At 45.0% G+C, this 138629-nt stretch overlaps 3 protein-coding genes across 4 annotated transcripts; all 3 read left to right on the plus strand.

Annotated features, from left to right (window-relative positions):
- The first annotated feature begins 13330 nt into the window (after positions 1–13330).
- XPOT (exportin for tRNA) lies at positions 13331–43599 on the plus strand. Its single transcript, XM_080934953.1, has 24 exons — positions 13331–13453; positions 16420–16502; positions 18405–18461; positions 18892–18961; positions 20154–20372; positions 21469–21653; positions 21748–21916; positions 23180–23416; positions 25588–25626; positions 26078–26140; positions 27570–27694; positions 28164–28308; positions 28400–28519; positions 29344–29438; positions 30010–30079; positions 31164–31402; positions 32204–32489; positions 33721–33910; positions 34931–35047; positions 35320–35435; positions 36584–36631; positions 38596–38667; positions 39410–39466; positions 40785–43599. Exons 1-24 carry the CDS (start codon positions 13394–13396, stop codon positions 40809–40811), a joined length of 2889 nt encoding a protein of 962 aa, XP_080791079.1. The 5' UTR covers positions 13331–13393; the 3' UTR covers positions 40812–43599.
- Positions 43600–44248: 649 nt separating this feature from the next.
- TBK1 (TANK binding kinase 1) lies at positions 44249–77478 on the plus strand. 2 transcript variants are annotated; one of them, XM_080935528.1, is made up of 22 exons: positions 44257–44313; positions 45176–45242; positions 46803–46948; positions 50240–50380; positions 54273–54402; positions 56893–57074; positions 58118–58278; positions 61221–61331; positions 63317–63496; positions 65408–65604; positions 66609–66667; positions 66926–67017; positions 69018–69119; positions 70282–70360; positions 72381–72502; positions 72593–72669; positions 73304–73343; positions 73816–73917; positions 74030–74126; positions 74670–74776; positions 74968–75039; positions 76747–77478. In XM_080935528.1, exons 3-22 carry the CDS (start codon positions 46862–46864, stop codon positions 76796–76798), a joined length of 2190 nt encoding a protein of 729 aa, XP_080791654.1. In that variant the 5' UTR covers positions 44257–44313; positions 45176–45242; positions 46803–46861; the 3' UTR covers positions 76799–77478. The 2 variants fall into 2 exon arrangements, with proteins under 2 accessions (XP_080791653.1, XP_080791654.1); XM_080935527.1 differs by lacking the exon at positions 45176–45242 and having other exon boundaries at positions 44249–44313.
- Positions 77479–90735: 13257 nt separating this feature from the next.
- Positions 90736–91026, plus strand: LOC308434873 (alpha-ketoglutarate dehydrogenase component 4-like; the record flags this gene model as incomplete). Its single annotated transcript, XM_080935321.1, has 1 exon — positions 90736–91026. One exon carries the CDS (start codon positions 90736–90738, stop codon positions 91024–91026), a length of 291 nt encoding a protein of 96 aa, XP_080791447.1.
- Positions 91027–138629: the final 47603 nt, after the last annotated feature.

Below are 138629 nucleotides of genomic sequence, written 5' to 3' on the forward strand. Positions count from 1 at the left end.
TCATCATATGTAAAAAGCAACTACCAAATACCTGCCAAATTGGGCAGAAGTGAGGGTTAAGAAATTCCCCTGCCTGCTAAAGACAGCAGGAGTGAAGCCAGAGAGTAGTATTGACTCTGAAGTGTTCTTGTTCCCTGTGTTTTTCCAATCTCTTCAGAGGTAGCTAACCCAATACACCCGAGACAAGTACTTACTCCTTATCTTCTAAGCCCAACTCTAGAAACTTTTAGCATGATAGACTCTAAGTGATCAAGCATCTGATAACCACTTCCACCAAAAGAATGGAGCATTTCTGTGTGGAGCTAACCTCAAAAGGCACGCCCCTGACTTCCATCAGAATGGAGTGGTGAGTCTGAGTCAAGGGTTAGTAGATTGAATTAATTTGGAAGAACGGTAGTTGTGAGCATAATGCCCAGAAAGCAGGTAAACTGGGTCCACATTCTAGCCCTCCAATTCCGTCGTAAATGACCTTGAAAGTCAGTGTTAAGGCCTAGGTAACTGTTAGCCTGCCGTTATAAGGAAACTTTCTCATGCCCACGTTGATGATATATTGTGTTATGTTCTGTGCCCTTGGGAACCACTCACAATAGAAGTTAGTAGAAGTGCTTTCGTGTAGTTACCCATGGTAAGCTTGGACCACAATCAACCAAGCACCCAGCAGCACTTCCTGCACCTGCATATAAGCTTTTATGGTATTTGCTTTTATAAGCTGCCCTCTGGGATGGACTCAATCATAAGAGAGACGCCTGCACCAATAGTAGAAAATATTTGGCGTAAGACTTCCATTTTGAGTAGTGGTCAAGTAAAGTTTAAGTTCCCAACCAAGAATTCCATGGGAACTGACACTCTATTTGGCAGAAAGAGACAAGTATGTGGGGAACTAACATCCTGGTCGGCAAGTTAAGAATTGAATGTTAGGGCTGGAGAGATGGCTCAGTGGTTAAGAGCACTGACTGCTCTTCTAGAGGTCCTGAGTTCAATTCCCAGCAACCACATGGTGGCTCACAACCATCTGTAATAGGGTCTCATGCCCTCTTCTGGTGTGTCTTATTTATTATATAAGCTACAGTGTACTTATATAATAAATAAACAAATAAATCTTTTTTAAAAAGACATGAATGTTAGACAAGCACCATTCTTGTATAGTCAAGACATGAATATTAGACAAGTCGGGTCCCCTGCCACAGTTGAATACCCCAACCAATGGGACCAGGGTAAGTATACAACAAAGACATGTTCCTAAGGAAATCCCCCCATTCCTAAATCGAGATTGGTGGAACAACTTAGCATAGATGTTTGTAGATCTCAGGCTTTAAAAGCCGTTGTAGGACCTTACCTGGTCACAGTTCAGTTCCCAAATCTGTTAGATTCCATGATTTATCAGTCCTGGGGAATTTGCTCAATAAACTATCCCTGTCTGACTGAGATCGGTGTTCGTGTGGGTTGTGAGGCAATTCCTGGACACCCCAACACTCCCCACCTTGGTTTCCCTGTCTGTGAACGAGAACAAAAGCTCCACCACTGAAGCGTTGTTGTGACTAGCAATGATTGAAATGCAGAGACAGGGCTGAGGCTGCCATTTTGTGGTAAAGGAATTGGCAGCATGAGCAAGACTCTGGATTTGATTCAAGAAACTAAAGACCAGGTGTGATGGCGTGTGCCTGTGGCTGTCTACTGCCTAGACTTGGTAGGCAGAGGCAGGAGGATTGCTACAAATTCAAGACCAGCCTGGCCTACAGAAAGGGACTGTCTGGAGAAAACACAACAAACAAAAGACAAAAGATCAGGTGCCATCCAGATGTGGTGTCCCATGCCTTTAATCTCAGTGCTCAAGAGACAGTGGCAGGCAGATTACTGTGAGTTCAAGGTTCACCTAGTCTATGTACTATATAGTGAGTTCTACAACAGCCAGGGTTACACAGAGAAACCCTGTCTCTAAAACAAAGAAGCAAACACACACACACACACACACACACACACACACAGAGAGAGAGAGAGAGAGAGAGAGAGAGAGATAGAGAGAACAAAAAAAAAAAAAAGTACCTAATAGTAAATACTATTTGAAGACCAGGTACTAGAGCGATGGCTTAGCAGCTAAGAGCACTTGTAACAAAGTCATGATCTGCATCCCTAGGCTCTAAGGGATCTGACGTCCTCCTCTGGCATTTGAGCGCACACAGGTAGGGCTGGAATGAATTAAATCTTAAGTAGAGTAACTTCCACAGGCATGTGGTAATGTCCTGTCGGGATCCCCCTGCTTACAAAGTATCACGTTGAAGTTGCTCCTGGTATAATACTGAGCTAAGATTTTTGGCTTCAGAACAAAATTCAGAGTCTAATACAAAGACACCACGCACAACAAAGAACAACATTTTAAAATCACGTATTTGACTTCTTTTCTTTGTGGTGCTGGGATTCTAACCTCACACAGACTAGTCAGGGGCTGTTCCTCTAAGCTGTATCATTCCCAAGAACAGCGTTTGTTTTTATTTTCATGTTAAGAAGCGAAAGCACCAACCCGTGATTTTCAATAGGTCTAGACATCTCCATGTTGCTTTATTCCTCTTATTAGCTTTGATGGGTCTCGTTTACTCTAATTAAAACTGATCAGAGAGTGCACGTGTACACTTGAAATCTGTGGAAGGTGGGTAAAATGTAAACTTCACAAAGGGACAAATGGTACAGGAGGGACAGCACATTACCCACATGGTGACTCTCAAGTGTGACTCCAGCTCCGGGGGAATCCAGTGTGCCCTTCAGACCTCCGTGAGCACTGTACGTGAATGGTTACTTGCACACATACAAGCAGACAAAACATGCATACACATAAAATTTTAAAAATAACAAACAAAAGCCGGATTGCTTTAGGAAGCTCTTAATTATTCCATTAGCATGAATGGATACTGTTCATTTAAATATCTATAATAGCTAGCAATCAGATAACATACAGAAGTCTACAAAATGTAAGGAAATCTGTAAATGCTATCAATGAAAAACACCATTTTCTGGATCTATGCAGAGCGAGGGACCTTGGAACACTCACTCAGTCTTTGGGACCTTTCCATCAAATCTCTCCCCCAAGGACTCAGGGAACCCTGCAGAAGTGGAGACGGAAAGACCCTAAGAGCCAGAGGGGACGAGGGAACACCACAGAAACAAGGCCTCTGGACACAACAGGACTGATGTATATATGAACTCAGAGACGGAGGCAGCATGCCCAGGGCCTGCATGGGCCAGCACCAGATGGGGTCCTAGACCTGAAAGGAGATTGGACACATGTCTCCCATCTCTAACACGGAAACTGAAAGAAGATTGGACACATTCCCCCCTGCCCCCATCTCTAACCCGGAAGTTGAAAGGAGATTGGACACACACACACACACCCATCTCTAACCCGGAAGCTATCTCCGTCATAGTTAAGCACTTGCAAAGTTTTTCCGAGGGATTTTTGCTGGCGGAAAGAACACCCGAAGGGTAGGCCCATGCCCAGCAGTAGATGACAACAGAAAATGAACTCAACAGCATCTTTAGAAGTTCCTTGTCTTGTGATGTTAAATCAGAGTTTTCTTTTAACCTTCAGGTCCTTCGTATAACCATTATAGCTTCCTTTTTTTTTTTTTTTTTTTTGCATTTCTATGGGATTCCTACGTGTGCACACATATATGTCTCTGTATGTAGATGCTTCTTAAACTTTTTCTTTTGTTCTTTTTCCTCTGTTTGTTTTTTTTTTCCAATTTATTATTTTTTTTCCGTTTTACCTTACTGTGACTTATTTCACTGAGACTCCTTAGAGGACTGTTTTCTAAGAAGACAGAAAGGTTGTAGATCTGGATGGGAGGGGAGGGAGGAAAGAACCAGGAGGTGGGGGGAGAAACCCTAATCAAAATATACTTTGTAGGGGCTGGAGAGATGGCTCAGCGATTAAGAGCACTGACTGCTCTTCCAGAGTTCAATTGCCAGCAACCACATGGGATCCACTGCGCTCTTCTTGTGTGTCTGAAGACAGCTGCAGTGTACTCATGTACATAAATAAATCTTAAAAAAATATATATTATATACTTTATGGGGAAAAATCTATTTTCAATAAAAAAGGTAAAAAAAAATATAAATGGATTAAAAACAAAATCAAATTAAAAACAAACAAACTTCTTTTTCAGAGCCGAGGAGCTGGCTTAGTAGGTAAGCGCTTCCGTGCAAACGTGAGAAGCTGAGTCTGAATGTCCAACAGCATGTTAAAACTATGCTGGGCTAGAAGGCAGCTCGGTGGCTAAGAGTTGGAGTTCAATTCCCACCACCCACAAGGCAGCTCTCAGACAAACAACCATATACATAAAATAATAAATGAAAATTTTTAAATTAAAATTTAAAAATTTAAGATCTGTGCTACATTAAAATATGTAATAAAAAGCGGGGAGCTGGAGAAATGGCTCAGCAATTTTGAGCCCTTATTCTTGCAGAGACTTGGGTTCAATTGGCTGCATCCACATGATAAGTGTCTTAGTTAGGGTTTCCATTGCTGGGAACAGACACCATAAACAAGGCAACTCTTATAAAGGACAACATTTAATTGGGGTTATTGTACAGGCTAAGAGGTTCAGTCCATTATCATCAAGATGGGAACATGGCAGCTTCCAGACAAGCATGGCCCAAGGAGGATCTGAGAGTTCTACAAAATCACCTGACTACAGTTAGAAGAAAGCTGACTCTTCCCCACTGGGTGGCGTTTCAAAGCCCCACCCACACAGTGACACACTTCCTCTAACAAGGTCACACCTACTCCAGAAAGGCCACGCCCACTCTAGCGAGGCCACACCCATAGCATATTTAAACCACTATTAGTAACTCATGTTATGTAACTCATTCTAAGTCCAGTTCCAGGGGACCCATAGCACATTTCTGACATCCATGTGTACCAGGCACTTACATGATATACCTTTTCATGCACATAAAAGCAAATACATTTTTAAAACTTAAAAAAAGTATAATGAAAAATGTAAGACAGGATACCTACTCCTCATCTTCCCACATCCACTCCCAGAGTGCTAGGATTACAGGAAATGTGCCATTATGCATAGTTTAGTTATTAGTTATAGCTTTATATAATAGTTTAGTTACAGTGTTTTATCACGGTGGGATCAAACATAACTAAGGCTTGGTGCATTCTACCAACTCACCACATCCTCTCAACTTCCTTTCTAGCCAAGAGGCCTACTGTGAACTACTGTGAATGAACTTCTGCTAACCACAGCATTAGGCTTAATGAATGTTGATCATATACATATACACATACACATCATATACATACATAAATACATATATGTATATGTATATACACATATACACATATACACCTATACATATATACACACATATATACACATATACATGTACATATATTCATTCACTGACCCATACTGCATATCCATATGTATACTTACACATACATATTGATTCATAATATATTCATATATATAGAGAGAGATAATATATATTCACTCTCACTTTTCTTCCTTTAAAAAGGGAACACTGGAAGGCATTTCAGTCGAGTGACAGTAGAGAAGACATTACAGAGGCTGAGGAATGAATACAGCTCCTAGAGACAAGAGATTCTTTAAAAGGGTCCAGACTACCAACTTCCTGCTCGTCTTCATCTGTGAGCGTGAAATGATGGAGATGCTAATTCTTGAGTTCTCCCTACAGTGGAGCACATAGAAAAAGACAGTGAAGGTGTACCATTTGCCATATTCTTGCTAGCACTCCAGCGACTGAAATCCCCACTGAGTCAGGAAGGGCTAGCCTGAGGTACCTAGCAGAGTCTGTTTCTGTAAACAAAAGGAGTGGGAAGCTGTGTAACAAAACAACAACAAATTAAAAATTAAAAAAAAATCAATGTTGTAAAAAAAAGTCTTCTGAACATATTTAGAGAAAGAACTGAGTTCACAGCACAGTTCTGTAACATCACCTGCTTTGTCAGGTGGCTCCCAACTGCCTGCGACTCCAGCGCCAACAGATCCCACGTCTTCTGTTGGCCTCCTTGAGCTCCTGCACACACATGGTATACAATACAGACATACAAATAAAGACAAAATAAAATATTAAAAAAAATAATAAAACCAAGGTTAATAATAGTACCTATCTCCCCACAGTGGCTGTGAGGACTGATGTGTAAACACTTAGAAGTATGTCTACCGTGTAGCACATGCTTAAACGTGTCAACAAGATATGATGTCACTACTATATGCCTTCTGCTAAAAGGACGAATGTTGTTTGCCATTGTCACCTTGCTGTCTGAGATAAGAGGGTGTGCATTCCTTTACGGACAGGACAGCCAGTACCTGGATGGTCATGTCCCTTCACGGGACATGTTAATATCCCTCTCGGGTCCTCTCTGGTTGGAGTCAATACAACACTTCCTTATTTACCCTGAAATAATGAGTTTACAAAACTGGAAGAGATTTCTTAAATCCCATTTGAACTGTAGGAAAGGTCCAGTGTCACTAAATAAATAAACTGTAGACAAGTGTCGGATGATGCTTAACGAAATTCTCACAAAATGGATTTGAAAGTGAAAAAGACAAGCAGATGTAGTCGAAATAATTCTTAAGGATGAGGCAGTGAAATATACTGAGCATACACATGAACATTAACCTCTTAAACTAGGGTTAGTAATGACTAAGTCTCACAGTGAAGGTAAAAATTCATGCAATGACTCATTCAAACTGGAGCAAGGGGCCAGCCTATGCTAGACTCAGAACGCAATCTAATTGTGTGAGTATGTGTACATATGTGTGTACATGTGTGTGTGCATAAGCATGGAAGTGCAAGTGTGTGTCATGTATGTGGATGTATGCAGAGGTTAGAGGTTTTCATCCCTTGGAGCTGAAGTCACAAGTGGTTACAAGCCACCTGATGTGCATGCTGGGAATTGATGAGGTCTGAGAATCGCCTTACAAACCACTCAGACCAAACCTCACAGACCTCTTAGTCAAACGGGACTAGTTCATTGAACACACACCCCAAGACTGAGCAACCAGACACACAATCTAGATTCTGGCTGTGACCCCAGCCAGAATCCTACAGAGCTTTTAAGCCAGAAATCCACAAGCATCTGTGCCAAGTTATTCCACCAATCAGGATTTAGGGACAAGGGACTTCCTAAGGAACATGTCTTTGTAGTACACTTATCCTGTCCTCATTGGTTGAGTCATTCAACTGTGGCAGGGTGTGACTTGCCTTGCCTAGCATTCATGTGCCAACTTGCCAACGAGGATTTCATGTTTCTTTTCTGCCAACTATGACAATTCCCAGGGAGGTCTTGGGTCTAAATACATTGTGGATATCTATACAAAGCTATTCTAACTGGCCTCTATTGTGATTGTTTTCCGGGAAAGCCAAAGCACAGAACATAAGAGAATTGGCGTTAACAGTTAACTCAGGCACAAAGAACTTCCTCGTAACAGTACATGAGACAGTTTCTCTGGGTGCTGGAGAGATGGCTCAGAGGTTAAGAGCACTGACTGCTTTTCCAGAGGTCCTGAATTCAAATCCCAACAACTACATGGTGGCCCACAACCATTTGTAATCGGATCTGAAGCCCTCTTCTGGTGCGTCTGAAGACAGCTACAGTGTACTCATATGAATATAATAATAAACAAATCTTTTAAAAAAAGTTTCCTAGTATCATTAGTAACAGCATACATGGTTGACTATACAGGTAATAGTTATCCAGACCTTAATAGAAATCAAACTCAGGATTCTGGAAGAATGGCTCTTAACGGCAAACTTATCTCTCCAGCCCTGCAGCCTGACAGTTCAAACAATTAAAGGCGCTACACAAAGTTAAAGGCGATGCATGGAATGCTGTGTTTTGAACGTGGTCAGCTGTTGTATAGAAATGTCCTCTTAGGTAAGTGGCTGTTCCTGCTTGTCATTTTGACTATATCTGGAATGAACCACAATCCAGAACTGGGAGGCCCACCTTTGATCCTGGTCTTGATAGGTATAGTGGCTATGAATCCGAGGAGACTAAGACAAGGAGATTTCTGAGTTCAAGGTCATCTGAAACAAAGCAAGTCCCTTGTCCAAGCATGGTGGCACACACCTTTAGTCTGGGCCACACCTTCTGCTGGAGACCTGCATAAGGACATTGGAAGAAGGAAGATTCGTCTTTGCCTGCCAGCCTTGTGGAACTGTTCAAGGCTAGCCTGATATTATATATAGTGATTTCCAGAATAGCTGGAGCTACATTGTAGAATACTGTCTGTAAGGAACAAAACAAAATCTACATGTTAGATGCACTGTATTATTTTCTTTCTGTTTTAGACTGATGTTCTTTTTTTTCTTTTTTAAAGATTCATTTATTATATATAAGTACTCTGTCGCTGTCTTCAGACACACCAGAAGAGGGCATCAGATCCCATTACAGATGGTTGTGAGCCACACCATGTGGTTGCTAGCATTTGAACTCAGGACCTTTGGAAGAGCAGTCAGTGCTCTTAACCACTGAGCCATCTCTCCAGCCCAGATGGATTCTCTTTAAGCAACAAGGTTGAAACATTCCAACTTGGGAATAATCTCTTTAAAACTCAGGAAATAAACAATTCAATGATTCCCCAAAAACTAACCAGATTCACAAGACTGGCCCCTCCCCCGTGCTATACACTCTTTGCTAAGCTGAACTGCCTGGGGCCCCTCCCACCTGTAGTCTTCCCATTGTACAGACCGTGTCAGGTGATCATTGGTGGTGGGCATTGGTGGGGCCGCTGTATATCTGCTTCTGTAAGTAACCCCAGTAAAAAACCATCAGTTCACCAAGCTTGACTTTTGTGGTACCCTCACTTTGCTCTGTCGTCAGTACTGTATCTGGATACCTATCTGCAGTGGGTAGATGTTGGTTCATGTATCCCCAGAAATCGTGTCACCCAAGACATATCCAACACGTGTTTTAACGTTACCTGAGGAAATCATGGAACCCCAGCATTCTGAAATTTGAGGTAAGACAACAGGCTAACCAGAGCTACTCAGCGAGCCCCTGCCTCTAAATAAAATTAGCCAAACCTTACCGTCTGAGCCTGATACTGTCCCACTCTACATAAAATGAATAAACTGAGATGGACGTAAAGTAACATCCGTGATGCCAACAATAAAGGAGACGCAGGCTTTGGATTTAGATGAAGCTGCTGGAGCTTATGCTGTGCCCACAAAGTAGCAATCGTTCGGGATCAGATAAACAAAGCCAACATAAGCCCGGGACTTCCTACTGTCTTCCCTCTTTCTTTTTTTGATACCGTATTTCCCTGTAGTCCTGGAACCCCCTCTGTAGGCCTGGCTAGCCTCTAACTCAGAGATCCACCTGCCGCTGCCTCCTCAGTATAGGGATTAATATTAATTGCCACCATCACCCGGAAAGCTTTCAGTTTTCCCTCTTCCTATCTCTCTTTCTCTCTCTCTCTTTGTAGGCAAATTTAAATTGGGCGTGGTGGCTCATGCCTGTAATTCCAGGACTTGTCAGGTTTAGGCCATCCTGAGAAACTTGAAAAATGAGTTACGGAGTGTGATCTTGCCTCAAAAGCAAAACAAATAAATACAAATACAGTGGTTTAAAAAAAAACAAAACTGTCAATCCTTAAGCTTTTGGACTCTGAACACGTGGAATTACTGGGAATTCAGCAACTGACTCAACACGTGGTTTGAACCGCATCCACTCTTCCAATCTCAGGATCTTAGCACACGCCCTCTGCCACCTGACCAAGCCTTTCTGCAGGACGTAAAGAGTAACTAATTCAAAGCAGGTCAAAGCAGTCACTCAAAGCGGGAAGCAACGTGGCCGATCTTTTAAAAGCTTAGAAGACCTCAGTAACCTGTAGCTAGGAGGGCGGGATGCGCTCTCCCAGCATGCACCACCCGCCCGTCGGCCACGCCCCACTGCGAGTTCCCGGGAGCACGTGTGCGGTCCTCCGCTCGGAAGCGTCCCGTGCGCGTTGCACGCTGGGAATTGTAGTCCCCCGGGCCCAGCTCGCGGGCGACCGTCTACACTCTTCTTCCATGAGGCTGCTGCTGGCTCCGGTCCGCGCGGCACGACGCGGGGGGCGTGCCTCGCGCTGACTCAGCGGCGGCGTTAGCGGGCTCCTGCGCAGTTTTCCTTCCAGGGCCGCCGACTCCGCCCGCCGGCTTGCCAACCTGCCCGCCCCGCTCCGCGCCACGCAGGAGAAGGCGTCCCGGGAACGCGGAGCTCCGAGAGGAGCGCGGCCCGGGCCGGCTCCGGCGCTAGCGCTGCGGCTGTAGTGTAGGACCACAGCGACGAGGACGAGGGCCGCTCTCCGTGCTCCCTGCGAACGGCGCCGCTCCTTGCGGCTGGCCGACCTTCGGGAGTGCAGGCGAGGAAGAGATATTGGAGTGATGGTGACTGGAGGCGGAGGGCAGTGGGCCGGGGACCCTACGTGGCCGGGCGAGCCGGACTTGGGGTTGGGGACGATCGGTGGCGGCCGCGTCCCTAGTGCGTGGCTGCCGGTTGCCTGGTGTTTCATCACCCGAGTGGCCACGAGGCTTCGTCCAGGGAGGGATCCGGGCGAAGGGTAGGGGGCGAGGCCGGCCTAGAAGGCTGCCCCCAATCTCATTTGTGATAGTTTAGGAGTGCGTCCCACCAGTTTGAGCTGTAGGGACCTCAAAGTTGATTCTCTCCCCACCCCGGGACAAATAGGAGAGAAAGTGTTATTTCTGCGTAGTAATTTGCCAGCAGGGACAACCTTTTCCTCTTTTTGCTTCTTTACAGCCTTGCAGCAGTGGAGAGGCTAGATGTTTTCCAGTAACCTGAAAAACGAGTACTTTTTGGAAGCCTTAATTAGTTGTTACTAGGGGAAGTTACGTTGTATTAAAGCGACTTGTCAACTTGATGTTAAAAGGCTGGAAAGATGAAGTCGATCTCAAACAGGCTTAAGTAGGTGTGGAGGAATTTTCCACATTGTGTGATTCTTTTTAATGGCTGAGAAAAAAAATTAAGGCTTCCTATTTTAAGTGTATTTCTCGCCCCCACCACATCCACTTTTGCAGGTGGTATAAAATGTTTACCATATTGTAACAATGTTTAAACCTGCACCGCGCTGTAGGTCAGAATATTAAGCGTCCTTTCCCTGTCTTTATTAGAAAGTTGTTACCTTTTAACCTTGTGTTTTATTCACAGATGGGTGATTTACCATCTCATTTTATTTTGGTCTAATCCCCCCCCCCCCCCCAATGTGTAGAGGTTGAAGGTTTGTGAAGGATTCTTTCTCTGTGGATAACTGTAACAAGTTTGCTGAGGATTTGTTTTTGATCATGTGTTCAGTCGGGCCTCTCTTTTTTTCCCTCTTGTCAAGATTTGTATGAAATGACAAAACGCGTTTTTTTCCCTCAAAGCAATTGGATAATTTAAAGGAACTCTAGAGGATTTCTCATTCAGGGTCTACAGACATCCACACACTGACTTTTCTCTCTGAGCATTTATAGGAGAAATAATATTTAACTTTTCCTGGTGGAACTGATCTAATTTTCCATCTGTTCAAAATACCATTCTAGTTTAAGACTTTCAAGTACTGCATCCTGCGTGCCTGCCTCTGAAGTTATAACCTATTGGAGGGATTGCTTTGCGCACATTGTCGTCTTTAGGACTTTGCCCCCTTTCCTGCTGACAAAGTGGAACGCATGCCTTTTTTTTTCCTGCCTAGCTTCAGTTTTTATTTTGTTTTTGAGACAGAATCTCACTGTAGCTCTGGCTAGTCAGAATATCCATATAGGCTGGCTTTGAAGTCCCAGATTCCTCCCAAGTAATGGAATTAAAAGGCATCTGCTGCTTTGAATGACTGTGGTTGGTTGGTTTTTCTAGACGGGATTCTCTGGGTAGCTCTGCCTGGCTGTTCTGGACTTTTGTAGACCAGGTTGGCCTAGAACTCAGAGATCCTCCTGCTTCTGCTGGCATTAATGGCGTGTACCAACACCACCTGGATGGTTTTGTTTTTTATTGATAGGATTGGCATATAGGACTTTAAAAATTGCATATATTTATCTTGTATATGTACAGATGTGTTCATGAAGCTGCAGGCACCTCTGTGCATGTATGAGTGTGCACACCATATGTATGAGTGTGCACACCATGTGCATCTAGGCCATCAAGAGTGTTTACCCCTGAGCTGTCTCATTAGTTCAAACCCAGAACACTAAAAATCCAAAACCTGCTTCTTTAAATTTTAGGAAGATAGCGATACATACATAGTTCAAATGGGGTTTTATTGTTGTATTGTTTTGGTTTTTTGAGAAACCAAACTGTCACACCACATGCTTGAGAGTGGAAGCGGTTATCTAATCCTGTTTTGGTAGGATCAGTTTAATAGTGAGGGCCTTGGGGGGGGGGGGGTGATGGCAGCCTCAAAGCTGAAAAGAGCTGTGTATGCATGGATGAGAAGTCGGGTGAACCTGAGAGCTGCCATGTAATGTGGCCGGCGTTGCTGGCCTTCCTGAGGAACAAGCACAATGGTCAGGGGTTGTTTGTATCTTTTTTTTTTTTTTAAGATTCATTTATTTATTTCATGTGAGTACACTGTCGCTGTCTTCAGACACACCAGAAGAGGACATCAGGCCCCATTACAGATGGTTGTGAGCCACCATGTGGTTGCTGAGAATTGGACTCAGGACCTCCTGGAAGAGCAGTCAGTGCTCTTGACACTGGGCCATCTCTCCAGGCCTTTTTTTTGTATCTTAATCCTCTCGGTGGACTTAGATTGTCTTACTGTGGTCTGCAAGGTTGCTGTGAGTGCTGAGAGTAGGGGCTTAGTTTGTATATTCCAAAAAGACCAAGGAAAACAAACGTATGTGCTGTGTACATGTGCTTATATATGTGCAGGCAGAAGGCAGGGTCCACCTTAGGTCTTCCTCTGTTGATTTTCACTATATAACTTATTTTTCACAATTTCATGCGTGTATATAATACATGCTATTTACTCTCCAACCCCTCATGTTTGTGAAAACTCCCTGCCCCTCCTTATTTTTTGAGACAGGGTCTTCTGAACCTGGAGCTTACCAGTTTGGCTGGAGTAGTTGGCCAGAGAACTTTGGGGATCTGACTCTTGTCCCCGCCCCTTCCCCCAACACTCATGAGTGTTTCTAGAATTTCTGTACTTGGTTGATGAGTTTTGCAGGGCAGTAGCACCTGGTGTACGTACTTGCTTAGAGTCTGCGGAAGGACGCTGCTGTGTGCTGCAGGGTCCCTCTTGTTCTTGTGAGGTCTGGGCTTCGTTAGCGTACGGTGCTTATATTCTGTATAATTGTCTTTTGTTTTCTGTGTGCAGATGATTGTGGATTCTTCTGTGGGATTAGAAGCCGCGTCTGCTGTGATCCGGAAACTCCAAGAATAACGGCAGAGATGGATGAACAGGCTCTTTTAGGGTTAAATCCAAATGCCGATTCAGACTTTAGACAAAGGGTAAGGTAGTCAATGTAATTATTTCTAAAAGCACACAACCACAAACATGCATTAGAAGACTTAAACAGCACACACATCTGATGATAGAGGTATAATCCGGGTGAATAATAATGGGACCAGACAGATTTGAGACATGTTCTGAATATTGAAACATCAAGTGTCATGATTGATTTTTGTTAAATTGGCTGAGCCAGAGTCCTGAAATCTGACCTGCTAAGGCAGGTCTTTGTGCAACATTGGACATTGCTAATTGTTGCAACGTTGAAACACAGTTACAAAAACAGAACTTAGTAGTGGGCTGAGCAGGTTTTACTTTGTGGTTCCTTACCTTGGACTGTAAATTGCTTAACTCTGAAGTTGGTGACAACTAGCCTCCTTGTTATTTAGTCTTTGGAGCCTAGAAGTAAGCAGTTTCAATATACCACACCTTAAGTTATATATATAAAAAAACAATATGGTGACAAGAAATCCATTAGGAGATGGTGGTACATTTGGATAAATGTAAACAATCAAACCCAGTGTAGCGTATAAATCTAATAAGTACTATAGCTGAATGATAAAAGACGGCTCTAAAAGAACAACAAGCCTTTAATTAATTTTTAAAGACATTAGTGTTCTGAAGTATAGGATCAAAGGAAGCAGGGATAGTTTTTCCTACTCCTTGAAGCCAAGGAGAGCACTTGTTATAAATGAGCCATAGTTAACAATCTCACCATGTATCTGTTTGGTTTTTACGTGCTTTAAAAAAGCAAAACTTCCCAAGCTTTCTGAGATAAGTACGTCTGCTGATAAGAAGGAACCAATCTTCCAAGTGCAGCAAATAATATGAATCTAGGCACCTAATCCAGACACCAAAAACCTAGCAGTCAAAGGCAGGTAGTGATGGGCACACCTTTAATCCCAGCATTTGGGAGGTCAAGACAGACAGATCTCTGAGTTTGAGGCCAGTCTGGTCTACAAAGTGAGTTCTAGGACAGCCAACACTACCCAGAGACCCTGTCTCAACAAAACAAAGGACACCTAGAAGTCCAGGGGTCTTTTGTGTATAAATGTTTTTTTATTTTCATAAGGATTTAAACCACCTGCTTTCAAAGTAGCTGAAACATTAGTTGTAAGCTCAGTCTGCTTTGGTGTTGCATGCTGATTATAATTAAAAGTTTTATATGTGTCAGATGATTTGGGGTTTTTGCTTTTATAGTACTGGGAATTGAACCTAAGTAAAGACTTCAACTCTGTGGGGTCCCAGGGATTTGTTTTTTTTCCAGCCTACCTTGCAAACAAAGTTGAGTTTATTTCTGGCATAGTCTTGCTGTTTCTCAGACTGGCCTAGTGCTCACCACAAGGCTCAGACTCACCTTGAGCTCCCTCAGCAATCCCCCTGCTTCAGCTTCCAGACCGCCGGGATTACCGCAGCATTTCACCATAACTGGGCTTTCTTTTGGGAAATTCTCTTAAGAATGACTGTGTCGTGGCCTGTGTGTAGAGGTTGGAGGGCGACTTTGTGGAGAAGAGACCCCTCCCACTTTGATGTGGGTCCTGGATTCAATCTCAAGCCGTTCCTGAAGCACTTTGTACCTGCAGAGCAATCTCCCTGGCCCTTTCTCTGCTTTTGTTTTCATTAGTGTTTGCTGGACTGGTTGAGGGGAGTGTGTTTTTTTTTTCCCCATGGTGGGGGTGGGGCCTCAGGGCCACTGTGCTTGGATGGAGTTCTTTCTTTCCCACAGTACTTGGGCTCTGGTAGTTGAACTCAAGTACCTTTTCCCTGCTGAGCCATTTTACCATCTTTGTCTAACAGATTTCTTTTCCTTTTTAATGCACCTTGGTGTTCTTTTCCAGAAAAGATCACTGATGTATTAACACAATAATTTTTTTGGATAAGAATTGGTTCTGTGGGGACTGGAAAGATGGCTCAGCGGTTAAGAACACTGACTGCTCTTCCAGAGGTCCTGAGTTCAATCCCCAGCAACCACATGGTGGCTCACAACCATCTGTAATGGGATCTGATGTCCTCTTCTGATGTGTACTTATATACATAAATAAATAAATCTTTAAAAAAAATCCAACTTTAGCTTAAAACCTTCTCTTCTATTTAATTTTTAGAGATGGGGTCTTACGTAGCCCAAGCTAGCCTCAAACTAACTGTGTGTCTGAGAAGGATGTTGAAGGTTGTATCCTCCTGCCCACACCTTGGTACTTAGAGGACAGACAAGCCCCACCACACCTGGCTGTGTGGTGCCTCGGGGACATTTGTCCTCTGCCCTAGCTTCTGAGATGTTCCCAGTGAGAATTCTGGGTTTGTGGAAACTGACATTAGACTATCTGGACTTCTGATACCAGCCTGCTAAGTCAAGGACCACCTCCTTCCACGGACTTGCTAATCTGCTGCCGTGGCTCAGGACTCAGGAAGGCAGTGCCCTTGTGGTACAGGACACACTGAGAAACGGGCAAACGGAAGAGATGTTTAGAAGGGTCAGGGACTCTCATGGGTTGGTGCCTCCGTTCTTGTCCCACACAGTGTTCACCAGCCTAGAAGATGGAGACTCCTCCCCCTTCACATGCCACCCTTTGTCCATCCTAGACTATTCACTGGGTTGACAGTCTGTGTTACTTTGTGTCAGGTGTGTGTGCATGGCACCCCTTCCCAGACCCTTTTGTGGCTGTGTACTCCGGTGTTAGTGCACTTGATACAACACTGAAGCATTTCTTCTCTCTCATTGCCATACCCAGTGACGGCTGCAGGTGGCTCTGCTCCATCCTTTACCGTAAGGAAATTAGCCTGTGCATCTAACTGATCACTGGTGACGGATCTACTTTTAGGGGTGATCTGGACTTTGCCTGGATTGGATGTTTTACCTGTTGTATTAATCCCAAATTGTGACTTATTGCTTCACCCCACCCTTTTTGTTAGGTGTGAGCCGGCATCAGAATTCAACATCAAACATGTTACTTTGTTTGCAATCTTTCAGGCCCTGGCTTACTTTGAGCAGTTAAAGATTTCCCCAGATGCCTGGCAGGTGTGTGCAGAGGCCCTAGCGCAGAAGACATACAGGTAATTAAGATAGATTCTCCACATTGTCTGCAAGGATCAACATTTCTGAGAGGCATTTGAATCTTTTCTTTGAAAAGTCTTTGTTTTTGTTTGTTTTTAAGATTCTGTGACTTGCCTTTTAGAAAACTGTTAATAGCATGAAAAGAGAAAAATAGCAAACCAATTTTTGAACTAATCCAGAATCGATTATTTTCAGTGAAAGCACCCTTTCCTTTATGAGTGTTGTGTGTCTGGGAGCCAGGCCTCACTGGTATAGGCTACACTAACCATGTCTTTGTCTCATTATTGGGAGTCTGTAACGAGCAACAAAGATATGTATCCTTTGGTTTGTTTGTTTGTCTGTCTGTCTGTTTGTTTCTGACAATGTTTTCCTGTGTAACAAGACCTGGCTATTCTGGGCTAGCTTTGTAGACCCCGCTGGCTTCAAATTCACCGAGATGTACCTGCCTCTGCTTCCCCAGTGCTGGGGTCAAAGGCTTGAGCCACCATGCCAGGCCAATGATCCTCATTTACAGCTTAGAGGAAATCAGTATTCCGTTAGTAGTCATTGCACCCCTAATCCACCCTGAAGGGTTTCCAACATGGATCTCTGGGGGTGAAAGCATATCTCAAAGTATTCCTGTCCAGCTCTCCTGTGTCCGATCACTGCAGCCATGCCACGTGAGAGAGGCTTTCCCAGCAGCACGTCCTTCTGTGTGGTCCTTCCGAATCAACAGGCAAAGTGTCACAGAAATAGGGTCTTTTTACAAAAAGGTTTATTTACTTAATGTTTATGAGTATCCCTTTTCAAACCCACCAGCAGAGGGCATCAGATCTCAGTACAGATGGTTGTGGGCCACCATGTGGGTGCTGGGGAATTGAACTCAGGATCTCTGGAAGAGCAGCCAGTGCTCTTAACCACTGAGCCATCTCTCCAGCCTGAAATAGAAGCTTGTATACTCATTTCATTGTTGGTTAAGTTAACTTTAAAGAAGAAAGTCTGGCAGAAGGTTTTGTGAGAAGCAGTCAGCCAGCAGGACACGGTAGCCTCCGACCTGGCTGCAGTTGCTTGGTCTAGGCCTATCACTTTACTGTGCAGAGACCCGTCCCCCTCACCCCACCCCACCCCTCAGCATTGTAAGTATCTCCATTCCTACTTTGACTACTCTCATAGGAAAACTGCCCACACAGAGCCTGTCTCCTGTGTCATCCATCTTGACTGAGCAGATTCTTGGCCCCTGAAGTTTGGTCAGACTTATTCCCTAACACTAGAGAAGTGGATAATGGGTTTTTTTTCCTCCCATCTTACAAAGGTGGTTTTACTTGTTTCATTTCTCCTATAAACTTTCAGGGTGAACTAAGAGTCTTCCTACCCTGTTTATTTTGTGTTTGCTGTAAGAACACTAAGGACACTTAAATTTCAAGTAGGCCAAAGATGGCGTCTTTGATTTGATCAATCTCTTGCAGCTTGTACCGTTAGTCACCTGCACCTCTAACCTTTCTAAAATCAAGCACAGAAATTGTTCTAGGAACCTCAGCTCTCCACATTAGAATTTGGGGTGGGAGCTCTCTTTACAAAGTTGTGTTTAGGGTGTGCACTAGAGCTTGTGGTCATGTTGCTTGTAAAATGTAATGGGACTTGCGCATGTAGGGAATTGCATTTAGAGCTTTTGTAACCCTTTAAACAGAGGGCTCGGCCTGTGGCTCATTGATGGAGCCTTTGCCTGGAATTCATAAGGCCCTGGGTTAGGTACCCTGCGCTGCCAGAGAACAAAGAAGACAGTAATAAAAACAGGGAAAATACAGTTGGTTAGTAGAAAGCCAGGCAAGCGGCCACTCTGGAAACGTCTCAGTTGTTGCTGGTATTTTGCCTTTGTTTTTCCCAGTTTATTCTGATTTTCTCATTTTCTTCTGACTTTTTAGTGATGATCACGTGAAGTTTTTCTGCTTCCAAGTATTAGAGCACCAAGTTAAATACAAGTAAGTCCGTCTCACTGTTTCTAGTCTCCGAGGTTTGAGGGGATAGGAAGGTTTTAGTTTGCTTTTCCAACCTTGAGGAAACCAGAAGACGGGCGGTAGAAGTTATCTCTGGGCTGTGAACGAGTTGTGATTTATCCTGAACTCAGTCAGTCTACGAGGCTTTGCTATAGACCACAGACCTGGACACATAGTTTGTCTGAAAAGTCACATAGCTGTCGTATTGTGTGATGGTGAGCTGGACCGAGAGTCTGAGAGCACTGACTAGAAGCCTGTCTGACATTTTGATCCCTGAGTTCTTGAGTGCTGAGGTAAAGGGTGTATGCATTGCGTTTTAGGAGGTCTTGAATGCTGTAAAATGCTCCATTTCTAGTAGGTGAGGTTTGCTCTGAAAACCACAGCACACATGCAGTGACCGTCCTGTCTTTACCAGGTACTCAGAGCTAAGCACTGCCCAGCAGCAGCTCATCAGGGACACCCTTCTCTCGTGGCTTCAGGCTCAGGTAACATGGTCATTCCTTCCATGCCTCAAGCAGTCAGCCGCTTCACCCTGGCTGGCCTGGGTTCCTACTCCTGCCTCCCAACAACCAGGATCAAAGGTGCCGGCCGTCACACCTAGCTGGAACTTTTCATTATCTAAAAAAAAAAATTAAATTTTCTTTCTTTTTTTTTTTTTCTGAATTATGTGTATATGCGGTTGTGTGTAGGTATGTACACCTGATTGCAGGTACCCACAGATTCCAATAGAGGGCATTAGACTCCCTGCAGCTGGAGGTCTAGATGTCTGTAAACGCTAGCATGGGCAGAGCCTGCACTTGGCTGCTGAGCTGCCTTTCTAGTCCCAGCGTTTACTAATTAAACTCCATGACAGTCACTGCTTTTTTGTTCGGCCCTCAGAGCTGGCCGGCGCTGACACATTTACAGAGGCCCTTGTACAAGAACAATAGTTGTTTATTTTCACACTCCTCCTGGTTAACCGTGGTTAAACTTAACACAGGAAGCTTTGAATCTAACCAGAGCCTTTTCCTTTAAGATCCAACCAAAGAAGGAAAAACAACTGACTTTTTCCCTTGGAAGAAATTACATGAATTGTTGAGATTCTGTTCATGAACTTAATGACCGAGGGTTGTGGGTTTGTGCCTATCTCTCAGTATTCAGAAGGCAGAGTAGGAACATAGTTACTTTGCTGCCAACCTGTAGTTTGTAACAAGTTATGGTCAACTTGAGCTGCCTAGTAGACCTTATCTCAAAAAAACCAAAAAAAAGAACCTCAAAGCCTGGGATGGACCTGGTGGCGGCTCCAACGGTGATTCCCACATAGAGGCAAAGGCAGAAATTTGGGTGGATCTCAGTGAAGGCAGCCTAGGCTACATAGTAAGACCCTGACTCAAAACAAGTACATACCCCCTCCTCAAAAAGAAAAGACCGGCTGTGTGTCTCTGGTAGAATGCTTATGTAGCAAATAGATTTATCTCCAACACTGTAGGAAAATAAAAATTCTAAGAGGCAGCCATTATTTTTGTCTCGTCATGTGACCAGTCACTTGCACAAGTGGGTAAATTTGTATACCTTTGCTGCCACCAATCTGGGCAATGTTGAAGTTTGGCTGCGTATTTGCCAACTAGTGATAACTAGAAAAAAACATTGTGCTTTGAATAGCTTGAATGTGTTTTCATGAATGCTTCTGTTTGTCAGATGCTGAATCCCCAGCCAGAGAAGACCTTCATACGAAACAAAGCAGCCCAAGTCTTCGCCCTGCTTTTTGTTACAGAGTATCTCACTAAATGGCCCAAGTTTTTTTTCGACATTCTCTCAGTGGTGGACCTAAACCCAAGGGGAGTGGATCTGTACCTGCGAATCCTCATGGCCATTGATTCAGAGTTGGTGGATCGGGATGTGGTTCATACGTCAGAGGCAAGTACCTTGGAGTGCACGGGGCTTGTGATGTGGGTTCTGTAGGGGAAACACATGACAAAGGGCAGGGGAACTTTTTCTTTGTCACATTCTTAGATTACAGATGTACCTAGCACCTCGAATATACTAACAGTGAAATTTAACTCCTCCCACCCCATAGATTGAAATTAGAGCATTCCTTAGGTTTTAGAAACTAAGCCACTGTAGTCTCCGGTAAAGTACACAAGTTTACTGTCTCATAGCGCCTGTAAAATGCTGTTCATACTTAATGCTTCTGAACAGAAGAGAAGCAATGGCTTTTGTGGGTGTCGGCGCCTCCTGCTTGGGAGTCTGAGCGGGTCACAGTCCCCTAGCCCGCTACCCTTTTCTACATGCGTCTCAACATGTCCTTTGCCTTCTAAAACTCAGTGTGTTGGGTAACACAGGTAGCTGAATATTCTGTCATTACTCCTTACAACTGAGACCCACCCTTCGTCCAACCTTAGGTGTGGTAAGCAAGAGAGAGTGCTGGCAGGCTTAGCAACACGGCACTTGTCTCGTGTGTGACCGCTGTCACCTTGGTGTAAACATGATTACAGAGTGTGAGAGTTTAGCTGGAATTTCTAGCAAGCACTTGGGAAACTAGGGTGGGGGGGAGGGGTCCCAAGTTTGCAGCCATCATGAGTCATATATTGAGAGCCTGTCTTATAAAGAAAGAAACAAAAATGGAACCAGAGACAGCTTTAAATATATAATAGTTTGATGATAATAACTAAAATATTCATAAATTTAAAAGACATTGTGCATTTAAGTCACTGCTATCTCTAAATAGCTCAAGTGCCGTGTTTGTGTAATATTTAGAAATAATTTCACATGCTTACAGTTTCTAGGCCGTGCTTATTATAGTGGGTACTTAAGTCTGGCACCGAGGAGTAGAACGGAAAAAGGAAACACAGAGAATCACAGGATGTAATTTCAGAGCAGATAAATAGGAAGCCATGGTAGGGACTGTTAGCAAGCCTGGAAGTTCCCTGTAGAGGAAGTCACTGTGCGCAGCTCTACTCGGACATCAAGTGCTACTCAGAAACCTTCCCTGTCTTTGCTGCTTTGTTTCTAGGAGGCTCGCAGGAATACTCTGATCAAAGATACCATGAGGGAACAGTGCATTCCAAATCTGGTGGAATCGTGGTACCAGATTTTACACAATTACCAGTATACCAATTCAGAAGTGCTGTGCCAGTGCCTTGAAGTGGTTGGGGCCTATGTCTCCTGGATAGACTTATCCCTCATAGCCAATGATAGGTGCGTATGCCTGCAATCCTTACACTGGAAACCTGCAGTTAGTATCAAAAACCCCCAACTGAAAACTTCAAAATCTTTATTCCCCTGTCACCAGGTTTATAAATATGCTGCTAGGTCATATGTCAGTAGAAGTTCTCCGAGAAGAAGCATGTGACTGTCTGTTTGAAATTGTAAATAAAGGGATGGACCCTGTGGAGAAGATGAAGCTGGTGGAGTCTTTATGTCGAGTGTTACAGACTGCGGGCTTTTTCAGCATTGACCAGGTCAGTGGGTGTCTTAAACACAGGAAGTTTTGAAAGCTGTTAAAGATGCTAAGGTAGCCTTTCCCCCTCTGAGCCTTGGGGAATATCCTTGCACACTTGGTTACACTATTCTGGCACTTGACAGTCAGGTTGGTGAATGTATTTTGCAGATTTGCAGTGTTGAGGAAAGGGGTTCCTTGGACATTTCCGAGTTTTTTTGGTTTTGTTTATTATAATTTATGTAGTTCGTGTCTGTGTTTGTGCTTGTGTGCAAGTGAGCGCCTATGGGGAGCTCAGAGAACAGCTTCCTGGAGTCGGTTCTCTTTCCACCAGGCGGGTCCCAGGATGGAACTTGGGTTGTCAGGCTTGGTAGTGGCCTTGCTTGATCCTGACAAATCTTTTTATTGATGATAATGTCAGTAATATGGCATTAGTGGGTTCCTTCTTCATGAACCAAACGTAGCTTTATTACCTTCTCTTACTCAGGATCTGGGGTTGTTTAAGAAAATACAAAATTACAAGGGTAGAACCCCTGTCTGTGGGAGAAGGGACGAAGAGTAATTAAAGAAATTAGGCAAGGACTCGAAGCCCGCCACTGTGTGGCAGCTTTGTGTCTTTGTAGGGAAGTTAAGGCCTAAGTGGAACAGTTGCAGAAAGGACTGTTGTAAGTCACTTCACATACAGGGGAGCAACACAGATGTCTGGGACTGTGCTTAGAGGAAAAAGTTCTAAAACTTCTTTTTTAAAACAAGATTGGTAATATCCACAGGTCTATCATCACTAAAATAACAATTGCTAACAGAGAAATGATTCCGTGGTTAAGAAGGCTGGCTGGTTCCCAGTGTCTGTAACTGCAGTTCCTGGAGACCTAGTGTCCTCTTCTGGCTTCTCAACCAGGCACGCATGTTGAATAGATGTACATTCGGGCAAACCCACCCAACAGTTATTTCTTTAGTTAAAGAGCAGGACAGTTGCTTTCAGGGTACTATTGGATGATAATAGTTGCAGGAAAGTTCAAATTCTGAAAATTTTGCTACCACAGTGACAAAACTTTTAACTGCTGTCTTCACTCTGAGTCCTGGGAACCAGGGGAATGCTCAGCACATAAAAGCCCTTAGTTGGATATGCTATGGCCTGGGCTCCATCCCTGAGACCCGGGGACAGGGAGGAGGCAGTCACGGGTTACATAATGTGTCTTTTGACTGAACCCTGTGGTTGGCTAGAGGTCAGAGGTTCTCCTTCCCAGGCAGGGCTATGATCCCGGTCTTTGCTTCTTGCTCTTAGGAAGAAGATTTGGACTTCGTGGCCAGATTTTCTAAGCTGGTAAATGGAATGGGACAGTCGTTAATAGTTAGCTGGACTAAATTAATTAAGAATGGGGCTGTCAAGAATGCTCAAGAGGCACTCGAAGCTATTGAGACCAAAGTGCCGCTTATGTTACAGCTGCTAGTTCATGAGGATGATGACATTTCCTCCAACATCATTGGGTTTTGTTATGATTATCTCCATATCCTGAAACAGGTAAGTCAGCATTGTTCATTGGGTATAGAAAGAACTGACAGAAAGTGAAGATGTAAAACAAAAAGAAAAGACACACACAGAGATGGATGGATATATACATATATATTGTTATTTTCTGTATTATCTTGTAGTTATTTAAAATATTTTAATTATTTAAAAAATTACATTTAGACAAAAGGTGATTAGGTCAAACTTTGGACTGGACACAGGTGATTCATGTCTGGAAACCCCGCACTTGGAATGGGGACTGGACTCATGGCCATTGACTGCTCTACAGCAAGTTCAAGACTAGCTTGAGCAACATGAGCCCCGCCTCAAAAGACACACCTTCCTAAATCATAAATACAGTCTGGGGTGATTTTTGGTTTTGTTTCTGTTGTTTTAAACCTGTATTTGTCCCCGAACACGGCAGAAACATTAAATTCCTCTCTCTGATTGTTTCCCAGTGACAGCAGCGTGTGGCATTGCACAGATGAGTGACTTCCCTCATGACACCGAATGAGGGGCCATTCCTGTTTTGTTACACTCTGTTCCTGTGTGTTAATTCTACCAGCGTGTTCTCAGCATGACTCTTATACACGTGTATAGTACAGTTCAACCCCACTTCTCCCTGTTACCCATTCTTGTCCCCTCGTGTCCTGCTGGTACCTTTGTGTTACGGATTGTAGTCTGTACACAGGTGAGGTCAGATGAAATCTTGGGCTAGAGCCTGTGATTGGGCACTGGAAGGGAAGGAAGGCGGACCTGAAAGTTTTAGAGAGGACACAGAGAGACAGACAGACAGACAGACAGACAGACAGACAGACAGATGGAGACAACAAGACAAGATGAAACCTATAAAAGAAGACGATGAGCCAAAACCACACGGTCCTGGGAGCCATATGTAACTGGGGATTTCTTAGATAGACATTAAATAATGAAGGGCACATGTGTCCCATCTAGGTGTGCAGCTTGTACCCGTATCAGCTGAGTTTTGAGTCCTTTGTGTGGGCATTCTGGGGGTTGAAGATTTGTTGTTATAAATCTGGCTGATAAATGACTAGCCTCTAGAGTTTTCACTTTACTGGGCTAGGGGATTAGAGCCAGCAGAATGGATGGCCTGGGAAGATGTGAGCAGTTCAGCTTGCAGCTCCCAGTGCGGGAGGGGAGACCACCGCTGCAGGCCTTGGTCTCCTTCTGAGTCCTACTTTGATGTCCTTTGGGGGTTATATGGATTTTATTTCAGTTTATAGGAGTGTAGGCGAGGGCTTGTATACAGGAGTGTGAGCCCCTTACCAGAGGCTGCATCACTGAAGAAAATATCTTCCTGTTCCTTGGCAACCATAACAGCTTCTCCAGGAAGGGATAGAGCCACCCTCCCCTTTCCCCTGCAGTCCACGTCAGCATGCTGCACCATTCCTGTGCAGCTAACCCTCAGGGCTGATGTCATGAGTGCAGTGGCCGCCGTGCTTAGAAATCAGCATTCCACACGCACCGTCACCCCCTCTGTGGGATGGCTGGCTAGGTTTTGAACCCAGAACCTGGACTGTGCTCCACATTCCCTGCTGCTGAGCTACCTCTCCACCCCAGGCTTTCCTAATTCTTAGAAACTGCTTACATGCAGAGTTCAAGGGGTTTTATTTAGCATTGGAGAAGCTGATCTTCCCGCAGAGTTGTATCCTAGGTTTCTGAGCTTCATTTCCTTTGTTTTAAAAAACTGAGCATGATTGTGTATGCCTTTAATATCAAACCAGCTGTTGGTAGATCTCTTGAGTTCAAGGACAGTCTGGTCTATAGCATGAGTTTCAGGCTTACCATGACCCTGTCTCAGAACAACTAAACCGTCCTTCACTGCCTTACATTGTCATTCTTTCTAAATATATGATAAATGCTTAATAAGATTAATCTATGATATTGCTTATAATATATTAAGTTACTTATTAGACAGTATTACTACATCTAAATTTAGGAAGCTGTTAATTTTAGATTTGCTGTCAATTTCCAGCAGAAATTTTTGTATTTTATGTTCATATTGGACCCAGGGACTTGTGCACGCTGGAAGAATGTTCTGCCCCCTAATTGTACCAGAAGCTCCACTGTGTGTGTTTTAAAAGAATTGATTAAAAAATGCTTTAATAGGCAAATATAGCATCAGAAAACTAAATAAATTATTGTTTACTTTTTATCTTAAGCTTCCAGTGCTATCGGATCAGCAAAAGGCTAATGTAGAGGTAAGTGGCTTCTTTTAAACCACTGGTAGATTAGTTTTCCCAAACCAGGTTTGCTCAACTGGCGGTGGGTGAAGGATTACTGCTGAGGCAGCTGCTTCATTGAAAAGCCATAGTCATGAAGTTCTCTGCACCATGTGCTGGATAGTCTTTTCCCACAATCCTTTGTAGGTGAGGGGCCCTGGGGAGGGACGGGCTTAGTGAAGCTGTTAAGTTTTAGGGACTTTTTGTGAGTTGTTTGTTTCCCTAGTCTCAAGTAGCCTCCTTCCAAGGTGGACTCCACCCCATGTCACACCTCTACCTCTGCTTTCATGAGATTCCCTGAGCCCTTGAAGTGGGTGAGGCTCATCTAAAGCGGGTGATCAATTCTTTATCTGAAACCTACTTTGAAATGTAAGAGCAACTTACAGATTAAAAGAACAATTAACAGATGCTATTTTATTACTAATTTTAGGCAATCATGTTGGCTGTTATGAAGAAATTGACCTATGATGAAGAATATAACTTTGAAAATGAGGTGAGTTTTGCACCAAATAAAAAAGCCAGCTTTAATTTTTTTGTTTGTTTGCAGCAAATTAGTATTTTATATTTTAGTTTAAAGTCCTTAGAAATAAAACAATAATGTGTTTTAATCAGCCTCGTTTATACTGCTGTAGTTAATCATGTCACTGTCAGTTTGAATCCTTCGCTCTCTAAGAGGTAGGAGGGCGTCTGGCAAAGTGCTTGCTGTGTAAACATGATTTGAGTGTGATGATGACTGTAGAAGGCTGCATTTGGTGACGCTTGTTTATGGTCCCAGAGCGGGGAAGACCCTGGAGTACATTGTCTGGCCTAGACACTAAGTCCCAGCTCTTAATGAGAGAACATGCCTTACACACACACAAGGTGGATAGCTCCTGAGAACAGTACCTGAAGCGTGTGCATGTATGAACAAGCATGTAGATGTGTGCATACACACACACCCCCAGACACACATTTTCTAAGCTGGGAATTGAGGGCACATGCCTGAAGACCCAGCAGTTGGCAGCCTTAGGAAAATTATTGTCATAATGTGAAGCCAGTCTGGGTTATATCCAGGGCTGGACTGTGAGAACGTCTTAAACAAAAGAATTCTATAAAATATTGAGGGGTTTGAGATGCAGCTTGTCTGTAGCGATGAAGGAAGGACAGACTTCCATGGAGTGTACAGGCAGCAGTATTACCGATGACTTTATCTCGGCTTACACTTAACCAGAGTGCTGGGTCGAGGCCCAGTCAACAGGCCAGTAGGGAGGGTGAGATCCTTGCCTGGACTTGTTCAGCTTCAAGTCTTATCCAGCCTTGTAAGCATCAGCCTCCCACTCATTTTAGGGGCTGTCACTGCTTTCTGAAAACCTGGGGCCCGTGCCGGGTACTGCTGTGCTAAAATATTGTGTTTGGAATGTCAGGGGTAATAGTGACGGTGAGGGACATGTTAGCTCCAGTCCTAATGCTGTCAGCACTTGGGGACCATGGAAGGCGAGTGGAGACCATAGGCCAGTCTCGAACCTAATGCACACCCATACCGCTGTTTCTGCTCAGCCCTGCCCTCCTGGAGGCCTTATGACCCAGGCCCTTGATGCTTACGGTTATTTTTGAAATTACTAATTAACGAACGGGAAGGGAAGTGCTGCTGAGCATTTGTACTATTTTTATTACTATTATTCGAAGATAAAAGGTATGAGATAACTGATCACTTGAAGATCTTAAATATATAGTAGTATGTGTATATTGAGATGTGTGTGTAAATTATATATGTATCGTTATTGTATGTGCAGTTGTGAGTGTGGGCCAGGGTGTTGCCATGGAGACCAAGGACAGCTTCCAATGTTGGCTTCCCTCTTCCCACCCTGAGTGCTCCTAACGGCTGAGTCGTCTTGATGCTGGCACCTTAAAACTTTAAGACAGGGCTTTTAACTGTGTCACAGGGTGAAGATGAAGCCATGTTTGTAGAGTACAGGAAACAGCTGAAGCTACTGTTGGACAGACTTGCTCAGGTGTCACCAGAGCTAGTGCTGGCTTCTGTTCGCAGAGTCTTCAGTGCCACGCTGCAGTAAGTTCTCCTGCTTGAGAAAGCTCTTCCGCGCCGATGGGGTTTGCCGCAGCTGAGTCCTGTAGTGCTCATTGCTCCCCCCGCGTCTGCGGACTTCACTTTGCTCCTGTAGTACTTCCCGTCTCCACCTCTGGTTTAAGTTACAGCGATTGACAAAATTAACAAATGCATGCTATGAGTTTTTAAAGGGGTTTTTATTGGCATGTTAATTATACATAATAGTGGGTTTTGTGTGATATTTGCATCCCATACGTGCACTTAATGTATGTCAGCCACTTTTACCCTCATGCTGTTGCTGTCTGTTGTCCCCTCCCTTGGGTGTTGGTAACCCTGAGTTTCATTAGGGTTGGTTGCAGGAGCGTGTGGCAGTGCCAGTGAGAGGGTTTTGTGGTGTGTTCCTGTCCTGTGCATGGAGTCCTGGGAATGCCCAGGTTGTGTCTCACAGATGTACAATACTGTGCTTTGATAGGAACTGGCAGACCACACGCTTCATGGAGGTTGAGGTGGCAGTGAGGTTGTTGTACATGCTGGCGGAAGCTCTCCCGGTGTCCCACGGCGCTCACTTCTCAGGGGACATGTCAAAAGCGAGTGCTTTGCAGGACATGATGCGGACGGTAGGTATACGGCGGTTGGAGCTTGGTCTGTTTTTGCAGGGGACTTTTGGATCTTGCAGTAAACGAGAGCAGGTTTCTTTTTCCTCTCTAGTTGGTAACATCGGGAGTCAGCTCCTACCAGCACACATCTGTGACCCTGGAGTTCTTTGAAACTGTTGTTCGCTATGAGAAGTTTTTCACAGTTGAACCTCAGCACATTCCGTGTGTATTAGTAAGTATGCGCTGCACTCTGGAGTTCCATCTTTGTTGTCTGTAACTTTCCTCAGAATTACCTAAACCGGAGACTTAGTCTTATCTGAAAGCAGTCCTTAAGGGCCTGTATGTGTGTAATGTTACTTTTGTATTCCTGGTCTCTGCCTAGGATGTACAGTTTGATATAAACAATGAGGTATGATGCCAGTTGGTGTGGGGCACGCTTAGTTTTTTCCTCTCTCAACTTTATTTTAAAAAAAGAGAAATACATGTACAGATTTTTAAAGGCATTTTGGCATAACACTATATGAATATATTTTTGTCAGTACTTAATTCTTTTAGAAGTATGATAGCATGCATTGAAATCTACTAGTTACCATAAGCATAAAGTACATGTAGAACAGAACGTAATATGGAAACATTCAGAGTTTTCTTGGTGTGTATAGAGTAAACATAATGATTTTTGAATACCAAAAATTGCCACAATTCTTAGCTCTTGGATTATTAATTATTTAAGGTCCAGGAGTACCACACTCTGAGAAGGTGCTATACACTTATTTTTTTTTCCTCAGAAGGACTGAGGCTTTCACTTTTGGGCCTTTGTTTTTCTTGAGCTTCATATGTCCTGTGAGTTGTTTGTATTCAGAGCTTTCTGGGGTTAGTAATCTCAGTACTCGGGAGGCAGAGGCAGGCAGGTCTCTGTTAGCTCAAAGCCAGCCTGGTCTACAGAGCGAGTTCCGTGACAGCCAGGGCTGCACAGAGAAACCCTGTCTAATATAAAAGGCAGTGTGACAGTGAAGCCCTTGAAGGAAAGCAGAGCTGACGAATGTCTCTTTTCCTTAGATGGCTTTCTTAGATCACAGAGGTCTGTGGCATTCCAGTGCTAAAGTCCGGAGCAGAACCGCCTACCTGTTTTCTAGATTTGTCAAATCTCTCAAGTAAGTGTTGGTTTTCAGTGCTTCGTGTGTGTGCACGGAGGCCGCTGAGGGTAGATGGTGGTTTTGATGTCCCTGAGGGGTGTATGTGTGCCGTGGCAAACGTGAAGAAAAGGGAGGCAGCCTTCCACTGTGGGACCGGTAACAAACTCTGGCAGCAAGTCTGTAGAGTTAACGCATTTACGTGCTAAGCCATCTCCCTAGGCCACGATGCTTGTTTTTGGTTGGTTTTCTTGGTCCTGGAGATGACAGTCTCCTGATTGCTCTGCCTGTCTCCCTCCAAGCACTGAGGTTATAGGTTTGCATGGTAATGCTCAGTCTGAAAGTTGTAACACACTGTTATCTGTACTGTTCTTTATAAGTGCCTTTTTGTTTGGTACTTACAGTCATGGACATTGCCTTGGGTATCACTGCAGAGCACTCAGACTTTTAAATTGCTCCTAAGTTAATTTTAGTAATCAGAGTAGCTAGTGTAGAAGTAAGTATGCTTTCCTTGTGTTTCGAATGGGAATTTTATCTTTAGCAGCTTGTGAACATCTAACTTATTTGTTGTCTTCCTTTTGATTTTATCCAGTAAACAAATGAATCCTTACATTGAGGATATATTGAATAGAATACAGGATTTATTAACCCTTTCTCCACCCGTAAGTATCTTCCCAGGCATCACCGAGACTGTGTGTGCTAGCTTTGTTTCTCAGTGGGAGGGCCAGTGTGCACAGAGTTCATGGGATCTGTTCACCAACCTTGTCTTTATAACCAGCACAGGAGTAATGGAAAGACGTTGGCAGTGTTGGGTGTGTTCTGATTTCTCAGTGTTAAACATGGCTGACAATAAAGAAGGAAGAAATTCCACCTCCAAATTACTCCCATGTTGGGATTGTGTTTGTCATTCTCAGTGCTACTTAATTTGAAGTTTTTGTCTTCAGACTTGGTGGGTGTTAGGACGTTAATCCTTCCAGTGTCTGAAAGAATTTAGGTTGAGCTGGTTAATAAATACATTTTGACTTACATGTGTTTTTTTGATGTATAGTCATATGCATGTGTGTTTTGCCTGCCTTATCTGTGCACCACATGTGTGTAGTACCTCCATGGGTCTGGGAGAGGATGCTGACGTCCCCACAACTGCAGTTGCAGATGGTGGTGTGGTGCTGCTTGCCTTGTGGGTACTGGGAGTGGAAGCTCAGTCCTCTGCTTGAGCAGCCAGTACTCTTTAAGCGCTGAGTCACCTCTCCAGTCCCCCTACACTGTTGGGTTGAAAGCAAGATAGTAACATTCATTTAATGGAATTCACTCTTGGTGCCCAGTTCATGCCAGCTTTTCTCAGCAGTTGGCTGACCCTTGCAGTTTAGGCATCAGAAGAGTCATCTTGTATCGATAGTAACAGTTATCTTAGGATCTTCTGTAGAGTTTTTCCAGAGGAAAGCTTAGTTGATAGGCTTGCTTGTTCATAGACAGGGCTAGGGTTTATCCCAGAGCTTCAAGCACGGGGACAACAGGGTACCAGGAAGTAATACCCTTAGCCCAGCACCAGAGTTAGAGCTATGAGACTTTAACCTGCTTCCATTTTAAGTTTCCTCTTTGGTCTAGGACTGTGGCAGAAATTTTGTTTTCTTCTGAGTACTTGATGTAAGAGTCAATGTGGTAGCTTGTATTTTCTGTCTCATGCCGGATGAAGTTAAATGAGAGGGACTAAAACAAATATTCATCTAAGACAACGTTTCCTTGTAGGAGAATGGCTACCAGTCCTTGCTGAGTAGTGACGATCAGCTGTTCATTTATGAAACTGCTGGAGCACTGATTGTTAACAGTGAGTACCCCGCAGAAAATAAGCAGGCCTTAATGAAGGACCTCTTGACACCACTGATGGAGAGGTTTAAGGTTCTGCTGGAAAAGCTGATGGTGGCACAGGATGAAGAGAGACAAGCATCTCTTGCAGACAGCCTCAACCACGCGGTTGGATTCGCCAGGTGAGCCCAAGCGCAGCTAAAACTGCACAGCTGTGCATCTGCGTAGGTAAAGGTGTAAAGGCGTGTGTCCACATAGGTAAAGGTGTGCATCTGCGTAGGCAAAGCTGTGCACCCGTGTAGGCAGAACTTTCTCACATGGACACACTCAACTGTTTTCAGAGCTGAGTCAGTTACTCAGGGTTGATTCCCTTGTCTCTCCGGTAAGTTAAAGCCAACGAAGACGACAGACCGTGGCTATGTGCATGTTCTTCCTGAGAATCCTCAGCGTATGTCAGTGTGTCCGGTTAGCCAAAGTGTCCAGTAGCATGCTGCGACCATGTGCTTTACTGTTGACACCTTCCAGAGGCGCCCAGTGTTTCGTTGTCTCAAAGGCCCTGGCTGGCCGTCTACTTCTCTCCACTAACAGCACAGACACTGAAGCCGTTGCTAATGAGTTATCCTGAGAATGTGATTAGGTTGTTCTTTAACTTTTATGAGTAGCACACACAGATTGCCTAGTGGCTTAGTCACAGTAAATAACATTTTTTTTTCTTGCAGAATGTATCAGGAATTTTTGAAAAAGCATATGAATAGACTCAGCTCATGTTTAACTGTATCTTATCTGCTTTACTTAGTGGGTTTTGTTCTGTACGATATTTGGAAACAGTCATTTTCACATAACTAAGGACGCACGTGATTCTGATGTAGGAATTCACTGGTTTCCTGGTGTTGCCACTTTTCTGTTAGCTTTTTTTTTTTTTTTAATACTCTGAACTTTTAAAGAGTAACACTAAACTCGGTTGCCTGGTTTTGGTCATGTAGTCGAACCAGCAAGGCCTTCAGCAACAAGCAGACTGTGAAACAGTGCGGCTGCTCCCAGGTCTACCTGGACTGCTTACAGACGTTCCTGCCAGCCCTCAGCTGCCCTTTACAGAAGGACGTTCTCCGGAGTGGGGTCCGGACCTTCCTTCATCGAATGATCATCTGCCTGGAGGAAGAGGTTCTTCCGTTCATCCCCTCTGCCTCAGAGCACATGCTCAAAGACTGCGAAGCCAAAGACCTCCAGGAGTTCATTCCTCTCATCAACCAGATCACGGCCAAGTTCAAGGTACCGTGCGCACCGCGGGGTGCCAAGTAGACCGCAGATACCAAGACTCCTGACTTAGTTAGCCGTCCTCTGCACATGTGCATCCCAGAGAGCTTTTAGGTTCTGTCCCTTTCTGCTGTGCGTTGGCTGGCAGGGGTGGAGGCAGGGTGCTTACTCATACACATGCTGGCCACATGGTGGCCTCCGATCCCTTCTACATTTATTTTTTCATATGTGGTCTGTCGCTGGACAGCTTACTGATGGGGCTAAGACTGGCTGGACAGGAAGCCCCGGGGACAGTCCTCTATCTTCCCAGTGCCAGTGTGTCAGGTGGAACCACCCCTCAGCCTGCCCTGTACTTTCTAAATGACGAGTTACTTGGTTACATGGACCATGGGGATAGTTTAGCATTCCCAGTAATATGCTCTCTACTGCAGGAAAGATGAGATAGATTGTTTTAAAGGTTTTATTTTTATTTTATGTATGTGAGTACATTGTCAGTGTCCTCAGAGACTCCAGAAGAGCCCATTACAGATGGTTGTGAGGCCTCCGTGTGGTTGCTGGGAATTGAACTCAGGACCACAGGAAGAGCAGTCAGTGCTCTTAACTGCTGAGCCATCTCTCCAGCCCCGGCTAGGTAGATTTTTAGATTGGAAAAAGACCAATGAGGAAGCTGGGGCCCAGACAGGATAAGGTATTTAACTAATGGAAGTCACACGTTAGTTTAATTGTACAAAATTCACTTCTTAGGATTTTTTTTTCCCCTTAGAAACTTAAATTCGAAAATATCCTTCTTTGATAATGATCACTTGTTTCCCTTTTCTTCTTTCATTTTTTAACTTTATTAGAGCATGTATGTGCATGCCAAGGCACAGAGGTCAGAGTTCAGCTCTGTGGGTTCAGGTCTCCTTCCGTCAGGTTTTAGGGCTTAGACTCAGGTCACCAGGCTGGAATCGTGTGACCATTTGCTCTGAAGCAACCAGAATCATAAGATACAGGTTGAACTTGTTACTTTACATGCGGTGCTCTGAGCGCATGGCTGTGCACCGTGTGTGTACAGTGCCTGGGGAGAGGGTTCAGATGGTTGTGAGCTTCCACGGGGGTTCTGGGAACTGAACCAGGTCCTCTAGATCTCTCCAGCCCCATCCCTGCTGCGTTTTATCGTGTCTGTCTAGTGCATGTGGGTTTGTGTGACATTTTCTCCCTTTCTCCCTCACTTCTGCAGTGCGCTAACAGTTGTCCCTCTCTCCAGGTGCAGGTGTCCCCATTCTTACAGCAGATGTTCATGCCCCTGCTTCATGCCATCTTTGAAGTGCTGCTGCGGCCAGCGGAAGACAATGACCAGTCGGCGGCATTGGAGAAGCAGATGCTGAGGAGGAGTTACTTCGCCTTCCTGCAGACGGTCACTGGCAGTGGGATGAGTGAAGTGATTGCAAATCAAGGTAGGGTGCACACAAGCCTTGCACGGTGTGTTAGATTAGTGTACACTGTGTGAGTGGAAATGGAAGGTTAGTTTATGACCGGTGTGTCTTTTCCTATATTCTTTCATTGCCGTAAGTAGCGCAGTCAGTGGGCAGTGCAAGGACTGGCCTGACAGTGGGGTCTTGTTGGCCAGTCCACCACCCTTAAATTAACAACAGCACCGGCCAGCCACATGAAGGCTTGTCATCCCAGTTACCTGAGAGAGTGAGGCAGGTCAGCATTCAGGAAGGGTTCTTTTAGGCCCTTTCTTAAAAAAGGAGAAGGGGTGAGCTGGGCCCCGTGAATGTCTTGAGCTACTTTTCTGTTGCAGTGATGAGACCAAGCCATGACCAAGACAGCTCACAGAATAAAGATCTTGGTGCTTACTTTGGATTTTCTTGTCAGGAGGCAAAGATGGACCAGTGGGCTTTGCTGACTTTGCTGACCAGAGGCCGAACCCAGGAACATGGAGGGAGCAGGAAGGCGTGGTGCCTCAGCATAGGCATGAGGCAGAGAGTGCAGGCTAACTGGAAACAGTGTGGGCTTCTGATCCTCCAAAGCCCAGTTACCTTTGCCAGCAAGGCCACGCCTCCTCCAGCAAGGCCACGCCTCCTCCGGCAAGGCCACGCCTCCTCCGGCAAGGCCATATTTCTAATCCTTCTGGAACACTGGGTTCACTCACTGGGGACCAAGCATTCAAATATATGAACCTATGGGGGGACATTCTTGTTCAAACAATCACATGGTGCATTTAATTCCAGTATTTAGAAGGCACAGACAGCCAGACATCTGTGATTATGAGACCAGCCTGATCAGCACAGCAAAGTCTTAAAAAAAAAATTCAGAGGAGCAAGCTGTTAAAGGAATCGTGGCTTTTCATTGCTTAGAAATTAAGTGCTCAGTTAGTGAGATACGTGACGAGATTTTATATGCTATGGGTATGTTTTGACTTAACTATATATTTTGTGTTTGAGATTAAAGTGTAGTTTTTTTCTCTTCAGGTGCAGAAAATGTAGAACGGGTGCTGGTTACTGTTATCCAAGGAGCTGTTGAATACCCAGATCCGATTGCACAGAAAACGTGCTTTATCATCCTCTCAAAGCTGGTGGAGCTCTGGGGTGAGGAGAAGGCTCTGCTTTGGTTTCCATGTTCTAGCCAACCCCCACCTCACCCCCCTACCCCCAGTGCTAGGACAGGAACCCAAGGTCTTGTCTAGTCTAGTCAGTGGCCCTGCAGTAGGCAACCCGGCCAACCTGATAATTGCTTTAACCCTTCATTCCCCAACCCATTTCTGATCCCAATAGAAGCAGGAGCTGGGAATTGGTTTTCCCTGACATGGACCGATTGACTTACTTTTTAAGCAAGATGAAACTTTGGATTCTCTTGTCAGGAGGCAAAGATGGACCAGTGGGCTTTGCTGACTTTGTTTATAAGCACATTGTCCCGGCATGTTTCCTGGCACCTTTAAAGCAGACCTTTGACCTGGCAGATGCACAGACAGTATTGGTGAGTGCCTCCCGTTTGCCACGTGTAGACTCACAGATGCTCTGTCGTGACAGGGTTGGTGAGTGCCTCCTGTTTGCCACGTGTAGACTCACAGATGCTCTGTCGTGACAGGGTAGCTTTATTTCAGGGTTGTTTTTATGCATAATTAGTGACTTTCAACAAGTTAATTTTCTATACTGGGGTGGGACTGAGGATGTTACCTGTCTGGCAGGTGCCTTACTCCTCTCCCCTCCCCTCCCTTTTCTTCTCACATTTTTCTGTCTTTCTTTCCTCCTCCTCCCCTCTTCCCTCTTCCTTCAGAAATTTCCCTCTCTTTTTGTCCTCCCTCACTTTGGTTTGTTTTTTCAATATTATTTATTTTATGTATATGAGCATACTGCTGCTACCTCAGACACCAGCAGAGGGCATCAGATCCCATTATAGATGATTGTGAGTCACCATGTGGTTGCTGGGAATTGAACTCAGGACCTCTGGAAGAGCAGACAGTGCTCTAACCGCTGAGCCACCTCTCCAGCCCCCTCACTTTGGTTTCGACACTGGGTTTTGCTCTGCGGACATGACTGGCCGGGATCTCACTGTGCACACCGGGCTGCCTCAGATGTTGGAATGTGTGCTCACCATCATACCTGCTCCTGCCACTGCTCAACAGCGCCCCCTGCCATTGAGGGGCGTGTGACAGGTTCCAGATCTCAGAGCTGTGTGGGAGTTTTCTCGTTTCTCAGTGCTGCATTAGGAGTATAGTTTATATTCCATTTTCAGTCTGATGTCTATGGGAGTTTCGCTTCCATGAATGCTTGTGTGCCATCTGCAAGCCTGGTGTCCTCTGAGGACAGAAAAGGGAGTCAGATTCCACCCATGTCTGTGAGCCACCATGTAGGTGCTGGGAGTCAAGCCCTGTTCTCTGGAAGAGCAGCGATAGATAGTCCTAACCACTGAACCCTCCTCCAGTCCCAGGGTTTGTCTCTGTGTGCCTTGTTTTTTTGCCCACTGATCACGCCCTGCACACACTCAGCCTTCAGTATTTTCCTTGCAGTGTGAAGGCAGGAGGGGGAAGGGGGAGAAGGCTGTTTTGTTTTTTTTTTGATTTTTGGGGGATTTTTTTGGTAATGAAGAACTGTCCATATTAAAATCTGAACTTGTTTTTACAGGCGCTTTCTGAGTGTGCTGTAACTCTGAAAACAATTCATCTCAAACGGGTAAGGCCCTTGAGTGCACCCAATATATGTTTTGGTTGGGTCTGACTCGTGTTCTTAAAAACTCGTAACCAAGGTGACGTCAGCGCTGATTCTTTGGGTGGTTGGGAAGGGCCAAGTGAACTCAGCCCTGACTGTAGCTGTCCTCACTGTGGGTCACAAGAAGATAATTTTCAAGTTCGGCTTCTCCACAGCCACATTTGTCTGTCTTGTTTCTTCTCTGTGTGTGCCTGTGTGAGTACAGGCATATGCATGTGTGTGCGCGCAGGTGAGCAGCTGCCACAACAACTAGGGCAGGGACAGCTGTGACTCAGAAAATAAGCGCATCAAAATAAATCCTCGTTTTCTGGAGCTCAGGGTCAGGAAGCAGTGCATCAGTGGCCTCAGTGTTAACTGAGTGTCTCAGTGGACAGCTAAGACAGCACAGGTGGATTTTGTCTTAAGATGAATGTGGGAACTGAACTCAGGACCTCTGGAAGAGCAGTCAGCGCTCTAACCACTGAGCCATCTCTCCAGCCCATGTGTGTTTCTCCCTTGAGTGGTGGTAATACAGTTGTATAAACGGCAGGCAGGGCATTGGAAATGAGCAGGACAGCAGACTCACAGAAGGGAGACATTCCTCAGCACAGTGCAGGGGCACTTCCCACAGACAACACATTTCCTCAGAGGGGTCAGAAAGTTGAGACCTAGGCCTGTCTAAATAGAGGGCCATGAGTGAAGGCAGAAAGGAGGGAAAGGAATCCTGTGATTGAGGCCCACTCTGATGGTAGACAGGAAACCCAGATGTTAATGCTGGGAGAGGTGCACTGAAGAGCGAGAGGTTGCTTTCTGATTTGTTTTGAGACATGCTTACTCTGTAGCTAGGCCAACTTCACAGCCTCCCAAATGCTAGGCATGGACTGCTGAGTCTGTTTGCTCCTTTACTCTCAGGCTGGAACTACTGAATTACTAACTCCCTTAAACGTTACCAAATGCCGGGCAGGGAAGATGGCTCAGTCCATCCGCTGTGTACTACGGAAGCCCCATATTTAGGTCTTCAGCACCCGGGGAAAAGCCACACGTGGCTTTGGGTATTGTATACTCAGTGCTATAAAGAGGGATAGGTCCCTGGAGTTTACTAAGCCAGGCTGGCCAACTCCAGACTTCAGGAGAGACGCAGTCTGAACAGTAGTGTGCAGAGCAGTGTGTGAAGACAACCATTACCAACCTCCACAGGCTGACCGAATTCAAACATCACATTTACTGCCGTTCCTTTCCTTTTTTTAAAGTGCTGGGTTTGTTTGATTTTTTTTTTTTTTTTTTTTTTTAAAATAGCTGTTCTCTCAGAAATAACATTGCTTAAAAGGAAGTATTTTTCAAAGTGTCCTGGGTTCCTTTGTGGTCACTGGGAACCAGCACAGTTTAGGGTTATTTTTGGTCTTCCCTCTATTCCCCCTGAGGTTTTGCATCCTTCTCCCAGGAAGAGGAATAAACCACAGCTGACTTCATAGGTTTTGCTATGTGCCATATGTACTCTGACGCCACCTGCCTGGCCCTCTCTTCCCGGTCTGCTCATGCGCCCTGCTCCTTGGAGAAGGAAGTCAGTCCTTAGCCTGCTGTCACTCAGAGGCTTCCCTCCATGCCCACACAAGCTGTTCTGTCAGTGGCAGGGTGATAGGAGCACCCTTGTCTGCTGGCCTTCACTGCTCAGGAAGTTGTGGCTTTAGCAGTACTTAGTACGAGTGTTAACAGGTACTGGATACTTAGTGTATATTATATACAGACACTTACATACTTCATCAGATCTTCTAATAACCTATTTTTCCAGACGGAGAACTGGGGGCTTAGAGTGTGTAGTCTGTAATCAAGGCATCTGGCTCCAGCTTTGTTCTGGATCATACTGTACTGCCTTTAAAACATAGATGCATTGTTCTCCAGCATTTTTAATGCCTAGAAAGACAATGGCTCAGTTCTCTTTTCATCTGCAGGGCCCAGAGTGTGTTCAGTATCTTCAACAAGAATATCTGCCCTCCTTACAAGTTGCTCCAGAAATAATTCAGGTATGAGTTTTCCTAAACATGTAAAGGGTTCTTTTTTGCTCATAATTTTATTAAATTAATGTTAGCATATACTTCAAATCTAAATTTCTTTTTCTTTTTTAAAATTATTTTATTTTTCTTTATTTCTTTTTAAAGATTTATTTGTTTATAATATGTAAGTACACTGTAGCTGTTTTCAGATACACCAGAAGAGGGCATCAGATCCCATTACAGATGGTTGTGAGCCACCATGTGGTTGCTGGGAATTGAATTCAGGACCTCTGGAAGAGCAGTCAGCTTTCTTAACCACTGAGTCATCTTTCCAGCCGGAAATCTAAATTTCAGTTCAGGAAAGCCAAGTAGCATTCAGTTTGATTTGCTGAATAGCCTGGAGTCTAAATGCAGAATTTTGTGTGTGTTTGTGTGTGTGTATGTGTGTGTGTGTGTGTGCCCCCGCGAGCGCGCGCGCATCCTTGTAGACCCTAGAGCTCCACCTTGGGTATCATCTCTCAGGAGCGTCCACCTTTTTTTTTTTTGAGACAGGGTCTTACACCAGGGCCTGCAGCTCCCCGTTCAGCTAGACAATGTTCATTTATGCAGGATAACAGACACTGTAAGACCTGCTGCACATGTACTGAACATTACTATGCTTAGCATGTAAAGTGGTTATGATGTAAGTTGTGTTTATTAACCATAACGTGAAAAGATTATCACGGGCTTGGATTAAATGGAGTTTCATGTCTTCCCTTCCTTTGTCACCCAGGAGTTCTGTCAAGCCCTACAGCAGCCGGATGCTAAAGTTTTTAAAAATTACCTAAAGGTAAGTATTTGGGAAATGGTTGTCTCTTTGGTAACCTTTGAGCATAAAGCTTGACTAACTCACTCTAGGATTTCTTTGTTTATGAAGATGTAATTGTAGAAGTTTTTGTGAATCCCCATGAATGAAGTAAGCTCTTGGAAAAGATATTTAAAGTTAGTTGTACTAATTGTCTAATTCCTGAATATATTGGTATGAGAACAGTGTTCAGGCTTTTCTCATTGTTCTATAGTTGTGTGATGTAAGTACATGGGCACTAGAGGACAGGAAGAACCAGGAAGGTTAGAGAACAGCTGTTCACGTTAAGTTGAACAGATCTTAAAGCACAAAAGCCGGGTGTAAATTAGACACTTACATTTTGTTGTGAAACATTTATATTGTTTAGCAGGCAAAGGAGACCTCTAGGATTTGGCCAATGGGGCTGTTTTGTTTTTTTTTTTTTTTTTTAAGCACTCAAAAACCATTAAATTTTATAAATAAGATCAAACAGAACACTCCAGTTGAAGTTGCATCCCAGTTCTCCCTGCAGCTGGAAGACAGAGGCAGGAGGCTGACAAATTAACGGTCACATAGTGAGGCCCTGCCTGAAAGCAGAGAGACTGCTGGGGGCTGCTTTTTATGTGCCAGACACTAGGTGATGCTTTTCCCTGTGCAGGGAGCTCAGTCACAGTGCCAGAACCCAGCACTGCGTCTCATACCTAATACTTCTATAAACAAACTGGAAAGCAAAGCCCACGTACTGAACAGGTTACAAGTGAGTGGCTCCCTGGCTCGGCAAGACACCCACAACTAAATCAAATAGAATTTCAGTGCCATTCGCCTTGTTATCAGCATGAAGGAGGAATCGTCTTCCTAGAAGTGGGACAAGCGTCCCTGGAAATGGCTGAAGCCTTACTTGGTTGTAGCCGTAGGTCCTGGCACACTGCAGGCTTGTGCTCGAGTGTGCGAGCATCACACTGACAGGCTCGGCTCAGTTCAGCGGCAGATTTTGGTATTAGTTCCTTAATGCTTTCCTTATATGAAACTTACAGTCTTTATAAAACACAGCAGTGGAGACTGACTCTAACAACTGAATGTAAAGTTGGAAGTGTTGAGTCTTGTGTGCGGACGTATAAGCTGTGGGGTAACAATCAAGACAGAATCTTCTGTAGATAAAGTCAGTTTAAAAGCAGGTGCTGGTGTTTCACATTTTTTTCAAATCTATTCCTCTGACCGCTATTGCTCATAGCAATATTGTTGCCAAAGGGTGACTAGCATTCTGAAGCCTTGGGATAAAAACTGTCTTGCCTGACAGTGTGCTGTTTTAATGCTTGTCTTTCAGGTGTTCTTCCAGAGAGCAAAGCCCTAAGAACCGGAGCCCCCCGCCCCCCTCGCGATCAGGAAGTCCAGTTCATAATTTATAAAGCAGCAGCTTGTGTGTGCCATTCACACTGTCCTTTAACATTGTTCCCAGCAGACTGCGGTGTATGTGGGATTTTCTGTAAAATGGGTGTAATTTTTCCCTAAAAAACGGTGTGTGACAACAGCAGAAGCCGCCTGCACGCCGGTTTAAATTGTTTATGTAAAAATGCTGTTGTAAGACATAGATTTATCCTAGTTCTTTAATTTTTTTTCCTTATATGAAACTTTAAAGTCTTTATAAAACACAGCAGTGGAGACTGACTCTAACAACAGAATGTAAAGTTGGAAGTGTTGAGTCTTATATGTGGACGTATAAGCTGTGGGGTAACAATCAAGAGGAATCTCTGTAGATAGCCGTTACACCTCTTCAGACCCTTTAAATGCCAGTGTGTATTCTACAAGAGAATGCGTTCCTAATTAAGTCAGTTTAAAAGCAGGTGCTGGTGTTACACATTTTTTATAAAAAATAAATTTTACATAGTGAACTATACCAAGTCTTTTCCGGAATTATTACCAAGAGCCTCTTTTGCCCATCTTAGTCACTCTCCGATTCCCCACCTGACTACTTGCAGTTGTGAACATGGGGCCCTGTCTCACAGGCGAGGCCCCAGAGGTCACTCACGGCTTAGGTCTGCTAAGTCTTTTTTAAATGCACTAGAAACCAGCTCTGTCAGTCTATGGTAGGATCATAAAGCCCAGTGTTTTTCTATGATACCAGATGTCCTCAGAGCACAGTACACTTGGATTTTTGTTTGTTTGGGTTTTTTTTTTTTTTTTTTTTTTTTTGCCTTGAGACTGGGTCTCACTGTATAGAACAACCTGCCCCCCAGCTGCAGGAATTAAAGCCAAGAAGCACTAGGTCTGACCTCCTATGCTGATGTTATAGTCAGTTATTACTTAATCACTACATGTACTGCTTTGTGCAACAGGAAGAAGCTGGAAGAGACGCAGTGGTGCTGGCAGGGGTCTTGGGAAAGACAGGCAGTGTCCAGCAACACAGCCTCTGTATTGTAAACGCCCAGTGAAGGCTGGTGTCCAACCCAAGCACTGTATAAAAGCAGAGGAACGGAAAGGGAAAGAACCAGAAGTTACGGCTTTGTAGTGAATCTGAGGTCAGCCTGGGCTGCATGAGAGTCTGTCTAAACATGCAATCTGTAAAAACCTGAGATCTGTTGCAGAGGGTATATTACTTAGTGGTAGGGGGCTCGCTCGAGGACCCAAGTTCCATCCCTAGCACCACAGAACGGGGACAGGGACATGAGACGTCAGGAGAGATTAGTCTTTTTCTCCTTTGGCTGTGTGTTGTCCAGGGATATACGTTCCCTAAAACCTTTTTAAAGTGTGTTTGTGTGTGAACATATGTGGGGGAGGGGGGAATAAGAACCTTATTTGAAAGAGGGTCTTCTACCCAATGCTTCGGCCAGGCCCCAGTCCCAGGTTGCAGGAGTTGACTGCCACCAGGTTTGATGTGGGATCCGAATTCAGGCCCCCGTCTTGTTCACTGAGCACTTTGCCTGCTTGAGCCCCATCTCCCTCTCCCTAGATTTTATCCTAAATTGTGCACATGAGCCTTTTTCGGGTTTTAACGCCACAAGAAGTACCATTTTCCTCACATTATAAAATAAAAGCAGTGAAGGAAATTGACCGCTAAGAATCTATTTCATCTACTGAATGATGGGAATGTGAAGTATATATAGTACTTCTATAAATAATGATTTTTTTAAAAATAGGTAAGTGGGCCATGATTGGTGGCTTCTGCTTGTAGGTGCAGCATTCAGAGGGAGCCAAGGCCAGTCTGAGCTACAGTGAGACTTGGTTTCAAGAACAAGACAAACCAAACTGGGTGTTGTCTTTGCTAGGCTCCGGTGTGCATCTGTGGGCCGCAGTGAGACTGTACGAGATGCTGTTTGTGCGTAGCGGAGCACAGTAGCTAAGAGCTTGTATGACATGGACTCTGGATCCAGATCAAGTAGTTTCAAACACCACTTAATACCAGTAACTGAGTTTAGGACCTTGAGCAAGTTAAATTACTTCTTCCTTGGTTTCTCCGTCAGAAACGGGGGACAGGGAGGGGGGGGACAATGGTAGCTACCTCATAACTTGTTAAGAATCCAATGAATTAAAACGCAGGTCTCAGTATTAGCTTGTATTTCTGTATTGAGTCCATACATGGCTCTTTAAAGCCCTACAGTGGGTTCATGTGTGTTTAGACCTGAGAAATCAGGACATGAAAACCAGTGTATAAATAAGAAACTTCATGTTAATGTAATCGTGTCCAACAATCCTCATCTTCATTCCTTGAGATTACCCAAGTATCATGATCAAGAAACCATTCTGTCATTGAGTACCTTATTTTTAAAAACAGGCACCTAAATAATTATCTCGTAATCATTTGTTACAGGTGAGAAAACAGGCAAAAGACGGAGGGTTTTATGGTGCCTGAGTTAGTCCTGTGCCTAACTGGTTGTTTCAGTCTACATGCTTGCTAATGCTTTCACAAGTGGCTTGACATTTTTAGAATGTACTATGTGGTATTTTAATGTGTATCACTTCTGTGGTAAACATGTGAAGTCCTTTGGCTTAGTCATATTTCCTCCATAACTTCTGAGCTGTGGGTTTTTCTGTTGGGAGAAACTTGGATGGGCCTGTCATGTCATCAGAATTGAAATAGATTTTATTGTAAGCAGAAAGTGCATTTGCTGTTAGAATGGTTTCATTGCCTAAACTGTTTAAAATTCTAATAAAATAACTTTCTAAGAACTCGTTGGATTGGTCTTCTTAAAATCTTCCTTGTGAGTCTGATAGAAACAGGTCAGGAGTGGACAGAGATGCAGCTTCAGCCCCTTTTCTGTTTCAGTCAAAGCCTCTGCCCTTAGCCACTCAACAGATCCTGTCCTCTGGATAGATCTGCTCGCCCTCTGTCCGCTGGAGTTGGCCTTAGGTGGAAAGGGGGTTTTGGTATGGTGCTTCCGTGGAAGCAACTCCTTTGTAAGGAATACATGCTTGAACAGGACCTGATCATAGTACTAGTTTAGCTAAGTTGTCAAGTTCCATGCTTAAAGTCTCCAGTATTACCATTTTCAAAAACAGAGAGGGACTTAAGATCACGGATGTCACGAACGGATACTTGCTTCGCGCAAGCAGCCAAGCGACGTTAAAACACGAGCGCACCTCATCTCCTACTCTGCGAAAGCGATCAGCGGCCAGCCCTCTGCCCACCTGTGGCCGTGGACGTCGCCACCGTGCCGCACTCGGGCGGCCGAGCTCACTTTAGCTCCGCCCGTCCGCGCCGGGAGACTGCAGCCCGGGCGAGCTCGGCCGCCGCGGAGTGCGCAGGCGCGCCCCGCCGTCGGTCACGTGCTCCGCGGCCCGGGCTGGCGAAGCCGGAAGTAGCCTGGGGCGCGAGAAGGCCCGGGAGCCGCGGGCTGTGCGCGGCGGACGCTCGCTGGGTAAGAGGGGCGGGCGGAGGCCGGTGGGGGCGGACGGGGACGGAGGGGGCGGGCGGGGGCGCGCCCGGAGGGGTCGGAGTGGGGACGTGCTGAGTCAGCGCGGGGCCCGGGAGCCCGGCACCCTCGCGCTCGCCCGGGATGGGCCCGAGCAGAAGGGCTGCCCTGTCCCGAGTTGACTCACCGCTCCCACCCTTGGCCCTGCGGCCACCACCGGCAGTCTTTAAATGGACAGGCGTTCCCAAGGGTGGACTCACCCGAGGATCCCGGCAGGAGACGTTTTTAATGCACACAGCGAAATGCAAACCCCCCATGTCTTCCCGTTCCCCTCTGACCTGCTGGATTTATTTCCCTGACCCATTTCCCTGGTGTTTTCTGTCAGTCGTCCCAAGACAGATTCTCCCCGAGAACTGTCAAATACATACTCAAAGCCTGACCTTTCCTATTCTGGGACCTCTGTTATCTGTCGGAAAGGGTGACATAGAGGTAGAGTTTGGAAATCCTGGAACTTTTTGTTCGTACACCATGTCACCAAACCTGTTTTATCCTTCGTAACTTTCGTTTTAAACAATTAAAGGAAGTAGACTGCCTACAGAATCACCAGTAACTTACTTGTTGAATGCCAGATAATACGCTTGTCAGGATTTGGGGAGATTTACATAGGACGCATCCGGTGGGTGTGCTGAGTCATGTTTTAGTCCTGAGGGGGTTCCTGGAAAAAAAGTTTCAAATCATTACTATTGTGGACCCATCTTTTTATACTGGTATATAGTGAGCTTACCTTATGTATCTTAGCTGATAAGTGTGTTTTCAATTACCCCTATATGAGTACTTGATGATATTGTCCTTTATGGTTATTTAACAGCAATGCAGCATCCGTTTGGGACGGATTTCCATTAGATATTTGGGTTTATCAGCCCTTGAATGAAACAGTAAGTAGTAAGTGCATTAATTGTTTGTGAAAAGGGGAGGGTCGTTTATTGCTTACTTCAAATAGACAGATTCCTTATCTAAATTACATAGGTGATAAAATTCTAAGTATAACTAGTTTGTGAGAGATTGGTGAAACTTGGACTCTTGGCCATTTCCCATGATCCTAACTATCCTTGGAAGATCAGAGTTCTAACTAGCTGAACATGGACTGTAAGCTTGTGCTCTGACCTTACAGCAGGCTTAAGGAGTGGATGTGTCTGGAGTTTGTGCCGACAGCCGCACGGCTGTCCTGTGTTAAACGGCAGGTCTGCAGTTGGTGCACCTTAGGGTTTGGTAATATGCACTTGGTGAGTGTATACCCTGACCATTGAGAAATTGGAGAAATGGCTGCTTTTTGGTGGTTTTTTACATTTTATTTAGTGTGTGTTTGTGTGTACATGTGTGTAGGCTCCTGTATGCTGTGGCATGGGTTCCAGGGACTGAACTTGGGTTGTCAGGTTTGGCAGCAAGCTCCTTTGCTGACTGAGTCATTTCACTGGCTCATGAAACTATCCTTAAACAGGATCAAAAGAGTTACTGGCTTTTCAGGAATAGAAACTTTACCTCTGGGGCTGAAGAGATGGCTCAGTGGTTAAGAGCACCGATTGCTTTTCCAGAGGTCCTGAGTTCAATTCCCAGCAACCACATGGTGGCTTACAACCATCTGTAATGAATCTGATGCCCTCTTCTGGTGTGTCTGAAGACAGATACAGAATTCATATACATAAAATAAATAAATAAATCTTTTAAAAGAAGAGAAACTTCAGTACTTTCAGTTGCAGTTTCTCCGTAGGTGAAAATTTGCCTTCTGGGACGGTCATGTAGTGATAATTGTTTCTCTGCTTTTCTAATTTCTTTCATTTGTCTCCCAGCACGTGAGAGACAAAGGCAGGAAGATTGCAGGTTCAAGTCCAACTTGGGCTACAAAGAGACTCGGGGACAAAAAGAAAAAATTTTTAAATCAGTAATTAATCTTTCAAAGCAGTTGAAGGAGATAAATAATATTGTTTTAATTGGCAGAGACAGTATTAGATGATAAAGGGATGTTTAAAGCCTAACCTGGGGGACAGCAGTGGCTAAGAACACTCACTGCTCTCCCAGAGTGTGGGCTTGCGCTCCCCAGCACCCACAGCAAATGGGTTGCAACTGCTTGTAATTCCAGCTCCCGGGGATCCAACTCACATCCGGCCTCACAAGTACAGAGTCCTGTGCTCATTCCAATCTTTGTAATTAAAAAGCCAGATATGTCTGTAATACATCATTCTGGAGGCTAAGACATGACTAGTCTGGGTTCTATGGTAGTTGAAAGCCAGGCTGGGAAATATGGTAAAATACTATCTTCAAAGTATCACAAACATGATGGAATGCATGTGGTTTACGGTTGCACTGTTGCTGTTGTATTGTTGGGAACACACTGTTTACTGCTGATGCACTTCAGCCTAGCAGTGAGTGCTGGGTGGTCCTACTTCAGGTTAACCGTGGCTGACATTTCTTTTTTGGCTGTGTTATTGCCTTAACAGCGTACATGCAGATCTCTTCTTCCCCCTTATCGTGAGGAGTAGTGCCTGACCAAGCCGAGATGCAGAGCACTTCCAACCATCTGTGGCTTTTGTCTGATATCCTAGGCCAGGGGGCCACTGCAAATGTCTTCCGAGGAAGGCATAAGGTAGGTACGGCGCTGTCTGTCATACTCTCGGCCTGGTACTGTCTTCTGACAAGCACTTTAAAGTCTAAAGAAAAGGGCTTTTGTGGGTTTGTGATTAAGATTTAGCTTGTATTGGGGGCAGTGAACATACCTACCTAGTGGTGCTAGTTTCTGAGTTTACAGAATGGAAAAGCTGGAAGAGGTTGAAAAGTGTTTTTTGCCTTCCTCATGTGATGTGCAATGGAGGGAGGCATAGTGGACAGGCAGATGCACAGTTAAAGGACCCACAGGTGATTGGCACCATCCAGGTAGCTGTGTCCTAGTACGTGGCAGTCTGCGGCTGGTCGAAGTGGAACGGGGTCAAAGGGTTGCTTCTGGCATGTCAAGAACCTACAGGATTCTGGTGAACTCTGTAGTGAAGGATGAAAGCAAAGATGACTGGACGAGCCAGACAGTGATGCCACACACCTACACCGTCAATCCCAGCACTCAGGAGGCAGAGGCAGACAGGTCTCTACAAAGTACGAGTTTCAGAACAGCAAGGATCACACAGAAGAACCCTATCGTTTAAAAAAAAAAAGTGCCATGACTAGAAAAATTTTAAATGAAGAAATCAGAGATAAACGTGAAGAAAGTTGGAAAAGAGATAGAGTAGGAATCCCTTTTTCCAGGTAGAATACTAGCTTTTTCCCAGCACTATGAATGTTTTAGGGTAAGTTTTATTTGGAGCCCTGTAATTCTTACTTTCAGACACAGGAACACTGAACACTTTACTGGCAGGGTGGAGGGAAGGCTCTCTTCTGCTTTCCCGTAACTGAGATGTCACTGAGACAGCACGCATGGGTGAGGGGCTCTTCCCTCTGGAGAGAGATTGTCATCATAAAGAATGAATCATAAATGTCACATGCAACTTCTAGCCATTTCCTCTCAGCTCTGGAACTGCCCTCAGGCTCAGGAGACTTTTTTACGTTCACTTCCACTATTCTTGGGTATTTCTGTGCTAGAAATTGCTATTTGTTTGTTTTGTGCCAAGAAAAGAACAACAGAATTTAGTGTTGAAACACATCTGACCTTCTGTCTTCCTTTGTTCCAAATTGCCATTATGGCTACTTAGTGTGTGTCAGGCACTCTGGGGCCTGGAGCTGTCACATATAACTAATAAGTTACATGACAGGTTTGATTTTGTATCAAGGAGGCATTAGGAAGAATGTAAATTGGAAACAAAATGACAGTCAGTAGTGATAACTGGGCTGAAGTGTCTTTAAAATGATGGCATTACTGGGTAATTTGTTTTCAGCTCTTTTTTCCTGCTGAGCTACTCAGTATCCTGCATGTAAGTGCCTGAGTAGACATGGTGGGTCTTCTGAAATGCTCAGTGAATGAAAGGATAAATGGATGGGAAGGTCTTGATGATAGCAATGTCTACTCAAGTCGGCCACAATGCTCTGTACCTGGGTCGTATTACAGAAGGTCGTATGCTTTCCTGCGACCCTCAGAACACCATTGGACACACAGTGCACAGACATACATGTGGGCAAGATACCCGTGCACACAAAATACATATGATAATAAAAAGTACAAACAAATCTTCTTCCCTTTAGTTTAAAAAGGGTTTTTTGAGCATGATATTTAACATGGCTTAGAACGTCATGTTCATAAATATACTGCCATTCAAGATATATTGCTTGTTTAATCTTTAAGACTTTTATTTATTGATATGTGATGTATATGTACAGACATGCTGCCACGGTCGGGGGACTTTCAAGAGTCGGTTCTCTGCTGTTGGTTCTGGGTCTTGAACTCCCATTTAGAGATAGGGGTCTTTATCAAGCATGTAGGGCAGGTGCCTATCCCCTGAGCCGTCTGGCTATGCTCCTCAACTGAGTCCTTCTAAAGTTGCCATGAACTACTGTTGAGTGGGATGGAGCACGTGGGTGAGGCAGCCGAGGTAAATGTGAAGAGACCTGTGTGAAGGTTTGCTGATCATGCAGATCTTTACATGTAAGTCATGTAACTTTGACTTGTGACAGGTGACTACAGGTGTTATCTCACAGGTGTGGTAACTACAAACCTTTCCAGAACGAAGACCCTGATTACCCTGGGTGTCTCCACACAATGTTCTGTTCAAACTGCTCCCTCCTCTGTCTGAGGCCTCCTGTTTGAGGGATGAGATGGCTTAGTGTTACCAAGAGTAACAACCTAAATTTAATCCTCAAATCATACATGGTAGAAAGAGAAAAGTGACTATTACATACTACCCTCTGACCTCTACCCATGTGCCCACATACATAACCATGTAGTAAAATAAATAAATGTAACAAAAAGATTTTTAGGAAAAGCATTTATGTTAGGCTGAGTTTGAGACAGTTATAAAGAAATAGACATTTCTTTGTATTTGGTGTGACTTGGGCAGTGGGGCTCATCTGAGATGGGGTCTTCAGATACTAAGATTGAGAGGCAGATTATCACAATAGTAGAGAGAGGAGGAAGGTGACTGACTCTGAAAGGTGAGGCACAGTACAAGGGAGAGGGTCTCAGGGTCCAAGAACTGGCTCTGCGGAAAGTCACCTGAGAAACGGGAGACTAAGGCTGAGTGCAAACCTTGAGGGGAAGCTTGCTGGTCCCAGGGATTGGAAGGAAGTGGGTGAGCCTGGAAGAGCTTAGAGAGAGGTGGAGTTTGCCGTGCTAAAAAGCCACAGTTGTGTACTGTGATACAGCGTGTGATCTGCTCGGTCCACTGTGACTTGTAGTGGCATGATCTAACCAGGAAGTCCACTCTGACCTGGATTCTCAGAGTCCTTCTTACAGACACACACACATTAGCACAGCTAGTGAGAAAAAAATGACAAAAATTGGACTGTGTTACTTTGATAACATTGATAAAAATGTTTGTAGGTGGAATATGGTTTTTCCCTCCCTTTGTTCGTATTTGTGAATGTTTGGTTCTGAGAAATCCTTGGAGTTTTAGTTTCAGTTTCTTCTCCAGAAGAGCTTCCCTTTTGACATTAGAGCTGCTTACCTTCTGCGTCCTGTATGTCTGTCTTTGCCACTAGTGTTTCTATTTGTAAGTTCTGCTTGTAGTGTAAGAGATGGTGGCCTTTGGGAAATCCATTTTTACCTTTGGTAGGTCTGGGAGCTCGGTCAAAGGATTAATACACTTGTTCTGAGGTTGTGTGTGGGTGCTAAGAGATACAGTTGGTCTGAGAGTGCATTGTGCTGAGAGGGTACACTTGGTCTGAGGGGGTGTGTGTGCTGAGAGGGTACAAGTTGCCAGTACACCATCACTGACTCCTCCTTCTCATTGTCTTTTAGAAAACTGGTGATCTCTATGCTGTCAAAGTATTTAATAACATAAGCTTCCTTCGCCCAGTGGATGTTCAAATGAGAGAATTTGAAGTGTTAAAAAAACTCAATCACAAAAACATTGTCAAATTATTTGCTATTGAAGAAGAGGTGAGTACTCAGGGTTGCCCTGTGTTTTGGTGGGTCCTCGGAAGACAGGACCTAGCAAAGAGGTTACAGACACCATAGGGTTTATGGCTCCTGTAGCCAAGTGTTCTATTCACAGCATTTCTCTAATGGATAGAGAATAGAAACAAAGTGTCAGTTTAGTTCACTGTAGCCAGGCATCTTTAATCCCAGCACCTGTGACACAGAGGCAGGTGACCTCTGAGTTCCAGGACTGCCAGGGCTATGCAGAGAGACCCTGTCTCAAAAAACAAAATACAACAACAAAAAAAATCAGTTACGTGTATTATTGATGCAAAAATGGAAAAGAAAACTAACTGAAGTAAAATTCACATAATTATAGAAAGAACGGGGGCTGGAGAATGTTCAGTACTGAAGAGAACTTGCTGCTCTTCCAGAGGACTGGGTTCAGTTCCTGCACCAGGCCTTCCAAAGCGGCTAACAACCCCAGCTTCAGGAGGGACAGATACACATACATGTAAATAAATAATAAAGTATTTTACAACAAAACAAAAAGACAGTGATAGAAAACTGTGAATGAGTAAAACTCATAGTAACTTAGAGATTAAAAATCTCAATTATAAAAGTATTAATTTTAGGGGAAATGGCAAAAATTAAGTGTACCATTAGGAAAACTATTCTAGAAATAATGAAGTAGAGATCTTGTTGTTAGATGTGGCTATTCAGTAAAGATCTTCTCTTAAAATAGTATCGTATGCTCCTCACCCTGGTGACCTCATTCTTAATGACTATTTCTTAGGGTTGATTAAGTATAAATTATAGTTTCAAGTATTAAAATGTGAATTGGTACCTTCATAGTAACGACGCTTGAAAAGATAAGAGAATGTATGGTGGTTAGTTATCCTAATGTAGCCAAACTCAAGAGCCTAGCCTTGCAGCCAGGCATGGTGGTACATGTCTGTAATCCCAGATCTCGGGCCACTGAGTCAGAATTGCTGCAGAGGTCAGAGCAGCCTCAACTACAGAGGAGAACCGACAAAAGCCAGAGACTCCTTCCCGATCGCCAAAACTATGGATGACACTAGCAGCTAAGGAATTAGCATGCATAAAGCAGAGTCTACAAAATTGCCCTCAATTTAGACACCAGCCCCTGGTACAGGTGTCTCCAAAGTGACTCTTCCTACAGACCAGGAGTATCAGGACTTCCTAGGACAGTCTCGATTTGATGATATGTTAGAATGTTAGGGAGCTGAGGAACTCAGGAAAGTGCTGTACTTTTTATTGTAGGATAGCACAAAGATTCAAATCACAACAGCCAGAGGGACAGACACAAGTAGGGAGACTATGAGCCAGTCCAGACATGAACTTGTTACCCTCTGCGTTGATGTAGAAAGCTAACCCGAAATGTTTTTGTAGGGCTCCATCATCTTATGGCTACATGGCCGACCTTTGGTGTCTACTTTTCCCAATGCAGAATACATGTGCTGTGTCTTAAAACCTCCATAAAATCACATTGCTAGCTGAGTATAGTGTATGTTTTTAGAGTGCAAGCACTTAGGAGAACGAGACAGGAAAATCAGGGGTTCAAGGCCAGCCTGGACTATGTAATGAGAAATGTCTCAAAATTTTTTGATAAGACTGACATGAGGGCTCAAACCTGTAAATATTAACACTGAAGAAGCTGAGGCAGGGGCTGAAGCTGGTCGTTTGAGGCTGGTAGCCACCCATTGTCTAAAGCCCCAGATCATAAAACCTCTTTCAAACAGGTCTCAAGAGACCACAATCATTTTCAAAATGGAAAGCTAGGTGGTCGTGGGGACAGGCTTTTACTCCTGCACTCAGGAGGCAGAGGCTAATGGTTCTCTGAGTTTAAGGCCAGCCTGAACTACACAGTTCAGACTAGCCTGGGCTACACAGTGGAACTCTCAGAAAAGGAAGGAAGTCAATCAACATGTAAGTTAATTCTTGGCCACAAGGAGTCATGCAACAATAAAGAGGACTCATCTGGGAACATACTTAAAGAACTTTTCATGAGAAAATTAGGGAGCTGGAGAAATGTTTCACAGGGCTGTTCTTGTGGAGTACCAAGTTTGATTCCCAGCACCCATGTGGCAGCTCACAACTATCTCTAACTCTAGTTCCTTTACCCTCTTCTGACTGTGGAGACATCAGACACAGACATATATTCAGGCAAAACACTAATACATAAAATTGACAAAAAAAGAAAATGAGAATTGAAGAAAGCTCTAAATGTAGCATGGCCCTGATTACAGCGCTGCGTGTCTGGGATATGCTTTGTCTTGGAAGGAAAAGAAGGAGAGGAATCATTATTCTGTGATGGTGGGATTATATGTATTTCCCCATGTTCCAGTCATCAGCACGTATTATACAAAACAGGTTTTTCTTTGTTTTATATTATTTCTCTTCTATGACTACTGAGCAAAGAAAATAAAATGGGAGTATTTTGGGGCTGGGTTAAACTTTTTTTTAACGTATCAAAAGTCAAAAATTAATACTAGATTTTTACATTACAAATTGAAGGCTTCTGAAATTAGTTTATATCACATGACCACTATATGTTATGTAGTTTGAGGAGGTTTCTTTTTCCTTATAAAGCTTATATTGATGGAACATTTTGATTAGTTGAGAAGAAAATGAACAAACTAGACCTCTCGACTGTAGATGGTTTCTTATTTTCCTCACATTTGGTGTTTATTTTGAGCTGTGTGTATATATGTGCATGTTACTGGTGCAGGTATCCTTGCAAACCAGAAGAGGCCATCGAATCCTCTGTAGTCGACATTGCAGGCAGTTGTGAGCTGCCTGACATGGTGATAGGAACTCAGCTCCAACCCCCTGGACGAGCAGTACACTCTCAGCACTGAGCATCTCCCCAGCCCTCACTGCTGTTGAAGGCTAGGACTCTGTTCCTTGAAGTAAAGTACTTCTTGTAAGAAGGAGATTTGTCCTAAATATGTGTCATACCAAAATAATAATAATAATAATAATAATAATAATAATAACCTAAACTAAATGATTTGAACAACACTGCCCCCATGATCTTGTGGTCGAGATTTGCTAGTTTTCACTGACTTTCCTTCCACATAAACTGAATTTAGTGTATAAGTGATATAATTCATGTTTTGTTTATATGTGTTTGCTCACGTGTGTTCTAGTGCCTGGGGAGAACAAGACAGTGATGGAGCCCCTAGAGTTGAGGTTGTGTGAGCCACCCCGTGTGGTGCTGGGATTGTGTGAGCCACCCCATGTGGTGCTGGGGTTGTGTGACCCACCCTGTGTGGTGGTGGGGTTGAGTGACCCACCCTGTATGGTGCTAGGGTTGTGTGAGCCACCCTGTGTGGTGCTGGGGTTGTGTGACCCACCCTGTGTGGTGCTGGGGTTGTGTGACCCACCCTGTGTGGTGGTGGGGTTGTGTGACCCACCCTGTGTGGTGGTGGGGTTGAGTGAGCCACCCCGTGTGGTGCTGGGATTGTGTGACCCACCCTGTATGGTGCTGGGATTGTGTAACCCACCCTCTGTGGTGGTGGGGTTGAGTGAGCCACCCTGTGTAGTGCTGGGATTGTGTGACCCACCCTGTATGGTGCTAGGGTTGTGTGAGCCACCCTGTGTGGTGCTGACACCTGAGCTCAGGTCCTCTGGAAGAGCAGCCAGTGCTCATAACTGCTGAGCTACGTACCTCTCCAGCCCCTCAACTTTATTTAATAGAAGTTTGGAAGCCATTATTACAAAAATGTAGCATTTTCTCAGTCTCAGTGAAAAGGTTCATTGTAACTTTGTCATTGTAGTATGTCCTGCACTTGAATATGGTCAGGTGGGCAAGTCCTGCCAGGAATCAGCTTTGGTCTTGTCGGGTTTCCTATTGATTCTCAGTTAGTGACCTTTTTCTTTTTTCCAGACAACAACAAGACATAAAGTACTTATTATGGAATTTTGTCCCTGTGGGAGTTTATATACTGTATTAGAGGAGCCATCCAATGCCTATGGACTTCCAGAATCAGAATTTTTAATTGTTTTACGAGATGTGGGTATGTTTATATGGTTTTCTATATATGTTTGCTTATATGGTTTTATACATATATTATTTAAAGACACAGAATGAAAAAATAATTCCCTACATTCAAAACAAAAAACTTTTGTTCAATGTTTTCTTAGAAACCACACTAAAAGCACAAGGGGCTAAAAGAAAAATTAGATAAATTAGGCTTTATCGGCATTAAATACTTCAGGGCTAGAGACAGAGATAAGCAGTTGAAAGCACCAGCTGCTCTCCCAGAGGACCCACTTCGAGTTTCCAACAACCACAGGGTAGCTCACAGCCACCCATACTTCAGTACTGGGAAGCCAGTGCTCTTGTCTGGCCTCCACAGGTACTAGGCGTTTAGTGTACAGATATTTATGCAGGCATAAATACATAAAATTAACAAAATTGTAAAACCACAACTTATTTGAGATGATAACTGAAAAGAGCCCATAGATCAAAAAGTGCTTGCAAATTACACATAATCAGATGCCCTGTTCAAAGGACAGTTTTAGAATTTGTCAAAAGAATTACAGCCAGGTACCCGACAATATGAACAATACTCTGTCACTGATCCCTGAGGCAGTTCTAATGAACAGCCACTCCCTACCATGAAGATGGGCAGGTGAAAACCACAAGGGTAGAGAAGTGGCTCTGCCGTGCATTGCTGTAGAGTGGGGCAGTAATATAATAGAAAATAGTCAGCAGTTACAGAAGACTACATATAAAATACTGTGTGCTGTGGCAATTCTGACAGGCATACCCAAAATATTAAAAACACATCCACATAAAATTGTATATATCTCTGTCCACTGAAGCACTATTCATGATAGCCAAAATAGTAATAATAATAATAAAATAAAATCAGGACAGCTCAAATATCAACTGACAAATAGATTAAGATATTTATTATCCATATAATGGAATATTATTCATTCATGGAAGAAATGCAGCCACATGACATAAGGCAAGTCCATATTTCCAGCAGTTGGAAGGCAGAGGCAGAGAGTTGTGGTTTGGTTTTTGTTGCTGTGTTAAACACCATGACCAAGAGCACTGGGGGGTGAAGGGAGGCTTGGCCTCCTGATCACAGGCCTCACTGAGGGAAGCACAGCAGGGACTGAGACTGGAGGAACACTCCTGATCTCAAGATGTGCTCTCCCTCAGGCTCCTTTCAGTTACTTCTATAGCTCCCAGGGCGGCACTGCCACGGTGGACTCGGCCCTTCCACATCACTCAGTAATGTTAAAGATACCACAGACATGGCTAACGGTCAGTCTGATGGAGGCCTGTACCGACTGAGGTTCCCTCTTCCCACTACACACATACATATCAAAAATAAATATATTCCTTAATTGAAAAGTAAAAAATGAATTCTTGACACACACTAAAATGAGGGTGAATGGTAAAAGAACAGAAAATGAAAGAAGCAGGAGACGGAAGAGCAGTCTCACAGTCCCAGCCACAGGAAGTGCAGACAGCAGACTGCAGAGTCTGACAGCGCCTAGTGCTGTCCAGCCAGACCAGGGGCAGACAGTGTTCATTTGGAGTGTGAGAACAGTGTTGTGCTGTTAATAGTGACTGTTGTTCAACTCAATTAAAAATTATTAAACGGCACACTTAAAATGGATGGCAAGATGTTTGTGTGTTTCAGTAAACTTACTATTTTTAAAAGACAACTCTTCTTGGAGAGAAATGAGTCAAATGTCTGAGGAGGCGAAGCTGGTGGTGCGCCTTTGATCTCGGCTGATGCCCTGCCCGTCAGCCCCACAGCCCAGCTGCAACAGTGCCAGTGCCTTGGCCTTGAGAGCAGGGCACAGACTGCCTAGAAACACATTGTCATGGTCACACTGTGCGCCTTGGGAAATACATTGTTATGGTTACACTGTGTGTCCTTTTGCTACTCATTAGTTACTGTTTTCTATGTTGAAGACAGTTTGTTTCTTGTGACTTCCCCCCCCCCCCAAAAGTAAAGTAAATGTAAAACAAGAGCTGGGCATAGTGGCACTCGGCTTTAATCCCAGTGCTCGAGAGGCAGAGGCAGGGGCATTTTTATGAGTTCAAGGTCAGCCTGGTCTACATAATGAGTTCCAAGACAGCCATGGCTGTTGTCTCAAAAAAACAACAACAACAAAGTATGAAACTGGTGAAAGGTGGGGTCTGTCTGTGTCACCAAAAGTAGTTCAGGTGGCCCCAGCCTCAAGACTATTCTAGTCACCCAATAATTATCAAGGAAAGCACACTTTCATGGGCCGTAATTTTTACTGAAACTCCTTGTGGTTGAAACATTAAGATTGGTACACACTTGTGCCTGGGGAGTGTGAGTGTGGGCATTTGTACAGAGAGGAGATCTGTTTCTTAAAATAAAAGGACTTCAAGCCAACTTGTACAAAAAAATTAAGTTTAAGGGAATCTGAATGTATCCTGCCCATGAGTTTGAGATGCGTATACAAAGGGCTGCATTATGATTTTCTTTGTTTTGTATTTATTGTTGAAGTGGGCGGAATGAATCATCTCCGAGAGAACGGCATAGTGCACCGTGATATCAAGCCAGGAAATATCATGCGCGTCATAGGAGAAGATGGGCAGTCTGTGTACAAACTCACAGACTTTGGTGCTGCTAGGGAGCTCGAGGATGACGAGCAGTTTGTGTCTCTGTACGGTACAGAAGAGTATTTGGTAAGTCACATGCTACTGATAATTTCATTTTATAGCCAGATAGGTATCTACGTGGAGTTATTGGTCTCCAGCCTATGGAGCATGACATAGTTTTAATGACAAAGTCTCTGTTCCAATGAATATGGTGCATAACAAGGAAATTAGGAATTGATTTCTCACTAGGCTGTCATTTTTCTATTGGGCAGTCGCAGAGTTGTCCCAGTTGTGGTAACTCACAGCTTTGGTCCCAGTACTTGAGAGGCAGAAGCAAGAGAATGGGTACATGTTCAAGGCTAACCAGGTCTACATAGAACATTCTGGATCAGCCAGGGCTAAATAATGAAACCCTGTCTCAAAACAAATCTACAAAAAATTCTTGGTTGTTTTATAGTTATATACTAAATCAATGGATTTGTTTTATTTATTTTTATTGTATGTGCATTGAAGTTTTGCCTGCCTGAATATCTGTAAAAGTGTCAGAGCCCCTGGAACTTGAATTTAGGACGTTTGTGAACAGTCATGGGGGAGCTGGGAATTTAGCCGGGTCCTTTGGAAGAGCAGCCGTAGTCATAAGCACTGAGCCGTCTCCTCAGCACCACTGCAATGGATCTGTCTGGATTAGAAGAGGCACCCAAAGACTTGAGAAGCATCTGCCCAGGAAAGGCCCTGTGTGGGCTCAGTGCAGTGAGGAGGGGGAATCTGCTTTGATGGGACACAGCAAATTGGACCATCGCTGCAGAGGAGGGCAGGGTGTATCTAGAGTTATGAGCTTACATTCCTATTACATGTATGTACTGGGGAGATGCACATCCTGTGGCGCCCCTGGAGGAATCAGGACAGTTTGTGGCAGTCATCGCCCTCCTTTCGCCATGTAGGTCCCAGAAATTGAACTCGGGTCACCAGACTTGCTTACAGGCACCCTTACCCACTGCGTCATTTCCCCGGCCCAAACCAGTCTTTTGAGAATGGAAAAGTGAAATTATGAGGAGGACATAACAGGACTTGTATGTTGAATGTTAATTTTGTATATTACATAAGTCATCAGCTCATGCTCTTCTGCTTAGCATCCTGACATGTATGAGAGGGCAGTGCTACGAAAGGATCATCAGAAGAAGTATGGGGCTACCGTTGATCTGTGGAGTGTTGGGGTGACGTTCTACCATGCAGCCACAGGGTCGCTGCCGTTTAGACCCTTTGAGGGGCCTCGGAGGAACAAGGAAGTAATGTAAGTGCCTCTGCATCCGAGTGAGAGTCATTTCTAATGTATATACTATCTTGTTTCTCCAGATGTTTGAGGAAACAAAGTTGATGAAAATTGGTTTTTTCTGACACTTTATGCTGGCTGGAATTTACTAAGAATACAGCCTTGTAAGAACGTTAGCATAGATTTTCAAATCCAAGTGTGACAACTGTGCCGTCTTGGGTTCCTCATTGTATGTATCCACTTCAGCACAGTTCACTTCTTTCTTCTGCTTGTTGTACTTGCCACTTTTTCTCCATGCACCTGAAACACAAAAAATAACAGTATATATTTCTGTAGAGAATAGGACCAGGGACATTCAATTCTTCCTCTCCACTGAATGGACTGACCATTTTTAAAATGGCATTTTGAACGTAATTTTTTTTCCCTGTTGCAGACTCCACCCAGAGATGATCTATTTCAATAGTGTAGTATAGTATACATTTTAAAAGATTTACTTATTTTATATATGAGTACACTGTGTCACTGTCCTCAGACACACAGAAGAGGGCATCAGATGCCATTACAGATGGTTGTGAGCCACCATGTGGTTGCTGGGAATTGAACTCAGGACCTCTGGAAGAGCAGTCAGTGCTCGTAACCTCTGAGCCATCTCTCCAGCCCACTATACATTTAAAAATGTTTTTGTGTGTATAATTTATGTGTATAGGTGTTTTCCTGTGTGTATGCCTGTGTACCTGGTGCCTGAAGAAGCCAAAAGATTGCCTGAAACTGAAGTTACAGATGCTTGTGAACTGTTGTGTTGGTGCAGGGAACTGAACCCAAGTCTTGTGCAAGATGAGGCAGTGTTCTTAACTGCTGAGCCATCTCTCCAGTCCCATAACGTTAATAGTAAACAAACAAACAAATCAAGGAAGAGATAAAACGGGTGGAGTTAAGTTTCTTGTGTGATTCATCTGAGCACTGTGCTCGGGTCTCTGCTGCTGTGACAAACATTATGACCAGAAGCAACTTTAGGAGGAAAGGGCTCATTTCATCTTACGGAGAGTCCACCATTCAGGGAAGTCAGGGCAGGAATGGGAAGGGGGAGCTGATGCAGAGGCCATGGAGGGGTGCTGCTTACTGGCCTGCTCCCCTCAGCCTGCTTTAACCATTCAGGACCACCTGCCTAGGGTTGACACCACCCCAGGGGGCTAGGCCCCTTCTTAGTAGTTATTAATTAAGAAAGTGCCTTACAGAATTTCCTATAGACATCTTTCCGGGAGGCATTTTCTCTACTAAGATTTCCTCCTCCCAGATATGTCTAGGTTTGTGTCAAGGTGACCAAAACTACCTGGCACACTGTGCTTCATTTCATTTTAAGAGAAACTGACAGAGCAATTCGGCCACAGCTTCCCGAGTGTGGGACTCGTCCACATACCCACCATACCAGTTCCCCAGAGCATAGGACTTAAAACTCAGCCTTTTCCTTCGTCCCAGAAAACTGATGAAGAAACATTGTTTTAACATCATTTGAGGACGCAGAACAAGTTCAGATGGTCCACTGGCTTTCCCTAAAGCGTGAGCATTTGCACGTGTGCTAGTGAGCCACTGTCTGCACTGTGTACAGCACTGATTGCACTAAGAGGAGCAGTGTCAGCCTGAGCCTGCATTACAACCGAGTTCTTTTCATTTAGTAAGCCTCCTCCTTGGCAGAGGCCAAGCCCCCCTTTGTTTCCTCATTAAATATAAGCTGTACCCGCCAGGCACACACTTCTGTCTTCATAGATACGTTTTAAAGCAGTGACAACTTACGCTGCTCTAAAAATGGATGAGAGCGTGTGTTACTAGTAAGAAAGGAAACATGACTCACGGGCCACCTGATGACTGTGATCACTCTGTGCACACATTACTGGAATGTCTTCATTTGCACAGACACTCACCTCTGTGCAAGGACTGCTAGTAGATGTTTGTGGTGCGGTGTCATTAGCCATGCTGTTTGACCATCCTGGAGAGTGGTGGGCTCAACCATTGCAGCCATGTTGCTCATTAGCATGATTAAGGTTCACATGGAAAGTCTATAGAGATTAAACTTGTGAAGAATCTGCACAGCACAGCGATGCTGCCATTAATCCTCCTCACTTCTGTCTGTGCGCTAACCCCACATCTCCATTTATTCCTCTATAACTGGACCCAGCAAGGATGCGTACACCTTCTTTTTCACGATTTCTTTATTTTAAAACATTTCTTGGTGCAGAAACTATAGCCACCTCTGTGGAGGAAGCAGCAATCTGTCTGTCACAGTTGGGTTACTGGTTGGCTTTGGTTTTAAAAAAGCACATTGATTTGCTCAGAGCACATTTGTTTAGCTGGTGGACTAAAAATGACCAGAAAGAAACACTGGCCTTGGCCGATGTCAGACACTATCTACTGGCACCAAATGCATTTGTGCGGGTACAGGTAATCTTACAGCAAGACCCGGTGTGAGACCGGAGGCCTGGTGTCCCGGCCAGCTGGCTTCCGCACATCTGTTCTACATCACACTCACCAGCCTGGACAGTCGTAGAGCATGTTTCCTACGTGTGTGTACGTCCTGGCGATGTGGAGGATTTTTCTGACACTGCTATGTATAGTTTTATCTCTCGCTTCTTTAAAAAAATAATTGGATGGCTCATTTTGCAGTGACCTTATAGTCCGCTTGACTGGATGAGGTGCTTTTTATCGTCTAGACAGGCTCAGTGACATAGCGTTTTTATGTTTGCCCCGTTTTCTCAGGCGGAAAAATAATTTTGTTGTGAACATCAGGCACAGTGGGCTCCCAAATGAAAAGTAACTGACTAAACGGTATCCGCACACTGCTGTCCCGCCTCGGTCAGAATCAAAGGGCTCTACTAAGTGATTGCAGGTGCAAGTGGGGGAAACTTGCAGGCTGTGAAGAGCTGTACTGAAACTCTTCCTTACCTCATTCTGCTGTTGTTCCTCCTAAGGTATAAAATAATCACTGGAAAGCCTTCTGGGGCAATATCTGGGGTACAGAAAGCAGAAAACGGACCAATTGACTGGAGTGGGGACATGCCTCTTTCTTGTAGTCTTTCTCAGTAAGTACCTAACTCGTAACCTTTGGCACCTTGAGGTTAAACATTGTATCGTAAAAATCATAAACATGTAAATATTTAAGAATATTTCCAGGGCTGGTTTGTTTGTTGTTTCTATCAGTTTTGCTTTTTGAGTCAGGGTCTTGCTGTGTAGCCCAGGCTAGCCTTGAACTCAGTATGTTATGCTGTGTAGCCCAGGCTAGCCTTGAACTCAGTATGTTACCCCGACTGATAATTCTCCTGCCTTTACCCCCCTCATGCTGGAGTGACAGGCTTGGACCATCACTGCTGGCTTTCTAGTTTACTTTTGTTTTGATTAAGTTGAATCATGTGATAATTTGCACTTGGTGTGATTCTGAGCTTTGGGCATGTGTTCTTCAGATTGCTTCTCGCGTTTTGAAATTCTTCCCAATGTAGGAATCACACTGATCACTTTATACTGATGGACTACAAAACTGAACTTATAAAAAAAAACAAGCACTACCAAGTTTAATATTCTCCTTAACTTAAAAAAAAATCATTTTATTCAAAGAATACAAAATAAGCATTTTATCCCAGCACACTTGACTCAAACTTTTAATCCCATGGGAGGCAGAGGCAGGAGGATCTCTGTGAGTTCGAGACCAGAACTCTTAAGAATTATATTGTCAAATTATCACAAAGAAAGAATTGATTAATATCAACTTAAAAGTAGCAGGGCACAGTGGTAATATACCTATAATCTCAGCACTCAGGGAGCAGAAGGAGCACCACAAGTTCAAGGCTAGCCTGCGATACACAGTTCTAGGGTAGCCAGAGCTCTGAGTCACAAAACAAACTAGAAAGCCAGGTGGTATTTCATGCCTATAGCCCCAGGATTTGGGATGCAGAAGCGGGAAGATCACCGTGGGTTTAAGGCCAGACTGGGCTACCTAGTAGGTTTCAGAGTAGCCTAAATACAGAACAAGACCCTGTTTCAGTCCCCTCCTTCCCTTCCCCAAGGGGAAAAAATAATAGTAACACTCCCCTCAGTTTTATTTTTACTTTTTTAGGAAATATTTTCTGAAGTAAACTTATGTTATATAAGTAGATTTGCCAAAAGAAGTGTTATGTTGGAGAGCAGGACTTTACAGTTACAGTGGCTTGTGCTGTATTTGATTTAGGAACTGTTGCTCTTAGGGCCCTCAGGGAACCTAGTAGACAGGCTCAGCAGGGATGTATCTTGTGCGAGTTAATTACTGTATCACTGAGTCAGTGGTCTCACCATGAGCTTAGTTCTAGAGAGACAAAAACTTCATTCACCACAGCTTTTAGCATAGAAATCTTTCATCAAAATTACAGATCTCAAAAGGCGCTTTTTGTAATTTTTGTTTGTGTTAAATAGTAAAACTTTAAGTCAAGAGAGCAGTGAAAACTACTAGTGAGAATGTAGCGACCTGAGAAAGAAGGAGCAAATCAGCCATCCCATCCCGGGTGCCACCCACGGCTCCCGTGTGCCACCCACGGAGAGGAGCCTCGCTCTGGAGAGTTGGCCTCAGAAGGAGAAGATTCCACACATGCACACATGTGCAGTCAGGGTGTGGACTCACTAAAAGACTGAGATCCTTTCAGCCATGTATATTATGAATGTGTGAAACAAATTATGTCCTTGAGCCTGGATCCAAACCCCCTGATAATCTCATATGTACAAATACCCCAAAAAAATCTAAAGCTCAGACATTTGTGGTTCCAAACATTTTAGATGAAAGATATACAGCCTATAAAAATAATAACAGTTGTCTAGTCAGTGCTTTATTGCTATGAAGAGACAGCATGACCAAGGCAACTCTTATAAGCAACACCTTCTAGTTCTCTCAGAGAATGCCAGTCCATGGCGGCCAAGCGTTCGGATCTCTGAGCCTGTGGGCTGTCCTTACTCACACCACCTTTGATTTGTGGGTTTTTTCTGTAGATGTGACTTTGTGCTGTGATACTCTCTCTTCAAATCATTTTTTGAAATACTATTTTAGGGGTCTTCAGACACTGCTTACCCCAGTTCTTGCAAACATACTTGAAGCTGACCAGGAGAAGTGCTGGGGCTTTGACCAGTTCTTTGCAGAGACTAGTGATGTACTTCACCGAATGGTGATCCATGTTTTCTCGCTACAACACATGACAGCGCTTAAGATTTATATCCATAGCTATAACACGTAAGTGGCTCCGTGTTCTTGTCCTGTCCATGATTGTGTAATTAACCTGTGCTTCCAGAATGTAATAAACATCTCCTAAACTAGGAAAACAAGTAGAAAAAATGCCTTACCTTCACAAGTAGCACCCCTGTCTCACTAGTAGAACTGAGTTTAAGTACTTAGTAAAGTCCTGGTCCCTATTGGGAATAAAAAGGATTAATTTTCTTAACTTCATAGGAAAGTTACTTTGTACAGGAACTGCAGGTTTGACAGAGCTGACTCTATGACTTCTGTAAGTGCCATGCACTGATAAAAATGAACTATTTTATTGAAGGTGTGGCCTAAGTCTTAAATAGAGTGGAGTTCTAAATCTAGTTTAGTCTATTCATATAGTTAGCATAAAACACTTTATGGATATTGAAAAAAATATTCAATATTTGTTTTGCATAAATGAAAACATACCATGGAATTTTATCAACTCTCATGTAATAACACTGCTCATGACTACAGGTACACCTGCATGTAAAACTAGGGAAACGGTTAGAGGATTGTATTGAAGTAAATATATTTAGTGGTGACAGTTTACTATGTGACGAGGTGCTATCACTGAGGGAAACTGGGAGGAGGGGATAGGCATCTCTGCGTTATTTCTTACGACTGCATGATGCAGTTAGTAATCCTACTACTTGGAAGATGGGGCAGGAGGACATAAGTTCAAAGCCAGCCTGGTCTACATAGAGTTCCAGACCAGCCAATGCATTATATGGTAAGATTGGTCTCAAAAAACAACACCCCCAAATGAAAGAATGAACGAATGGAAGGAAGGAAGGTAAAGAAAGAATCAGATTCATTCTTTGACTTACTCTGTTTGACAGAATTTAAATAACAATTTTGATGTGTCATAAAAGTCATGGACAGGAGTCTGGAGAGTTGGCTCAGAGCTCAGGAACATTAAGGAGGACACAGGTGGTTCTCAGCACCCACATGGTAGCTCACCGTTGTCTATAACTCCTTTTTTTAAAAATTTATTTAATGTATGAATGCACTGCTGCATATACATCCACAGGCCCAAGATGATCAACCATGTGGTTGCTGGGAATTGAACTCAGAACCTCTGAAAGAGCAACCACTGCTCTTAACTGCTGAGCCATCTCACCAGCCCTGTCTATAACTCTTAATCCAGGGGATTTGATGGCATCTAGCCTCTCTCAGTGTATCAGACATACATGTAGGCAAAACACCTATACATGTTCAAGAAAATACATTTTAAAAAATGTTGTTTTGTTTTGAAATTCATAAAGGGGGTTGAGGTGTAGCCAACTCTGGAAAGTGTCATTTTAGCATGCAGGAGCCCTGATTTCAATATGAGCACAAAAAACTAGTCAGAAAAGAAAAGGAGCATAGTTTTATTTAGATAATAGTAATCTGATCATTAGATCCAGTACAAGATAAATACAAGTCCAGCGATACCAACATAACATTAGGTGATTTTTGTCATTGGGTCTTTGTAGCAGAGTCAGATGATGCCATTGTTACATGCTGGGCATCTACTTGGCCTTAATTAGCCGTCCAAGCCAGCCAGTGAAGAAATAGCTTGAGGTGCAGGCCACATCTCGTCCCTGGCTTTCTTTGCTTCTGTCACATCTATTCAGGGAGAATTTACCTTCTCCTCTAAACCTCATTTGGGATACTTCTCAGTGTATTTAACAAAAGTCTAGCAGTTGTGTTTTAAGCCCTACTCTTGGCTCTTTGTATGTATAAGCCGTGTGGTCTTCAACATAAAGATGGGCTTGGGTTGTGTGGAATTCCTGTGCAGCGCATGTTGGTGTCCTTTTTAAGAAGGCAGGTTGTTCAGGTGAGTGGTTGCTGGGCCCTAGTTTCCGTCTAACTGTACCCACACTCTTACCATCTTTTCTTAAACTTCCCTCACAGAGCCACTGTGTTCCATGAACTGGTCTATAAACAAACCAAAATTATTTCTTCAAATCAAGAACTCATCTATGAAGGACGACGCTTGGTCCTAGAACATGGAAGACTAGCCCAGCATTTCCCTAAAACCACAGAGGAAAATCCTATCTTTGTCACAAGCCGGGAACAACTCAGTTCTGTAGGACTGAGATATGAAAAAAGTACGCTGTCTTTTTGTCACATTTTAAGTGGTCATTAAAAAACAAACATATGTCATTGTAAAACTGATGCTTTCTATAAACCTGACACTGGTTTTAATGTAAAACTTTCTATAAATGTTGAAATTTTATATTAGATAAAGATTACAAAAGTGAAAAGCCTCAAAATTTTTCTTCAATTTTACTTCAATATTTTGTTTTGTGAAATGATGGTTTGATGTGTTTTATTGTAACTTCTTTAGTGTTTTGATAACTCCCAAAATAGCATTCCCGTCATAACTTTGAGCAAATATTTGCTCTAACCAGTATGCATAGGACATTCTGACATTCTTCAGAGTAAGAAAAAGTGGATCTCCGTCTTTGAAATTATTTAAATTTTGTTTAGCCGAGTTTTGTAACCATTTGAGACTTTAATATTAAGATTGGTTTGGAAGAGAAGTATGGATTTCATTGTATTAAATATATTTTATAAGAAAGTGAGGCTGTTGAGATGGCATCATGGAAGCCTGGTACCTGAGTTCAATCCCAGAACCCTGTGAAGGGAGAAGGTGGAAGGAGCGAGCCAGTTCCATGACGTTGTCTCTGGCTTCTACATTGTACTACGTCATGTGTGTACATGAGCATTTAAATGACTGACTAGGGAATGAGCATTATTGTCTTAAGCTGATGGGGGTCGTGTGTGTGTGTGTGTGTGTGTGTGTGTGTGTGTGTGTGTGTGTGTGTGTGTGTGTGTGTGTGCGCGCGCGCGCGCACACACACACACACAACTGGACTTGTTTTTCACCTTTCGAACTGGTGCTGGGTCTGAGCTCGGGCCTCACAACTGCAGGTCAAGTGTTCTGGCCCAGCCGCCCAGCATCTCCCTCACCTTCTCTTCTCTAAGCTATGGAGAGGACTGGGAGAACTGCCCCACACTTGAGTAATTTAGACAATCTCCTTGTCATATAAAGAATAATTGTTTAAAACATTTGTATTTCTAATTCTGCATCTTCTGCTTCCTGTTTTAGTTTCCCTACCTAAAATACATCCGCGTTATGATCTGGATGGGGACGCCAGTATGGCCAAGGTTAGTGTTTTCATAGTTTTCAGTAGGCGCGGTAAGCGATGTGTGACTTAGAAAACGGTGTTTTAAAGTATTACCCATTCCAAGTTGTTTTACATGCTCGTTTCCTTTACTGAACTCAAGAGGAAATGCCCTTCATCAAAACATGTTTATGTACTGTTAACGATGGAAATGTTTATTACGGCTCTCTCTGCATAACTGGCAGTCTTTCTCTTACCTTGTCCTCTGTTAGCAGCAATTCCTAACTTTGTCTCTCACTAGGCAGTGACGGGGGTTGTGTGCTACGCCTGTAGAACTGCCAGTACCCTGCTGCTCTACCAAGAATTAATGCGAAAGGGGGTGCGGTGGCTGATGTAAGTAACAAACCACAGCCCAATAAGTGTTCTTTCCCCGACTCAGTGAACCGGGCCGGGCACGGTCCCAGCTCGGCCCGCTGGCCTCTCACTTTTCAAAGCTGGCTTCCTACAGTTACCGAGAGACGTACAGGACAGACTGTGAATTGTAGACCCGAACAGCTCTGTGAAGCGTACAGTTCTTTTAGACCTCGGCAGTTGCTCATTTGCTATCTTGGAAGACTTTTCATTGACATATTAAAGACAGTTTTCTTGGGACTATACCCTCCACTTCCTACCTTTGCACACACACTCCTTTTTAACAGAACATTGAGCTATAATTCACAACTATATAATTCACCCATTTAAAATGTACAGTGTGGGACAGGGTGATGGCAACCAGCCCCACTGAGATCAGACCATCTGTCACTTCAGAAGTCCTGTGCCCAGTGGCTTTCACTCCCATACCTGCAACCCTTGCACATCACTAATACACCATCTCTGCACAGATTTGCCTATTTTAAACATTTCATGTACCTAGAAGCTTACCTACAAGTATATACTCATCTTGACCAGCAGTCTAAAAATTCTTGCTAATCATTTAATATAGATATTCAAAAAACAGAAGATTGACCTAATGAAATATTCTCCTCCTGATAATTACCTTAGGAAATACAAGAATTAGATTGGAGATACAGCGTAGAAGGTAAAGTGCTTGCAAGGATGAAGATTTGATTTCCATCCTCAGAACCTGTACATTTGTTTTTAACAAAGGAAATGGGGTCACAGTGGCATAGGTTTATAATCCCACCGCAGAGAAAGCAGAGACAGGCCGGCCAACCAGCCTACTCTGAAAGACCCAGGTCTCAGAGAAAAACCCTTCTGAAGAAAGGTGGTGGTTGACTCCTGGCCTCCTTCCCCACCCCCACCCCTGCACCCTTCCCTCAGTTGCTGTGCTGTGGCTGTGCACATCATTTATTGACTGTGCATCCCGCAGACATGCAGTGTGTGGCCTTGATGCACAAGGCACCAGGGTGTGCTTTCCTGCACTCAGCTCATTGCTGTTGCTTGTGACAGTCCACATGTGCTTACACCATTCATCCTTGCACGGTTGTGTATGTGTCTTGGATCATTCCTATTCCTGGCTCTTGGTTTTGAGCTGCTGGCTCACTTACCATGTGGCCCCGACTGGTCCCAGATTCATGATCCTCTTGCCTCCACCTCCCAGGTGCCAGGACAACAGGCATTTTGCTACATCAGCTGGCTCTGAATTTTTTAGGTTTCTTTCCTGAGGCTAGCTTTGTGTCAAATAAAGCACACAGCGTTTGTGTGGTCACAGGCTGCTGCTGCTCTGTGCTGGGGGCAGCTTTGTAATGCGGCATGGCGTGTGTCTGAAGTACAAATGGCATCTGGTTTTTCTTTTCTGTCACTGCTCAGTGTGGGTCAGTGGCTTTTCTTTTTATTTATTATAGTTTAAGTTTTAAAAAGCTTTTCATGTGACCCACCGTGTCAGATTTTCTTTTAGAGGATTCCTGGGTGTGTTAGGCTTTATTACCCACGTGTGATGTTCTCTTTATCTTTTATTTTTAATCTCTCTAAAAATAATTCATAGGCCATAGAAAAGCAGACTCTGGGCCTTGTCTGCTGACTGCTGTTGTAGTTGAAGCCTCCTCACTACGTGCGGACTGTGTCGTCCTCTATCAGAGATCACGTGCCATAAGTAGCAAAATTACATAATGGCATAAATGTCTCGGGACAGTGTTTGGTCCTTACTGTGATTTTAATGCCTTGGGTTTCTAAACTACAACCTAATCACTAGTGATAGTCTGTGAAGTGTAAATGCCCAGATATGGAAGAGTCATATATTGTTTTTCCTTTTCTTCAGCCCACTGCAAGAGGGTAACAAGCCGGCTAGGGTACTGCCTGGCACTGATGTCACATTTAAAATGTACGAAGTGTGTTTAAAATAGACGGCTGCCCTTAAGCAGCCCTTGGACTAAGGGGCCTTCATTGCTTTTCAGTGAACTAGTTAAAGATGATTACAACGAGACTGTTCACAAGAAGACAGAAGTTGTGATCACACTGGATTTTTGCATCAGAAACATTGAGAAGACTGTGAAAGTGTGAGTGGGCAGCGCCCTGCCGGGAACTGTGTAAATGCTCAGCTGAGTTTCTGTTCTAATTACCGTTGACACGTGGGACACTACGTGCAGAGGGCGTTCACGGAGCAGCTCTGGCTTAGTGGCTGCTTCATCTCACAGGGGAGAATAGCAGGTTTCTCATAAGGAGTTAGTCTGACATCTGGTTGGCATTTTCCACCTTCTCTTTGTGACTAGGCAGTGGAGGGGGACCGCCTCTTGTCTGTCCTGGGAGACAGAGCTGAACAGGAAAGGGAATGTCAGAAGCAGCTCTGGAATAGTGCTCTGGTAATATTTTTGGAATTTTAGGAAGAACATCTTTTGGGGCCAGTAGGATGTGTGAGTGGGTAAAGGGTGTTTACTGCACAAGCGTGTGGCCCTGGTGCTGGCTCCGGAGCCCACGTACATCAGAAGGAGAATAGCATCGCCACATTTTACTCTGACCTCCGCGTGGACACTGCGGCATTCACACACAATGTTAATAAGTTTTTAAAAAGTTACAGAATTTTAGCAATGGCTTTTAATTGGTTCTTATTTTCTCGTCTTTAAGACTGTATTTTGTAACAGTGATAATTTAGATGGCCTTTTAGAATGCACTGTTTATTCTGCAGGGAAATGTAGTAGATGTAGTCAGTGTGTATAAGTGACGTTTACATTTAAAGTAATGTGCACACACAAGCTGAGTTTCACCAGTCTGCAGGCAGCAGTGTGAGTGAAGTCACCTTGCCTGTGTATCTATCCTAATCTGCCCCTGTATGGTGGTGATCTCAGCGCACACATCCCCAGCCTCCTGCTCCTTGGCAGTTCATCCCATGGCTGAGGTCACTGCTGTTGACTGGAGTGTGTGCATGTGCAGTGTGGATCCGTACGGCAGGGGCAGCCTGCCCTAGGAATGTGTGACTTCATTAGACCACACCTGCAGCCACCTAAAACAAACCCACAGATGGAGGGGAGCACTGTGGGAAATTCCTTCTTCAGGAAGGCAGCAAAGGTCTCTTAGAATCTCTTAGCATATAGAACCTTGGATACATTTTTCGTAAATGATCATGATGATAAAATTCACTTCATAAACCTCATAAATGCAGGTAAAAAACCCTGCATTTGCTGCGCTCATCCACCTGTTTCCTGGTGTTGTACTTTTAAACAGATATGAGAAGTTGATGAAGGTCAACCTGGAAGCCGCAGAGCTGGGTGAGATTTCAGACATACACACCAAGCTGCTGAGAGTGAGTACTGGGGCCATGGCGGCCACAGGCCGTGGTCTGCTCCTCTGCTGCCGAGAGCCAGTGGACACCTGAGCGGGTCTAAGCTCCAGAGAAAAGAGTCGCCTTTTCTCTTTCTTAGAGACTGTATATGTGACTATAGGGTTACCTCTTATTTTATAATATATATGTATGTATGTATGTATATGTGTATATATATATGTTAGATATATGTAACACATATAACTGGATCTTATTATGTAATATGGTCTTATATTCTGTATATTTATATTCTATAAATATATTCTTAGTTGCACACATACACACACACAAACACTCACCCCATTTCAGCCATACAGTTCTTTATCCTATTTCCAAATGCTTTCTGTATTTTCAACACACATGTGCATCTTTTTGCTTCTACCTCCACCTACATTTTCTGCCTTTTTTGTTTGCTTTGTCTTTAATTCTCAGTGCTGTTGTGGATGTTCATAGTGTGGTTCTTTACCATGCAGTCAAATGTAGGTGTTTACACTTGCTTAGAAATAACTGCAAATCCTTAAGTAACAAGTAAAAAAAGAAAAGGACTTGGCATTCTCAGGCCGGGAATTGTCTCTATAACTAAAAAGGCAGTAAGGACACAGTTTGCTAAACATGAACTAGGAGGCGTCTGAGGATGACTCACTAAGCAGAAGAGCACAGTTACTACCGGAAAAGTTGACCTTTACTCCTGGGCTGCCTTTCTTTACCCAGAGACTGCAGGTGGGCTCCATACATAAAGACGTAGACTGTTTTTAAATTCTGTGTATGTGTTGCTATGCACCTGTGTGCACAGTTGTCCATGCCTTGAATCCCCCTGGAGCTGCAGTTACAGATGGTTGTGAGCACCTGATGTGGGTGCTGGGATTTGAACTCAGGACCTCTGAAAGAGCAGTCAGTGCTCTTAACCACTGAGCCATCTCTCCAAACATCATGAGGCCTTTATTAGTTCTTTGTAGCATTTAAGGAATTCATAAAATGGCCGTTAAATTAAAATGTAAAGAAGGGCGCACAGACAGCCTGGTGGTAAAGGCACTTGTTGCCAAACCTAAGACCCTGAGCGGATTCCCAGAATCCTCCTGACAAAAGGAGACCAACTCCATAAAGTGTCTGATCACCACACATACGCTGTGGCACGTGCTCACCCACACATATCCACATAAAGAAAGAAAATGTAATTAAAAGTTTTTTGCTTTTTTTTTTTTTTTTAATTAAGGAAATGAGGCCTAGGGCTTGGGTAGATTGGTTGGAAGGATCTGAGCTCACTCTCCCAGAGCCAGTGTGGTACGGTGCACATTTGTGATCCTGGGGCTAGAGAAGGAGCTCCTAATACTGCCCACTGCTTAGCCCGTTTGGTGACTCTAGCCACGTTTCTTAAAAATAGTGAGGCCACCAGAGGAGTGACACCCAAGGCTGTCCTCTACTCTGCCTGTGCTGCACACAAACAGGGAACTCAGTAGCAGCCTGCACCCCTCCTGTGTCCGGCCAGTCTCTAGTTGTTCTTTCTGTAGCTTTAGATCTACAGCAGTGATTTTCCAGAGGGTGAGTCATGGGTGAGTAACAGGTTATGGCACTTAGTGCCTTGTAGCCGGCAGCGTTTCTCAGATTAGAAAATGTCAGAATGCATCACAGGTTATAAGTGGGTTCCCATGAAACGTTTACACACTTTACGTTATATTTAAAACATTGGGGGGGAAAGTTTTAGGGCTAAGGGTTTAAAAGTCAGAAACAAGGGCAGGAGATGTAGCTCATTTGCTTAAGTTAGTGCCTAGCATAGAAATTCTAATTTCTAATTTTAAAATAGTACATCACAAGTCCCACTACAAACAAACAAAAACCAGTAATAAAAAGGGTTGGGTGCCTGAACATCAAGAATGGCCTAGAGGCCCCTGATAGTGTCCAGAGACAATTAGAACAAGCCTCTGGATAATTGTCTCTGATTGGGCTTTTGGAGCTAATGCGTTGTTCTGACTGGCATTCTGAGCTAACCCTTTGTTGTATTTAGCTTTCCAGCTCTCAGGGAACAATAGAAAGCAGTCTTCAGGACATCAACTGCAGGTTGTCTCCTGGGGGATTGCTGGCTGACACCTGGGCACATCAGGAAGGCACGCATCCCAGAGACAGGAAGTAGGTTTCTGCCGTGGGAAATCTGTGCCTGTCGTTGTTCTTTGTTGCATCAATTCCAGTAACTAACTGAGGTTTTTCTTCCTTAACTAGTGTAGAGAAATTACAAGTCCTGTTGAATTGCATCACAGAGATTTACTGTCAGTTTAAAAAAGACAAAGCAGAACGCAGTAAGTCTCGCTTGTGCCTGCTCATCTGCTGCGCCACCGTTAGTGTTAGGACATTGCTGTGCCTAATGTGTGGCTACGCTTGGTTGAATGTACTACGTTATTGTCATGTCTAAAGTTAAGGTCATGAGCCCTGGCTCTTCTGGAGGCTAGGCCAGCAGCACATGGGGATGGCTGGTGGGCCCAAGGACACTGAGGTCAGCAGGCCTGGCACCCAGGCTGCCCTTCTAGTTTGGTTTGGTTTGTAGGTGGGTTTTCGTTTTGTGACAGTTTCTTTGTGTAGCCTGGTTGTCCCAGAATTTGCTCAGTACACAGACTAATCTTAAACTCACCAAGATCCACCTGCCTCTGCCTCTTGAGTGCTGGGATTAATTTTAAAATAAAAAACAGAAAAACTAGAGATACAAGCTTTATTAAAAAGATCCCGACTTAAATGTTGACAATTAATTTTTATTTTTAAATAACTTTATACTGACCAAATGAAAGCATCAACAGTCCATACATAGCTAGTGGGTCCCAAACCTGTCACAGCCACTTCAAAGTCTTAGGCTTTTTAAAGCAGTAATCTCAAAGGAGAGAATAATGGCATGTGATGCTCAACTGTGCACTAACAGAGTCTGCTTCTTCCCGTTTGCAGGACTAGCTTATAATGAAGAGCAGATCCACAAATTTGATAAGTAAGTGTGCAGTTGAGTTAAGATTCTTCTTGCTGAACATTTTTTTTTAAATATCTGTACTTCTTAAGTTAAGATTAATTGCAGTAACAACGTGATGTAGCCCTGCCTCTTGGAGGTTTTCACTCTGGGTACGCACTGAGGGTGCACTCGTCTGGTCCCTTGGATTACTAAGGCAGGAGGAGGACCTTGTTCTGTTCACTCAGCTGTGCTTGCAGGGGCAGCGAGAGGAGTCCTATGAGGCCCGCACAACCACCTTAGCTAACTTAGCCAATAAGTATTTGACTCAGCAGTTAGGAGCACACTGCACCCGTGTCGCATGGTATACGACTGCCCTTAGTTAGCTCCAGCTCTGGTTTCTTAATATCGCAAATCCATAATAATCATAAAAACATGAATTTTATATATCTGAAATGTTTTTAATTGGAGGTAGAAATAGGCTATATTAAATCCTCTGGTTATTTCTAATTTGCAGACAAAAACTGTATTACCATGCAACAAAAGCAATGAGCCACTTTACAGATGAATGCGTTAGAAAGTATGAGGCATTTAAAGATAAGTCGGAAGAGTGGATGAGGTACGTAGCTGTGGGTAGTGTGATGGGTGCGTGTCTGTGCAGTAGAGCACTGTGTATTTTAACTGAGGGTCTCTGGGAGGCTGTTTGTTAATAGACTCTCATTGGTTTTCAGAAAGATGCTTCATCTTAGGAAACAGCTGTTATCGCTAACTAATCAGTGTTTAGATATCGAAGAGGAAGTGTCCAAGTATCAAGACTACACTAATGAGGTACAGCCCTCAAGAGGATGGGAGCGGGCTCTGCACTGGGAGGGCTGCTGGGCGTGCAGGCCCTCCATGTGCCCTGTACAGGTCCTCCGCAGTGACACTCACGCATCTATGGACTTGTGTGCACACGTGCGTGCCAGGGGACGGCTTTCAGGACCTTATTATCTCCCACACCACATGAGCTCCAGGATAGCGCTCAGATCAGCAGGCTTGGCAGTAGGTGCCCACACTGCTGGGCCATTTCACTGGCCCGTCACCCACTGGACAATTAAAAACACCTGATAATTCATCTTTTTATTGTTTGTAAGAAAAATTGTTTTAAAGAGTATTGACTTCAGTATTTTCCATTGACAGTTTTGAAACAGGAATTTAAAGCAGGACTGGGGCTGTAGGTCAGTGGTTAAGCATCCACCTAGAGAGAACAGTGTGTCCCACATTTCCTGTGAAGTGGCTGCTGGGCAAGCCCATGGCCTTCCTGAAGCAGTCAGTTGGGCCTTGATTGGTAGTATATGTCTTGTCTGGTGACACACTTGCTCTATGTTGTAGTTACAAGAAACCCTGCCTCAGAAAATGCTTGCAGCCTCCAGTGGAGCCAAGCACGCCATGGCCCCCATCTACCCCAGCTCCAACACCTTAGTGGAGATGACTCTCGGGTAAGGCTGCTGCGAAGCTAGAACGGTGCCACATGCTTTCCTTTTGCTCTGAAATCTTATTTTTCAGAATCCTTCATGTCTACTGTGCTTACTGTTGTTGCATGGGCAAGTTGAATTATAAAACAAACAGTGTGAACATTATTCTAAGACCTTGACCAGAGTTGTGTGTTTCTCTTTGCGTGCACACCTAGCATGAAGAAGTTAAAGGAGGAGATGGAAGGCGTGGTTAAGGAGCTGGCCGAGAACAATCATATTCTAGAAAGGTGAGTGCTGCGGCTGCCTGGGGATGTTACATGCGGCGGGGTCAGTCCCAGCTCTGCCTGCCACTCTTTGTCTGTTCAGAAGGTGCAGGAATGAAAGGCAAGGGAAGCCTCAGCCCTACGCCTCCCTCCGAATGCTGGGGAACTTAGGATAGCCTTTAGCATTGATTTGGTTGTTACTGTTTTGGCTTTGACAGGGTCTCACTCTGTGGCCCTGGCTGTCCTGGAACTCATTCTGTAAACCAGGCTGGCTTTGAACTCACAGAGACCTGCCTGCCTCTGCCTTCCCAAGTGTTGCAATTAAAGGCATGCTTCACTACAAATAGCTTGACATTCAAGTAGAATGGCTTGCTTATTTGATCTGTGTGAAGACCGTCTTCACATGATTTCTCCAATTCGGGGGCTTAGAGTTGCCTGTAAGACGCCAGTGCTCTGACTGGTACTGAGCAGCATACAGAGCCCTCTGCACACCTTTCGCTTACAAAGAGGAAAACAGCGTTACATCTAAGGAATGAGCTTGTTCATCCTAACAGCACAGCAGGATCCAGCGAAAACACTGACTTCATACTTCCATGCTGAGGGGCAGTGAGAAAATGTCCTCCATGATTGAACTCAGAGCAGAAACCTGCATTTTCAGCAAAACCTGTGCAGCTCATGATGTAACCATCTCAGACCTGAACCATCCCTGTAGACAGCGCTCGTGGTTTGTGGCACACACTGGGCTCAGCAGCAGCAGGGATGCGGTAAAGTCTGTCCCGCAGTGCTGGCTGCCAGAGCACCTTTGCAGCTTTGGTTGCTGTACATTCAGAAGCCTCTTGATGCACTAATTTTTGTGGCCCCTCCCCTATCCCTCCACACAAATATGTGTAAGATGTACAGAATCAGAAATGTTTTGAGATGGCAGGATTTTTTCAGATAACAAAATGTAGAGATGGGGCCCAAATACAAGCCCAGCACTTACCTCTGTTTCTCTTACACACATGAGCTGAAAATAATTTTATTCAGTGTCTTAATACACCTGCACTATAAGTACAACTTGTCTCATGCCTCCACATGAGTGCGTGGTACAGAGGCAAGAAAAGGGATTGGATTCCCCGGAACTGGAGTTAGAGATGGTTATGAGCCAGCATGCCAGTGCTGGTGACCTACTCTGGGTCCTGCCAAGTACAGCCAGTGCCTTAACCGATGAGCCACACTCCATCCCCAATCAGGGGTTTTGTTTTTGTTTTAAAGCTTGGGAACATGTTTCATATAATAATACCACTTTTCAGTAAGAAGTAGAGCAAATCACAGCTGGTTAAATCCTTTAAAAATAACTGTTCCTTGGCCTGCAAGGAGTGCAGCAGATAAGGCTCTTGCTCTGCAAGTCTGCTGGCCTGACTTTAGTACCCAAAGCCCACATTAAGGTACAAGATGAAAACTGACTCCACAAAGTAGTCCTCTGACCTCTAACTATGTGCCTGAGGAGGAGGGGGAAGAGGAGGAGGAGGCTAATAATGGTGGTGGTGGTCATGGTGGTAATGAACCATTCTTCTGAAATCTATTCTGTAATTCTCTAGAGTGTTTGGGATGTCAAGAACTGGGCTATAGCTCATTGATGGGGTTCTATCCCAGCATGCATGAGGGCCCTGCATTCAGTCCCAAAGACTGAATAGGGGAACCTGGAGAGTGCATCTGCTAAGATTATCTTCCTTCTCATTTGTGTTCTAGGTTTGGGTCTTTAACAATGGATGGTGGCCTCCGGAATGTGGACTGTCTTTAGCTTCCTAGGGAGTCTGGGAAGTTCTAGTTTGCACAAGAAGATAACACCATGGCACGAAGTGAACACATTTATGAATGGTGTTCTTATTTCTACAATTCAGTATTTGATGAGGTCATGTAAATATGTACAGTTTGTAAATACATATATATATATATGAATTTTTGGCTGCTGTAAGTAAACAAGACAGATTGACCTCAGTGAGCTGTAGAAAGCCATGAGACCAGCCATGCTTTGAGGTGCTCTCCCTAGTTCTTCACATGAGGCTGGAGAAATTTTTTGCTTGGTGCCTAATGAAAGTATTTTTTGAATTGGCATCCTTAGAATTTTGAAAGGACTGATAGTTGACACAGTTGTGAGTGGAGGAGACACAGGGCTTTGTGACGGGAACCGCACCACGGTTTTGTATGGTCGGTTTCTCTGACAGGGATCAAGTGGCATTATCTCATTTGACGCGGTGCCCAAATCTGTTTTCCTTGTATGTTTAATTTCAGGTGAATTACTGAGCAAAAACTTTAAAGTGAATTCATTGTTTAAACTGTTCATTTTTCCTTTGGTCATAAATGTGTAATTGTCATTCAGATCCTAGTATCATTTCAATTGTCACAAGATGTATATTTCTGTATTTTAATTCTGCTCTTTCATGAAAAATTCTACCTATTTCATGAAAAAATAAATTTCTCAATTTTAATGTAATAAGCTTGTGTGCTTTTGTATCTGTAGTTAGAGATACAAAATGGTCTGTTACTGTATTTCAATCAAGGAAATGATTGTTCCCACCACTGAGCCACCTCTCACAACAAACCACCTCTCACAACAAACCACGTCTTACCACTGAGCCAGTCTTGTGATGGGAAATTGTTGTCAGAATATTAGATTCTTATAACCAGAGTAACACAATACATGCTTCATGCCTCACCAACTAAATTGGGGCTGGAGAGGTGGCTCAGTGGTTAAGAGCACTGACCGCTCTTCTAGAGCAACTACATGGTGGCTCACAACCATCTGTAATGGGATCTGATGCCCTCTTCTGGTGTGTGTGAAGACAGCTACAGTGTACTCATATACATAAAATAAATAATTCTTTAAAAAAAGAAAAAAAGGCAAATGTTAGTGAAGCAGAGCAGGCCATGTGTAATAGAGCCCACATCCTGACCACGCTGTGCAGGCGACCCAGCTCGTTTCCTCGGAAACCACACAGCTAAGTGTGGGATGCCATGTTGTGCAGACCTCAGTATCCCTTGGATTGGAAATCGGGGCTGCCCTTCTGGGTTAAAGTTAGGTCCCCTAGGCAGGAACAGTTCTCATCCTCCCTGAAGTTATTTTAACCAGCAAGTCTCATAACGCATGCCCTAGGGGCATTATCTCTGGGGATCACTGGGACATTTCACAGTCGCAGTGTGTCATCACATTGTCTGTTTCTATCACCCAACTCTGCTGAGCAGTAAAGAACAGCTCAGTTCTCAGAGCAGTGTGCGTGTGTGTGCACATGTGATGAAAACTATAAAGCCTGTGTCACACAGATTGTTATTTTGGGAAGTAAGTAAAGGTTTGGGACAGGGAGAGACAATTCCCTTTTACATCATTTTTATGTCTTCACTTAAAAGACTTGAGCTTTGGATGTAGCTCAGTGCCAATCACTGGCAGGAACAGTTCCATGCTGAGCTGAGTTTAAGAAACACTGCCCCCATCCCATCTCCAAGGTCAAGCAGCTCATTAAGGGTCTGCCGTAAACTGCCCACTGTGCTGACTCCTCATCTCTCGACAGTTCAAACCCAGTCTGGGCCCAGGTTAGTATGCTGCTTTCCCCCTCTTTGCCTGCTCAGTGCTCCCTCAGCACCCAGACATTCAAAGGGCACTGAGGTCCAGAGAGGGAGGATGGCAGAAAGTCATTGTGTGATGGGGACGCTGCTATTACCACACATACAGTACAGAGGGCACACGGTGGCAGGCAAAGTCATAATACCGACTGCATGGATTTGTGGTTTGAAGACACGCCTTCCACCCCACCCCCACGATACTCTCCAATGTCAGCTCTAAGGGTGATAGAAATTCTGAGGAGGGCTAACTGCAGGGGCCATGAGCATTATAGAATTCTGTCACATCTTGGGGTAGTTGGAAACACAAGTGTGTATGTCAAAAGCCTCCCAATTCCAACTCTGCATTTTACACTTTGGGAACTAGACGTCAGGGGCATGAATCCAGGTCATCAGGGTGGCACCGTGGTTAAAAGCACCTGACTACTATAGTCCTGCCCACCACCCCCTGTGTCCCTCCCTCCCAGTGCCTGCCTTGGAGGGCTGACTGGGGAGATTGGGTTGAAAGGAATAATGCATTTATATATCAGAGTCTCACACATAGCGGTTCTCAGTAAATGTAACCTGTTTCTAGTTGCAGTGGTGCATGTAGGAAAAAGCAGCTCATTTTAAATCCTTTAAGGCAAAAATAAATGAATAAAAAGCCTTTAGGTTGGGAGCCTAGATATATACATTAAATAGAATACGGCGTTTAGTTCATCAGATTCCTGTTACAATTTCTGCTAGATCAAAGGGCCTGAGGCCATAGCTGAAAAGAGGACACGGGAAAGAAAAAGGAGGAAAAACACAGCTGGTGGGTTGAAATTTCTGGTCAAGGCGCAGTCCTACCAGGCACACGGCTCCCATCGAGGAACCGCTGGGGATGCCTGAAATCCATCCCCACGGCTGCGCCTACCACCTACCACCTGATACTCCCGCATAGAAACAGGGAGTCAGGACACCATGAGACACACCTGAATAGCCAGTGGCTTCTTCCAACCAGATGTATGCAATTCTGCCCTAATTGCTTGAAGCCTCCGGGTCTTGAGGAAGGAGGGACTAGAGGACATGAGCTTGAGGAGACTAACGGAAGGGGGCTCTAACCACTTAGCAGCAGGAAGTCGCCGTCCACGACTTCCGGTGCCGCTGCTGTAAGGTCACCGTGCTCCTGCCTGTCACGTTTCTCCGTGCTCTGTAAGTGACCCTAATAAACTCACTGTTTCCCCAGGGTGAACTTCAGTGAACTCGAACTTTTATCACTGAGACCTTAGAAGGAAGGGGCTGATGTTTTGTAATCTTCCCTACCAAGGACGGAAATTCTCAAGACAGATGTAGGTGCACCTGCTGTGTGGTGGTTTGAACAGGAGCTGGTCTCCATGTCTGAATACTTTGTCACCAGGGAATGGCACCATTAGGAGTGCCTTGTTGTGATACCTGTGGCCTTGTTGGATGAAGTGTGTCACTGGGGATGGGCTTTGGGGTTCCAAATTCTCTCTCTTCCTGCTGCCTGTGGATCCGGACGTAGAACTCTTAGCTCCCTCTCCAGAACCATGTCTGCCTGTCATGCATCCCACTGTGACAATAACAGTGACCCAAATCTCTAAACTGTAAGCCAGCCCCAGTTAAATGTTTTCCTTTATAAGATTTGCTGTGGCCATGCTGTCTGTTCACGGCAGTAAAAACCCTAAGACCTTGGAGAATCTACACTCAAGTCTTAGAATAGAGAGGTTCAGATGTCTACAGGGTCCTAGGAACTAGAGATGGGCTTCTTCAGAGCAAGGAAAATGGCTTCAGGTGGCTAACCAGGATTCCTGAAGGCTCCAGGCACCTCTGAAGAAAGAGGTTTGCAATCAGGAGGGCTGGGAAAGGCCGCTCTGTGCGTTGTGCTGAGGATGGCTTGCAGGGCATCTATGGAAAACCGCAGAGCGGGGGCAACTCAACCAAAACGCAAGCGTGAACTGTGTGGCTGCAGACTTGCACCTCCACCAGCCTGAAACTAGACCCAGCGCCACTCTGCTTCTGACGTGTGTGGGCATAGGGATGGGCAGTTGTGCCCCTGCACCAGGCGTGACACCAAAGTGAACAAGTCGGGGATGGAGGGCTGGGGCCTCCAGGAGGCTGCAGTCGGGATGCTGATCTGCTTATGGCTTGGCTGCTATTGTCCTGCTATTGTCCTCTCTACATTCATCCCCCTGCAGCATGCCCTCAGGAAGGTCCTGAAAGTAGGCATACCCTCTTAGGCTAGACCTCAAGTTAGGAAGTCCCTCTTAACAATGACACTTTGCGTTTCGTTGTTGTTGGTGGTTTTGGTCTTTTATAGACAGGGTTTCTCAGTGTAGCCCTGGTTTTCCTGGAACTAACTCACTCCCTCCCCCCTCCCCTTGCCCCTCCCCCCCCCCCCTCTGGCTGGCCTTGAACTCACAGAGATCCGCCTGCCTCTGCTCCAGAGTGCTGGGATTAAAGATTCACCACTCTCCAGGCTTAATGTTGACACTTCAACCTGATGATATGATGTTGGAAACTGACACGTGGATCCTGTAACATGCACTCAGGAAGAAGCCATAGTATTTCTTCCTTCCACAGACCTTTTTGCCTGGTTTCCAGGGCACCATCACCACTGTTTGGATAGCTGTGTTAGTCTATACTGAAACTCTGTGACTAGTGTGGTGTCGTTGTTGCAAGGTAACTTCTTCAGAGAACACACAGACCTACTCTTAAGGTCAAATAGAAATCCTTTATAGAGCTGGATGCTGTTCAGGGAACTTGCCCAAATCATGCAGCCCCGGGCTACACCATTCTTGGCGCACAAAAAAAAAAAAAAAAAAAAAAAAAAAAATCCTGAGTCGATACATTTCAATTAACAGTCAGCAAGAAACATGAAATACAGAAGCAAGGCTAGTCATTTCAGGACTTCCCAGCCCTATCCTGGGACCACTGATTTAGTAGCCTTAGCTCCAGTTTAGGCAAGCACTGCCTTCATGTTGGCTTCCAAGGATTGAAGGGCTTCTATCATGGCACTGACAACTCTAAGACACTAAGGTTTGGGAGCCTGTTATCCAGTCTAAGCCTGTAATTTCAGCACTTACAGGGCTGAAGAACACATGTTCAAGCCAGGCGAGGATATATATATATATATATATGGAATATATATGTATATGGAATATATATATATGGAATATATATATGGAATATATATATATGGAATATATATATATATGGAATATATATATATATGGAATATATATATGAAGTCCCTTTCTTAAAAAGGAAGAAGTGTTTTAGGCCTCTTCCCCAAATGACAGGACCTGGCTCACTGCTGGCCTGGTTGAATCAGCTCAATTGGATGAAGTTGGTACAAAGTTCCTATATTTTAATCTCACATTTATGAGTGAGTTAAAACCAAGCAACAGTAAAACCCAGGAGGCTGGAGAGATAACTCAACAGTTAAGAGCACTTGTTGCTCTTAAAAAGGACAAAGGTTCAAGTCCCAGCACCTGCATGGTGGCTAACAAACATTTAGAACTCCAGTTGCAGGTGATCTGACCTCCTCGGGCACCAAGCACACACACAGTGCACACACACAGTGCACACACACAGTGCACACACAACAGTGTACATACACACATGCAGACAAAGCACACATAAGATGAATACATGAAATAAATGTTAAATATTAAAAATAAACTCAGGCTAGGAGTTTAGCCTCAAGCACTCAGTGAGGACCTGAGCTCAGATTCCCCACAGTCATCACACATGTAAATAGCACATGCCTGTAATCTCAAGGGCTGAAGGGTAGAGGTAAGGAAACCCGGGGCATGCTGACCAGCCAGCTCAGCCAAATCCTAACTTCCAGGCTCAGTGAGAGGCTGTCTCAAAAAAATAAGGTGAAGAGCAACTGAGGAAGACGCCTAATGTCAACTTCTGACCTTCACATGCACTCACACACGAACTTGTACACATATGCACACCGCATGCACACACACAAACTAGCAGACTTAGAGCCAGAGGTGTAGTTTTGTGGTAAGGCATGCTCTCTGCACAGCATGTGGGGGCTCCAACGCTCAATGCCTACCAACAAGGTACGGATATAAACTGAAACAGCGAACCTTCTGGAAGCTCAAAAAACCACAAAAAATAATAAATCAATACATGTGAAGATGCTTTGTGCCTCTGCATTGTTCTCCACACATATCCGGAAAGCTAAGTGAAAGGAGGCTGCCCTTGAAAATACCACAGACTCTATGATGAAGAGGGGCCTTCAGGCACAGAACCAGCCCACTTCATGCCTCCCCCCCCCATCCCTTCATCTCCCTCCCTCCTGATCCTCCCTTGGCATATAAAACAAAAAGCAGAAACTTCATACAGTTTCTGATCTCCAGTCAAGCCTAGAATCTTCATCTGGACTCTTGCTGAGAAACATGGAGGGAATTTGTAGGGATCCAACCTCAATGTCCCTTAGCAACCAGGCACTGCCATCGTGGTGGGCCTTGGTGACGGAACGCATGGGTAAAATGTCTAATCCCTAATTCTCCATCCCTCTTCCCTCCTGGATCAGTGTGCACACAGCAGCATAAAAAAGAAGAAAAAAAAATCACATACATGTTTCTAACCCCACGTGCTTGACAGAAGCCATTTTGAAGTTACCAGTTGTCTTACTTGGAGTTTCTATTGCTGCAACGAAGCACCATGACCAAACCAAGCTGGGGGGGGAAGGGTTTATTCGGCTTAAAATTTCACAGCACTGTTTATCGCTGAAGGAAGTCAGGATAGGAACTCAAGCAGGTCAGGAGCTGATGCAGAGACTATGGAGGGGTACTGCTGACTGGCTTGCTTCCCCTGGCTTGTTCAGCCTGCTTTCTTATAAAACTCAGGACCACCAGCCCAGGGATGGCTCCACCCACAATGGGCTGGGCCCTCCATTAATCACTAATTAAGAAAATGCCCTACAGGATTGTGTACAACCCAATCTTATGGAGGCATTTTCTTAATTGAGGTTCCTTCCTTTCTAATGACTTTAGCTTGTGTCAGGTTGACATAAAACTGTCCAATACACCAACTCTCTCAAGTGGTTAACATAAACTGAATTCTTGAGCTTTTTGCCAGGATGACTGAGGTGTGTGTATGTGTGTGTGTGTGTGTGTGTGTGTGTGAGAGAGAGAGAGAGAGAGAGAGAGAGAGAGAGAGAGAGAGAATATGAAGGGGAGAGCCTGTAAATCTGCCTCTTCTCTGAAACCATCCTGTTGGCTTCAGAAACTACCCACATACTTGGTTTTTGAAGTTAGGAAGTACAGATGTTTATCTGTCTTTGGAGTGGGACAGGTTGTTTGTGAGATAGGTGGTGTAGCCCAGGCTGGTCTCAAATTCAAAATCCTCCTGCCTCAGACTCCTGAGTGCTGGGATTACCGACACATAACACATCTGACTCCATTAAAAAAAAAATCTTGCTAGTGAGGCTCTGGGATAGAATAGCTTCATGCCTGTGCTCGCTTCTCTGGGCCACTCTGGGGAACCAGAAAGACTGTTGCTTCTAAAGTGTTTACAGCTCCACATCCAGTCTTCATGTCACAGGAGAGAGGCACAGGGAGGCAGGCTCTGTATTATTCCAAAGACAGCAAGGCTGTTTTCCAGGTCAGTGGGACTCCTTTCTCTGCCTAGCTGCTGTGGAGAAAATGAGCCCTTTGGACCAGCACCACATTGCAGATAAAGATGTTCCTGCAGTTCTGGGAAACTCCCCAGCTCCTCCAGAGCATTGACCTTGTGATGATTTGCATGTGCTTGGCTAAGGGAGGGGTACTGTTAGAAGGTGTGGCTTTGTTGGAGGAAGTGTATCACTGTGGGGGTAGGCTTGGAGACCCTTGTCCTAGCTGCCTGAGGATGCCCAGTCTGTTCCTGTCTTCCTTTGGATGAAGATGTAGAACTCTCAGTTCCTTCTGCACCATGCCTGCCTGGATGCTGCCATGTTCCTGCCTTGATGGTAATAGATTAAACCTCTGAACCTGTAAGCCAGCTCCAATTAATTGTTGTCCTTTATAAGACTTGCTTTGGTCACAATGTCTGCTCACAGCAGTAAAACCCTAACTAAGACAGACCTACTGAAGGACTTGCCTGTAAAGACCAGCTCCAGACTGCCACAGGATTCAGAGTTCCTTACATGATGGGGACAGTGAATCCTGGGATGCATAAAGGAAGGGTGGAAATGCCTCGGGGCCGAATGCTCTGGTGAACCGTCACTGAAGGCTGACTTTCCTCCCTCCTTCCCAAGCTTGAGTTTCTAGGAAGTCAGACTTTGTTGTGTCAGGGAAGAGGGTCTCACCTGGGATCCCACTCTTTCTCAGTCCCACTTCTTCCTCTGTCCTCTGGTTTCCCTACGGTGATGTTTCTACAGCACGGTCTTGCTTGCCATCTTGTCTTGAGGCTCCCCTTTGCTCCTGGCTTTGTCTCCCTCACTCTTGCACTACAAACTCTGAAGAGAATATTTCTGCTTGTCCCGGAAAAATCCTATGATTGGCGCCCAGTCTCTAGCACTACTGAGAAGAGCTGCAGAACCTTAGGAGGCAGGGTCTAGTGGTGGGAAGTTAGGGCAAGGTCTCATTGCTACACTCTGCAGGTCACTAGGATCCACTCACTGCCTTGAAACAAAGCCCAAAGAAAAGGAACCAGCCAGCCACACACTGAGACTCCATGAAAGATAATAAATCTCCTTCTAAGAAGCATCTGCCAAGTGTTTGTCACAGAGATAGAAACCTGATGACATCAAGGTGTAGGGTTTATTGCCAGGCAAGTAATTACATGCAGTAATTTCCTAACACTCAGGGGACAGATACAGAAGATTAGGAATTCAAGACTATCTTGGGCTAAACAGTGATATCAAAGCTAGCCTGAATTACATTGCACCCTGTCTCCAGAAGCAAAATTAAAAAAAAAAAAAAAAAAAAAGAAAGAAAGAAAAAGAAAAAAAGAAATGGACAAACACTTGGCATTCCAGTTGAGAGCCACTGATCACGAAAACTCTTGTGGCTCAGAGCTAATGTCATCACCATCTCTGCCACAGCGTGCTAGGTCCCACACGATGCCTACAGCAGGCACTGCAACTCACACGCTCGTAAAAATCCAGGCATGCTCCAAACAAAGGCAGGGCATGAGCACAAAGAACACTGGAAATGATGGGGACTTTGGACAGCACGTGGTCCAACCTCATCCTCTTTGCCTGGTTGTTGGCGAAGAGCCTCAGAGTTTAGAAAATCATCCTATTGCTTGTCAGTTTGGCTCTATGCTCATGGGAGATATCCATGCCCCATGTGCTGTATACTGGGGTGCAGTTCTCTGTAAGGTTGTGGGTCTGAGACCTGGAAACACTGAAGGCCCCCTTTGCCTTTTCTACCTTCGAATAACACTTTTCAACAGACCTCACTCTTTCCCCTTAAAATAAATAAACAAAGACTAATTTTATACAATTTGTAATTGAGTGTGTGTATGTTCGCAAAGTGTGTGCAGGTCCCTGTGTGTGCAGGTCCCTGTGTGGGCAGGTCCCTGTGTGTGCAGGTACCTGTGTGTGCAAAGTGCCTGGGGAGGTCAGAAGTAGGTGTCAGATCCCCAACATCTGTGTCTGAGAACAGTAATCATATACATAAAATAAATAAAAATAAAACCTTCGATCAAACAATGTAAAAGAAATAAAAACTTAAAAGCTTCAATCAATTAATGTAAAAGAAATTTAAAAAATAAATGAAAAGCTTCTAATTCCAGCCCAATCCAGAGCGTCTCAAACATTAGTTAACATCATGACACATTGATCTAGTGAAACTAGATTCAGGATTCTAGAAGGTTGCACAGGGAGCTGTCAGAAAGTAGGGGAGAACTTAAGTTTCTGTTCGAACCAGCCCAGTCCCTCATTCCACATCAGCCTGCAGCTCTGATGGTGTTCTTAAAAGGCTCTTTGAAATGTTCTGAAAGGGAACATCCTTTTGTGAGCCTGACCCAAGGGACCAAAATAAGCCTGAACCAGCTGCGGAGCAGCCATCCCGTTAGCCTGTAACAGAAAGAGAGACAGCGCATGCTCACCCATTCACCCTGAGCTGTCACTCACAGCAATATCGGGGAAGATGAGACAAATTTAGTGAATCCTGGTGGCTTCACCAATCGCTAGCCTGACCTGGGACACATTACTTCATCTTTCTGAGCCTGAGTCCCTTGGCGGTAACATTTGGAGTAAGGAATGTTAAAAAAAAAAAAAAAAAGAAAGAAAGAAAGAAAAGAAACCAAAGTAAGTGGAATCTAGAGAATGAGCCATTTCATCCAGCAGGTGCGGGCCATGCGCACTTCCGTCTGACTGTGCCTACTATCCTTAGACCAGCGAACCCGTGAGTCATGACCCCTGGGGGAGGAGGAGGATCAAATGACCCTTTCACACGGGTCACCTAAGACCATTAGAAGACACAGGTATTTATATTACTAGTTTTAAGAGTCACAAAATTACACAAAGTGAACTAGGCAGCAAAAATATTTTTATGCTTGGGAGTCACCACAACTCGAGGAACGGTGTCAAAGGGTCGCACGTTAGGAATGAGGCATCAAAGGGTCGCACATTTGTAATGAGGCATCGAAGGGTCGCACGTTAGGAAGGCTGAGAACAGCACAGTACAGCGGTGAGGTGGTTAACTTCTCATGTATAGCTGAAAAGGAACCAGGCATAGAAAAAGCGATACACTCTGCGAGGAGATTTTAAATCTTTTCTCGTCTCATTGTTTCCATGACTCGCTCCTTAACACCAACTTCAATTACTTCCCAAAAGTCAAATTGTCAAGAAATCAAACATACTCAGCTGATCTCCCTTGAAGAAACACCTGCATCTTGCTTGCAGGAAGTTCATGAAGGGACCTATGACCCTCATCGTTGGGGTCAGCTCTTTGTCTCTACATCGATATAATTTTTGAGACAGGGTCTCACCATGTAGACCAGGCTGGCCTCAGATGCTCAGAGATCCATCTGCCTCTGCCTCTGCCTCCCAAGTGCCGGGATTCAAGTCTAGACTGTAGAGTGCTTACATCAGATTAAGTGTCCTCTCCTGCAGTATTTCTCCATTACGGGAAAACATGCAAAATCCTGTCTTCTGGCTTTTGGAAATGCACAGTATGTAACTGTTGCTTGACATCAGCCTACTAGTCAACGCACACCGGAACTTCCTGCTTCTCTCCATCTGCAACTTAGTACCCACCAACCAGTCTTCCCCCACTGACCTGCCACAATCCCCAGGCCTCTGGTAACCGCCATTATAGCTGTCAATGAGATTAATTGGTTGTTGTTGTTGGTTGTGGTGGTGGTAGTGGTTTTTCAAAACACTCTGTACACCAGGCTGGCCTTGAACTCACAGAGATCTGCCAGTCTCTGCTTCCCCAGTGCTTGGGGCAAAGGTGTGTGACACCACAGCCCATCTTCTATTTATAACTTTGTTGAGACAGTGCCATACCATTTCCAGAATGGCTGTCCTAATTTACATCTGGCACCAACACCGTGCAAGCCTTTGCCAGGGCTCAGACTTCCCCATAGGGTCACCAGCACTTGTCACCTTATCTTTTTTGATACAAGCTGTTTCTATTAAAGAAAGAGGAGCTATCTTCTTGTGAGATATTTGTTTGCCTGAAGACCAGTGATGTTGGGCATTTTTCTCTTGGTCTGGTCAAGTCTGTTGCCTTCGTAACTAGGCTGTTACTTTGCTATAAATGTTTGAGTTCTGTCTAGACCAGCGGTTCTCAACCTTCTTAATGCTATGATCCTTCAATACAGTTCCTCATTATGGTGACCCCAACCATGAAATTATGCCCATTGCTACTTCATAACTGTAAGTTTGCTACAGTTATGAATAGAAATGTCAACATCTGATATTCAGGATATCTGATATACAACCCCCAAAGGGGGGGGGGTTTGAACCACAAGTCAAAAACCACTGGTCTAGATATTAGCCGCCCCAAGACAGACATATAGTTTTCAAACATAATTTCCCTCTGTGTGCATTCCCTCTTCACTCTTGCCTGTTTCCTTCGATGTGCCCAGTCAGCATTTTCTAACACCTTGATGTACATAGGTGGTGTAAATCCATCCAATGGAACTGCTGGGAAACTAAACACTCTCTGCTAAGTGTGGCCCTGGAGCTATGGAGACCCTTCTTACCATGGGACAGGCTGTGTAGAAGAGGGGGGTGGGGGTTAGGTTTGGGTTGTGTGTGCAGGGTGTCTGCAACCACAATGGCCAGCAGCTACCGATCCAAGGGCTTTGATTCTGTACAACTCAGCAGTTGCTGTTGATTCAAACTGACCCCAGGTAGTTTATTTGGGGTATATTTAAACACAACACAACTTGTTGAGAAATGTCCCTGTGATAACTAATTCAATCCGGTGGGCACACCAGAGTTGAAGACAAGACTACATCAAAACTCTTGGTAAGGTTCAAGTGACCATAAAGTAGGCCATAAAGATGGGCTCAATATGTTAACTGAGAAGGCAGGCTAGGAGGATAAGGGGCTAGAGAAGGGTGGCACTGTAGATTGTCTGAGACAAAGAAACTCAAGATAAGTGACCCAGTCACTCAGATAGTACAAAGGTCACCAGGCTATTATTCATACCCAGGCCCAGCCTTCAGGGTAGAAAACATCTGTCCCTTTGAAGAGATAACCCTGAGTGTTTAACATTCCTGGGTCCCCTGGTGTTTACCTGGAACACAAGAACCCCTAAGTCTCCTACTGCAGCCATCTCTCCTGAAGACGGATCACTGCAGAGAAACAGCAGAAAGACGATAAACCAGGAGCCAGGACAAAATTCGGGGCTTGAACGTGTTAAGCACACACCACTGAACCACATGCCCAGTGCCAAGATCCAGTGATCTTTGAGCGTTTAGACCCAGAGAATAGAATGAAATATGTATGTGTGATATTGTGTTCATGCATGCACACACGTGTGTGTGTGTGTGTGTGTGTGTGTGTGTGTGTGTGTTCCCCGACCACAGGACAGTCAACGGGAACCCGGGATCACCTAGGAGAGAATGGGGAAACAAGAGGTGCAAAGAAGGCCAGCAAGTCAAGTGGTCTGATCAGGCTGACGATTTTTTTTATTTTTCACATGCTAGTTTTATACAGGTGGTAGAAGGAAATAAGGCATGGGAAAGTAAGGCATGGGCCTAAGGGTTAAAGGATTTCTCACAATACCCTTTGTGAAGAATTACTTGAGGAGGGGGATGACCTAGGTGCAGGAGGGAATGTTCTGCCAATCAGGATCCATTGTCTGGGTGACCGTTCTACTCGGCTAGCTACCAGACCAAAGTGAGATCACCTGATTTCTGGGGAAAGGCCTTTACTGTGGGAAACAGAAACCTAGGCTGAAATCTGTGTGAAATGAGGTTACTCAGGCTAAAGAAGTTTCTTAATTCTGTCAGCTCCTGGCATGTGTGTGTGTGTATACAGTAACACTGCATTGCTCAGACTAATTTCAAAATCCTGGGTTCAAGCAAGCCTCATACCTCAGCTGAGACCTATAGGTGTATTTCCATTGCTCCCAGGGAGAGATTTTGTTTTGTTTTGTTTTGGTAAGGTTTGGTTTTTCTTTTCTTTTTCTTTTTGCAACAGAGTTTTGTATATCCCTCAAACCCTCTATATAGCTGACCTAGAAGGGAAAAAATTATATATATAATAATATATATATATATTCTGACCCCCTCTGGAGTTACAGACATACACTACCATACCCGGTTTATGCAGTGGTGAGGACTGAGCCCAGGGCTTTCTGGGTAGTAGGCAAGCACTCTTCCTACTGAGCCACATCCTCGGCTGAATGATTGATTGTGAGGTTCATTTAAGGCTTCTGGCTTTGGAGTGATAGTGTAGCTCTCCGGGGAACACTCGCCTAGCATTCAGTGTTCACGCTCATATACCTCCACACACGCAGGGGTGATGGAAGAAGGACCGACAGATGGCTCCGCAGGTAAAGGCGTTTTCTCTATTGATCCTCAAACCCACCTGGTGGAAGAGAGAGCTGACTCCTGTAAGTCATCTTCTGAGAGAGAGAGAGAGAGAGAGAGAGAGAGAGAGAGAGAGAGAGAGAGAGAGAGAGAGGATGTAATTAAAAAGATAAAGGACGCCCCAGCTCTGGGGTCACGATGGGCAGCAAGATGTCTTCCGCCACCAGGGTTGTGCAGGTATCGAAGCCACATGTTCCATTAATATTAATAAAGTTCCCTAACAGAAGAGACAAACCTAAACTCAGTGCCTCAGAAACTTTGGAATCTGCTACACACACACACACACACACACACACACACACACACACCTCTGTAATTTCCCCAGAATTACTGATGCAGCAGGGGTCACTAGGCACTGCAGAAATAATGAAACCATCACATCAGAAATATAGGAGGAAACCAAGAGGAAATGAAATTTATCCAGCGTGAGGGTCCGGAGTGACCGCTGTGGCTGCTATGTGTCATCAGACAGAAGGATTAGGACTTCCACAGTGTCAAATGAAAAGTCATATATTAAGCAACCTTAATAAATATTCTGTAAGCAGAAAAAAAAAAGATAAAGATCTTCCATCCCAGACCCCCATAATAACAGGAGGGGCCTAGGGAGCTCTCCTTACTCTCTTGAATACCATCAATAAAGTTCTGCTACACCCCTCCACCCCAAAAAGATAAAGATCTTAAAACAAAGAAAGAAAGCAACACTGTCTTACAAGTCTTTGCCTAAGTCTTGTATTAGTCAGGGTTCTCCAGAGGAACACAACGATAAAATGAATGTATGTATTTATAGAGAGAAAGGGGTTTATCAGAGCGGCTTGCCCACCGAGAGTCAGGAACCCAGTGAAGCTGGACGTCTTAGCCGGCCTTCAGGATACATCCGAGTCACAAAGAAGTAAAGGACAAGCAGGCCAAGAGCTATCTAGGCTTCCAGCAGAAGGTGTGGTCCAGATTAAAGGTGGGTCTTCCCACCTCAAAAGATCTGGGCTAGAAGTGGGTCTTCCCACTTCTTATGATTTAATTAAGAAAAAAAATTCCTCACCAGAGATCCAAGCCGCTTGGGTTTTAGCCAACTCCAGATGTAGTCAAGTGGATGACCAAGAATTGTCATTGCAGGTGTCCTCAACAAATCCTCACGTTTGCTTCGAGCGTTCTACTGGGAACTCTTGTTTGTTTTGTTGAGAAAGAGTTTCTCTTCGTAACTTTGGCTGTCCTGAGACTTTCTCTGTCGACTAAGCTGGCCTCGAACTCACCAAGATCCTCTTGCCTCTTCCTGTGTTGGGATTAAAGGCAACACTAACATTTATTTTCCATTGAGTACCACCACCACCCAGGGTAAAAAAAGATCCCCACCCCCATTCCATGTTTAATGTTCACTCATTTATGGTGTCAAGATAGAAAGTTTGTCAGATATGTGCAAAAGATATCAGAAAAGCTGACTCTCATGATGTTCTCTTATGCTTGCAGACAGGAGCCTAGCACAAAGTCTTCTGAGAGGCTCCACACAGCAGCTCATGAAACATTTGGAGAGACCCACAACCAAACATTAGCCTGAGATTGGGGAATCTTGTGGAAGTGTTGGGGGAAGGATTGAGGGACCTAGAGGTGATAGGGACCCCACAAGAAGATCAAGAGAGTCAGCTAACTGGACCTTAGGGGCCTTCCAGAGCATACATGGGCTAGACCCAGGCCCCCTACACATATGTAGCAGATGTGCAGTTTGACCTTCAGGGGGGTCCCCAACAACTGGATCAGGGGTTTGCCCTGACTCTTGCTTGCCTGTGGATCTGTCTCCCCTAACTGAACTGACTTGTCTGGCCTCAGTGGTAGATGATGTATGAAGTCCTAGAGTGACCTGAGGTTCCAGGGAGGGTGGTACCCAGGGGGGACTTCCCCTTTCTTAGAAGTGAAGGGGAGGGGGCAAGGGGAGGGGTTACTGAGGGGGGAATGGGAGGAGGGGACAGTGACTGGAATGTAAAATGAGTAAATTAGTTAAAAAGAACAAGATACTCAGTGCCCTCTCCTAGCCTCATAGGCTTGTGCAGGTACAAAAGAAGACAGACAGACAGAAAACAAAATATCTCAAGCATAGCAGCACTGAATATACTTACCGCTTTTCTTTTTTTTCTTTTTCATGTGGGAAAGAGTTATTGGGGATGGAGACAAAGGGGGGAAAGAGAGAAGAAGAAGACAAGGTTACTTACTGCTTTTCTACTCTGTCGACCATTCACGTGTCTATTTTTATTATCACAGAGAATAATGGGTTGTAATTCGATATCAGTACTGATGTTCGAGTCTGGAGCTAAGTAAAAATACTCTAGGATTTATAAAAATAATTACATTTAAAAATAAAAAAGACAGACAAAAAGAAATGCTGTCCCAGTGAAAAAGACCAGCCTCTCTCCGCTGATTTGCCTGTGTCTGAAGTCAGCTGACCAATGTGTGTGGACTTCCTTCTGTGCTCTTTAGCCTCCTCAGGAACGAGCTGTTGTTTGGCCGGTCTGGTTGGTTGGTTTGGGTTTGTCTTTAGGGCCTCTCATGTCGCCTAGGCTGGTTCTGAATTCCACTGTGTATGCTGAGGATGGTCTTGAACTCATTATTTTTCTTCCTCAGCCTCCCCGGTGCTAGTTACAGGCTGGTGTCAACATACTAGGTTTTAAGACCTCTCTTTGTGTGTTTATTGTGTTAACGTGTATATGACATATAATTTGCCCTCCTTTTAGGAGACGGAGAGAGTGTCTGTGTAGCCCAGGCTGACCTTTGATGAAACCCTCCATTCTAACAGCCGGAATTACACATTTTAACCATTTAAAATACAAGACCTGGTGACATTTACACTGTGATGCTATTATCAACTACTATTTCTCCCTCATATGACATCTTTTTAAGCCACATTTTTAAAAAAGATTTATTTATTTCATGTATGTGGTTACACTGTAGCCGTCTTCAGACACACCAGAAGAGGGCATCAGATCCATTACAGATGGTTGTGAGCCACCATGTGGTTGCTGGGAATTGAACTCAGGACCTCTGGAAGAGCAGTCAGTGCTCTTAACCACTGAACCATCTCTCCAGCCACATTTTTTTTTTTCTGAAAAACAAAAACAAAAATTTTGGAATTTTGAATACCACACCCTAGTTTTCTAGTTTTGTTTTGAAAGAAATTGTTGTGGCTGAAAAACAGCTCAGTGGTAGATAATTTGCCTAGCACATGTAAGACCTACATTCAATTTCCAGGACCAATAAACAAACAAACAAACAAACAAACGAATGAATGAATGAATGAATAAATAAATAAATAAATAAATAAATAAATAAATTTAACTAAAAAATAAGAGAGAGAGACTATGGGCAGCTGCTGGTTTCTGTGGACTTGAGGGCACCCCTGCCCCCCTAGGAGAGATGTGCTAAGGGCTCTCAGAGGTCCCGTAAAAACATCGCTCATGTCGTAGAGGTGACAACCGAGACCGGGGAGATCACGCTGCCGCTGAGTGACAGAGCCAGCTGAGAGAAAAAGAACTGCTATTTTTGTGCAGTTGGGGGCTTTGACCAAATCCTCACAGCGTCACTCTGCTGATCCGACTTTGGTTTAAAAAAAAATCCTCTTTCCTCACTTTAGAACACCAGAAAAAGTGTCCTCTGGGGAGTAACCAAGGGATAAAACCGCTGGCCAGCGGAAGCCGGAACTCAGGGGTAGAAAAGTGCAGTCCGGGTGGGATTTCTTGCCCTCCGGAGAGGCTGCTGTCGCTAGGGATGCTGAGCCAGGGCGCGCCCAGGGGCACCCTCCTCTGGCGTGAATTGCAGGCCCCGCACGCTTGGCAGCCCGGCTAGCGCTCCTTTTAAGCAGCCTCTCCTCTTAGTTATTAGTTAGTCGATAGTTATTGACCATTACTACTATGTTCCCCTCCACCAACATTGAGAACCTGCATCTAATTAATCGCGTGATGTGGGGAGCTCCCGGTATACTCAGAAGCATCTAGAGACTGAGAACCCTGCTCATTAGTGCCGATTTCCTAGGAGCAGGTAGGGTTTCTTTAGACACCGTTAAAATCCGTGGTTCACCCTTGCCAGGCGCTTCCCATGATAGAACCTATGTGTTTTCCACACCTATTAAAATGCAGTCAGAAAATGGCAGCGGATTATAGTTGGGATCTCGGTGCCCACACCAGACAGCTCGCAAGTGCCTTTAACTCAAGCTCCAGGCGATCCAAGCACCTATTCTGGCCTCTGTGACTGCAGAAGGAGCTCGGGTGTAGGGCTTGCCTAGGCTCTAGCATGAACAAGGCTCAGTGGGTTCAATCTGGGGCCCCATAAAAAAATAAAAATAACCTAAATCAAATGGGAACTATCCTTTTCCTCAACTTACAGAAGACATGGAGAAACAGAGGGGTTTTATAATGTTGCCAAACATTAGTCAGCCCTAAGTGTCCGAGTCCGAGACTCTTTTAACTAGTCGTATTTGTTATAGGCATTTCTAATCAACCCTACAGCCCTTTTCCAATGTGGCTTATGGGCCAGACCTAGGTGTGAAAGTGTGAACGGCCCAGAAAGGAGTTGGCTGAGCATGCTGGTGGCCTGTTAGAAAAATACAAGGAGCCAGGACCAGAGTGAGACCGGGCCCCTGTCTGGTAGGCTTTGAGTAGGGCTTGCCCGCTCAGCCTTCCTCAGCTGTCTCTCTGTGCTGCACGGCAGGGTTGGGCTCAGTTCGGAGATGGGGACGGCGATTTATAAGCTCTCAGATAAAATCAACTTTCAGGTGAAGAAAACCCACAGACCAGGTAAGCCTTCCCCTCGGTTCAGATGTCTGAGGGCCCCAGGGCTGCTGGGAGGGCTGGGGACCCACGACGATTCCATTGTTTATGCCTTTGATGTTGCAGGACCCAGCTGGTTCTGGGGGCCAGGGACGGACATTTCAGTCAGGCCTGTTGTTTGGGTTTCTCGTCATCTGAGTTCATTTGTAAGCATCCCCTTAGGAAGTTCTGTTTCTTGTAGACACATATGCTTTCTTTCAAATGTGGCATGGGTCGAACAAAGCATGGTGACCACAGTTTGCGGGACAGCTCGGAGGGTCTGAGTCTCAGTGACAGAGGGAACAGTGGCTCCAGCTTTGTTTTGGCCCGTTATAAATATCAAGGGCATGTGTCTTGTTCAGATTCTTCCTAAAAGGATGCAAGAACCTTCAGGCTCACTGGGTCTGTGGCTCCGGGTACTGGTGCTGGTTGAAGAATAGTGGGGGATGTATTCAGGTGTCTTAGCATCTCTGAAGAATGCCCTCCACCCCAGGAGAGGGAATCCCTCGGTTTTGAAAAAAAATGAGGAAGTCTTGATTATTAGCAGATGTTTTAACAGAAATGAAATACTGAGGAAAAGAAAGATTATTAGATGGCCCATCCCAAGACTTGTAAGGGTTTCTGCATTAGAGATGAGAAACGGTCCTGCTAGAAATGGGGCAGGGGGAGGGTGGCTTGTAGGTGTGGGGGAGGGGTTGTGAGGAGACAGAGAGGGATTGTTAAGGAAAGAAGGGTTGAAATGGTCTCAGATAGGAAACCTATGGCTTTGATCCATGACCTGCTTTTTCTCGATGTGCACAGCAAGCTGCCAGACTTCACACTAAGCTATGACAAATGTCACGGCTGTGGTTTGCCGTATGAGCATTACGTCAGTGTTAGAGGCTCTGACAACACTAAGTGGTCACTTGTCTGGAACAGCTTGCCAGGTAGAAGGCACAGACTTCTACAAGACTGTCTTGTAGAATCTAAGGCACCACTGTTTTCTTGTTGCCATTCTTTTGAGACAATGTCTCACTATGTAGATAAAGCTGGTGTCAAACTCTCAGAGACCCACCTGTCTCTGTCTCTTAAGTTCTGGGACTCAAGGTGTCAAACACCACAGCCAGGATCATTTTTTTTTCTTCCCAAGACATGGTATCTCAAATATCTCAGGTTGGCCTCGAACTAACCTCTGAGGATGACCTTGAACTTCTGATCCTGTTGCTTCTGTCTCCCAAGTGCCAGGTGGGCTTATAGGCAAGCATCATCTGTGCCTTGTGTATGCAGTGCTGGGGTCAGGTCCAGGGCTTTATATATACAAGACAAGTACTCTACCTACTGAGCTGGTCCCCAGCTCAGCAGCATCTTGCCAAACACCATCATTTTATGTATCTGTAAGGACGGAAAGGACCATCAGTTCTATTGTAGCATGCCTTTCATTGTAAGACGTATACCCATTCAGCAATGCTTATACACGTCACAGAAAAGTACCTTTTAGGAAGCTGCGGATGTAGCTTAGTTGGCAAAGTGCTTGCCTAGCATGCACATAGTCCTGGGTTCGAGTTCCAAGACGTATGATGAGCATCATGATGCATGCCTGTAGACCCAGCACTTGGGAGGTGGAATTGGGAGGAGTGGATGTTCAAGGTTATCCTCAGCTGCATAGTAAGTGAGTTTGAGGCTCTGTTGCAAAGGCACAAAGCAGTAAGGATGAAATTTATAGATAAGCCCATGGTGCCTTGTCATCTTGTAACTCAAACGCTCCTTCAAAAGACCGTAACTCTACCAAAACTACAAGTACAAGGGGAGCAACTTGCATCTTGCTTGGGGTTTGTCTGCTTTTTGCAAATGTTATATTAGTAGGGGAAGGTCTGCCTGCTACAGGCACAACATCACAGAGATCGAATCTCAAGTGAAGAAGAAAATGCTTCCTCTTGGGGCAGGAGAGATGGCTCAGTGGTTAGGAGCACTGACTGCTCTTTCAGAGGTCCTGAGTTCAATTCCCAGCAGCCACATGGTGGCTCACAAACATCTGTCATGGGATCTGACTCCCTCTTCTGGTGTGTCTGAAGTATATATAAATAAAATAAATAAATCTTTAAAAATAAAGCAAAGAAAAAGACTTCCTCTTATTCTCGAGTCTGCTCTTAGAAAAGTGCTGGCTCTCACACGACTCGCTCGCTCTGCTTGCGTGTTGACTTTAGGACCACGCAGGTACACGTAAATGGCAGAGTGGTCATTTAATTTAGTCCTCACCGTCAGGCAGACTGACTGGAACTTTTTTTTTTTTAAGCGCGTAGCTTTAGAGCGGGGAAGCATGAAATAAGAAATAAAAATGTACCACATGTCCTGTTGCATTCTGAGTCCAAACACAGAACTCTATCTCATTGGGTTTGGTTTGCTCTGACCTGTGCAGTTCCATTAGGTTATCAGCTTAGTCCACGGGTGTGTGGGTGACAGGCCAACAACCTTTGCCTGTTCCCTACCAATAAAACATCTACATTTTACTAATCACTAACGTGGCAGCATCCATGTGTTCTGTGGGCAAGTTCCAGTCTTCATCTCGCTGACACTCCTTGAGACTCCCTGAGTCAAATTCCTCCCTTAGCTCTCATTCCTCGTGTCCTTTTAAGGCAAGATTTCTGCCTTGGACTCCCAGCACCTGGTCCCTTCCTCATCTTTGCTGCTGTGACACTTTGCCTTGCCAACCCAACCATTTTCTTTCCGTTAGGAAAAACAAAGAGAGAGAAGATTTACTGATTTTCTTCAAAGAATTCTTTTTTTAATTTTATTTATTTTATGTACATGAGTACACTGTAGCTGTCTTCAGACACACCAGAAGAGGGCATCGGATCCCATTGCAGAGGGTCGTGAGCCACCATGTGGTTGCTGAGAATTGAACTCAGGACCTCTGGAAGCGCAGTCAGTGCATGGTGCAGGCAGAGCTTAGAGTTCTACATCTTCATCTGAAGACAGCTAGTGAAAAGACTAACTCCCAGGCAGCTAGGATGAGGGTACTAAAGCCCACACCCACAAGGCCACACCTCCTCCAAAAGGCCACACCTCCTCCAACAAGGCCACACCTCCTCCAACAAGGCCACACCTCCTCCAGCAAGGCCACACCTCCTCCAACAAGGTCACACCTACTCCAGCAAGGCCACACCTCCTCCAGCAAGGCCACACCTCCTCCAGCAAGGCCACACCTCCTCCAGCAAGGCCACACCTCCTCCAACAAGGCCACACCTCCTCCAGCAAGGCCACACCTCCTCCAGCAAGGCCACACCTCCTCCAACAAGGCCACACCTCCTCCAGCAAGGCCACACCTCCTCCAGCAAGGCCACACCTCCCAGCAGTGCCACTCCCTGAGTCAAGCATATACAAACCATCACAAGCTCTTTCTCCTGAACTCCTAGCTCTCATCCCCAACTGTTTATGAAGCATCTTCTTTTTCTCTTTTCCCACTGACACTCTAGCAGCCTGGAGACAGAGGTGACAGCTGTAAGTATGTCCCTCTAGCCTTGTGTAGAAGGCCACAGCCAAAGGAAGAGGTGACCTCTCAAACCTCCTTAAGTCCAGGTGGTCCATGCCTAGACCACTTCACCTTAGGTATAACCTGGGATTAAGTCAAGCCTTCCTTGACCTTCCTAGGCTGCCATGCCTCCTGCTGAAGGCAGGAGAACTCTGCTGTCGAAGCCTTCTTCCCAGTTTACACAATCCCAGGGTTGGAGTGAGGAATGGCTCTCTTAGCACGGGACTCGGTGTGGTGCTGTGCGCCTTTAATCCCAGCACTTGGGAGGCAGAAGCAAGAGGACCTTGTGAGTTCAAGGCCACCATGTGTAAAGTGAGTTCAGAGACAGGCAGGGCTATGTAGAGAGACCCTAAGGAAAGAAGGGAGAGAATGCTGGCCAACAAGTTTAGCGGCTGCCTCCTGTTCGCCTCTCCTGCTCCTTGCTTTCTCTGCTTTGATAGGATGTGTGTCGCCAAAGTGTGAGCCGCAATATATAATAAACATAATATGTATATTTGGTTTTATTGGAACAGGGTTTCTCTGTGTAGCCCTGGATGTACTAGAAGTCACTCTGTAGACCAGGCTGGCCTCAGACTCAGAGATCTGCCTGCCTCTGCCTCCCCAGCGCTGGGATTAAAGGAGCACCACCCTTTTTTATTGATGATGTTAAGTTAGCTTACAAAGCAGCATCTCTCCAAAGGCTTTCCCACACAGCTGTTGTTCCAGTTAACTCCCCACACCCCTCCTCTTCATCCCTCCCACCCCTGCCCCTGCTTAAGCCTTTCACCCCAGTATTGCCCCCCTTTCATATCACATTTATTCTAATTTTTTTTAAGATTTATTTATTTATTTTATATAAGTACACTGTAGCTGTCTTCACACACACCAGAAGGGGGCATTGGATCCCATTACAGATGGTTGTGAGCCACCATGTGGTTGCTGGGATTTGAACTCAGGACCTCTGGAAGAGCAGTCAGTGCTCTTAACCACTGAGCCATCTCTCTATCCCTTATTCTATTATTATTGTTTGGTTTAAAAGAAAATCATAGATGGGGGTAGGTTTTCGACAGCAAAGGTAACTAGCGCAGACAGACAGAAGGAACAAGCCCAAATCCACCAGGTGACAAGTGAGCAATCAGATTTTGGTCAGTCACATAACGGACGGCCATTCATCTGCTCAGACGAGTAAGTAATCAGAGTGCGGTCCATCCACACAGAGGGATACGGTCTGTCAGAGAGAGGGGAATGGGAGTACCCAGCAACCGTATGGGGTTTTCCCTGGGAAGACAGACGCAGTTAGCAGACATGATGACTGCACCGTACTTTAAACATACTAAAAACAGCTGGCTCTCACTCTTTAAATTATGAATTCAAGCTATGTGAATTCTGTTTCATTTTTTAAAAATTGTGAATCGACCATGATTGTGAGCACCTGTTATTCCATCACTAGGGAGGTGGAGGCAAGGCAGGAAGGGGCTTGAGCCAGAGCCCGGAGGATAACTCAGCCGTTAAGAACACTCACTGGTCCTGGGCTGGAGAGGTGGCTCAGCGGTTAAGGGTACTGGCTGCTCTTCCAGAGGTCATGAGTTCAATTCCCAGCAACCACATGGTGGCTTACAACTATATGTAATGGGATCCAATGCCCTCTTCTGGTGTGAGCTACAGTGTGCTCACATACATAAAATAAATATTTAAAAAGAAAGAAAGAACAAACATTGGCCGAGGGACCATAATTGATTTTCAGCCTAGAACTAAAGTTTAGCATTTTCTTGCTAACAGACAGGGCTAATGCATTTATTTTCATCCCTTTAAGCTGGATGTGACATTGTTTGGGGGAACTTAGATCTCCCTTTGCCTATGGGGTGGATAGAGAGCCCTGTTCATCTTCACAAGAACCAGCTGCGTTTTCTGTTTCAGACGGCAAATACACCTGCCACGCCCACTGCCGGGACCTGCTACATCTGGACTATCCTCAGAACGGCAAGTGGCCGAGCTGCAAGTCCACTTCTGACGTAAGACACTCCAGCAGAAGGAAGGCTCAGGTAGGGAGACACGTCAATTGCTCCTGGAGCGTTTGGGAAGGCTGCCACTCCCGTGATGGTGGAACGAACCCGTGGCTCACCCAGGGAGCCTCGGCGGATCAGATCTGCGCCGACTCAATCATTTCTTTCCTCGGGACCTATCGCATCAGTAGCACAACTCTAGCTTAAAACTTTAGAAATAGCGCAGTAGCATGCCACCGGGTTTGTCACAGAGCACTCCGCTCTGATCTGCCAATCACTTGTATGGTCAGGATCGGTCTTGTTCAGAGGCGCGTTTTCTATGCCGACAGAACATGGGATTTGAACCTGTGATGGTTAGTCCCCCCCCCCCCGAGGTATTTATTATTGTCATAAACACATCAACAAGGCAACTTATAGAAGAAAGGGTTTATTTTTGGCTGATAGTTCGAGTCTCTCCTGGCGGGGAAGCGTGGCAGTGGCAGCAAGGATGGTGGAGACACTTGATGCTGAGGCCTCCCGTCTTGAACTGTAAGCGTGAAACAGAGAAAACTTGAAGTGACATTATAGAGCCTTTACCCGTCAAAGCCCATCTTCAGTGACACCTCTGACAGCCTCCGCCTCTTCAACATGCCAAATAAACTGCCACCTGGGGACCAAGTGGTGTAGAAAAATATTTAATTCCCTGCCTGGGGTTTCTACCTGGCCTTTGGGATTTAAGTTCCCAGATGAAAGTCACACCCACAGCCTTTATAATTACAATAAGCCTTAAACAATACAAGCGCTGGACAGCTGCCTACCCTCCATGCTGTTAGAATCTATTTTCCTGTCAATAACCCTGAGTTATTACTTATTAATTACTACGTTTCATCGGAACTGATCTTAGCTCCAATCGGCCAGCCCTCAGGGCCACGTTCTTTTGCCAAACTATACCAAGTATCCAAATGCCTGAAATTAATTATTAACTTCCATCACATCTGATGAACCTGAGTGTGAGACCATGCTGGAAATCCATGTGTCTGTGTGTATCTCCAATTAGGACAGGAGACACACCTGTAACATAGGTGCCTTGAACTGCAAAGAAGTCCCAAATCCTATACATACATATATATATTTTCTATATGTACATACCTACAAAATTTTCTTATTAATTAGACATAGTAAACAATCAACAATGACTATTAATGAGACACTATAATTAACGTTCTTTAAGCCAGGCATGGTGGGTTAACTCTTATAATCAATCCTACCACTTGGGAGTCTGAGGCAGGAGGATTACCATGTTTTAAAATTAGCCTCGGCTATACAGTGAATTCCAGGACAACCTGGACCAAAGATTGAGACATTGTCTCAAAAATACAGAAACAGTAATGATTTTTAAACTCCAGAATTACTGATTTCTGCAATCTTGCATCTCATATTTTCAGATCAAGCTTGTCTCCGGGTAACTAAAACCATGAAAAAGGGGACAGCTGAGACGTGACATTAGTTAGTGAGGGAGATAGCTTGCTAAAGGTGTCAGCTGGTTTCTGGTCCAGCACTCCAGAGCCTCTCTGTCCTCTGTACCTGCTGAGATTCCAGAACAGCCCGAATAGGGCAAAAATGGCCACTCCTCTGCAAACGCTGATATCCCTCTCCTGACGGTAATTTTTTCCAAAGGCTGGGTACCAGCTTGAAATGATCTTTCAGCGTCTTGTCTGAAGTTTCCCGACACCGTTCAACCTATCTATGTAAACAGCACTGTTTGGAACCAAGGGCTCACTCCCCCGTCCCCCCACCCCCGTCCCCTAACCAACACCGAACACAAAGGACCAGATACACAGTTCGGCCCTTGTTCCTTCCTCGAAAAACTGACTCTTGATCAGAACTGTCGAGGCCGTAGGGAAGAGTTTATTCTGCATGTGTGGTTCGCATGTGGAGGTCCGCCCTCAGCTTAATTATACTTGGCAGGAGCAGAAGGGGCCCGTGAGGAATCTGTAAGGGGCTTGGATAATGGCCCTGCTGGCAGCCCGATGGTTTCGTCCGGAGTAGTACCGGATGAGAGACTGTTTATGCTGCCGTGGGCAGGAGTTCCTGCGAGATGTTCCAGCCTTAACAATAGCTTCAGAAGATGCCCTCCTCTCCTGGAGACAGGAGTGGAGTTACAGCTGGGTACTTTATAGGAAGACTCAGAAGCCCTCTCCAGAGCTCCAGAGCATGTTTGTTGGGCTAGAGCACAAGTGTAAAGTTTAAACAAATGCTCCAGGAAGGTGTCCAAAGGGTTCCTGAACTCCTCAGCTTGTACGAGTTACCTCCATTTCTTTCTTCCTTTCTTCCTTCCTTCCTTCCTTTCTTTCTTTCTTTCTTTCTTTCTTTCTTTCTTTCTTTCTTTCTTTCTTGATAAAGAGTACACCTGTTTATCAAAAGGAAAAAAAGAGAGAAATAACTTCGTACATCCTTGGTGGGGCTTCCAGGCAGTGAACACGGCTGAGCAGCGCTTGGCCCCTCCAGGAGATGATCTGGCTCCTGGGCATTGCTCCTTAGAACCGCTGACAAGTTTCAGTCCAATGGCCTCTAGAGCTTCACCCTAGAGCCCAGCAGCCTGTGCCTGCGGGTCTTGGCACTACAGGATGCCAGTGGACTCTGGCCCACCTGGCCTGGCAGGCACTCTGGGCTGTGGCACCAGACTAGAGGCCAGTGTCACTGCTGCCCTGATTTCTTCTCCTTCTGAAAGCTGAAGCTTGTACGCCTGTTCAGTTTTCTTTGTTTTTGAGCAAAATAGTTAGTGCGGGCAGTGCTTACTGTGACTACATTTTTTTTTAAAACTTTATGTTATTTATACAAGTACACTGTAATTGTCTTCAGACACACCAGAAGAGGACATCGGATCCCATTACAGATGGTTGTGAGCCGCCATGTGCTTGCTGGGAATTGAACTCAGGACCTCTGGAAGAGCAGTCAGTGCTCTAACCACTGAGCCGTCTCTCCAGCCCCTTATCTCCCTTGCTTAATGGACAGATACTATTTACTTGTACACATTTAAAGGGAAAGGAGCAGCCCGGGGTAACAGGACACACCTTTAGTCCCAGCACTCAGAGGGCAGAGCCAGGCAATCTCATTGATCTGTATGAGCTTGAAGCCAGCCTAGTTTACATAATGCATTCCAAGACAGCCAGGGCTTTGTGGAGAGACCCTGTCTCAACACCCCACCCACCCCAAAAGCACAGAATCTAATTTGCTCCGTGCATATGATGTGGGGTTACTATTTTTAGCTTCTTAAGTAGTATTTCTCTGGTTTTTATGAAACTTCAAATGCCTCTCTGTTCTCTATAAGACTGTAACAAATAGCACCACATTAAAAAAAATCGGTCAGTGATGTATACCTTAATACTAGGACACAGAAAGCTGAGGTAAGAGATTTGCCACAGTTTACTGGTAAGATCTCAGGCCAGCCTGGGTTACAGAGGAAAAACTCTGTCTCCCAAGATAAAAGAAAAACAAAAGTGTAAATGTAAGTGGTAATCCTGGCTATAAAGGTGGAGGCAGGGGTCAGAAGTTCAATGTTCACGGCAGAGGAAGTTCGAGGTCAGTCTGGGCTTTAGGGAGTGGGGAGATAGTTCAGTTGGTGAAGTACTTACCTCTGCCTTGCAAGCAAGAAGACATGAGTTTGATCCCGAGAGCTCATGTCAAAAAATCAGGACATAGTGACACATACTTGTAATTCCAGATCTGTGGAGGCAGAGACAGGCAGCTCCCCGGGGCTCACTGGTCAGCCGGACTAATCTACTTGATGAATTCCAGGCCGGTGAGACGCCGTCTCTTAAATAAATGAATGAATGAATGAATGAATGAATGAATGAATAAATAAAATTAATGTTTCTTGAAGAACAATACCAGAGGTAGATCTTTGATTTGCTGACCACACACACACACACACACACACACACACACACACACACCTGCATATACACAGATACATTTAATAACAAAAAAAAAATCCCAACACATTTAGTTATTCCCTAAACTTAGATTTTAAAGAAAAGATTTATTTATGTTATCAGTGCTGTGCTTGCACATGTGCCTGCAGGACAGGGGAGGACATTAGACAGGGGAGGACATTAGCTCCCTTTAGAGATAGTCATGAGCCATCACATAGTTGTGTAGCTGCTGGGAATTGAACTCAGGACCTCTGGAAGAGCAGTCAGTGCTCTTAACCACTGAGCCATCTCTCCAGCTCTTGTTGTTTCTTAATGTTATAAATAAAATAGCAGTAATAGAATCCTTTTTTTGGGGGACATGGGGGTCACAACATCTAACTCGGGCTGGCCTCTTTATGTAGCCCTACTGACTTCAAGAAGTTGTAGCTCAACTTCTTCCGTGCCGGGATTCCAGGCGGGTACTACCACCACACCCTGGGCTACTGTTTTTATGTTAACATCTATCCCGACTTTCTGCTCCATTCCTCTGTGCAGATTCCTAAGGGAGACTTACTTGGATTAACCACCGATACTGGTTCTCTTTAAAATGTCCATTATTTAGAATTATGTGTCCATCAGTGGGTTGTGCCTGTGAGGCCAGCAACATTGCATGCCCCTGGAGCTGGAATTATAGTCAGTTGTGAGCTGAGCCGTGTCGGGTGACAAGAATCGAGCTCCAGTTCTTCCCAAGAGCAATATACACTGTTAACTGCCGGGCTGTGTCTCTAGCCACCTCCTCCCAAAACACGTCCTTCCAAATTCATACACAGAATGAATATCATCTTACACCCTTACCAGCGGTGGTGGTTTGAGTAGCTATGGCCTGCATCAGACTTGGAAGTTTGAATATTTGGCTCAGAGGGAGTGGCACTATCAGGAGGTGTGGCCTTGTTGGAGTGGGTGTGGCCTTGTTGGAGTGGGTGTGGCCTTGTTGGAGTGGGTGTGGCCTGGTTGGAGTGGGTGTGGCCTTGTTGAAGTGGGTGTGACCTTGTTGAGGAAGTGTGTCCCTGTGGGGGCAGGCTTTGGGGTGACACCTGTTCAATCTCTGCAGTTTCTCTTCCTGTTACCTACAAACCTGGCTGTAGGTGCTCCTTGATACCCCTCCCTCAGCAGCACGTCTGCCTGTGTCTGCCACGATCCCTGTCATGATGAGAATGGCTTAAACCTCTGAAACTGTAAACCAGCTCCCCAGTTAAATGCTTTCTTTTTAGAAGAGTTGACTTCGTCATGGTGTCTCGTTACAGCAATGAAACACTAAGACACCAGAAATTCATGAGCAAGGTTGACAAACTATAGATGTATCAGTAGTTTCCTGCACAGTCATTTTTAAATTTTATTTTGTTTTATTTTTGAGACAGGGTCTCACTGTGTAGCCCAGGCTGTCCTGAAACTTACTCTGTAGACCAGGCTGACCTTGCAATCAAACAAATTGGCCTGTCTCTGCTGCTTCCCGAGTCCTGGGAGTAAAGGTATGCACCCCTCACTATGACCAACCAAAGCATGTTTTAAGATTTAGGGCGGGGCATGTCTAATCCCAGCGACTCAAGAGGCTTAAGTAGGCAGATCACTTGAGAACAAGACAGACTGAACAAAGTAGCAAAATCTCTTCTCAGAAAAACATAGAATTAATTAAAGTAAAAATCCCGATCAATATAAATATTTAAGCTTCATTAAAAAAAATTAGCCACTTAAAATTTGGTGGACAGGATGTAAGTAAGATATGACCGGGTGGTTTGGTCGACTGCGACTGTTTTCAGACTGTTTGTTTGTGGCGCCACCAGCAGAGGGAGCTCTAACACTCTTTATGCAGCGATGCTGGTCAGTTTCCCATCAAAGACCCGACCTAAAGTCTGAATGCACATGTAGGCCCTGGGTGATCTTCAGTACCCTTCCTCCCACACACAAATACACACACATACACATATACACACAGATACTGCACACATTCATCATGAAAATGCCTATACATACAGGAGCCCATTTACACATAGAGATATATACATTCACACAAATATGTGCATACATACATACCACATCTTTCTCTCACACACATGCACACACACAAATATGTGCACACATATATACCACATCTCTCATGCATACACACACACACACACACACACACACACACAGAGAGAGAGAGAGAGACATGTGCAGACATGACATATACACCACATCACACACACGCGCGCGCACACACACACACACACACACACACACACACACTAATGATCTAGGTCCAGAGCTTGTCTACTTCTCTGATTCTGACTTATATCATCTCATGCTCCATCATCATATACCCCTTACACACACAGGCCCAGGCCTAAGGTCCTTTACTTCTCAATCACCTGTACTAGTCTCCCTAGATCCTTTCAGCACCCGGTCCTTGATTCCAGTCTCAGTTCAAATATCACCTCCTCACAGAGGCCTTCCCTGACTATCCAAACTAAAGCAATCTCTATTCCTTCTCTCTGTGGCGGCACAGCCCTGGACTATTTTCTTCGCATCCATGGCCATTGTCTGGGCTCGCTCTGTTTGTGCCTTACCCTGCCACCTACTGTATACTTTGTCACAGAAGGGGCAGAGCTTGTTTGTACCGCAGTCCCCAACCCTGCCTGCCACAATGACTTCTGGAAACTGCCCAGGGGCTGAGTCCTGCCTTCAGAGTTCACTGTTTCTTTGTGGATTTGAGGTCTATGAGGAATCTGATCATTGCTTTAGAGTTTTGGCTATCGAGACACAGTATCCTGAATGCTAGACTTTGTCTCATAGGCCCTCAATTTGATGAAACAGTTTCAGTTCTCACCCTTTAAACAATATTTGCTATTTGGCAATGAAAAATGTGTAATTTCCAAGCAAACAACAGAAGGGTACTTTGTACCTATTAGCCTAACTTTCTTGGAGTAAGTGCTGATTTCCTTTCTCCATTTTCTTAGATTCATTAGTAATGATTAGTAAATCATTGGTAAGATTAGTAAATACTTCTCTCCCACTACATTTTTTTTGACAATGCAAACATGGATTTCTTAAGAAAAAAAGAATGAGAAAGAACCCTGAATAGTAGGAGAGGCCCCGTGGAAAGAACACTCTCTCTAGGACACACTTACACATTGTCATTTCCAAGGGAGAAACAAACATCTTTTAAGTCTTGGGTTTTGTTTTTGTTTTGTTTTTTGGTTTTTTTTTTTTTTTTTTTTTTTTAATATTTTGGTGAGCCCAGGTTAGACCATGCCTGAGGAAGTAGGTTGTAAATAAAAGCAAACTGTCCTGGGAGCCAGAAGCAAGAGGTTGGTGAATGACTGAAAAAGCAATATCTGGCTTTGGAGTTGGGAGAGAAGCTCAGTGGTTCTAGCTGCAGTCCTCAGCGTTAGAATGTGTGCTGGAACACACATGTCCTTTTTGCCCCAATTACTGACATCCAAAGGACAAACGAGTTTTGTAGATGGAACGATCACCAGAAATATTTTTGTTACTATAGCAACATATTTGAGCATCCAACTGTAAGGAGAACGGAGAGCTAGCTACCTAACCTCCAGCACTGGTCCCTGAAGGCACAAATGGGCTCTGGCCACGGTCCCCTTGACTTCGTCACATTATGGCAGAAATGCTTGTGTATCTGTCTGTCACCTTCTCCCCAGATGCTATCACGATCGGCCGGAAGGACTTAATCTAATTTAATCACTTTCCAAAGGCCTCACCTCTGGACTCAGTAGGTACGGATTACATTTCCTTATTTATATTATTAACCTATGATCTTGGAGATTAAAGTCAACCATCAGCTGGTGGGGGGGGCGGATCCTGGAACTCCATATTCAGATATAGATGAAGAAAACTTTTCTAGGAATGCTCAGCATCCTAGACATTCCTGCCTTTTCCTCCGAGGAATGTGAACCATCTTGCTTTGCATTTTTGTGTCTTGTCATTTAATCCAGTTGCACGGCACGGCTGCAAAGCACCCAAGGAACACCATCCAAAACAGAACTCACTGGAAGCAAGGCCCGTGGCCTCGGAACTCGAGGTCCGGTAGAGCCTGCCACCTAGCAGGCACCCGATAAGTCAGACTCACGGGGTCCTGAAAGGGTTCCGAAGGACCCACTAATGGCTCGGTCACGGTATAATTATCAGAAGCACGGGTAGGTCAGCAATGAATACATTCTCAATCAACCACGTCGAGAGTTCTCAAAACAAGCAGAAATAACACTCCTGAATTGTCTCAGGCAGAAGCAAGGGCAGCGTTGAAAAGCCCACGGTTTTAAAGAAAGTCATAGTGGTTCCCACCGTTAGGCCCTCCGCTCAGGGCAGGCCAACCTGGTCTACTCGCTGAGTTCTAGGACAGCCAGAGTTACACAGTGAGACCATGTCTCACAAACAAATAAGTACAGCTGGACGGGTGAACCGGCTCAGCTGGTTAGGGTGCTGGCTGGCAAACCTAATGACAATGATTCAAGACTTAAGATCCACAAGGTGGAAGGAGCAACTAGAATTCCCACAGGTTTGTCCACCGATCTCCACTCCAACCCTGTTTCGTGTGCACAAAAACATATACATAAAATAAACGGACACATACATAAGCACGATTTAAAAGCGTTTTTAAAGATTAAAGCCCGGATAAACACTCATTTGCGCACACGGGAAGTTGCAATGCATGCTGGTCCCTATCTCCGGTGGGGTTTGTTTCTAAACTCCTGGTAAGACCAAGTGTATCGCGTTGCCAGGTGGGGACCGAGGGCAAAAGGCAGTGGTTGGAGTGCTTAGGTTCACATAAACGCAGCTTCATAGGCGTGGCTGGGGCACAGGCTGCAGGCTGAGTTCCGGGATAATTGATTCTCTCCCCACCGCCCGAAGGGGCTCGACAGCAGCTGGGGCTTACAACTGTTGGGCAGATGGATTTCCAAGAGGTCTGGAGAGAGGAGACCTGTTGTAGAAGCACAGCTCCGAGACAGACGCCTGGTGACGTCAGTAATCCCCCGCAGGCAGAACCTGAGCCTTGCTTGGTCTTTCCTTTATCAGCTGGGACTGGAGAAGAGCAGATACGGAGATGTGGCCAGAAGGTGCTGCCAGTGACCTCAAGTCACCACTTCCTGTGTGGAGAGGCAGGACTTCCCATCCCTAACTGCATTATGTCCCCCAGCCTCCCTTCTTTGTGGCCAGCCCTTACTCCCTATGACCCCCATGCCCTGGGACCACTCTACACACTGAGCTGAGCTATGGTAGCCCGCTCTCTCCCCCAGCGGCTGCTAAGGTCCATTGGGCCACCTGCTACACAACGGGCTATGAGACTTCTCTGGAATAGCTAACACTCCCTGAACAGTACCAGCCTCTGGTCCTAAACCTGTGAAGGAAAAGAAGCTTAACTCTCAGACAGGGAATCTGGAAGGACAACGCTCAGTATCTATACCTATTGTGGGTGTCAGGCTGAGTCACACTGGACAGCCAGCCAGCTGAAGGGTGTGTGTATAACACCCCAAGCTCCTCCTTCTGAGACTGCTCCCAACACTGCCACTATGAGGAATTAACCTTCTAACTCCTGAACTCAGGACATATTAAGTCTCAGCCCAGACTAAGAGAGTCCTTGGTAGACCTGCTGGCTTCGGAGATGGGTGTCCACAGGCCAAACCCCTCAGAGGTTGGCACGGAGGGCTTCCCTCTTCCCTCCTGTCCCGCTGTATATCAGGAGAGCAACACTGCAGCTCCTGGTCTAACTCAGCAGACTTCTGTGAGAGTCACTGTTCTTCTCAGCCTCTCCTGTCCTTTGGAGATGCCACAGAAGCCTCTCCAGTGTTCTTTGGAGCCAAGCTCTTTGCAAAGGTGCAGCCAGTCTGCCTATGTGGCAGACAGGCCTGCCCTGGAGGCCCAGCTTGGCTGCCACAGCACAGGTTGGGTTTTAGCCTCTGCTTGGCCTCCAGCTAGCTGCTTTGTGCAGTGTACTGACTGTGGTGTGGCCCCTTCCCACGTGGCCGCTGAGGATTTCTTCCCTCTTATGTCTAATAATTATCACCCTCAACATATAGGTTTGGGAGTCTCAGAGTGGCCAGAAGTAATTTGAGAAAACTTTGAAAAAGATTTACTTATTTTATGTAGATGAGTGTCTTGGGGTTTCTATTCCTGCACAAAACATCATGACCAAGAAGCAAGTTGGGGAGGAAAGGGTTTATTCAGCTCACACTTCCACATTGCTGTTCATCACCAAAGGAAGTCAGGACTGGAACTCAGGCAGGTCAGGAAGCAGGAGCTGATGCAGAGGCCATGGAGGGATGTCACTTACTGGCTTGCTTCCCCTGGCTTGCTCAGCCTGCTTTCTTATAGAACCCAGGTCTACCAGCCCAGGGATGGTACCACCCACAATGGGCTGGGCCCTCCCCCTTGATCACTAGTTGAGAAAATGCCTTACAGCTGGATCTCATGGAGGCATTTCCTCAAGCTAGGCTTTTTTCTCTGTGCTAACTCCAGCTTGTGTCAAGTTGACACAAAACCAGCCAGTAAAATGAATACCCTGTAGCTCTTTTCAGACACACCAGAAGAGGGCATCAGATCCCATTACAGATGGTTGTGAGCCACCATGTGGTTGCTGGGATTTGAACTCAGGACCTTTGGAAAAGCAGTCAATGCTCTCTGACTGCCAGCCATGTTGCCAGCCGCAGAGGTGATTTTTATATTGTGCCAGGTAGAAATCTATGGACTTATTCTAGAACGCATCACCCTAAAGATCTCGGTTCCTATCATAAAATCGTATCTCTGCGTCTTTCCAAACAACTTTAATCCTTATAAGGTAATTTTACATTAAAAATTCAGGGTCTTGGGCAGGCCAGGTGGCTCAGTGTATGCCGGGGGCTTGCTGCCAAGTCCTTACTCCCTGAGTTTGATCCCTGGGACCCATGTGGCGAAAGCAGAGAACTGACTTCCTACAAGCTGTCCTCTGACCTTACACGCTCACCCACACGTACATGTATGTGCAAGTGCGTGCACACATGGGAATAAATATATAAATGTAAATGTAAAGCCCTTTAAAACCACAGCTTCTCACACACCCCGTTTGCCCTTCCTCTCCCTACACCTCGGACTCTGACTCTCCATGGCTCGCTCTCAGCTGCATCTCATTCCGATTTGGCTCTCTCTGACTTTGGCCCACAGAGTGCAGGAGCTGGGAGGCTAGCTTTCTGGACTTAATCTTTCCTTTGAAACCAAAACCCCCAGCAGAGACTTCGTCTTTACAGATGGCTGGTTTAATTAAAATGTGGTCAGAGCTAATGACACACAGGGCTTCTCTTGAAAGGCTTTTTCAGTGCTATCCTAAAACTGATGTTCAGTGGCTGTCACAGTAGGGGGGCAGATGTTTTGGCTCAACCCTGTCTCCATTGTCTTTCTCATCTGGGAATGATGATACTATCAAGGGACGAATAAGGCTGAACTCAACACCATTCTTGACCTCATTTCTGATTTATGGAGTCTTCCTGCGGACCGTGCGCTCTGAAGAGAAGGCGGGTCTCGGAAATGGGTTTTGAATTTTAATATCTTTTTCATACTGGCCTCTTTCTTTGTCAAGATGCAATTCGTGTAGCTGGCTCAACTCGATGACTAGAAACTAGAAACATGCTTTTCTCCAGCAGACAGAAACAAAGAGAAAATTTGTCTTCGTGCTGGCTGCTTAGCTGCCTGCACTCGCCCCCACCGCTCCATATCTATAGGACAGCCTTCAGGAAGCTTGACCCTGCCTCTGACTGTGTGCCAGTTGTGGCTTTGCTCACAGGGGTTCTTGCGTGGCACAGAACAAGCAAGGCTCCTGTCCTCTCAGCAAGGTTCCTCACGACCACGTGAAATGGGCTCTTCTGCCTCAGAGGAAAATCTGGAAATGACCCTTAACCGTCGGGTCCCTAGTCATCCGGCCACTGAGGGGCCAGGTTAGAAAGAATTTTGTGCCTGGGTTACAGGTAAGGCGCACCTGTAATCCCCGATGTCTGGGGAGAGGCAGGGTGAGCAGAGGTCAAGGTCATCCTCAGCTGCATAGCAGATACAAGGCCAGTTTAGACCTAAGACCCTTTCAAAAATAAATTCTTTAATTAAGTGTTTAGAGAACACCACTAGAAGTGCTTTTGCTTTAAACTTTGCCCATATCTTTAGAAACAGGTCAGACACTTTCAAAAAAAAAAAAATCACATTGATGTCATCTGGAAGCATTTTCCAGACACATGTAAATATTTATCCCCCAAGAGACCTTCAGATTGCAGAATAGTTTAGATGAGTGTGTGCCCTCTGGAGGTTAATCACAGCTTAGGGGACACTAGGAGGGGGTCCCTCACTAATTACCAAATGAGGAAGTGTGGACCTGGAATGCAACTAGACTGGCCAACATGTGTGTGTGTGTGTGTGTGTGTGTGTGTGTGTGTGAATACAGTAGGATCAGGAGTTCAAGATCTTTCTCGGTGCCGCTGTGGAAGTTCAAGGACAGCCTGAGACACTTGCGACACTGTTTCGAAAAGAAAAGAAATACATTTTCAAAAACCCTTTCACTAAGCCTCTTCCTGCTCTGCTCCTCATAATGGTGTGCTGCGGGCCCTGGACAAAAGCTAGGGACTGTGAGCTTTCAGAGTCGGGATTTAAGAGGCCGCCTGGAAACAGGAAATGAAAGCACTCCCCTCTATCCCCTATCCCATGCCCCTGGAGCAAGCCAGGAAGCTTCACGGTCACCTGGCAACAGAGGAAATGTCAGCCCCAGTCAGCTCTGAATGGCTGGGCTGGGCTTCCGGGCAAATGGTTTCCTGCTCACACATCTCTCTCCGCTGCACTTTTTCTTTAAGACACCTGTGGTTTTTGGCTGTCAGGAGAGGAAGCCATGCCAAGCTGTCTGGCGGCGCCTCGGCCCTGGCAATGATGTCCCATCAGTCAATCCCAGTAATTAACTCCTGTCACAGTTCTGTGAGAGAGATCTTTGCCTCCCTCTCCCTCACCTTGTGTCTCTATGGCTTGATCCCCCCCCGCTCCCCCCGCACCCCCCATTCCCATGTGCACAGACATGCCCAGTGATATATAAATCCAAACCCGGGGTCAGGACAGTGAGGGCAGGTGGTGGCCTTATTTACCTCTTATCGCCCGCAACTCAGGCTTGACCCCGCGCCTCCGGGACAGGCAGTGATTTTTGAAGTTTTGCTGATGCCATAATCAATGGTTCTATTGTTTTTGAGAGACAGAGGGCAAAGGTTCTTTCACCAAGCCCAGAATTCACAGGGTCATTTTGTAAGTCTCCCTTCCCCGTGAGTTAGGTTCCCTGGTAATTTCCCCTGAACTTTGCCTTTGTAGCAAAGAACATGGTCAATAGTCACAGATTGGAGTGTGTGGTTAGTTATCTGATGTTTTCTTCCCTTTGGAGTACACTATGGGCTGATTTGAGTCATAGCTTTAGGCCCTGTATGTCAGTGGTTCGAAACCTTCCTAACGCTGTTACCCTTTAGTGAAGTTCCTCATGTGGCGGTGACCCCTAATCATAAGATGATTTGTATGGCTACTTCACAGCTGTAACTTTGCCACTATTATGAATTGTGTGTGTGTGTGTGTGTGTGTGTGTGTGTGTGTGTCTGTGCGCACGCACGTGCGTGCACTTTTTGATGGTTTTAGGTGACCCCTGTGAAAGGGTTATTTGAGCCCACAAAGTGTTGGCCACACACAGGTTGAGAACGGCCGCTCTATGGGATAGTTTCTGAACCTAGAGCATAGGGCAGGTAATGGTTAGATGAGGTCATGGGAATAGGCCACTCACAATGGCACCAGGGATGTTGGGTAACCAAGTGGCAGACGTTATGCTTAATATCCGTGGGCCCTGAGTTTGATCGCTGGCACCAAAATGACATTAAAGAGATACTGGGCCTCTCTCTCTCACCTCTCCCTCTCTCCCTCCCTCCCTCCTTCCCTCCTTCCCTCCCTACCTCCTTCCCTCCCTCCCTCCCTCCCTGCCTCCCTCCCTCCACCACATGTGTAAGAATCCGAAACAATTGCTTCCCCCTAAGCCAGTACACTGAGCCCTCGACAGGACCCAAGAAGGCTGGTTCTTTTGTCTGGAACCTCCAAACACAAGAAATTTGAGAAAATGGATTTCTGATACTCAAATCATCCAATTTGTGGTGTTTTCTTAACTTCTTGACTAGAGAGGTTGGAACAGAAGGCTCACTTGAGCCTAGAAGTTCAACTCCAGCCTTGGAGACATAGTGAGACTCTCATCTCAGTAAAACCATAAATTTAGAAACCACCTTACACATGTGTGGATGCTTAATGCTTTATTTTATATGACATTCATTCATTCATTCATTGAGACAGTCTCACTATATGGCTCTGGTCGTGTATTTATTAATGTATCCTAGACTGCCTAGAACTCACAGAGATCCCTCTGCAGAGAACTGCCATTAAAGGTGTAGGCCACCGTTAGCCTAGATGTAGGCTTTTTTTTAAAGGCAGGATCTCACTCTGTGCACAGGTTGACCTGGAATTGTCGCCCCCTTTCCTCAGCCTTCCATGTGTGAACACTTAATTCTTGGTGTGTGGCGTCCCAAGCACTCATACATTCTATCACTAAACTATACCTAACCCTAACAGTGTTTATATTTTTCTTTTAGTGTGTGTGTATGTGTAGAATACATGCACACATACACATGTGTACTCCTGTGCAAGCCAAAGGACAACCCTTAAATGTCATCCTAGGCTGACTAGCAAGCCCGGGGCTGTTCCTGTCTCCATCTCCCCAGCACTGGGAGGACAAACTCATGCCGACGTGCCCATCTCTTTATGTAGTTCTGAGAATGCAACTCGGATCTTCATGGTTGCATGGCAAACGCTTACTGACTGAGCTAATTCTCCAGCAACCATGAACAGTCTTTATTTTAAATCTAAATGTAAAAGCTAAAACGATAAAGAAAACAATTATCCCACCCCACCCCACCCCCGATCTTAGGGTAACAGAAAATTTAAAGAGGACGGGGAAAGCAGTGACAGAAATGGAAATAGTTGACAGGTAGGCTGAGAACTGGCAAAGTTAAGCCATAGGCCAGATTCGGCACCGGCTTTTGCAGACGGTTCTACTGGAACACAGCCCCACCCGCTCATTTACATGGTTACTATGGCTGCATGGCCCCGCCCACTCATTTACATCGTTTCTATGGACCCTCTCACAGCCTGTCAGAATTGAGCAGGGAGAGGAGAGACTGTGGTTAACAAAGCTTGAACTATTTCCTTGTTGGCCCTTTTTAGAAAGTGTTTGCCAGCCCTTGAATTAAACCCAATTAAAGTTAGGCGTATCAAATCACCAGGTGGCACAGTTACGGAGACAGAAGAGCTAAGTCTCACACTGAGTTTCAACACAGGTAAGAGAGGACTTCTGCCCTATAGTCAATGAACTCCTATAAACGCAGTTAAAAAACAGCAAAAATATAAGGAAAACGTCTGAACAAATGTACACAGGAGATCAGAGTAACTAACAGATTTCGTGAAATGTTCTCAGCTATACTGGAAAAACCAAACCAAGAGATTCCAAATTCAAATCACAGAGGAAAAAATAGCCGTGGAGAGATATGGCTGAACACTCATTAGAGTAGCTGATTTTTGGAAGACTAAAACTGCTATGACCAAACATGCAGGGAGCAATTGGAGAACTTACATTCTCCCTAAAGGGAGGCTGTAGTCATTTACTTTCCTGTTGTGATAGACTACCGTGACTGAAGGCAACTTAAGAAAGAGAAAACTGCCAGGCGGCCAGGCAGTCCTGGTGACCGCACTGGTGGCCCTAGCTCGAGCACATGCCGGTAATCCCAGCACTCGGGAGGCAGAGGTTGATCTCTGAGAGTTTGAGGCCAGCCTGCACTACAAAGTGAGTTCTAGGACAGCCAAGGCTACACAGAGAAACCCTGTCTTGAAAGAAACAGAGAGCGGAGGGGAGGGGATGGAGAGAGAATCTGGCTGATAGGCAAGAAGCTGAGAGATAACAGCTTTTTTACTTCAAACAAGAAACAGAGAGAAAGAGAGAGAGCTGTAGGCTGTGTACCTTTTGTAAACCTCCCCAAACAGCGCCACCAACTGGAGGCCAAGTGCCAAATACCTGAACCTGTAGGGAACCTTCCCCATTCAAACAACTCAGGAGGGCAAAACAGCCCCCTTTAAAAAGTCATTTGGGTCAAGCCTGTCGGCCCAAATATAGTTTTAGCTCTTTGGAGTTGATGCTGGAAGGTTAGGAGTTCAAGACCCTGTCTCAAAAGCACAAGACATGGGGATGTGATTGTCAGGTATAAAGCTCTAGACTCAATCCTGGGACTGTGTGATGCACACCTGTAACCAGACACCTCTGAAAGTGAAGTATTAGGCTGTTGCGATCGTCTCAGACACATGGAGAATTTGAGGTTAGCGTTGGCTACATAAGACCAGGTCTCGAAAAAAAGTAAAGAAACCACTGGGGCCAGCAAGATGGCTCAGAGGCATTTGCAGCCAAACCTGATCTGAGGTTGATTCCAAACACCCGCATGGTGGAAGGACAGGGCTGACTCCCGAAAGTTGTCCTCTGATTTCCACATATGCACCAAACGTGTGTGTGTGTGTGTGTGTGTGTGTGTGTGTGTGTGCGCAATAAATGAATACATATAATTTTTAAAGGTTTACTTTTAATTTTACTTACCTGTATGAGTCTGTGTATCTATGTGCATGAATATCACATGTGCCGGTGCCTGCGGAGGCCGATGGAGGTCATCAGATCTACTGGAGCTGAAATTGCAGATGGTTGTAGGTGCTGGGAACAAATGGCAAATCCTCTGGAACTGCAGTAAGTACCCTAACCACTGAGCCGCATTCCCAGCCCCAATTATTTAAATTAAAATCAAACAAAAAGCTGGGTGAGGTGGTGTGTGCCTTCAATCCCAGCAGAGGTAGGTGGATCGTTGTGAGTTCAAGGCCAGCCTGACTTACGTATGGAGTTTCAGGACAGCCTGGGCTACCTGGTGAGACCTTGTGTTTGGAAGTTTTGGAGATGAACTCAGGGTCTTGCATTCCTTAGACAAGCCATCGGCACTGAGGAGTGTGCCCTTGCCGTAATTACACTTCAGTGTATGAGCGCATGTATATGTTCTATGTGTATACAGTGTCCACAGAGGCCAGAGGAGGGTGTTGGATCCCCTGGGACTGGAGTGAGGTGGGTTCTGGGAACTGAACCTGGATTCTCTGCAAGAGCAGCAAGTGCTCTTAACTTCGGAGCATCTCTCCAGCCCCAGCTATGGTGATGGAATAGAAATCTTCCTTGTATAACTGGTTCCACAGCATCCTTGACTCAAGAATCTCTAAAGGCCAGTAGATACTTTAGGGCACATTTCCTAGTGGCCCTGAGAGATGTTCTGCTTGGCTTGGAAACATTCCCTTTGGACTCATCACGACCAATATTCAGAGCTGGGACCAGCATTTGTCAAAGCCCAAGTTGGGTTCATAATAAGAGAAGACTTAGTGGCTCTAGGGAGGAACCCACAAAGGCATTGATGAACTTAAGAATGCTGGGACCACAAAAGGAGCTGTCACACTCTTTTGTCTGAGTTGATTGGCTATTACTTTGGGGGAAATCTTCCAAGTCATGTAGCTTGTTGGTTAGTAGGAAATGTGGGTTTTATTTGTTTTCCCTGTGAAAGTTAGTCAGGCAGGAAAGGTCAGGTGAGCTGGTGGATTCCTGCTTATTTGTATTTTTTTTTAAAGATTTATTTAATATATATGAGTACACTGTTGCTCTCTTTCAGACACACCAGAAGAGGGCACCAAATCCCATTACAGATGGTTGTGAGCCACCATGTGGTTGCTGGGAATTGAACTCAGGGCCTCTGGAAGAGAAGTTAGTGCTCTTAACTGCTGAGTCATCTCTCCAGCCCTGCAACTTGTATTTTTTAAAAATGTTTCTCTTGTTTTTAAAAATTACACATGTGTGAGCATGTATGTGATCTCACATATGCATATGAAGATCAGAGGACAACCCACAGAAGTTGGTTCCCTCCTTCCGCCATGTGTGTAAAAGTATCTTTTATTCTTCTGTAGAAGTTGTCTCCCAGGCTCACTGCTTCCATCTGCTAACCTAAGCCTAGTCCTGGAAGTTTCTAGCTTCCATACAATCTTATCTAGGGCTAGAATGTTTCCAGCTGCTGAAACTCAGTTTCCAGCTGCTGAGTAAGCTCACCTTTTCTTGTTCTTTCTGAATTCTAAGTGGCTGGTTCACCTCAGTTGTTCTGGTCCAAACTCCTCTCCTAGCTGTCTTATTCAATCTGGCTTTTCTCTCGGCCTCTGCTTGGCCTCAAATGAACTTTAGCAATCTTTGCTGATCTTCTGGCGCCTTCTCATTCTCTGGTTCCTCTTGTCTTCTCCTGTGTCTGGCTTGTTCTCTCTGCAACCCATCCCTGTAAAACTCTCCTGGTAAAACCGCCCCCTTCTCCGTCTCTCCTCCCTCAGCTCCACTGCCCTGCTCTCCATGAACTCTACCATATTCCCGCACTGAACTCTCTTCTCCTGTACTGTCTGCCTCTCCCTTAAGTGGCTTCCCCTTCCCCTCCTTGTGAGAGCTGAGAAGATCCTGTTCCGTCAAATCTTTCTCCGATTCGTCACTTTGTCTGCCACTCAGTTAGAGCCACTTCACTTTCAAACATGGCTGCCTCCTTCTACCAACTAACTTTACCTTCATTGTTTGGGATTAAAGGTGTTTACTAAGGGCTGAGCCAGACCACAACTAGAAACAGCTCCAAATATCCTGTAACACATATGTGTTCTGCGAATTTGCTCCAGGCTTAACCACATGTCCCCTTATCCATGAAGCCATCTTGCTGGCTAAGTCATGTCCCATTGATCAAACTGTTCCTTCTCAGAAGGGTGATTTGACCTTTGCTTTTGTGAGAGCACAGCGCTCCTGATGCCTGAGGCACATGACCAGCACGGGAGGTGGTCTGATAGTGGGCAGCAGGCTCACGGGGTGGTGAATTATAGCTACTGGAAACTTTCCTGACACAGGAGAGAAAAAGATAAAGACAAAGAAAAGCGCTGACTGGGGTTATAGCTCTGGGGTAAGCTACTGGCTTCCACTCAGAGAGCACTGGGTTTGATCCTCACCTGTACAGTGGATGTGGTGGTGCGTACCAGTGACGCCAGCACTGAGGAGAATCAGAAATTCATATCATCCTTAGCTACACAGATGGAAGCCAGGGCCAGCGACACTGCTCCTGTAGCAGCTGACAACTTCAGCTTGATCCCCAGGGACCCTGTTAAAAGCCAGACGTGGGAACACGTCTGTCATCTCAGAAGGCTCATGGCCAGATGGGAGTCAGAGACAGGGAAGTCACCAAGAACCTCGCAGGCCAGCTCTCCTGGAGCACAAAGTGCAGCCAGAAGAGAGGGAGAGACAGAGAGAGACAGAGACAGAGACAGCTTCAAAAATGAAGTAGAGGGAGAGAACTGAATTCTGAGAGGGTGTCCTGATAATCCCACACACACTCCCTCTCCCTCCCTCCCTTCTTTCCTCCCTTCTTCTTTCTTCTTCTTTCTTCCTCCTCCTCCTCCTCCTCCTCCTCCTCCTCCTCCTCCTTCCCCTCCCCTCCCCCTCCTCCTCCTCCTCCTCCTCCTCCCCACACCAAACACAAAGAGGCTAGCCTGGGCTACAGATTGAGTCCTTGTCTCAAAACAAAACATCTGGAATGCCACAGGTGCTCAGTGGCACTGGCTTCTGGCTCCTGAGGGCTTCAGGGTAGGTAAGAGGCTGTGCTGTGGGTTTATAAAGGCCGACTTTATAAGCCACCATTCTGACTCATCTCTGCCGTCGTCCCGGCTCTGGTCAGTTCAACAGGTGCACGTATTTTCTTGTTTTTCTCGTACTAAAGACTGCAAGCTTGCAGAGCGGTCTGAGGTTCGGAGGGATGGGGGTGGAGGATGGGGGCGGGGCTGGGGAGTGGGGAGTGGGGTGTGTGTGTGGTTTGGGTTGGTTTGATTCTGGAGACGGAACTCCACCGAACTCCACCCTTCCCGTGGAAGGTCCTGAGCAAGCCTTACAAAACAAGCTAGCGTTCACTCGGGAGAGATGCCCTCACCCAGCCGCACCAACCCAGAGAAACTGTTTCACGGCCTTAAAATACCGAACCTTTGTTCCCGAGGAGGGTGCCTGACCAGCCTGCGGGGCTGCAATACAGCCGCCGTGTTCCAGCTCTTTCTGGAATGAAAAAATCTTTCTCTCTCGGCACATTATTTGCTCAAGTGTTGATTCGAATCTGTGCTTTACAGGACATCATCTTTGTGACTTTTGCTGGCCACTGAACCCACAGCGCGGCCTCTTACCTACCCTGCCCTCCAGCAGATCCGCCAGATCCTGGATGCTGGCAGTAGTTACTTGAATTTCTGTCCCCAAGCCTGCCCACTTCCTGTTTCTTTTTAATACCCACTGGCAAAACCTTATTTTACAAGGCACACATGTTGGGGTTGTCTGGGCCATCAACTTCCTATCGATTCATATTTTAACGCCAGCCGGTGTTCCGGGCACTCATGCGGCTTAAATGTCACCGCATAGTTCCTTTCCAGAAATAGTGCCACCAACTGAAAGCCTACGTCCAGGTAGCTCACAGCCGATTCTGGCCTTGAGCTCTGGGGGCAGTGCTGTAACCCAAACCGTCTGTGTTCAACAACAATGAGGGCCTCAGATCTCTTGGGCACTTCCTTCCTCTGATTATGAGTCTCAGCAGAACTGGAGAAGCAGTCAGGCAGAGCAGGTTTGGGTGCCAGTTTGGCTTCTGCAGGGTAGGTCGGCACAGAGAAACCCCACTTCCTCTAACAGCTCTTTCCTCGGGCATCTAACAACCCCTGGAACTTTCCATGATTTTGATCTCTGCTTTTCCCTAGAGGGCTTGGAGAGAAAGCTTCCTTTTACAGAACCAGAGCCAGGCTAAATTACGAGACTAAATTTCTCCTGGGTACCATATAGCTCTTGTTCTCTCATTCTCTGGGCCTGGCCTCCCACTTTTTATGCTCCCAGAAGCGTTTGCTCCAGAACCCCGTCCACTCTGGTCACAAGACAGAAAGACAGATGGGTGGATGGACAGACGGACAGGACAGATGGACAGTCAGGACAGGACGGCAATTTATATGCTTGGTTTTAGAGTACTTGCCCAGTGTACATGAAACCCTGGGTTGAATTCCCCAAAACTACCTAAACCAGGTGTGGTGGCGCACCCCTATAATGTCAGAGTTTAGGAGGCAGAGATCAGATGAGACGTTCAAAGTCATCCTTGCCTGTGTAGCTAATGGGAGGCCAGGGATACTACATACAAAGCTGGTTCAGTCCAAACCAAGGCTTGTGTGACTGCTCAGCAGACAAAGGCGCTCGCCATGTTAGCCTGACTTCTGGAGTATGGGATCCTTGGAACCCATTTATAGATGGAAGGCAAGAAATGACCACAGAACTGTCCTCTGACTGTCACAGGTACACGGTGGCATGGTGGGAAAGCACACATCAAACCCACGTTAGTGATAAATAGAATGATTTAGAAAAAAGAGAAAGTCAGTGTTTGATTTTTAAATTTCTGTTTATGTTTATTTTTATGAATATGGGTGCTTGGCCTGAATGCAGGTATTTGCACCACATGCATGCACTGTGGCGGAGGGTCCTGTGGCACTGGAGTTACGGGTGAGCTGCCATGTGGGTGTCTGAAGCTGAACCCATGTCCTCTGAAAGAGCAGCCAGTGCTTTTAGCCGCTGAGCCATCGCTCCAGCCCTAATGATCTGTGTCTTACTACCCTTCCCCCCTCGGTAACCCTACATCTTCACAACTGCGACCTCCCACGATTCCTAAAGAAATGTCTGTGACAAGTGCCTTGGAGTGTTGGCTTTAGTCCATTTCCTGTTGCTCTAGAGCACTGGAGAGGAGGTGACTTGTAAACAATCGACAAGTCTTTCTTTGCCTTGTGGTTTTGGGGGCAGGGGAAGTCTATGAACAAGGAACCAGCATCTGCTTGGTGACGTCTGTCTTGTGCAAGAAGGGCATCATGTGGCAGGATGGCAAACACATTAGCTCAAGTCTCTCTTCCTCTACTTACAAAGCCACAAAAACCATCACGGAGGCTTCACCCATGAGCTCATCTAATCCTAATTTCTTCCCAAAGGACCCGCCTTCCAGTACTATTATTAACTTAACTTAATGGTTGATGTGTCAGCAATAGGATATTTTAAATGTTATCTGTGTGTTTGCTTATGTTTCACCAGGTGTGTTTGCCTATATGACATGTGTGTGGATATGTGTGTGAATTCGGGAGCGTATCCTGTAAAATGCGTGTGGACGTCAGAGGGCAGCTCTTGACAAGTTGTCACCTTGGGTGTTATAGTTCAGTAGCAACAGAAACAACAGTGGGAAATATCAAAAGCCTTAAGAGATTTCAGGGCAGTGGGGCTGTGCTTTGGCTGGAGTGTGACAACCACGTGATTCCTCTGGAAAAGTGTTTTTTTAAAGTGGGTTCTCCAGCAGGCTGTCAATCTCAGCCTAAGGACATTTCTTGAATGACATGGAAAATCCAAGACCATAAAGATGGACTGGGCTGGACATGTGTGCACACCTGTAACCTCAGACCTCAGGATCAGGAAGGCTATGCTTTTCCTCAGAACAGCTCTGGACCCAGATGCTGCAGGTGGAAGGCAGGAAGGAATCTCTTTCCTAGGGGCTTATCAGCACTCCAGCCGCACATCACAGATGGATTGGTAACAGTAGGTTACCTGCAAAACATTTACATCCGTGGTTGTCTGACTGGATCTGCTCTAGAATTTTACCAGCTAAGCCTTTTTTGATTCTTGCAAAAGAAACAAAAAGCCAGGCGTGGTAGCGACTCATTCATAACCTCAGCAGCTGGGAAACAGAAGCAGAGGCTCAGGAGTCCAAAGCTACTCTCAGCACAAAAGCAAGCTGGGCTCTGGAAGACCCTCTCTCTTAACAAGAGCGAACGGAAAGACAGAAAGGTCAGGAGATGACTCTGCGGGTAAAAGCTCTGGCTACCAAGCCTGAGAACTTGAGTTCTGTCCCTGGAACGTATGTCAGAAGGAGAGAACAGACTCTAGAAAGTCTCAAGAGGCTCGCCATGACATACATCCATTCATGGACAAGAAAGAAAAGGGAGAGAGGGAAGGAGGGAGGGAGGGATGGAGAAAAGGAGGTAAAGAGGGAGAGAGGGAGGGAGGGAAAGGGGGAAGAAGGAGGGAGGGAAGGTTGGGGAGGAGAAGGAGGAGGAAGCAAAGGAAGGAGGGAGAGAGGAAAGGAAGAAGGGAGGGGGAAGGGAGGGGAGGAAGAAGAGAGGGAGGGAGGAGGAAAGAAGCACAAAGTCTTGGGTTCAATCCTTAGCACTGCCTAAACCACGGAAGGAAGAAAGCAAGCATCAAGTTCCCTATAAGCTTACCTTCCAGATACAATCTGCCTCTGATTACATTATCAACAAGAACACTATGACTCTGGTTTGCAAATGAGAAAACCAAGATTTAAGAAAAACAGACACTTTACCCAAAACGACACAGCCAGTAAGTGAAATGTTCCCCTTCGGGTCCATATGCTCTTGCAAGTCTAACGTCTTTTAATTTAATTTAAAATAATCCAAACGGCAAACTAGGGCAATGGCTCCACAAGCACAAGGAAGGACCTGAGTTCGGTTCCCCGGCTCCCACATGGAGGACCCTACATGGTGGTACCCGTTCTCAGCGCTGGGGAGGTGGAAACAGGAGTATCCTGCGAGCTTACTGCTGTCCAGCCAGTCTCCTCACCAGCAAACCCCAGATTCAGCGACAGAGTGTATCTCTTCATCAGAGCACATAATGTTGATCTCTGACAAGCACTGGATAAGCATCCATGTGAACACACACAAACACACATGTATTTCACACACACACACACACACACTACTGACACATAGACGATACTCAAACAGACACGCACTGTGCTTTACGCTTTAAGTCTGGTTTTATTCTATACCTCCACACTTCTTTTGTCACGGTTACAGCAGCTTCATGTGTGGAAGCAGGGAGTAAGAATTTGAGAATGACCTAAGGAGGTTAATTTATGTACAAAATGTCATATGTACAAAATGTCATACTGCCTGGCCAGAGAATTCCCAAATGGAAGATAAAGTGCACTCTTTAATTTGAAAGCCCTTGCATTAGACAGTGGATACCCATCTACAGGACTGATGTGTCTCGGCCTACTGCTGTTACCATGTCCCTCTCTGTGCCCCTTGTGGAGTAATAGAGATGCTTCGAGGGCACAGGCTTAGATCTCACTGGTATTCTCCAGATGCTTCCTTACCTGTGGTTTCTATACTAAGGCGTCAGGATTGACTTGTTCTTAGGATTCCACCCACTTCCACCAAGGAAGGAACTGAAGGGGAAAAGAAAAAGGCAGCCAGCAACTTCACATCCTTAACACTGGCATGCAGGAGACTGAGACAGAGGGAGGCTGAGGCCAGCCTGGGCTACAGGAAGACCCTACCTTGAAAAGCAAATCAAACACAAAACAGCAACAGCAAAAAGATAGAAAATTAAAACTATTGCTAGAGGTGGAAGTGTGTGTCTGTCACCTCAGTCCCTTCCTTGTCAACCAGGGAGTTCAAAGTCAGACTGGGAAGAAAGGAAGAAGAAAGACAATGTAGCAGTTTTGTTTTTGTTGCTAAACTTACTTCACTGGCATTGGTTCTGCAGCTCAGTATTTCTCAAGATCATATTTGACTGGTGGCTGGTGTTGACTATTGACATCTCTCTGAGCCTGCAGGTCCCTATTCTCCCCAAAGTGCACTTGTGCGGGACAATATCCAGAGAAAGTGTTAGTCCAAGTGCTGCTCAGGGGAGAATAAAAAGAAAACACTGGCAAATCACTCACACACACACACACACACAAATTTTTTATATTTGGGTTTTTACTGTTTTACTCAGGGTAGAAAAGTGAACCAATGGGTTTTCTGGTCATTCCTTTTCTTTTTTTTTGTTTTGTTTGTTTGCGTTTGGTTTCTGAGAAACAGGTTCCCTAGACCGAGCCAACCTTGTACTTTGTTCTGTGACAAAACTTTTCTTGGAAAGATGTAACACACCCCAGTGAGGGAGCCCAGGACAGACCAAAGTATGAATACCACCAAAGTCCAACTTTGTGAACCACTGAGTTTTACTGGGGACACTTCCAGAAGCAGAAATGACTCAATGACAGCTGAATCACCTAAGCCACTAATCACCAGCACAGGTGACAGCTCATAAAAGCTGGGAACCCGGAGCCCATTGCACACCCTGCAGGTGGTTCAACCAGTTGGAGTGTCCTTACCAAGTGACTCAGTTGATGTAAATCTCTTCCAGAAGCTGGGCTGCTGTCAGAGATTCTGCAGCTTGGTTTGTCTCAGAGGGACTCTCAGAAAAACAAACAACAAAAATAATTATGATATGTATTCAAGAATGTCCCTTTACAAATAAATATTAAAGTCCTATAGTTAAGGCCTCCCACAGCAAAGGGAGTAGACAGGAAAACATTTGTGTAGTCCGGCTACAACCTATAGCCTTTTTTTCCCTGAAAATTAATATTCTTGAGACATCAGCTTGATCTGTACCAGTACATCTGTGATTGATATATCATGAGCATTGACCTAACAGTTCGAATCTCTATAGGAGGCTGGAGAGGTGGCTCAGTGGTTAAGAGCACTGGCTGCTCTTCCAGGGGTCCTGAGTTCAATTCCCAGCAAATCTCTACAGGAGGCAGGGAGACCAAGACTGCACACACACAGCTTGCATAAGCGCTGTGCCCCATAATTACTTTGTAGACACAAGCTTGCCTTTCAAGGAGAGGGGAGGAGACACCTTTCATTTCATGAAGAGAGAAGATGAGGGGAAGCAAGTACTAAGAGGTTTTTAACTCGTTCTAGACTGTTCATTATGTATAAAATGCAGGGTTTGCAGGCGGCCTTTCTCAATAGTACCACCCATGAAGTCAAACCTGAACTAGGAACTCCAGACCTACACCTTCACCTTAGTGTGTCTGTGACTTGAGTGTCAGTATTAGTTTGGCTGTGATGGGGAGATAGACTTATCTCTGGTAGCACTCATTTTCCCGTCTGTGAGGGAAAGTAATTACAGTCCCTTTAGGCTAAGATAAGTCTGTGAGAAAGTGCTGGGAGCATCTTGAAAAGCATGGCCCACGAGATAAAGATTTCTCTTTCCTATACTCTGCCATTTAATTTCTCCATGTGGAAATGCAGCCATTAGTGGGACCACCCCCTCAATGACACAGTAAAGCCCTATCTCTAAGATGTTGAAAGAACTTTGAAGATGAAAGGGGTACCTCCATGTTTCTTTGCCCGGGGTCTGGTCTCACCCAGATCAAGTGGCGTGAGAGGGGGCTGCGATCTCCTCTTCCAAAGTTTGACTTAAAAAAGCACACACCGTATGGCTCAGCAGGCAAAGGTGCTCACTGCCAAGCCTGTCCAGTTAAGTAGCCTGGTGCCACCAAAGTTGGAACCCTCCTGAATAAAGGAGAGAACCAACTCCCCACAGATTGTCCTCTGACCTTCCCATACACGTGGTGACGTCTTTGGAAAGATACTTTGTGGACTGGAGATAGAGTGGTAGTTTAGAGGCATGCTCAAGAACCTAGATTTAGGTACACAGGCATCCCCCACCCATGAACACTTCCAAATAGCTAATATGTAAGCAAAGATGTTATTAAACTCGGAGCGAGACAGTTTACCTTCACATGGAGCATAGAGCTACAGGGGTTTCTGAGACAGAGGGAGGAAAACGTCTATGAAAGGTTAGGGACAGGAGGTAAGGTCAAACAGTGGCTGTTATACAGAGGAACTCTCCCAGGGACCGTCACCTGTGCTCATCTGTCTAGAGCAAATGTTCTCTTCCCAGGGGTTCCTCCTAGGAAAAAAGAGGGGCGAGCCCTGTACCTGCACTGGCTACTGATACACAACAGATAGGACGTTCTCTTATAAAAGGTTATTTTTTTTAACTCTGTGACTGCTGAGCATGGTGTGTCTGAATATCCATGGGAAAATATTTGAGGCTGTATGTTTTATTCTCCCACTAGAGACCCTGTTCCAGGCCATTTAGGTTTTGTTTGTTGTATTTTGAGATGGGTCTTAGGTTGGCCTCAAACTCACTATGTATATAGCCAAGTATGACCTTGAACTTCGTCTTCCTGCCAAATGTTACCACATGAACTTCAAATAAGGTTTTCCCCATCTGCCTCCCAAAGACAGGGTTTCTCTACATAGTCCTGGCTGTCCTAGAGCTCGCTCTGTAGACCAGGCTGGTCTCAGACTCAGAGATCTGCCTGCTTCTGCCTCCCAATGCTGAGATCAAAGGTGTACGCCACCACTGCCCAGCTTTTCTAAAAGGTTTTCTAAAAGGCTTTCTCAATTGCTCAGTGGTTAGAGCACTGGCTGCCCTTCTAGAAGTCTTGAGTTCAATTTCCAGCAACCACATGGTGACTCACAACCATCTGTAATTAGAAGAGATCTAATGCCCTCTTCTGCTGTGTCTGAAGACAGCGACAGTGTACTCATACAGAAAATAAACAAATCTTTTTTTAAATTATTTATTCTAGATGTGTGAACACACTACCACTGTCTTCAGACACACCGGAAGAGGGCATCAGATCCCATTACAGATGGTTATGAGCCACCATGTGGTTGCTGGGAATTGAACTCAGGACCTCTGGAACAGAAGTCAGTACTCTTAAACCACTTAGCCATCTTTCCAGCCCATAAATAAATCATTAAAAAAAAAAAAAAAGGCTCTCTCTAGAGATAAAGCCAACATCAACATATGGAGATTGTAGTGATTTCTTCTTATGCTTATATAATACTTATTTTGAACATTTGACCAGTTGATAGATACTTTGGTGTTTTCACTATAACTTTTAAATTTTTAGTTACATTGTACTTAGCGTGTGTTTTATCATGGCTAATCAGTGTCAGAGGGCACCTTGTGAGATCGGTTCTCCCCTATCATTGGGTTACAGACTTCAGATGGTCAAGCCAAGTGCCTTTACCCACCGAGCCATCCCCGGCTCTATTTTTACTTTTGCAGGGCTGGGGAATGTCATGCGTGCTAAGTGGTACTCTCTGATTGTTATAAATAATAGTGCCAGCTGGTGGAACACACTGGGATCTTAGCACCTCAGCACTAGGGAAGCCGAGGCAGAAAGAGCAAGTTCAAGGCCAGCGTGGACCATATAATTAGACATTAAAAAGGAAAAAACAAAATCATTGGGTCATTTATACATAGCAGATGTCACCTTTTCCAGGGTGTAGTTCAACAAAGTCTGACGTACAAACAAACAATTGGACAACCCACCTTAGCCACGATAAGGGTTTCAAAGAGTTCCTGGGGTTGGAGAGATGTTTGACTTTTTAGAGCTCTTGTTCTTTGGGAGGAACAGAATTCCATTCCTAGCAACGACTCTGGAGAGCTCTCAATGGCTGGAACTTCAGCTCCGTGGGATCTAGAACCTTCTTCTCTTCCGGCATCTGCACACACATGTAAATGTGTAATAAATTAAACATTTAAAACAGTTCCTGGAGTTTGCCTTCTGCCTCAGCCTATTATATTTTGTCACGAGGTTCCATCTTCTTTGTGGCTACTACAGTTATTAATGTAAACATTTCTCTATACATCACGGCTGTCTCTCATGCTTTCATTCGCTTTGCAGTGCTGGGAATTGACCCCGGCCTTATACACGGCCTCTTTGTGTTGAAATCAAATATATCATAAGGCTTGAATTTTCCTCCGGAATACAGAAGACCAAAAAAAAAAAAAAAAAAAAAAAAAAAGGAAAAGATAGACGGACGGACAGATTATCCTTCCCTTCCTGGTACAGAAGAGAAAAGTTGTTTAAGTAGAAACTTCCTCTGTGTTTATTGTGTTGGTAGGGATTGGTCTGCACATGCTAAGGGCATGCTACAGCCCAGTCCTAGGAAAAGAGAACCCTGAGTCTATTTTGAGACATTCCCTTGAGTGTGCTGCTTCTCAGTCGCCTTCAGCTCAAAATAATCCTCATAGCAGAGCGGCATATTTTAGAGGCGCGGCATATTCCGGGGCGAGCGCTTAGAAGCTCGTTAGAAATAGCAAGCCTACCGCGTTTCTTTAGAAACGGCCCCGTTTCTTCCTGCTCCCTCCATCTGCACACATCTTCAGGTTTAAAAAAAAAAAAAAAGGAAGAAGTTTGCCGATGATTTGCAAAGGTCAAGAACCTAGAGTTGGCCTTTCCCAGTGGCAGGCCAGAGGCCGTCTTCTGCACTGTAGGTTACTGTCACAAACAACGGAAGTTACCCAAGCTTTGGGCACAGCCTGTTTGTCTGCTCCTGTTCCGCGCTCTTTCCACACAACCCTCATCCACTGGCCCGCCACTGTTCTTCATGTGGTGACTCTTTCCAAATGCCTGGGAGAGAAAGCCTTACTTCCTCAGTGTACGTTCCAGACCTTGCTTGGCTCAAGACACGCATCACCTACTCTTCTATAGCAATTTAAAAATTTTTCAACAAGGGGCAGAGGGTGTGATTGAGGAACGGGGGCCCCGGGAGACTAGGGAGCACTTATTTATTTATTATTTAGTTGGGTTTTTCAGGACGGGATTTCTCTGTCCGGGAACTGGATCTGTGGGTCGCGCTGGCCCCTAAGGAACAGAGATCCACCTGCCTCTGTCTCCCGAGTGCTGGGATGAAGGGCTACACTCCCCTTCAGATCCTCCTTCTCCTGCTTTTCTTATTTTCCTTTCTTCCCTGCCTCTCTTCCCTCTCTTTTTTCTCTGTGCTGGCATTTGAATCCAGACCCTTCCATACATTAGACACACTCTGTCTCAGCGCAGCACCCAAACCCCTTATGGATTTATTCCTAATTCTTCTTTGTTATATATTTCCTGGGCGCATGGCTTCTACACCCTTCTCTGGAGGCTTCCTAGACCAAATCTTATCATGTTCTTCTGATCTTTACTTCATATTTTGATAGACTCTTAAAGGACATATTGATTGGCTAATTACAGACCATCTGCCATTAAGATGCAATTTTCTCTGCTAAATTACAAGGTTTTGGAAGGCAGGTACCAATTTGACACGTCTTTTATGTCTTGCCCAGTTCCCCTTGTTCTGTGGATCTAGTGAGGTGTCAGCCTTTGAAATACCAAAGAAAGCGATGCTCCTGTCTCACAGAGATCCACAGCAGCCAAGCAGAGCATCCCAGCTGGCCTGCCTCCCCAGCCAGGATCCTCATTTTGTATGGGGATGATTTGTGCTGCTCAACTGAAGCAGTTCCGGGCAGCCTTCACAGAATCTGTAGGCGCTGTGATCCCACTCCAAGTAAAAAGGCTTCTTTAGCTCTCAGGGAATGCTCATCTTCAGCAAAACTTGTCTGTTCAGCGTGTGGTGGTAGCATATACCTTTAGTCTCAGCACTCAGGAGGCAAGGCAGGTGGATCTTTGAAGCCAGCCTCAAAGAGTGAGTTCCAGGACAGCCAGGGCTACACAAAGGAAGTCTGTCTTGAAAAAAAAAAAAAAAAAAAACCCACCAAAACCAAAACCCCAAAGCTGTTGGTCTAACACTCTGGCTGGTGACATCTATCTGAGGTCCCCATGTGTCTCAAGGTTGTCTCTGCCAATAAATGCCCTGCTCTGAGAATGGGCCATAACACTGACAAATATTCCAGGACAAAAACGTAGTCCAGAATCACCTTACCTGGCCAGAATAGGGGCTGGGGAGCTGACAGCCTTTAGCAGGTGCATGGGAATTGGGAGGGAACAACGTACACAGAAGGTCCAGTGAGAATAAGTGTTGGAAAGCCAGGCTAAGGAGCACACAACTGTAATTCTAGCACTCAAAGGGCTGAGGCAGGAGAATCAGATGTAGGGCTAGCCTGGATTATCCAGGGGGACCTTTATGTGAATAAATAAACCAACAGACATTGGAAAGTTCAGCGCCCTGATTAGCTGAATAAAAATAGTTTTTCCCTTAAACCTAAAAATCCCCTTTTATTTATCTGTGCTGGCATATCTGTGTGCACGTGTGCCAGAGTGCTCATGTGGCGGTCAGAGGCGGAGCATTTACCTACGTTACCTGCTGAGCCATCTCGCCGACCTTTCACCCGACCTGAAGAGCAAATATTTCTCATGCCCACACACTGATGCAACATCTCTTACACCATCCATTAAATCAATACCTAGTAAATCATTTGTGGGCGGCAGAAATTTTCTTTAGGCTGGCTGACTCTTTCCATGAAGTGACTGGCCCCCACAGGCAAGGCACACAGTGGTTCAGAGGTGACCTCAGGTGTGAAGATAACTCTGTCATTCTTGGCTGAACACACTGCCCTTTGGTCAGGGTCACTGGGAAGTTAACAAGGTGTCAGTGAGTTCCTGCAGATCAAGGTTCTAGAACAGTGTCTGGTATACAGTAAGAACTCAAGTAAGGCTCGATGAAATTTTTTTTCTTATCCAAGAGACCTTCTTTAGGGATAATGTTTCTGAAATAAAAATATCATAGCAGCCACTTTACATTTCCCCCTTTCTATAGGATTTCTTCAATTGTTCATGAATAAACTGGTACTGGCGTGGAGACAGTGCCAGGCTGGTAGAGTAGTTATCTGGAAGTGTGAGGTGTCAGCGTTCTGACCCCCTGCACTTCAAAGATGATGGATGCATGGTGGCACGCACTCATGATCCCAGCACTCGGAGGTGAAGGTAGCTGGATCAGAAGCTCAGGGTTACAAAAATATGTTCATATAGTTTTATGCCAAGATGCCTTTAAAAATCTGTACATGTATCTTTGTTTTTTTTTTTTAAATAAAGTTGTAAAAAAAAAAAAAAAGAAGAAGAAGAAGAAGAAGAAGAAGAAGTTCAGGGTTCCCAGGTGTAGTAGCTCATACCTCTAATTCCAGGACTCAGGAGACAGAGGCAGGCAGGTCCCTGTGGGTTTGAGGCCAGCCTGGTCTATATACTGAATTCCAGGACAGCTGGAGCTACTCAGTGCGATGTTTGGGGTGGTGGTGGGGTGAAGGAAAAGGAGGAGGAGGAAGAAAAGGAGGAGAAGGAGGAAAAAGAAGAAGAGGAGGAGGAGGAAGAAAAAGAGGAGAAGGAGGGAGAGGAGGAGGAGGAGAAATCCATGGTTATCTTTAACTAGCAGTTGAGTCTGAGGTCAGGCTAGGATACCCAGTCAGACCCAGCCTCAAAATCAAAGTACTTTACTAATCAAAGTGTGCTTATCCAAGTGTGTTCACCTAGTAAAATCTCCAATTATTTGATGAACAGCTCTTAGGACTTTTTATTTCATATGGCTTTTGAGAATCCTTTTTTAATTTCCCAAAATAATCTAAGTGTTGCTAAGTGTTGGTGCTGTTTTGCTTTCTGAGATAAGCCAGAATTCTATCATCATGTGCATACTAGGTTTTTTTTTTTTTTTTCCAGCTTGTGCACCACATGGCTACAGTGCCCAAGGAGGTCAGAAAAGGGGCTCAGTCCCCTAAGCTGGAGTTACGGCATTTGTGAGTTACTCAGTGTGGGTGTTGGGAACCAAACCCAGGGTCTCTGCAGGAGTGGCAAGGGTTCCTAACTGCTGAGCCATCTGTCCAGTTCCCTTACATTTATTTCTATTCTGGAATAACATTGCTCTTTTTCTGTTCATATTTCCTTGGGAGAATGAACTGTTAGACACAGAAGTGCTGATTTCCCTTCTTTCTTCATACATGGGAGTCCCACAGTACCCAGACCAAATTCATGTCTGAACTGTATCCATCCAGACCTTCTTGGAGCCATTTTCACAGGGACAGCCATTGTAATTTGTATTGTTCCTCATACTCGTGGGAACCTCTTGACTGCCATGACCTAAGTTTGAGATCTGTGGTGGTTTGAGCAGGAATGGCCCCCATAGGCTCATAGGTCATTAGGGGGTAGCACTCCTTGATGGGGATTAGGAAGTGTGGCCTTGTTGGAGGAAGTATGTCATTAGAGGTTTCAAATGCTCAAGGGGGGTTCAATGTCTCTTTCTTCCTGTGGCCTGCCAATCCAGATGTAGACCTCTAGGCTCCCTCTCCAGCACCATGTCTGCAATTACAGTCAGTTGTGAGCTGCCTGGTATGGGTGCTGGGAACTGTACTCAACTCCTCTGCACGAAGCCTGCATGCTCCTAACCATAGCTCTTTCTTTCTAAGTTTGGCTGTGCTAGAAACTGTTGTTACTGTATCTTGTTTGAGACAAGGATCACTATGCAGACCTTATTGGCCTACAATCCAGTATTACACTTGCCTCAGACTTGTGTGACCTTCTGATGTCTGTGTCACAGTGCCAGTGTAAGGGGACCGCCACACCCAGCTCTCTCCTAGGATTTAAAAAAGATTTAAGATTAGTTTTATTTATGTTTATGTGATATATACATATACATGTATATGTGTCATCCATTTATGTCTGTCTGTGGAGACCAGAGGAGGCATCAGATCCCTTAATCAGGAGTCACAGGCAGTTGTGCTTGGCTTGACATAGGTTCTAGGTTTGACATAGGTTCTAGGTTTAGAAATTGTGTCCTTGTAAGAGTAGCATATTTTTTACCACTGAAGCATCTCTGAGTTGCCTCTCTTAGAGTTTTTAAGAGAAATTTTGGAACATCAGTTTTTCTTTATTTTGAGTGGGATCCTTGTTATATTGGCCAATCTGACTTTTTGTAAATTTTTTAAGGTTTATTAATTTATTATGTATAGGTACACTGTAGCTGTCTTCAGACACATCAGAAGAGGGCACTGGATTCCATTACAGATGGTTGTGAGCCACCATGTGGTTGCTGGAAATTGAACTCTGGACCTCTGGAAGAGCAGTCAGTGCTCTTAACCACTGAACCATCTCTCCAGACCCCAACCTGACTTTAAATACCCGAATTTAAGCAATTCTCCTGTCTCAAGGCTTTCTGAGCAGCTGGGACTATGGTGTGTGATACTATGCCAGGTTAAGAACACATGTGTCATCTAACAAGCCCTAAGCAGGGGAGTTTCAGAGCCTGTCAACCCAAAGACCCCTTAATCATTTAGCTTGGCGAGATTCACGGTGTCATTTACACCCATAATTTGGCTCCAGAATTCCCAGGTGCCAAGTCCAGAGGAGTGCCTTTCTTCAAAGTTTGAAATGGTTCCCCAAACCTATCCAGCAAGATCTCTCTCCTGAGTTAGTGTCTCAATATTTGGCTCTGTGCGCTCAGCCCACACTGAAAGCTGTCTGTGCTAGTGAAGGCAACCATGACTGTCTGGTCTTAAGCCAAACCCCTAAGCTGCCACTGAACCTTTTATTCAAGGAGGATGCTTGGGCCAAAGTGTTCAGTGATCAAAGAAGAAAGAAATGCGTAAAAGATGCTCGGTATGCATCAGGTCTAATACTTAGGGTAAAGATTCAAATTCCCTTGGCCCCATTCTGGCAAGGGTTTTATGATATTTCTTTCACTTAATCCTTATACTAAGCCAAAGAGAATAAAATGGGAACTTGTTACTGAAGACAAGCCTGTGCCACAGAGTAGCTACTTAACATTAAAAAGTCACACCGGAGCAGGGCACCTTTAATTCCACTACTCAGGGCTGGAGAGATGGCTCAGTGGTTAGAGCACCAACTGCTCTCCCAGAGGTGCTGAGTTCAATTCCCAGCAACCACATGGTGGCTCACAACCACCTGCAATGGGATCTGAGAATGTGCTCAGACGAGTGCTGTCTTTCCAGCACTGGTCTGTCTGTCCCTAGGCTATTCTCTTCCATGTCACATGGGCATCAGTGAATTAGTCATCAGTCAATGTGACCTTTAGGATAAATCTCTGTGATCACTTATCTTCTGTCTTAGCACACAGTAAGAACATCACCTGTAATTACAGGTACACAGATGTGATTGCGTCATACATGTTGCTTCATGATCTGACTTACAAGACACTGGCTGATTTCAGGAGTGAAAAAAAAAAGGACCTTGTTTTATTTGTCTTAGTTTTCATAGCATTTAAAAAATGGTTTATTTTTATTTCATGAGCTTTGGTTTCATGCCTGCATGTATGTTTATATGAGGGTATTAGTTACAGACAGTTTTAAGCTGCCATGTGGGTGCTGGGAATCAAACCTGGGTCCTCTGGAAAAACAGCCAGCACTCTTAACCACTGAGCCATCTCTCCAGCTTGACTGTCTAACTGCTTAACAAGGCATTTTAAATATTTACAATTTCTAAGTCATATTAGTCAAATCTTAAACTCAGCTTTTATTTAAAAGGATGCTATGTGAAAAATATAGAAATATGGTAATTATGGTAATTATGCAGCTTTTGCTTTTTGTTCCTTGAAAGCAAAGACTTTTCTTAGTCGAGTGCGCGCGCATGTGTGTGTATGTGTGTGTGTGTGTGTGTGTGTGTGTGCTTTCAAGACAAGGTGTTTGTGTGGTCCTGGCTGTTCTGGAACTCAGAGATCTGCCTGCCTCTGCTTCTTGAGTGCTGGGATTAAAGGCATGTGCCACCTCCTAGAAAAACCATACTTTCTTATCTTTAGGGCTGCATAGTATAAAACCTTGGGGCCCCATTTATAAAGGAGTTCTACCACTGGACTACCCCTCACCATAAATATGATTTTTTTAAAAGTAATTCTTATGAGGTCAGTGAGATGGATCAGCCAGTAAATGGTATTTGTGATTCAAGCCTAGGCACAGGAGTTCAGGACCCAGGGCCCAGGTAAAGGTGTAAGGAGAGCACAAAGCTGTCCTCTTTCTCCATAGGCACATCACAGCAGGGCCTGCACACAAACACTGATTTCTAAAAATGAAAAGACAGCAGCCCCAAGAGATTCTGATGGAAGGGTGACATCTATAAAGCGTAATGTAGCCTCTTCCCCTTAACAATAACATGAAAGATCTGTTTCTGTTTTTAAACAGAGTCTGTGTATACTCTAGGCAACACATGGAACTTGCTCTGTAGACCAGGCTGGCCTCAAACTCAAAGATTCACCTGCCTCTGTCTCTTTAATCCTGGGATTAAAGGTATGAACAAGTTCCAGCATGCTAGGCTCAAAACATTTTTTTTTCCTGGTATGGTGGATTATAAAGTATTTTAAGCATATCTTTTTTTTCCTCAAAGCAGTCATAGATGGAGCAATTTAATTATATTCTGGTTAAGAGATTTTACTCTTTCTATCTATAATAAAACACATTTGCTAAATCATTTAGCCCAAGATGGAGAGATGACTCAGGTTAAGAGGTCCTGAGTTCGAGTCCCATCAACCACATGCTGGTTCACAACCATCTGTAATGAGATCTGGGGCCCTCTTCTGGCCTGCAGGCATACATGCAGGGAGGACATTATATACATCATAAATAAATAAATCTTTAACCCACCCTTACTCTGACTGGGGTATTTAATTGAAGACCCTGTTATTTCCATATGGCATTAGTTGAATGTCACAGTAAGAGTTAAAGAAGACAGATCTTGTATCCTCTCCTCTTAATGGAAAAATAAGGCCAGAGTCTGCTTCCCAGTCACCCAGTTGCTTTGTGGTTGGGAAGACGTCTTTAATGTAAGGGCTTTAAAATTAGACCGTGACTCTAAGGCCCCTCTGGGGGTGAGTTCCCTGGACTGAAAGGCTATTCTGCAAGCTGTACATGTGAGTAAGCCCACAGGAAGACAGATTAGCCAGCCTCCTTTCTGCCGGAGGGCAGAAGGGACAACATAGGAGCCATTCCTTTTCTTTCTCCCAGTCTTCTCTCTGGTCTAGCTTTCCCTCCTCCTGGTTCTCAAGTGAAGATTACTCACCCAGTTCTGGGTTGCAGAAAGGGTTATATAAAAACCTAAGTCACCACAGAAGCAGTGGTCTCAGCCTGAGGGCGACTGTTATCTTTCTGTTTTAGTCTCAGCATTGGGAGAGTAAGGGAGAAAAAGAGTTTAATTTAGCCACAAGCAGTGGCAACTTTCTCTTAAAAACCCTCTTTAAAAAAAAAAAGAAAGAAAGAAAAAGAAAAGAAAAACAAAACCTCTCAGCATACCATAGCAGCCTTAAAACTTCAAAACTTCTTTCCCATCAAGGTTTCTTGCAAGTAAGTTAGTAGGATTTAAGTCAACTCTATCACACCAAGGTGAAAAATGACCCCCCCATGTGACCCTAAGCAAAGAAAATGTTGAATTTTTTAAATTTAGCTGATTGCCAGGAGTTTTTCCTCCAAAGGGAAACCTTGCTTTTTGGTGCATGGGTGAACGGAGTGATCTAAGCTCCTCATGAGGTGACCGTGTATTGCTGCTTGTGGAAGGCGACGTTTACGAAGTCCATTAAATTAGAAGTACTGGGTTGTTCGGAGATTATGAAGTTTGTCCCCCAAAATCTCAACTGCTTTAGCCATCCACATTTGGGACGCTCCTTCGCCACAGGGAGGCGGGAAAGCTTTACCACCGAAGTTCAAACGAACCAGAAAGGATGTTTTCTTTCAAATAAGCACAACCCAGTTGCTCTTACCCCACCCACCTCTGCTAACTTATAACGGTCAGGGTGGGTTAGCAGCACGCTGTGGCTCGTCCCCCTCGACCGAGGCCGTTTCCACTGAGGCCGAGCCCGAAGGAGAGAAGGAAAAACTCTCCATTATATTCCCGCCCTCTCCAAAACTTCGGCTGCAGTGGCGGGGAGTCACTGAGGAATTTGCAATTTCCGGGAGGTTGGGGAAGCACCCGGGAGCACCGTCCCAGCAAGGGCGGCGCTCGAACCCAACTCTCCCCCGCCCACCCCTCCATCTGCTAGGCCGGAGGGGCGTGGCTGAGGGTCGTGGGCGGGGCCCCACCTGCGCGCGCGAAGCTGGGCG

This window comes from Micromys minutus (genome assembly GCF_963924665.1).
Source record: "Micromys minutus genome assembly, chromosome: 22".
Taxonomy (NCBI): Eukaryota; Metazoa; Chordata; class Mammalia; order Rodentia; family Muridae; genus Micromys; species Micromys minutus.

Bases quoted from the DNA above. Each gene is read 5' to 3' on its own strand.
- TBK1 (XM_080935527.1), top strand. From the start codon at position 46,862: ATGCAGAGCACTTCCAACCATCTGTGGCTTTTGTCTGATATCCTAGGC. The intron at 50,381-54,272 runs GTGAGTACTCAG...TCTTTTTTCCAG, and splicing joins TATTTGCTATTGAAGAAGAG to ACAACAACAAGACATAAAGT. The intron at 73,918-74,029 runs GTACGTAGCTGT...ATTGGTTTTCAG, and splicing joins AAGTCGGAAGAGTGGATGAG to AAAGATGCTTCATCTTAGGA.
- XPOT (XM_080934953.1), top strand. From the start codon at position 13,394: ATGGATGAACAGGCTCTTTTAGGGTTAAATCCAAATGCCGATTCAGAC. The intron at 21,654-21,747 runs GTGCGTATGCCT...CCCTGTCACCAG, and splicing joins TCCCTCATAGCCAATGATAG to GTTTATAAATATGCTGCTAG. The intron at 35,436-36,583 runs GTGAGTGCCTCC...TTGTTTTTACAG, and splicing joins CAGATGCACAGACAGTATTG to GCGCTTTCTGAGTGTGCTGT.